We start from the raw sequence: 144179 nt of genomic DNA, 5'->3' as shown, positions 1-144179 counted from the left end.
CTCTGGGAAGGAGTCAGGTTTTAACTTTGGCACATTGATGGAAAATCTGAGCAATTCAACAGACTGGCCATCATCTGGAAGTGGCTCACAACTCTGAGGCCAGTTCTCCTTCAACAACCAGTCATCTAGTTATAGGAAGACTGGTATTCACAACCTACAGGAGTGGCCAGCGACTACCACCATCACTTTTGTGAACACCTGTGTTTCACAGCGAGCACTGAAAATTAAAAATGTTTATGGCCTACCTGAAACTGCAGGTAATGCCTCTGAAACTGTAGGGCAGGAATGTGGGAATAGACATCCAGCAGATCGAGTACAACCATCTAGTCTCCTGGACCCACAGTATCTAGATCTTGAAAATCTGAACAATGTCAACAGATTAACCATCGTCTGGAGGTGGCCCACAACTGTCCACCTCCTTCAACAGCCAGTCGTCGAGGTATAGAAAGACTAGGATTCACAAACTACAGGCGTGACCAGCAACTACCACCATCACTTTTGTAAACACCTGTGTTTCACAGGGAGCACGGAAAACGAAATGTTTTGTGGTCTACCTGAAGCTGCAGGTAATGTCTCTGAGACTGTAGGACAGAGATGTCGAAATAGACATCAGGCAGATTCAGCTCCACCATCTAGTATCCTCGACCCATGGTATATAGAACTTGTGGCAGGCTGAGCATTTGAATTTGTCCTTCTCAAGGAAAAACATCAGAGAGCGAAGGTTGAGAATAGGATGGAGTCCTCCATCCTTCTTCGGGACCAAGAAGTAATGGGATTAAAAAACAGTCACTACCTCTGATGCTAGAACCCTAGCTATAACTGCCTTTGCCAAGAGAGCCTGAAATTGCATTAACCTCTGAGGGGTGTTGAAGTTTAGGAGGTATATTGACATGCAAGGAGAGGAAGGGGAAGACGTATCCATTTAGTATGGTTCAGATCACTCATTGATCTGATGTAATGCTCTGCCATTCGTGGAGGTGGAAGGTGTTGCGACCTTCTACCACACAATCATGTGGCACCAAGGGCAAACAAGGGCAGCTTCGAGGCAGCTGCAGAAGGTAGGAGGGCAGCAGTTTGGATAGTTTATTGCCCCTGAATGTCTGGCCACTGCTAGGCAGATCTCCAGTCTTTGTCTCAAAAAATCTTGTTACTGCTGAGACAAAGTCTGAAGTAATCTCTGCTGCAATCCTCTTCCAAAGACTCTAAAGGGGTTCAATTGTTGGGAAACCTAACATACAAGCGGTGCAAACACAAGGGAGTGAGCTGTTGCCTTGCTCTCCTTGAACAGTTCCAAGGCACAGTCCGCCTTGTCTCCAAAACGACATGTGCCATCAAATGGCATGTCCATCAGGGATCGTTGGAGGAAATCTGGTCAAACTGATGCAAATGTGGTAGTGAAACACTACTCTTGTTCAGTCTGCCATACCCAAGCAGTTGGTAGTGTCCAGGCCCGAGCAAATTAGATACTTGCCAGCATCATGACCATACTGAATGACACACTGGTGGCTGGCCCTGAGGTCTTATGGGACTGCTGGCAACACCTCCACCACTATGTCCCACAATACATGTGAGCATTTACCTAGAATGCTTGAGTTCAGTGAATGGAGGGTAAGAGTAGCAGAGGAGAACATACTTTTCACCAATGTTTCCATGCATCTTGACTCTCTGTAAGGGTGGTTGGAAATGCATTTGCGTTCACCCTGCTTATAGTCATCTGGACTACCAGGCTTACTATTATAGGGTGTTGGAGGAGAAAGGCAGGATGTTCTGGAGCAGGTCTGTGTCTTCTATATGGAAGGCAAGATTCTGGTTTTGCCTTATGCAAGGCAGTGTGTCAGTTGAAGCCTCATTAAATGGCAGGGAAGACTCCTGTGTTGTGTGTCCTGGTTGTAGGACCTTTGGAAGGATGTTGATTTTGAACTCAGTAGTGTGAAGCTATGTCAAGCACCTCTGCTGGACTTCTCCAAAGGAGGCAGACTGTCCAGTGGCTGAAGCTGGAGTAGGAAAGTGACGGCCGTCATCAGGTGAGGTATTGAGGCCTCTGGCATTTGGCAGAACCAGGAAACTGTTTAAATCATCATAAACATGACTGTCGTCTGGCAGGTCATAATGGAGGGAAAGAGATTCTGAATCAGAGTAGACCAGTGGGCCTGAGGTTTGCACCTTCATTTGAGGTTGCAGCGATAGTCCTTTCCAAGGCTAAAAGGACTATTGGCTCCAGCTTTGGTGATTTGCAATGGAAAAATATGATGTGTCATTTTGCTTTTTGGCCCATTTCCAGCCATGGACACTAGGCCTACCCACATAAGTGAGGTACCATTTTTATCGGAAGACATATGGGGGCATAGAATAATAGAACACTTGTTAATACCAATTGGATTTTGCTGCATTTGTCCGTTTCAAATGCAAGCCAGTGTGTAAGAAAGAAGCCATTTTGAAAAATACCCCCTAAATCATATGCTAGTACGGGTACCTACAAACTCAGAGATGTACAAATACCCACTGCTTTTAAACTCCATATCCTGTGCCCATTTCATAAATACATAGGTCTCCATTTCTCACTCTACATATTTAACAATATTGATTGGTCTATACTCATTACACAATGAGCACCCACTGTACAATGGAGCTCAGTTGTTGGCTCCGACTGCTTTGGTTCTTGTAGAACCTACAAATCCTAGATATGCAGGCAGACGGGTCTAGCAGACGTAATGGTATATTGCTTTTTTAAATCAGTCATTGTGACAAAAAGCTACAGATGGAAACGTTGCCACAGATGGCTTTTTAATATTTCTTTATTTCAATAGTCAGTTTCTTTAAGAAAACCTTGAGGGATCTACACATATGACCCCTTGCTGAATTTGAAACTATGTCTACTTTTCAGAAATCTATAGTTTTCCTGGATCACCCATGAGTGTCATACTTGTTTCCACCACAAACTGCAAATAGAGTGAAAGCGCAGGAAATAGGGGAAATGGGCTACTTCTTAGATAAATGCCAAAACTGTGGTAAAACTTTTGTTTTGTTGATTCCGCTCTGCATGTTCTTGAAAGCTGGAAAGATGGTGACTTTGGCACAACAAACCGTTTATTGGTGCTGTTCTTAGGAAAGAAACCAGACCCTTTTACCCAAAGCACTGTTTTCCTACTTTTCCCACAAAATACTAAATGTAGCTATATGTTACCTATTTTCTCAAACGCCTCCAGGGGAATCCACAAACCTTGGGTACCTTTAGAATCCCCACGTTGTTGGAACAAAAGGACGCAAATATGAACAAAAAGTTATGGAGGACGAAGGACAAGCAAGCCCAATAGCCAAAAAAGGGCTCAGCACTTGGGGGGAAGGCCCAGCAGTCAATGGGTTAACATGTGAGTTGGCGTTTTGGCGTTTTGGTGTTTACAAACTTCTCTCATTTTCCAGTCAGAGAAAGAAATGTACAATTAATTATGTGATAATCCTGTTGGTACAGTGAGTGTGAAAGGAAAAGCTACAGGATGTCATTCTTTGTAACACAACAAAATGTAAACACCTGTAAATGAACTGTAGGCCTAAAGCAGTTAGGAACGCAAAATTGAAGCATAATTTGACTGCTATTCTGAAGTATGATGGATACAAAGATTTTAATAGGATTGAAACAAATCAAGACACTTGGGGCCATATGTACGAAGCATTTTGCACCTCACAAACAGAGAATCGGGCCATTTGCGACATGCAAAATGCACTTTGGGATGTTCAGACCCATTTTTGCGATTCGGTATTTACCTTTACCTAATCGCAAAAAGGGTTTGCGAGTCACAATAAGGAAGGGGTGTTCCCTTCCTAATTGCAAGTCGCAGTCCCATGTATGATTATTTTGTGACCGCAAATGCGGTCACAAAACAATTGCAGTTAGTTTCAAACTGGTGCTAACCCATTCGCAAACAGGAAGGGGTCACCATGGCACCCCTTCCCCTTTGTGAATAGCAGCGAAAACAGTTTTTCAGAGCAGGAACTCTGAAAAAATAAAAATAAAACTTTTCATTTTTTGTTTTTGAAATGCATCTCGTTTACCTTTAACCTTTTAGGTGCGGGTGTCGGCTACTGGCCGACGCCCACACTCCCTCCCTGGTGCGGGTCACGACCAGTGGCCGACACCAGGGAGGGGGTTAAAAATCCTCCGGTGCAGTGCACCGGAGGATTTATTTATTTATTTATTTTCCCGTAGGAGACGCGGAAGATCTTCCGCGTCTCCATCCCGCCCTCTTCCCGCCCTGACGTCACTATTTTTCCCCACCGGAGAAGAAGAGAAGCAGGTAAGCGTTCTCTTGTTCTCCAGTGGGGAAAAAAAGGCCAAAACGGCCTCCCCAGATGCCAGGGAGGCATTGATGGAAAGGGGAGGCTCTCCCCTTTCCATCGATGCCTCCCTGGCACCATTTCCTGGCCATGGATCGCAGCGCGGCTGCGATCCATGGCCAGGAAATGCCACTAGGCACCAGGGATCTTCTTTGGGGGGGTCGGCCTCCTTGTAAAAGAGCAGCCCCCCCCGGGGCAAAATAGAATTATTTCAACTGTTTTGGGGGGTGATCGTGCCCCCCACATTAAAAAAAAAAAAAGGGAAAACAAAATGGCAGGGTTGGCCCTCAGAACACGGACCGACCACTGGGGCAAAAAAAAAAACGTGTAGTTTTCCCAGGGGGCGGGGGGGGGGGGGTGATCGCCCCCCCAGGGTAAAAATAGTAACAAAAACAAAAAAAAAACAAATTGTTGGTGGTCAGCCCTTAGGGTGACCATCTATGGGGCCAATTTTTTTTTTAGACATGTGTGCTTTGCCAAGGGCAAGCACACATGTATGAAAAAAAAGGTATGTGAAATGAGTGTCTTGTTTTCTCTCTCTCTCTCTCTCTCTCTCTCATATATATATATATATTTATATATATATATATATATAAAAAAATATATATGTATATATATATATAAATATGTTTTTTTTTCAGGTCGAGCATTGCAACGCCCATGCGCTGCTTTTCTGACTTGCTGTGGATCTGGGCTTCTAACAACGCCCATCACTACCACTCGTTTGTAGGCTTGTCCTTCAAAAATCCTTTGATTACATTGGTAAAAGATTTACCTTTGTCCCTCCTTGGGGAGGTTCTGTTACCGCCTTGGCCATCGCCCCTGGTACATGGCTAATTGCACTTTTGCTGTTACGTTTAACTGCAAACAAACTTCTTTTCCTTTTGTGTATATCTTCACCTGATGCTCATGGTGGCCGTGGCGCTGTCAATCGGCTCTCTTATGTAAAAGTGTTTAACTTTCAATTATCAATTTATGTGGCAAGAAAGGTTGGGTTAGGAGTTTATAACGCTAATAGCTCTAACTCGATCAGATGCAAGACCCATTGCATTGTAAATGCTTGTTTTTCTTTTGTGTGTTGTTTTATAATGGTGAACAATTTCACCGCACTCCACGAGGACCGTGATCAAGACTCCTTGGTGAGTCGAAACACGTTGGTGGTTATTGACTGCAATAAAATACGCGTTTATTTGTACCTCTTGGAGTGTGGTGAAATTGTTTGGCATTACATAATTTCGAGATTGGTCTTCTCCGTCACTGGGCACCGGCAGTGGAGTGCGCCGCCCAGCAACCCTTCAACCACTTTGTTTCTAAACATAAATATATATATTATTGTATATATATATATGCGACACAAATTGGTTAAAAGATTGTTGCGCAGTGCACTCCACTGCCGGTGCTCAGTGATGGAGGAGAGCAACCTAGAAAATATTTTGTGAACAAGAATCTCACCGCACTCCACGAGGTTCAAATTGACATGTTTTATTGCAAGTATAAAAAATGAAAGAAAAGAGGGACTCATTTGCTGTGATCAAGACACCTTGAGAGTCGAAACACGTACGTGGCTGTTGCTTGCAATAAAAGATGCCAATTTGAACCTCGTGGAGTGCGGTGAGATTCTTGTTCACACAATATATATATATATGCATGCATGCATGTCTTTTCTGTAGTGGCAGTTACCATAAAGTAGCGCAGATGGTTTATTGTCCTGCTGCAAAGGAGATACATTTATATGTATTTAGCTGAGTGGATTAGTAAAGGCAAGCGTTACCTGCGCTTTAAAACAAATGTTATGCCAGGGGGACTATGGAGATATGAGTGGCACTTTAGCTGGGTAGTACTGAGGGAATTAGAAGAGGAGGTAATGGGAGGCAGAGCACCAAAAATGAATGTTGCACAGGGTGTGTGGTAAGGTGAAGTAATACATGATTTTTTTGTTTTTTGCAGTGTTTTCAGAGAATCTGCAGAGTTGGAGAAGAAGCGAAGGTAAGGTGACAACATTTCTTATTGTACACAACAAACATACCCACAAGCAATTTTGTGACTATCTGCCTTCTACGTAGGCTAGTAATTTAGAGGGACAGTTTAGCCAGTTGCAGAGATGGCGTCTCGTTGGATGACTGCTGATCAAGCCCTAACTCGGGTTATGGAGGACAGTTCTGATGTAGGCTCAGAGACTGAGACAGCAGACACTGAGACAGCATCTGAGGGAGAGGACAATGGGGCAGATTCTGGGAGTGATTTTTCAGTCAGCGGGGTCCCATCCGACGACACCTCTTCCAGTGCGTCTGAAGGAGACAATAACGACATCCGTGCTATCCATTCGCAAGCTTTCTGGGCAGCGGGACCACATTGGGTTAGCCGAACCCAGAGAGCAAGTGCTCTCTTGTCAGCACCCCTGTTTGGTTCAGTCACAAATTCCACCTTTTACTGGAGACACTGGATGTAAAGTTGATACAGCTAACTTTCTGCCAGTCGACTACATCTATCTATTTTTGGATGTTGACTTCCTTCAGAAAGTTGTGCAGCAAACAAATTTGCGTGCAGACCAATTTCTGAGGGAGCGTGGAGGCACTCTAGGGCCCCGTTCTAGGGCACGCCAGTGGACTCCCACTTCGCTGGCGGAGTTGAAGATATTTTTGGGCCTTACGCTCAAAATGGGGTTAGTGCAGAAACCCACCTTGCAGTCCTACTGGACGACTCGCACGGTTTGGGTAACTCCCATCTTCGCACCATACATGAGAAGAGATCGTTTTTTGCTACTGCAGCGCATGCTGCATTTCAATGACAATTCTGCTGCATTGCCCCGGGGCCATCCAGATCATGACAGGTTGTTCAAAATTCGGCCTGTCGTGGAACATTTGTCTGCCAGGTTTCCAGAGATCTATACTCCTGGAAAGAATATAGCAGTTGATGAGTCCTTGATCCTGTACAAAGGACGGCTGCTTTTCAGACAGTACATTGCGAGCAAAAGAGCTTGCTATGGCATAAAGCTGTACATGCTGTGTGAGAGCTCTTCTGGTTATGTGTACAGCTTGAGAGTGTATACAGGGAAGGATTCTACCCTAAACCCTGTAGGTTGCCCTCCCACGTTAGGGGTCACAGGTAAGACTGTATGGGAACTTGTCCAGCCACTTCTTCACAAAGGTTATAACCTTTATGTGGACAATTTCTATACAGGAGTAGAGCTGTTCAGTGAGATCTACAAAGCTGGCACTGTGGCCTGCGGTACAGTTCGTTGTAACCGCAAAGGATTCCCGCATGAGCTTGTTTGCAAGAAGCTCCAGAAATCCCAGAGTACTGCATTGCATTCTAACGAACTGCTCGCACTCAAGTTCCTAGATAGGCGTGATGTATACGTGCTCACTACAATTCATGATGAGAGCACTTCTCCCATCACGGTTTGGGGTCAGATGGATGAAGTCCACAAGCCCATCTGTATACTTGATTAAAATAAGTACATGGGCGGAGTGGACAAGAACGACCAGGTTCTTCAACCATACAATGCGTGTTGTAAAACTCGCACTTGGTACAAGAAACTGTTTACCCACCAGATTCAGATGGCAACATATAATGCGTATGTTGTTTACCGTCAGAAAACCACAGGAAGACTCATGACTTTCCTTGACTTCCAGTTGTCTATAATTGAAAGCCTCACTGCTGTTACAGAAGAAGCAGCAGCCTCCACCTCATATGTTCTGGAGGATGTGGCAAGGCTGCAGGAGCGACACTTTGCTGATCGCATTCCTAAAACACCCAAAAAGGATCGTCCATGTCGTCGCTGTAAAGTGTGCTCGAAGCATGGAAAGCGGCAGGAGAGTCGGTATTACTGTCCCCAGTGTCCATCACAACCAGGCCTCTGCATCCCTACTTGCTTTACGTTGTATCATACTAAAGCAAAGTTCTGGGAAATCGACTGAGGTTGAGCTGCCGTTGGGTAATCCTTTCAGTGGCAGTGCATGGATACCGAACGTCCATGGGCCACTGCTTCGTTAGGCAAGGAGCCACAGAATTTGACTTCATCATGGACTTCCTTTTGGACTGCTTGACAGCTAAATCCACCATCTGAGTGTGGTTGGTGTTCTGTTCAATTAAAATGCATTATCTTCCCCCTATTGCATATACTAGTGGACAGAACATATGCCACATTGTCACGGAGTACCCTTTCTTCACCAGCATGTCTACCTTACTTTCAACAGTAGATATGCTCTCCCAGTTCGAGGAATCACTTTGTACGGCATACTTGAAAACCCCCAACTTGCTTCCACAAACTAGTATAGGTTCACTTGGCAATTATACAGGATTAGCCAGGGCTCTGATGAGAACAGAGACATGAATGGGTAAGGAAAGGTTATGGTAGGAGTGCCTTCACAGGGTTATTGCACAGGTAGAAGGCAGATAGTAAAGGTAGTACAGATTTACATCATCTACACCTATGGATTCAAACCCATTGGTGCCATCCCAGCACTGAAGGAGAATGACTTGTATAGGTCAGTGTTTGACCTGCTTTTCATGTTCATCCTCCATCAGAACTTAGTAGATGTTCAGTTTGCTGTTTAAGTGCATTATAGTCACATCGCTGCACATAATGTTGGCTGGGACATATGCTACGTTCTCATGGACTCCCCTATGTACCAAACACTACCCTTTTTCATAGCCTATGACCTTCTCTTTAGGGAACATCATGAGAAATCCCCAGCATGTCTCCCTTAGTTTCAAAGGTAGATATGCTCTCTCAGTTCAAGGAATCGCTTTGTACAGCATACTCAGACACCCCCAACTTGCATCCACAAACTGGAAGGAGTTGGATTTAGCACAGAGAGTGCATTAAAAGCACATGAAAAACATGTCTTCCTGAGCCTCAGGTGGCTGTCACAGGAGTCATTAGTAAAGGTTTGTTACGCATACATTTGGTAATGTTATGGAAGAAGGAGGCAGTTAGCCTATGACCTTCTCTTTAGGTAACATCATGAGAAATCCCTAGCATGTCTCCCTTAGTTTCAAAGGTAGATATGCTCCCTCAGTTTGAGGAATCGCTTTGTACGGCATACTCGGACACCCCCAACTTGCATCCACAAACTGGAAGGAGTTGGATTTAGCACAGAGAGTGCGTTAAAGGCGCATAAAAAACATGTCTTCCTGAGCCTCAGGTGGCTGTCACAGGAGTCATTAGTAAAGGTTTGTTACGCATGCATTTGGTAATGTTAAGGAAGAAGGAGGCAGTTAGCCTATGACCTTCTCTTTAGTTAACATCATGAGAAATCCCCAGCATGTCTCCCTTAGTTTCAAAGGTAGATATGCTCACTCAGTTCGAGGAATCGCTTTGTACGGCATACTCGGACACCCCCAACTTGCATCCACAAACTGGAAGGAGTTGGATTTAGCACAGACAGTGCGTTAAAGGAGCATGAAAAACATGTCTTCCTGAGCCTCAGGTGGCTGTCACAGGAGTCATTAGTAAAGGTTCATTATGCATGCATTTGGTAATGTTCAGGAAGAAGGAGGCAGTTACTTGACAGGTGGTAAAATGTAGTCAAACTTATTCCATTCTGTGGCGTGTGAATGTGATTTGCCCTTGTCTGGCAGCGGTAAGTTAATGTGAGTGTAGTGATTGGTTGGATTGGGCCCGTGGCTGGGGATATGAAAGGGTTGTTTGTTGTGCGTAAATGGCGTATGAATGGACCATAAAGAGGTTGGTGCCTGGACGCGGCTTTATGGCCCACCTTCAGAAGGCTTGTTTCAATATTCAGATACTTTGATAAGTAATCATGCTTTGAAACCATAATTTCTGGAGGTGCTAAAACCAACCAGTGTGAGTGGTGGGTTAACTTTAACAAACTAGTACCAGGGGAGTCCAAGGGTGCAGGACTTGCGTGGCTCTCACCAGTTTTCCTTCACCCAGAATCCCTTTGAAATCACAAAATGTGCTTAAAAAACACATTTTCCTTGCATTCCAATGAGCAGAAGTCCAAGGATCTGCAGGGATCCTCAAAATTCCTACCACCCAGTGTTTCCCCACTTGTCCTGATAAAAACACAACCCCGCTTGTGTGCCTGCGCCTAGTGCCTGCTTCAGGAATGAATCACTCCAGGGTTAACAGTAGCCCTCATGCAAGGACTGCCATTGACCCTTGTGTGATCCATTCCTGTCGCGGGTGCTAGGCCTACCGAAACGCGTGAGGTATCATATTTATCGGGAGACTTGGAGGAACGCTGGGTGGAAGGAAATTTGTGGCTCCTCTCCGATTCCAGAACTTTCTGTCACCGAAATGTGAGGAAAACGTGTTTTTTTAGCCACTTTTTGAGGTTTGCAAAGGATTCTGGGTAACAGAACCTGGTCAGAGCCCCACAAGTCACCCCATCTTGGATTCCCCTCGGTCTCTAGTTTTAAAAAATGCATAGGTTTGGTAGGTTTCCCTAGGTGCCGGCTGAGCTAGAGGCCAAAATCTACAGGCAGGCACTTTGCAAAAAACAGCTGTGTTTTCTGTCAAAAAATGGGATGTGTCCACGTTGTGTTTTGGGGCATTTCCTGTCGCGGGCGCTAGGCCTACCCACACAAGTGAGGTATCATTTTTATCGGGAGACTTGGGGGAACGCTGGATGGAAGGAAATTATCGGCTCCTCTCAGATTCCAGAACTTTCTGTCACCGAAATGTAAGGAAAACGTGTTTTTTTAGCCACTTTTTGAGGTTTGCAAAGGATTCTGGGTAACAGAACCTGGTCAGAGCCCCACATGTCACCCCATCTTGGATTCCCCTAGGTCTCTAGTTTTCACAAATGCACAGGTTTGGTAGGTTTCCCTAGGTGCCGGATGAGCTAGAGGCCAAAATCTACAGGTAGGCACTTTGCAAAAAGCAGCTGTGTTTTCTGTCAAAAAATGGGATGTGTCCATGTTGTGTTTTGGGGCATTTCCTGTCGCGGGCGCTAGGCCTACCCACACAAGTGAGGTATCATTTTTATCGGGAGACTTGGGGGAACGCTTGGTGGAAGGAAATTTGTGGCTCCTCTCAGATTCCAGAACTTTCTGTCACCGAAATTGGAGGAAAACGTGTTTTTTAGCCACTTTTTGAGTTTTGCAAAGGATTCTGGGTAACAGCACCTGGTCAGAGCCCCACAAGTCACCCCATCTTGGATTCCCCTAGGTCTCTAGTTTTAGAAAATGCACAGGTTTGGTAGGTTTCCCTAGGTGCCTGCTGAGCTAGAGGCCAAAATCTACAGGCAGGCACTTTGCAAAAAACAGCTGTGTTTTCTGTCAAAAAATGTGATGTGTCCACGTTGTGTTTTGGGACATTTCCTGTCGCGGGCGCTAGGCCTACCCACGCTAGTGAGGTATCATTTTTATCGGGAGACTTGGGGGAATATAGAATAGCAAAACAAGTGTTATTGCCCCTTATCTTTCTCTGCATTTTGTCCTTCCAAATATAAGAGAGTGTGTAAAAAAGACGTCTATTTGAGAAATGCCCTGCAATTCACATGCTAGTATGGGCACCCCGGAATTCAGAGATGTGCAAATAACCACTGCTCCTCAAAACCTTATCTTGAGCCCATTTTGGAATTGCAAAAGTTTTCTTGATACCTATTTTTCACTCTTCATATTTCAGCTAATGAATTGCTGTATACCCAGTATAGAATGAAAACCAACTGCAGGGTGCAGCTCATTTATTGGCTCTGGGTACCTAGGGTTCTCGATGAACCTACAAGCCCTATATATCCCCGCAAACAGAAGAGTTCAGCAGACATAACAGTATATTGCTTTCAAAAATCTGACATTGCAGGAAAAAGTTAAAGAGTAAAACAGAAAGGAAAATGGCTGTTGTTTTCAGCTCAATTTCAGCTGGTATTTTCTGTAGGAAAACCTTGTAGGATCTACACAAATGACCCCTTGCTAAATTCAGAATTTTTTCTAGTTGTCAGAAATGTTTAGCTTTCCGGGATCCAGCATTGGTTTCACACCCGATACTGTCACTAACTGGAAGGAGGCTGAAAGAACCAAAAATAGTAAAAATGGGGTATGTCCCAGTAAAATGCCAAATTTGTGTTGAAAAATGTGGTTTTCTGATTCAAGTCTGCCCGTTCCTGAAAGGTGGAAAGATGGTGATTTTAGCACTAGAACCCTTTGTTGATGCCATTTTCAGGGAAAAAACCACAAGCCTTCTTCTGCAGCCCTTTTTTCCCATTTTTTGGGAAAAAACTAAAATTTCACTGTATTTTGGCTAATTTCTTGGTCTCCTCCAGGGGAAACCACAAACTCTGGGTACCATTAGAATCCCCAGGATGTTGGAAAAGAAGTACGCAAATTTGGCGTGGATAGCTTATGTGGACAAAAAGTTATGAAGGCCTAAGCGCGAACTACCCCAAATAGCCAAAAAAGGGCTCAGCACTGGGGGGGGAGGAACGGCCCAGCAGCTAAGGGGTTAAGGAAAACGGGCTGCGTTTAAAAAAAAACCTGCTTTATTTAAAAGCAGTCACAGGCTTGGTGGTCTGCTGTCTCCAGCAGACCACCATCCCTGTGAGGGCGGCCATTCCCAAGGGGGTCGAAAATTGCGACCTACCTCATGAATATTTATGAGGTAGGTCATTTGCGACCCCCTTGCGAATTGCAAACAGTGTCATTGACACTGTTGAACATAAAGTTTGGCAACTCGTAAATTGCGAGTCACTCTGACTCGCAAAACCCATATTTTGCACATGTGGCCCTTGGTGAACCACAAATGATAAATATTCACTAAATTATGATTTTCACAAATTATTGTTTGTGTGCAATATACTTTTATCAGTAAAACTGTATGTCTTTCCAAATATAGTGGCCATTTTCAATGGAAAATTGCTGACTGTAAATGACAGTGTGGTACCACACTATGCTTTAGTTACATTAAAAAAGAAAATCATACTACTCATATCCATTAAAAGTAGGTGGATCACGAAAATGTGTCATTTTAAAAAGTGGGTCATGATACTAAAAGGTCTGGGATGCACTGGTATAGCATATGAATAAGGCCTAAAGGCAGTCGATTAGCTCCTCCTGGAACGAAGGAAAAAGATGTTTAGAATAAAGCTTATGGAAGTCCAAAACTACTTTAGATATGAAGAAGTGCATAAGATCCAAATCAGCCAAATAACATCTGTTCAAATACAGCACCACTATATGTTAATATATTCATGCACCATATTGAGGCGCAATATTTGATAAACACTCAGGCATCAGTACGAGGTCTAAAATGGAGAGACCATGCATAGATGATGTTTTTGTGACATGGGAAGGGACTAAAGAAAGCTTTTTGGCTGTTTAAGATTAAGTTCATGATTAGTTTAAGCAAACCTAACATAAATTTTCTGGATATGATGGTAGTAAAATGGGGAACCATATTTGTCAACTAAACTTTACAGCAAATCAACTTATGATATACATTTCAATAACTTCCATCTGAGACAGAAACCAAGGGGATACTCTTGTATTTAACTAGTGAGACTGAAGAGAATTAGATCAAATCTAAACATGGAAGGAAAAGCAGGAACAGCTACTTTCCAAATTTCCAGAAAAAGAACATAAAAAACATATATTTAGAAAAGGCAAATGAGGCTTAATCAGGAGAAGAGTGCAAAGTATAAATCTGGGAAGGTAACACTTTACCCCGGTACTCAACAGTACCACACAATAGAAGGAGGACAGTCAATAAACACATGGGAGGGGTCAATATGCACTGCTATTTGAAAAGCATTTTTCCACAGTGAACAATTTGTGTTCACATAAAATCACCAAACATTGATCTTATGATAAGAGCAGAAAATAACATTAAAAGTAATGACACAATGGGGTCCCGGGGGGAGGAGGAGGAATGAGGAGTTACCCCCGGGATCATTTGGGAAGGGTGGTACCGCCCGCGACGCAGTTGGGTGTCCGGGATGCCACTTTTAGGCAGGAGGGCGGGTATTTAAACGGCCATTTTGTTGCCAGGTCACCATTTTGTTGAAGGTGACCTGGTGGCCGGAGCTAGGGCGGTTAGGTGCCGTTTTTTTCCTGAGTTTTTTTCAACGTGCAGTAAAAAAAAAAAAAAAACTAAGTAAAGGAAGGAAGGAAATAAAGAACGAACATACCTGGTAGTTTGACAGCAGGTCGGTAGGTCGTGCAGTCTCTGTCCTCAACCGTTGCCGCGTTGTCAATGCAGAAGAAAATGTCCATAAGGCATTGGCACTGCTGGAGCAGGCCGGATGCCTGGACCTGTTGCGGCCGGAGGCATTGGCGCCGGAGCACCCTGCGCGTCAGGCCTCTGCGGGTGTGGCGGCGGCGGTTTTGGCCTGTTCGCCACCGCGCGCCGTGTTGTCAGGCATTCAGGTGAGGAAGGGAGCGAGGGCTGCGGGAGGGCTGGGGAGGAGAGGTGTGGCATGGTCGGGTCTGGGGGCGGCTGGGAGGCAGGCGGCTGGGGCTGCGCCTCCAGGGAAGCCAAGAAGGTGGCCTAGGGCCGAGGGCGTGGCCCACTCTGGTATGCAGGGAGCGCCTGGCCCGGCGTGCGGTCCCATGGGGCGAGGCCCCAGGCCAATGCGAAGAGGCCAGGAGGCAGGCACCGGAGTGTGCGCCGCGTGCCGCCTTCAAGGTTTTCAAAAGAGGAGGGTCTGCGAGGGCCACAGGGCACAGACGTAGGGAGTGAAGAGGGGGCCCTGGTGGAGATGCGGGCTGGGGAGGAGGAAAGGGGGGTCGCCCCAGACGCTTGGGTCGGGGGGAGGGGAAAGGGGGGAGTGGCAGCAGGATGCGGTAGACCCGAGGGTGCCACTGTCCGAAAAGTGTCCCATGATGCTGCAATGGAGCAGCAGTGATGACGAGGCGGAACAGGAGCAGGAGTGGGGAGGATCTGCAGCCAAGGGAGATGGCCCCTAAGGTCCCCTCCAACGTTTATGTGGCAAGACAGGGCAGGGTCGGGGAGGGAAGGTGCAGGGCAATTTGTGAGGAGGAGGGGGGTCGTCTGAGGGCTTGGTTGAGGAGGCAGTTTCACCAGCTGGCACACCGGACCTTCTTTGGCAGGACACGCTGGATTTTGAAGAGGAGGAGCCAGGTGAGCAGTTTGCGGCTCAGTCACCCTGGCACGAAGAGAAGGCGGGGCCTGGAGCGACCGGCCGGATGGCATCAACGGGATGGAGCGGCCAACGGCACGTGGCTGCGGACGCTCCCACGGGGCGGTGTGGCAGTAAGGGTTTTGCGCTTGGGGGAGCAGCGTCCGGGCCCATCAGGTATACGGGGGTGGAGTGGAGCTATGCCTGTTGGTTGCGAGGTTTGTGGTGGTTATGGCCGGGACAATGAGCACGGTGGCGGTGAGCGACGCATGGAGGATTTGGACGCAAGTCTTGAGGAAGGGGAGCTGGTGGAGAGTAGGAGTGAGTCGGATTGGTGGGAGAGAGCGAGGGGTACGGGGGTCGTTAATCCTGTCCTTCAGTAATTTCAGAAGGAGATGCGGGTGAGAGTGCGCCCTCGTTGCTTTCTCCAGGTAAGGAATCGGCGAGCTCTATGGTGTCTGTTGCAACAGAAGCGAAGAAGGAGTCAGTGCGTTTGGTTAAGGGAGTGTATGTGCAGGACATGGGGGTGGCCACTGGCAGTGGGGTGATTAGCAGTGGTGATGGAGCCGTCAAAGGGGGGCAGGGGGTGCGTCTGGTGACGGACAGGGCAATTCATCATCAGGTATGGCGAAGGAAGAAAAGGAAGGGGAAACGGCCCCTAAGCGGGTGAAGTTGCCCTACGTGGGCACCAGGAAACTGTTGGGGGCGCATTAACTGCAATCAACGAAGGCCAAAATATGGAAAGGGGAGTATGTGGATGTCTTGAAGTTGCTTCACCGGGAGGTGCGTGCAAAAGAGGGCTCCAAATAGGAGGAATGGGAGCTTTCTAAGAGACCGAAGGTGCCGGTGAATATTGAGAACTGGCTGGCGGCCTTCCTGATTTTTGCAAGCGTCTACTGTGAGCGCTTTCCAAAGCGGGCAGTAGCTTTGTTCAAATATATGGATATTATTCAGAAGGCGCAGCTCAATTACGGTGGGTTCGCGTGGCGACAATATGATGAGGAATTCCAGGCCAGGATGGCAGCGGATCCGGAGGTGAAATGGGGTGAGATTGATTCCGACCTTTGGCAGCATACCATGGGTCCCACGAAATTCGGGAAGACGGTATTTACGGCCAGTGGGCTGCCCATAACTTATCGGCCGTTTCGTGAGCGCCCCACCCAAGGGGTGGGGTCCGGGGACTCTAGTCTAGCTCACTCCAGCACTTCGGGGACAGGGCGCTCCGGCGCCTGTTGGGATTACAATAAAGGCTTGTGCACAAGGGAATATTGTAAGTTCCACCACAAGTGCTCGAAATGCGCGGGACAGCACCCGGTCACGCACTCGACGGGATCTCAAGGTACCTCCGGTTCTGGAAGTGCACAGGGGCAAGGAGGTGGCGGACAAACGGCTATTTATGGGGGCAGGGACACCCAGCGCCAGCGTTCGGGCGTTGCGGGAAAAGGCTCATACTCCGCTTGAGGTGGAGACACTGGCGGCGTGCTTAGCGGGCTATGACATGGCAGATGATGCGGAATTCCTCATTCGGGGCTTTCGGTTCGGTTTTCGTTTGGGGTACGAAGGTACGCGGGTGCGGCGGTGGGCAGAGAATTTGCGATCGGTGCACGGTAGGGAGGTGTTGGTGCAACAGAAATTGGACAAGGTGGTGAGGGAAGATCGCATGACTGACCCTTTTTCAGATTGGCCGATACAGAACTTCATTATGTCCCCGATTGGGGTTGTGCCCAAGAAGGAGAGTGTACAGTTCAGATTGATTCGCCATTTGTCATGGCCTGAGGGGACGTCGGTTACCGATTTCATCCCAGAAGCATTATCGAAGGTGTCCTATGCGTCGGTGGACGTGGCTATTGAAATGGTGGAGCAGTTGGGGCCTGTTTCGCTCATGGCTAAGTCCGACACATCCGGAGTATTTTAAATTACTGGGAATTCAATTTCAAGGGTTTTGGTATGCAGACAAAGCCCTCCCTATGGGGTGTTCTAGCTCATGTGTGCTGTTTGAGTGCTTCAGTTCGGCGTTGCAATGGATATTCTCAAGGCTCATGGGTCACTATCAGATGACACATTACTTGGATGATTTCTTTTTTGCTGCTCCGGCGGCCAGCCCGTGTTGTGCAGCGGTGCTGGGTCGATTCGTGGAGATCATGGGAGTCCTTGGTGTGCCCTTGGATCCCGAGAAGACAGTGGGGCCATGTATGGCGCTGTCCTTTTTGGGAATCGAGTTGGATATGGTGACAGGAGTGGCCCGTTTGCCGGAGGAGAAAAAAGTGGACATGCTGCAGAGAATTTCCGATATGTTGAGGAAGCAGAAGGTCATTGTGCGTGACATTCAGGTGTTGTTGGGGCTTTTGAATTTCGCCTGTCGGGTAGTAAGAGCGGGAAGGACATTTTGCAGACGTTTGGCATTGGCATTGTCAGGGGGGGTGATGCCGCATCACCACGTCCGTTTGAAAGTAGGCGTACGGGAGGACATGAGGATGTGGAACACGTTTCTGCACGCTTTTAACGGGATTCCTTTGAAGGCCTGGCGGGACTGCGAGTGGGATGTACAGCTTTCTTGGATGCATTGGGGGCGACGGGTTTCGGTCTGTACTGCGAGGGGCGCTGGTGCGCGGAGGAATGGCCGGATCAGTGGAAGTGTGGAGGTCACAGCATTGCAATTTTGGAGCTTTTTCCGCTGGTGGTAGCGGTATGCTTGTGGGGTCAGGAGCTCAGGCATTCAAGGGTGTTATTTTGGGTGGATAATATGGCAGTGGTGCATGTGGTGACTCGACAGTCGGCGCGCGACGGGCAGGTACTGCAGTTGCTGCGGGCTTTTGTGCTTACATTTTTGCGGAATGATATCTTTTTCAGAGTGAGGCACCTGCTGGGTGTTAATAATGACATCGCTGATGCTTTGTCTCGTTCGCAGTTGGAGTGGTTCCATGGATTAGCCACGGGTGTGGACCTGCGCAGGATGCGCATGCCGGGGGAGCTATGGAGGATAGGCACTCCAGGATGCTACGGCTCGTGGTGAATTCATTGGCGCCGTCTAACAGGCGGGCATATGTCAAGGCTTGGGAGGAATTTTTGGGCTCCGGGGCACTGCGACGGGTAAGCCAAGGGGACATGGTTGAAGATGTGGTGCAGTTCATTATGGGACTGATTGAAAAAGGCCAGTCCAGGGTGACGATAGCGGGTAAGTTAACGGCCTTGGGGTTTATGGGCAAGCTTTTGTGGGGTTATCCTCCTTCGGTTGGTGAGTTGGGGCACAGAATCTTAGAAGGATGGGCAAAAGAAATGGGGTCTCAAGGGAGGGCTGGCGCCCTGTGTCCTTGGAATTGCTGAAGCGCCTCGGTCAGACCTTAGGGGTATGGGCTTTTATGTGCGGGAGGCACTGCTGTTTCGTACATTAATGTCTTGGATGTTTTTTGGGGCCCTGAGGGTATCTGAATTGCTTGGTTTAGCGAGTTGTCAGGACCTACAGTGGTGTGAGGTGCGGCCCGGAGCGGACGGGGTTGCGCTGCTAATCAGGAGATCGAAGACGGATCAGAGGGGTGTGGGTGCAACGGTTTTCCTCTGGCGGTACCCCGATAAAGTGATTTGTCCCGGGGTCTTGGAGGCACAATTGAGGGAGGCGTCGGGTCACAGTGAGGGCTTAGTGTTTCGGCACGCGGACGGGAACAGAGTGACAGCTTCTCAGCTGTTGGGGGTTATGAAGAAGGGTTGTCTTACCTGGGTGTTGATGCTGCGAGTTTTGGTACACACTCTTTCAGGATTGGGATCGCGACGGAAGCTGGGAACAAAGGGTGGGGTAGAGAGGAGCTGATGGCATTGGGGAGGTGGAGATCAGAAATCTTTAGGAGATATGTGTGCGGGCAAGAGTTTTGGGTTTAGCGCGTTGTGAAGGAATGATATATGTTTTCTCATTTCTTTTCTTTTCCAGGTGTGGTGAGGGGTCCGGAGGCAGAATACCTTGACATTGGGGTGGTTGGACACTCATTTGTAAAATGGGCCCAACGTCAGGCCAGGAGGCCGGCACTTGGGGACAATTTAGGTTTGTATCCTGCGCGTTATAAGTTCCGGTGGTTGGGGAAAGGTGGGATACGGTGGAAAGAACTTTTACCACACTGCAAGTTGCGGCAGGGAGGGGCCCCTGCCCGGATCTCTTATGCATTCATTTAGGGGAGAATGATTTAGTGGTGACTACGTGGTTGGACCTCATGAAAGCGATGAAGAAGGATTTAGAGACTTTGCTGAATCAGTGGAAGGGGTGTCATGTGGTGCTCACAGCATTTGTTCTGCGTCGGGTTTGGCGGGGGCCAGGAAGCCGGGGGCCATAGAGAGGGCGCGGCGCAAGTTGAATAAGGAGATGAGGATTTTCTGTGGGGAGAGAGGTCTGTCCTTTTTAGTGCATTCAGACTTGCATTTTGAGGATGCTGAGTTTTTTAGGGACGACGGGGTCCATCTATCCTTTATGGGAATGCAACTTTATTCGCTACAAATGAAGGAGCACCTGAAGGCTTTGCTGACGGAGGCCTAGGTTGGGGGGGCAGAAGAAGTCGGGGTCTTTTTCTGGTAGTGGAGATGGCAGGGCAATTCAGTTATTATAGGGGGAACGACCTTTAGTCGGAGATGGACAGGCAGGAAACTGCGCATTAGCGGACAGGTTCAAAAGAAGCGGGTAGGACGGGGGAAGTAGGTGGACGAGAGGGGTGAGGAATAGGCAGGAAGAGAGTAGTGAAGGGGAGGGCAGGGTAGGGTAGGGGAGGGAGAGGACTGGGGATAGGTTTATTCGATGTCTAGTGAGGCTTTAGGTTTGTGCGGCAAAGGCCCAGGTGGGGGGGGAACTGTCAAGGGCACCTGTTCCAATAAATCGCCCTTTTACACACAAACAAGTCGTGGTGTTGTTCACTACTTCCCAAGGAAGATTTGGTGACAACAATATGGCACTTTGCTCTCAAAGTCGACGAAATAATCCACCAACAGATTAGGTAGGAAATTAAACAGAGGTTGTTATACTTGTGATAGTGCTTACATGATATATACTATAATGCCCCTGTGGTTTATTAAACATTGGTCAGAGAATGCAGAAAAACAACACAAAGATAAATTGGCGTTCAGCAAGCACAGAACTAATTTATTAACCTTAATATAGCAGAAGGACATTGGAAGCTGGGCGAAATTATTAGTGATCGTTAAAGAGACTTTTGGTTATAATGTGTTTTGAATCTTTTTGTACCTTCATACTTGCGGTATAGCAATAAGTGAAACGTGCAGCATTGTGCAACGTGTCTGTAATTTAGGTATGCTAGATATATTAATCCCTTGTTTGAGAATACTTGCTCAGTACTGAATTTACATAGTTAAAGAAAACTTAATTGGTGCCATGTACAACCATGATGGAGTAAAATACCTCCTAAACGTACTGGTTAAATAAAATTGACATGGCTTTTTTAAAACTCTTATTACCATTTTGCTCTCCAATTCATTAGATTTATTGCCGAAACAATTATAAGAACTCAATTGAAGAGTTCACAGAATTAATGGAATTGATTAAATCATCAAAAAGAAATTTGAAATAAAGAACTATGTTTTTGGTATCATTAACTTTAAAGAGAAATAAATAAGTGCAAAATAAAGGGTCTAACATCTATAGTTGATTGTTCCCGAAAATAATTGCCTTCTATGACACTAAAGCTGTCTCATCCATGTTCGTATATTTTCTTAGGCAACCCCTAATTTTTGGTTAATGTGCTTAGGAAAGCAAAATGAAGCACATATTCATTCATTCATGAAACACGTGTTAACTGGGAGTGCAGAAAAAAAACATTCATGTAACCGAGAGCACCCACTTTAAAACTGATGACACCCGGCCAAACACATAATTGGCATGCCCTTCAGGGGCAGCTTGCGACTGTGATTTCAACTGGGAGTATCTCCAGAACCGTAGGAGCTCGAAAGAGATATCTCCAGAATGCCACAATACAATCTAGTCAGCAGAACCAGTTCTACGACATCGGGTTGAACACTGACTGTCTCCTGGTCCTGCTGGTAAAGAAGGGATTATCCATTGCTTAATTTGAGCCAGTGGTTTCAGGTGCTAGCCAAGGGCACGTTAATTGTCAACACCTGCTCTTACAGCAGTCTGCCACATAGTGGCGCTGCTTGTGTAATTTAAAGTTGAGCAGAACAAAAGTTGGTAAATATACATTATGCATTAAAACAGATAATTACTGTCTCCTAAGCCCTTGTAATTTTGGGGGTCTGGAATAGTCTCAATTGTCCCGCTTGTAGAAGTGTGATGGTTAGAAGTTGTGTAAGTGGCAGTGCTAGCAGGGGCCTCCTGAGGTATAGAGACACTATACAACCTACCGTAGGTCGGGAATAGTGCAGACTTGCCTCTGCATTGATGAGCGGTGATACATCAGCCTCACAACCAGATGATTTTCTTCCTTTCACCTGGCTACCCGGAATGTTCGAAATCATGAGTCCTGGGCAGGCTCAGCCCACTGAAATATCTTCATGGAGGCCCTTCTAGTCAGTTGGGTATCATGTACCCTTTCTGGGACTCAAGTCACTCTTCTAGGCATGCAAGTCCTTCTCTCTAGGACACAGCAGTAAAGTGATACTGCAGGCTTTATCATACGTAGGCTCAGGCTGGGGAGTAGGTAGCAATATGAGACAGATTCTGCCCCCTGTGCTGTGCCTTATCTCTTAATTTGGTGTGCATTCATCCTCTGTGTTAGGATGGTAGAGATGAGCTAAGTACTGGCTGAGCAATACAGTACATAGACTCCAGTGATTGAAGTGGGCTGACGATCACAACCAGAGTTTCTGTAATATTCAAAAGCTTGTTAATTCCTGCAGTCCCCGAGCAACATCATACCTTTGTTGCTAGTCAGGTTTTGCAGGCTTCTGAGCCCTGAACTCTACCAGGTCATTTCTTACTGGCCAAGGTTACACAAGAGGCAAGTACAGTATGTCCTCCCATGGCAAGATAAATAAGCCCAAAAAAGGAAATAAGAGATAGCCGAGTTTCTCCTAGGGCAGGGAAATCCTACACTAGATGCACGTGCACAGGTGTAAGAGAGAAGAACTGGAAATTGATGCCAATCAATCAATAAAAAATTGTATAGAGCGCGCTACTCACCTGTGAGGGTCTCGAGGCGCTTGTGGGTGAGTGTGAAGGGGGGTTACTGTTCGAACAGCCATGGCTTGAGGTCTTTTCTGAAGAGTAGGAGGTCTTTGGTTTTGCGGAGGTTGGTGGGGAGGGAGTTCCAGGTTGAGGGGGCGAGGTAGAAGAACTCCTGACTCCTGTGGTGGTTCGTTTGATGCGGGGAACTGTAGCTAGTGCGAGGTCTGCTGATTGGAGGTTGCGGGTGGGAGTGTGGAAGTTCACTCTTTCGTAGAGGTAAATCGTCGGTGTTGTGGAGGGATTTGTGTGCGTGGATGAGGATCTTGAAAGTGATTCTCTTGTCTATGGGGAGCCAGTGAAGGGATTTGAGGCGTGGTGAGATTCGTTCTGTGTTCTGGATTCTCTGGAGTTTGCGTTTGAGTTTGAGTGTGGTGCCGGCGTAGAGGGCGTTGCCATAGTCTAGTCTGCTGCTGATGAGTGCACGGGTGACTGTCTTCCTGGTCTCTGGGGGAATCCATTTGAAGGATTTTTTTAGAGTGCGGGGTGTGTGGAAGCAGGAGGAGGTTAGTGAATTGATTTGCTGTGTCATGGAGAGGGAGGGGTCCAGGATGATGCCGAGGTTGCGTGCGTGGTTTGCGGGGGTGGGAGCGGGGCCTAGGGTGGTGGGCCACCAGGAGTCGTCCCATATGGTTTTGTTGGGGCTGAAGATGATGATCTCGGTTTTGTTGGAGTTAAGCTTGAGGTGGTTAGTTGTCATCCAGTTGGCGGTGTCGAGGAGAGCAGCGTGTAGGTTGGTTTTGGCGGTGGTGGGGTTGCGGGTGAGGGACAGGATGAGTTGGGTGTCATCTGCGTAGGAGAGGATTGTGATTCCGTGTGGTCGGAGGATGTTGGCTAGGGGGATCATGTAAATGTTGAAGAGTGTGGGGCTGAGGGAGGACCCTTGGGGGACTCCGCAGATGATCTTGGTAGCGGTGGAGTGGAAAGGTGGAAGGCGGACTCTCTGGGTCCGGTCGGTGAGGAAGGAGGTGAGCCAGTCTAAGGCTTTGTGGCAAATTCCTCTGTTGTGGAGGCGTGTGCAGAGTGTGTGGTGGCAGACAGTGTCAAAGGCTGCGGAGAGGTCTAGGACGATGAGTGCGACGGTCTCGCCTTTGTCAACTTTGGTCCTGATGTCGTCAGTACATGCGATGAGGGCGGTTTCCGTGCTGTGGTTCTTGCGGAACCCGGATTGTGAGGGGTCAAGAGTGTTGTTTTCTTCGAGGAAATGGGATAGGCGGGTGTTGACTAGTTTCTCGGCAACCTTGGCGGGGAAAGGGAGGAGGGAGATGGGGCGATAGTTGGTGAGGATCTCCGGGTCGGGTTTTAGTTTTTTTTAGGAGCGCAGTGATTTCCGCGTGCTTCCAGGGGTCTGGGTAGGTGGCTTAGTCAAAAGAGGAGTTGTGGAGTATGGGGGCGATGGTTGAGCTGGCTTTGTTGTAGATGTGATGTGGACAGGGGTCAGAGGGGGATCCGGAGTGGATGGAGTTTATGTTTTTTTCGGTTTCTTCATGTGTGGTGGGGGCTCAGGTGGTGAGTATGGTGGTGGGGTCATGAGTGGGGGTTGAGTTGGGTGAGTGAGGGGTGTGTGTGGTGGGTGTGTGTGGTATGAAGATGTTGTGGATGTCCAGGATTTTGTGGTGGAAGTGGTTGGAGAGGGCGTCACATAGGGGCTGTGTGTGTGTGGGGTCTATGTTGCTGACTTTGGGTTTGGCTAGCTGTTTAATGATGGTGAAGAGTTCTTTGCTGTTTAGAGAGTTGTTGTCAAGGCGTGTCTTGTAGTGATCTCTTTTGGTGGTGCTTATGAGTTGGTGATGGGTGAGAATGGTGGCTTTGAGGGTGGAGAGGTTGGTTGTAGAGGGTTCTTGTCGCCATATTTTCTCCGCTTGGTGGCATTTACGCTTGGAGTTCAGGGGTGAACCATGGGGCATTCTTGATGTTGCGGGTGGCGATGTATTTTCTGAGGGGGGCTAGTGTGTCTGCGCAGGTAGTGATCCATTCAAAGAGGTTGTGTGCTCCTGTGTTGGGGTCGTTGGTGTGGGGGGGAAGGTTGTGAGCCAGTTGGGAGTTCAGGCGTTCTGTGGGGATCTTGTCCCACATGCGGTAGGGTGTGGTGTGTTGATGGTGGTGTGTGGGGGGGTTTGGTGAAGGAGAAGTGGACGCAGTGGTGGTCAGTCCAGACGAGTTTGGTGGTGTGGGTGTAGACTATGTGTTGGCTTGAGGTGAAAACTGTGTCAAGCGTGTGTCCTGCTGAGTGGGCGGGTGCAGTGACCAGTTGTTTGAGTCCGAGGTTGGTGAGGTTGTCTATGAGGGAGGTAGAGTTGTGGTCTTGAAGGTTCTCCAAGTGAAAGCTGAAATCACCGAGGAGGAGGATGTAGTCTGTGGAGGTGACGGCATGTGAGCTGATGGTTTCGGCGATGGTGTCGCAGAAGGCGGGGCGTGGTCCTGGTGGTCTGTAGATTAGTGTACCTCTGAGGGTGGAGTTGTTGTTAATGTGGATTAGGAAGTGCATGTGTTCTGTGTTGTCGATAGTGTGTTGGGAGCTGGTGGAGACTTTGATGGTGTCCCTGTGTAGGATGGCGATGCCACCACCTGGTCTGTTGAGGCGGTCTTTGTGTTGGAGTTTGTATCCATTGGGGGTGGCGATGGCTATGTCAGGTTCCGAGGAGGGGTTGGTCCAGGTTTCAGTGAGGAAGGCGATGTCAGGTGAGTGTGATGTGATGAGGTCCCAGAGTTCTATGGCATGTTTGTGAAGGGAGCGGGTGTTGAGGAGCAGACAGTTGAAGTGGTTGTGGTGGGTGGTGTTGGTGTGGTGCATGAGGGTGTTGTTGCGGGGTGTGTTCTGGTTGTGGGGTGGTGTGCCTCGGGCAGGTTGGTGGGGGCAGAGCAGGTGTGTATTGCATTGGGGGTGTTGTATTTGTTGTAGGTGGTGTCACTATGGTTGGTGTGTTGATGTGAGGGATGAGGAGCAGGAGAAATGACAGGTGTGGCAGGTGAAGGGGCCATGAGTGTGTGTGGGGCTGGAAAGGGTGCAGGTGGGGCGGGGGCCTGGCTTGAGTGCGTGGAGGGTGAGGGGGGAGTAGGTTTGTCTCAGAGGGCCAGGGGGACTGGCGCTGGGCGCGGTCTTGGTGCAGACGGGCGCAGACGGGCTTGCCCCTAGCGCGTCCACGCCACGGCTGCCATAAATGGGGGGGGAGTGGCAGCTGGGAGGAGGGAGGGCTGGGCGAATGGGAAGGCTGGGGGGGTGGGGCCGCAGGGGATGGCAGTGGGGGGAAAAACAAAAGCAGAAAACAGACGGTAAGGAGGTGGGAGAGGCGGGAGGGGCAGCGGGGACGCAGCGGCAGGGGATTTCCCTAAAGGAGAGAATGGACGGTGAGGACGTGGGGGGAGGTGGGGGGAGGCGGGAGGGGCCGCGGGGACGCAGCGACAGGGGATTTCCCTAAAGGAGAGAACGGACGGTGAGGAGGCGGGGGCCGCAGTGACGCAGCGGCAGGGGATTTCCCTAAAGGAGAGAACGGACGGTGAGGAGGTGGGGTAAGGCGGGGGGCCGCGGGGACGCAGCAGCAGGGGAATTGCCTAAAGGAGAGAACGGACGGTGAGGAGGTGGCGTGGGGCGGCGGAGCGAGGAGCGACCTGCCTGCTAGAAGCAGGGTCAAGGGTTGCTAAATGGGGGGGAGGAAGGGAGTGGCAGCTGGGAGGAGGGAGGGCTGGGCGAATGGGAAGGCTGGTGGGGTGGGGCCGCAGGGGATGGCAGCAGCGGGAAAAACAAAAGGAGAAAACGGACGGTGAGGTGGTGGGGGGAGGTGGGAGGGGCCGCGGCGACGCTGCGGCAGGGGATTTCCCTAAAGGAGAGAACAGATGGTGAGGAGGTGGGGGTAGGCGGGAGGGGCCGCAGAGACGCAGCAGCAGGGGATTTCCCTAAAGGAGAGAACGGACGGTGAGGAGGTGGGGGGAGGCGGGAGGGCCGTGGGGACGCAGCGGCAGGGGATTTCACCAAAGGAGAGAGCGGACGGTGAGGAGGTGGGGGGAGGTGGGGGCGCGGGGATGCAGCGGCAGGGGAATTGCCTAAAGGAGAGAACGGACGGTGAGGAGGTGGCGCGGGCGGTGGAGCGAGGAGTGACCTGCCTGCTGGAAGCAGGGTCAAGGGTTGCTCCATTGGATGCCAGAGAGGGACATCACTAGCCCAACAATAAGGAGACCATCATTTTGTGTAGCTGACGCACATGTAGTCCAAATGGAGCCCACCATTCAGTAGCTTATCTGTAACAAGCACATCTCACAAAAGCACAGCTTATATTTTATCCAGGTCCCAGACATGAATAAAACAAAACACTACAGTTTCACGTTCATAAAATAGGGCTGTCATACTTGGGCCTTGGCTGAGGTGATTCCCATCCTTGCTGTAAGGTACAATACAGGCACATGGTCTTCTTGTACCAGTGCCTCCTGTGGAAGTAGGGAGAGACATTTATTGGAGATCCAAAAAATGCCCTTCTTTAGTAGGTTTGTTGAGGCCTTGCTTTTGCTTGGTGATTTCTTTTATGGCTCTTTTCTTTCATATTTACGGGTAAGTTGGTTTGGGCTATATGTACAAAAGGTTTTTGCATTCGCAAACAACGGTACGAGTTGTTATTTGAGAATGCAAAAGCCCCATTTAGAATTTAGGAAAGGCAATTTGGCTGCTCCAAATTGTGATTTCTTCTTTTTGAAAATCACTCATTTTGTGATTCCGAATCAGCAATCGCAAATAGGGATTTCCAAATTGTGAACTGTGTTCTGAATGTATGAAGCATTTCCTAATTGCGAATAGTTGCAAAATGCAGTTTTAGGAAATCCAATTGCCACCATTTTTAATCAAGTGCAACCTATGTATACTGTCCCAAAATGTATTGGACCATTTCACAATAGTAGCATTGTATGTTTGGGTGAGGAGGATGAGGATTTTGGCCGGTATACTGGGGGGGCGGGGGGATAGGAGAGGATTTTTAGGGTTAGGGTAACCCTGTTCAATCAAAGTGGGAAGGAGATATTTGATTAAAAAAACATGCTCAGTAGTCAGCTTATTTTAGAATTGATTTATAATTTACATCCACACCTTCAAACCTCCACATGTAGAAGCAATGCTATTCCACCACATGTGCAGGTACTGTGTTGCCTAGATCTTTTAGTGTCTGAAAGTTACCGGAGAGAAATAGCAGAAGCAGGGGGAGTGTTTCAAAGGGCATTGCACATTTTTTCCATAGTTTTCTTGGTATTATGTGGTGCACAATTAATGTGTACATTTATTTCCCTGCATCCCAACAGGACTTACTTCATGAAAACCTATAATCTTATGGTCTGGCATAATTTCCCAATGTCATAGGATATGTTGATTGTACCCACATTGCTATCTGTCCACCATCTGCTAATGAATTCATTTTAAGAAACCACTAGAATAGTCATATCCTCAATATAGAGGTTGTGTGTGATACATTCTATATCATAAGAGGCCTTGTAGCCTGATTTCTAGGCAGCACTCAGGATTCATAAATGTTATGCCACACTGGAATATACAATAGGCTGTCTCAAGGTGATTTTGGCAACAGTTCTTTAATTGGTACACCCATTTACAAACAGTTTAGCATGCAACTTAAAAAGCCATACTAATTTCTGTTTTGTAACATTTTAGGAGAGAGTACATATGCATTATACCTTGGATCCTGACACATCATTTAGATCCAAGCAGAAGAAGTGAGTGGAGGTACATCCGTGCTCACAAAACTACACACTCTGCATAGGACATTTGGAATCTTAAAAGGAAGATCCAGGTGTCTGCACACGAATGGTGGAGCCCTCCATTACTGGCCCCAAATGTTGCAAAATCATAGCTACATGTGCAATGTTGCAATATCTAGCTATAACGAGGGGGCTACACAATGTGGGGATAGAATTGGATTCTGATCCTGTTGCTGGAATACTACAAATACAACACCAAGAGGATGCCTCCAGTGGTGCGAAGAGGAGAGCATGTGGTGCTGAGACCTAATAATTATTTTTAGGGTAAGTAAAATGGGAATATTGGAAATGAAAATAATACCACATTTGATGATGGTTTGAAATAAAAATGCTCCTTTTATTTGGGATCCATTCTCATTTTGTGTTGAAAGGTCAAATAATGTAGATCATGAACAACTTGTTTCAGAAGTGTTCAGTGCTTTTTCATTAATCAAACATGATAAAAAGTGAAATGCATATGAACAGACAACAAACAGGTTAGTGTTTTCTTCCACCCCTGCTTGCACTACTGTTCTCTGAAATGCCTGCCTGTGTAGTATCACCATCAGTATAAGATGTGGCAGCGTGTGCGCCTAAGCTTTCAGACATCAGGGAGAGAGAGGCTACTTAAGCTTGATGCCTCATCACTACTGTGAGAGAACACGGCTGATTGCAGAGGCCCCCTAACTTTTTGTCCCTATTTTCCACTTTTTGCTGGTGTTTTGCTGACTCTGATGGTTCCCTGGGTACTGCTAACCAGTCCCAGGGCCTGTGCTCTGTGTAAAATCAGTATGCAAATTAGGCTAATTATAATTGGCTAAGTCAACCTACCTGTAAGTCCCTAGTATATGGTAGGGCATGGAGGTTTAGGGACCCCAGCATAGGTAGTGCCCCCATAGCTGCACTGCTGAGGTGCCCAGTGTTGTTTTAAAGGCAGGCCTGCCTTGCTGGCTGCTTTTAAATTAAAGTTATATGCAAATTCGACTTTGGAATTAAAAGTAGTTCCAAAGTCTTAAACTACCTTATTTTTACATATATGTCACCCCTAAGGTGTGCCCTAGGTGTCCCTAGGGCTGGGTGCATTGTAACTATAAGCAGGGACCTGTTAAAATAGTTGTATAAGCCCTGGTGAGGTAAAACAGCCAAATTCGTTTTCCCCTCATTTTAGTGAATGGCCTCCATAGGCTAGAATGGGGAGACTTTATTTTAATTTTTAAAGTCCCCTTAAGTAACAGATACCAGAAGTTTGGTATCAAATTAATTGTCATAATTATTCCCACCACTTCCAGTTGTTGGATTAATATAACTTGTTCAGGTAAAGAGTTTTAAACTTTACCTGAAAAGTTGCCAACTTCAGCCCTGCAGTGTTTTTGCTGCTGTGCTCTGATTGGCCAGCCTCTTGCAGCCTGGCCAGGCTGCCTTGGTGAGGTGTGAAGTGGCCTGGCTCCACACAAAGAGATGTGCCTGGGGAGGAGATCTCCCATCAGCAGATGGTGAAGCAGGAAGGGGGAGGGCTGCCAAACTGGTCTTCAAAGGCAGAGAAGGACATTTGGAGCAACCCAGCAACACCCTCACATCCTGCAAACCCAGACAATTAGGTGCCCCCTTGATTAGATTAGGAGAGGGCAGGAGAGGGGTGTGTTTAGGATTTTTAGCCACATCAGTGGGTAGGCTCAGCCAGATGTTACCTCCAAAAATCACTTTCAGCCATGATGGATTTTTGAGGAATGTTGCTCCCTGGGATTGATTTTAGCCACACTTCCCAGGAATGGTCATCATGGGGGAAGGATCCTATCCATGATTGGAGAACCAGGACCCCCCTGTTTTTCACCCAGAAGCACGAATAAAACTGGCAGATCTGCACCCACACCTCAGTTCCCTACCAGATCCCTCTCAGATTCCAGCAAGTAAGAACTATAGGAGAAGAAGGGCTGCCCTGCTGGACCCCTGACCTGCACCTGGACACTGCACTCTGGAGGCCTGCACCAGTGCACACTTGGGCTTCACCACTAAAAGGACTTTACCTGTCTTCTACTGCTTCAAGAAGGGACTCTCTGTTTGCTACAGGTACAAAGGAGCTGCCCAGATTCCCCTGCATCAAGTCCTGCATGCAGAGCCCAGCTGACCAGCGTCCAGTGGCCATTTGAGGATTATGACCAGGTGCATTCGGGGAATTGTAGTCAAAACTCTCAAGGAGCAACTCAGAGCTTCTGGAACCTTGGATCAAGTTGTGGACACTTCAAGGACACAAAAAGGACCTCTGGAAGAAGATCCAGAAGTTTTGAGACGTTTGGAGCAACTCCATAAGTTGAAGAGGTGCATTGTGGGAGTTGTAGTCCCAGACCCCAAGAGGCACACCAGAGCCTCTGAACTCTTGGCTGGTGTTGTGGACCACTTTCCCGAATCAAAAACTTGTGAAAGTAAGTGTGACAGTGTTACCTCGTGGATGGCATGAACTCTGGACTTTGTTCCTTACCAGTGTGACCTTTTTTAACGATTTAAGCGCTAGTTGCTTCTATGCGCTAGAAAGCATTAATTCTTTAAAAATGCACATCTCCAGTTCCCCTTATCCGATTTTATTCATTTGGTGTCATTTTAAAGATAAAAATATAATCTATTTTTATAAATTGATTTTGCATTTTTAAACTGTTTCTTGTGTTTTATTTAATAACTGTTTTGTGATATTTGAATGCTTTACGCTTTGTCTCCTAAGTTAAGCCTTGTCGCTCATTGCCAAGCTACCAAGGGTTGAGCTGGGTTTAATTTACTGAGACCTGACTGGACCTAAGTGGAGGTTAGTGGCCTATTGCAAGGTGTAGGTACCTACTTGCCCTTACCAATAGCCCATTTTCCAACAACTACCCCTAACCTTACTTCTGCAGGCCTTGATATGACACTGGTTTGAATGTTTTCTAAAGCAACTATAACTTGCGCTAAGCCACAGGCTACATCACTACAGCAGTGACCCATTGGAGTCTGAATGTTGACAGTATGTCTAAATTAACTGCTAGTACCCTGTGCCAGATGATTGATGGATGAGCTTAATGTATCAAACCTCGCCATGTGCTGGTGATGCATGTGCCTTTGTGTTGAGTGGCCCTGTTGCATTGTTGTAACAAGTCAATCTGCTGAGTCAATGGGTCTTGCAAAGTAGTTATTCATGATGTTCTGACCATCCTCAACTGTTTTCCTAAGACTCTCTTGCCCATCAAGCAAGTGTGAGATTGTCTGATTGATACAAGTAATTTACTGATTGACATGTTTGATATTTTGGGTCTGCACCTGCTGTACAGAGAGCATAGAGGCCTCTAACCCTCCAAACAATTGAGATGTCTCAGAAGCATTTTCCACAGCAAGGAGACCAGCATTACAAGAAACTGTTGCATGACAACACCTTTACAAAGACCTGCAAAGCATCTGGCTGTCTCTTAAAGGCGTTGCAATGCTTTCTCTGGCTGGGGTGGTTCATCTCCTGTATCTGGGAAATCAGGGAGTGGTGAAGCTGAAGCTCATCTTCTGGTTACTACTTGCTCTTTCTGTGTGACAGGTATGTCTGAGGACTGCTCAACTTCATAAGGATTTTCATCAGTGCCGTATTGCTCTGTGTCAGGCTCTAGCTGTTGTAATACATCTGAGAAAAATATATAGCTGCTCTTTAGTATACTGTTTGTTTGCATGAATATTAAATAATTGATTTAATTATTCTCTCATTATTGGCTATGTTTAGTGACAATTATTTGGGGTCCACAATATTTTACATGGGTTTCTCTACATATGATAAATTTATGTCACTATAACTCCCATAATGCATTTGAAAGTTGAAACAACCATTATAATGGAGTGTCTTTTCTGACATACATTATTGAAATGTCTGTGTTTGAAACAATATGATGATAATTTTATGTAATCCTACCTTCCAATGTCGATGGTAGATTGGAGGCATCTAGATTGGACACTCAACAACACTCTCTTGCTGAATTGTTGCTCATTCGTGGTTTTCATTGGTATTTAAGGTAGCTGCTGTGGTGGTCCTCTGCCTGTCCCACGTACCTCTGCCTACGACTTGCTACCTTGTTTTTTGTAAGTCATGCCATATTTTCCTGATTTCGGGAATGGAACATTGCATTACTCCAAGGGAATCAATTTTCCCCCAGATGTAATTCCAGATTTTTCTTTTTTGTGCTTCTAGCACAGTAAATAAGCTCTTCCCAGACAGCTCCTCATTGTGGGCAACACACTTCTTAGTGAGGACCTCCAGCTCCTTCTCTGAAATCTTAAGCTTGCACTTTCTAGCTGTAAGGTCAGTGTCTGCCTCATCCCTGGACATTTTAGAAATTGTTTGCAGCCAAATTCAAATGTATTACCAAAGTGCATAATTAATTAAAACCATTACACCAAGCGTAAAAGAAAAGCAATAAAAGTTACAATCCTTTAATAATGTTCATGTTTAAATATGACATGATTATTAATTCAGATTCAAAATTAAAAATTAAAAATTAAACAAGCCTCACAAGGAGAAAGATACATTTATTAAACATTGGATGTATGCAAGAGTTCTTAGGTGACAGTGGTTAACCTTAAATTGGATTTAAAACACGTTGGGTATGATTCTTGAGGTTTGAAGTGTGTCAAAAATGTCCATGGAGGATTCAAAGTGCCAGTGCATGACCTAGGGTTTTAACCCGATTGATGCAAAGGACAGCTCCAAGCCATCCTCCGCACCGGTCCTTGTGTGCTCAGGATGGCACCGGGTGCGCCATTGTCACCAGGGATCCACCCACTAGACACCAGGGAGAGGGGGATTGGCCCCTTGGGCAAGTGCTTGTGTTCCAATCAGAAAATTGTATATTACAGTCTTTCTGCCCCTCCTGTGGACAGTTGGGGGGCAATAACCCACATATGCCCCCCGGGAGCAATAAGCCCACTAGACACCAGGGATTACTTTTTTTAGTTGTAGGGGTGGGGGCTGCCTACTTGGGCATGACCATGTCCCCACCCCTATAAAAACAGGAAAGCAGACTTTCTTTCTCCCCCCTCGGTGGCATATGGGGGCAATTACGCCATCTGCCCCGTGGGGGGAGGGGGCAGAAAGCCCACTAGACACCAGGGATTACCTTATTTTTTTAAATGTAGGGGTGGGGGCTGCTCGGCATAGGCATGCCCCTACGCCCCAAAAAATGGGGAAAACAGTCTTTCTGCCCGCCTCACAGCAGATGGGGTAATTACCCCTGATCTACCCACAGGGTAGGGGGCAGAATGCCCCCTGTATGGCAGAAATGTATATTTTTAATAAAATAATGGGGTAGGTCGTTCCCAGCTAAATATCAGGTCCCACCCTGACCCCTACAAGCTCAACAGTCTTTCTGCTCGCCTGCAGACTAAAGCATTTCATCCCAATGGCAAGCAAGAGGCATTTGATTTATTTGGGTGTTCTTTTTTAAAAATGGTCCAGGAGAGTTTGGCTAACTCCCTGTATCATCCCACATGCAATGTTGAACGACTGCACTTTTTGGGCTCTGGTAGGCTGTCACCTGCAAAAGCCCTACCAGATCCAGACAGAAAACTATACATCAGGGAAGTCCATGGAGGTCTGCTTTGCATGCATCCCACACCATTTTCTTACCCACAGTGCGCTAAAAACCTCAAACATTGGCTAAAAACACACATTTTCCTCACATTTCTGTGAGGAAAACATCTGGAATCTGTGGGAGCCACATATTTCCTACCACACAACATTCCCCCAGGTCTCCTGATAAAAATGGTACCTTATTTGTGTGTGTGAGCCAAGAGACATTGAGACAAAAGACTTTAATGTGCTACGTGGAGAGACCCGCAATAAGGGTATCTAGGGGAGTTAGGGCCACGTTCTCCCACCACACATGGAAACCTACCAACCACAGACATTTTTTAACACTAGACAACCAGGGGATTCTAGGGTGGTGTGTCCTGTGTGAATCCCATGAGGTGTTCGTGCCCACAATGCCATGAAAACAAACCTCAAATCTTACCTGAAATTATGCAGTTTCCCCACATTTTTGTGATGGAAACTTCCAGAATCTTCAGGCATTCACAAAATTCCTACTACTCAGCATGGCCTCACTTATGCCAATAAAAATGCTGTGCCACTTGTGTGGCTGCAGTCATTAGGCCCAGGCACACAAGTGGGGCAGCGTTATTATCGGCACAAGTGGGGAAATGCTGGGTGGTTGGAATTTTGTGAATTCCGGAAGTTTCCATCACAGAGATGTAAGGAAAATGTGTGATTGCAGACAAAGTTTGAGGAGTGCAGGGCATTGTGGGTAAAAAAGAAACCCTCATGGGATACATGGAGGTAACCCTGCCTTAGATTCCCCTAGGTGTCTGGTTTTAAAAAAATGTACAGGTTTGTTAGGTTTCCCTAGGTGGCAGCTGAGCTAGGGCCCAAAATCCAAAGCTACCCACTTTGTATAAAACTGGTCAGTTTTGAATGGAATAATGTGATTTATTCATGTTGCATTTTGGACTGTTTCATGTTGTAGGCACTAGGCCAACCCACACAAATGAGGTACCGTTTTCTTGGAAGACTTAAAGGAATGCTGGATGGGAGGGATTTGTGGCTCCCCACAGATTCCAGAACTTTCCATCAGAGACATTTGAGGATAATGTGCTTTTTTAGTCAAAGTTTGAGGTTTGCAAGGGATTCTGGGTAAAAGAACCTGGTGAGAGCCACACAAGTCACCCCTCCCAGGATTCCCCTACGTGTCTAGTTTAAAAAAATTACAGGTTTGCCAAGTTTCCATGTGTACTGGCTGAGCTAGGCCCAAAATCCACAGCTACCCATTCTTCAAAATATGGGTCAGTTTTGAGTGGAAAAAGTGATGTACCGATGTTGAGTTTAGGCCCGTCCCCTCTTGCAGGTAATAGGCCTACCTACAAGAGTGAGGTACCATTTTTATCAGAAGATATGTGGGAGCATAAAATAGTAGGATATTTGTTCTCACCATTGGATTTCACTGGATTTGTGCATTCCAAAGGAAATCTAGTGTGTATGAAAGAAGACATTTTGAAAAATAATCTCTAAATCATTGGCTGGTATGGGTACCCACAAATTCAGAGATGTACAGGTGACCACTTCTCTTAAACTCCATATATTGTGCACAAATACATCGGTTTCCTTGATAGCCATTTCTCACTCTACATATTTCACCATATGAATTGTTTTATACCCGGTACACAATGAAAAAGCATTGTACGGGTCATCTCAGTTGTTGGCTTTGGGTACCTGGGGTTCTTGGAAAACCTACAAACCCTATATATCACTGCAACCAAAAGGGTCTGGCAGATTTAATCGTATATTGCTTTTGTAAATCGGCCATTGTGACCAAAAGTTACAGATGAAAACTTTGTCACAAAGTGCAGTTTTTTTCCTCCTTATTTTCAGTATTTCTTTATTTCAACAATTTCTGTTAGAAAAGCTTTAGGAATCTACACATATTGTCCCTTGCTGAATTCAGAATTCTGTCTACGTTTCAGAAATCTATAGTTTTTCTGGATCACCCATTGACTTTATATTCACTTGTACAGCAAACTGGAAGTAGGTAGAGTGGACAAAAAAATAGGAAAAATACGCGACCTCATAGAAAAATGCCAAAATTATAGTAGAAAAGTTTTTTTTTTATTAAGCTCTGCATGTTCCTGAAAGCTGGGAAGACTGTGACTTTGGTACAGCAAACCGTTTCTTGGTGCCACTTTTATGAAAAAAACACAGACACTTTTATCCAGAGCACTGTTTTCCTATTTTCCAAAAAATCTCAAAGTGTAGTTACATTTTAGCTATTTTCTCAGTCCTTTCAGGGATATTAACAAATCCCCGAGCTGTTGGAAAAAAAGACGCACATTTGGCACGGACCGCTTGTGGATAAAAAGTTATGGAGGCCTAAGCAAGAACTACTCTAAATGGCCTAAAAAAGGCTTAGCACTGAGGGGAGGCCTAACAGCAAAAAGGTTAAGGGGCTTTGCCAGTGTTATATATGTGACCTCTGTTTCTGCTTCTCCCCAGTGGATTTTACTCTGCGGGTCAAACTTTTCCAGGAACTTTACCGCCCTGATGTTAAGCTGTATAATTTTTGGGTTCAGCGCTGCAATGATGGCTTGCCCGCATGTTTGAGCAGCTACCTGGTTAAAAAGCCCCTGCAACTTCCTTCTGTGGGTTATTAGCAGTGGCAGGCAGAGACAAAGAATGCGTTAAGGTTTCTTTTTCCTTGAGAGTCTGCAGTTTATCTTGGCTGGCTTTAGCTAGTGGCGTAATTGATCCAGGGTTGGGTGAATGCCTAAGCGAAGGTGCCTGAATTTGAATTTGTAGTAGTAGAAAAATCTCTGGTCAAAGTATGCTTGCAGCTACAATACTTTGCCATGCATGTGCGCACTTCGCCAGGTTCTCTATGTCTTCTTGCAGTGAAATGAGCCCGGAGGATCTATTTACAATTTGATTAAACTTGAGTGTTGAAATCCAAGTACTTCATGAATTGGAAGCTTGAAGCAGCAAAGTTTCACAGAAATTGTGTGTAAAAGTTGATTTTGAGATTTTCTGGTTTATTTCAGGCCCAATGTTTGCTGCTAGTTTGTTGCCCCCAGCCAATCTCATCTGTGACACATTTTTAGGAAAGAGTTTGCATTAAATGTTTCCAACAAGGGTCAGCAGATGTACTCCGGCAACAGCACTCACTTCCTCACTCTTACAGAGCAGTAAGAGGGGATGCATTTAACACTTTCTCATAGTAATGTCATCATTCTGTTCCCAAAAAGCGACTTTTCGTATTTGCAATTTCCTAATACTGATTTGCAAATTTTGTGACTCCCTATTAGGAAATCACAAAATAGTGAATGCGACTCTAACCAAATCGCTATTTATGGAAGGTGTACTTTCATGCATTTTCATTAGCATCTTCTAATAGAAATTCCAATTCAATCCCTATTTGCAAATCGCTAAGCGAAACGTACGTACATCTTGCCCTTTCTCTCTTCACCCTTAGGTTTAAATATTTGCTGATGTTAGTCTGTCTCATACACTCGTAAAAAAGGGTCTTAAGCAGGATGGCAGTGAAATAGCTTTGCTTGAGAGTCATATGAGCAACCAAAACGATGCTTTTTAGTTTCAAGGTTTACATAAAACAAGGCCGCACTACACATAAATTATTAGCGTGAATAGCATCAAAAATGTAAGTATGGTAAGGTGTGTGTGTAAATTTTTCTTGTGGTCTACTTTTCTGCTGTTTAGTTTTAGAACTTGTATGTTTTATGCATCTCGGCCAGTATGTATCAGCATTATGGCAGAGTAGCCTTTGGTCCTGGGTTGTGGTCTCGATGTACATCTCCTGTTTTTGTTGCCGAGCCCTTCCTGCACAGCGAACTAGATATCACATGAGCATTGCTACTGTTTTATAGGATAAGTGCACTTTCCTCCATTTATGACATGTGAAATGGTAGTTTCCTTGCTCGGTGCATGGTCCATTCTCAGAAGTACAGAAGAGGGCTGTAATATGCTCCGGAAATGCAAACAGAACTGAAACACGCAAGCCGACTGTGAAAGACTGAAATATTAGGAAACACATTCTATCAGTCACATACAATAAGGCAACCAATAGTTGTCACACTGCCACGGTACATTAACTTAGTGAAGTCATGTTCTATGTAGAACTGGGATAAGCGTGTGCACCGTGCATTCAAGTTCTCTGCATGGCTTTGGAAATGTGCTGTGCCCTACTCTTCCACGTTAACGGGACTGTCCTACATTTTACATCGAGTGAGCCTGACAATCATGCCAACCCCGTGGGGGTGCATCTTGGCATTTCTGTTTTTATTGGCAGTCAGGGGAACAACCTGAATGTAACACCTTTCTGCATGCAATTGACTACCACCCTGTTAACCCACCTTATGCAATGATTGACAATGGTGGCAGAGTGATTCTAGTCCAGAGGAAGCTGCATGTGCCCCCTGCGGAGAAACTGCCAGCCGGCTCTCTAGTAAAAGGTCTGTTCTGTCCCCATAAGTGTGATCCTTTGCCTTAATCAAGTTTGAGTCATGGATGCAAAAAATAATTTGAGTATATATGTGGAATATATGGTTTCCAGATTGACTGGGACCAGCTTTGGACCCAGTTTGTGTGTGCTGCACAAAATGGTGATTTCCTTAATGCCAAGGTAGTGATGTTCATTTCTAAGTCTACATATACACACTTCCAACCACCTCCTCTCTGACACCTGTGTAACTGGTGGATGGTGAAGAATACCAGCCAACCCCCTTTGTTCCAATGTAGGTTTCTCCTGCCTGGGTGAAACTTGCCCTTCCACCCGTTTCTCTATAGAGGTCATTGCGCAGGGCAGTGGGAGCAGATACAGGTCTCAGTCTGACATAATGCCTTGACCAGTTAGAAATGGTCTGAGGGTGGGCTGTGTGGCAGAAAATTAGCCCAGACCCCTCAAAGGCAGGAGTTCCTTTAGTTGACTCCAAGGACCAACCTTTGTCACCACAGGGGTAAAAGTAATGGACCTCTTCTTGGTTCATCATCATGTTTAAGAAACTGCAAGACTGCCCATCAATGAAAACAAGGTAGACACAGAAGTGGAAGATCTGTGTGGCAGCCATTCTGCCTCCACACTGGGGATAGTCCTGGGAAGGTGTGAGAAGTAGTCTTAATGATGTGGCTTAGGGAGAGATGGATGATTTAATTGCCCAATGCAGACACAGAGGGTCCTTCCATCCCACAATGTAGAGGCTGGCTCTGTTGAATGTTGCCCTGAGCGTTAAGCATGAAAACACACACATTTTTCATAGTCAGTGATCAGATTCAATAGTTAGATGACAAATTACTTATTTGTTAGAAGTTTCAAAATCATGCAGCTTACTCGCAGGCATCCCAAAGCTATGCCACATTTAACAAGTCACCCAAAGTTAAATGCAGGTCTGCTTTGTGTACAATCGCTTGGCTAATCTTCCCCTTTGCACTGTTGCAGAAACAATTTTTCTGACTTGGGTGCTGCCAAGCGGCATAAGCTCATGAACATTACAGGGGTTCTAAAAAAGTCCTGGTGTTACTGAAGGAGAAAGTACAGTAAACTAACAAAAATCTTGAAGTCGAGAATGTGCTTCTGGGAGGAAAGGACATAGATGAGATGGTAGACAAATAATTTTTTTGCCCTAATGTGGTTAGATGGTCCGTTTTAATCCAATATTCTTAAACATATGTGTAAGAAATCTGCCTTTTCTGGTTGGTGTGCTTGGATTTCTGTTGTAATAAAGTTCCTGTGTTCCATCTTTAAGCATTGTTGAATTGCATACTACTAATTGGCATAAGTGACTTGCCTAGCCTTCCCTAGAATATGGTACAAAAGTTACCCAGGGCATTGAAGTTAAATGCCACTAGTGGACTGTAGCACCTATAGTGCCACCTACTACAGTGGCAGTAAAAACACTGCTTCAGGCCTACCATTGTAGACTGACTGTAACACTTCAAAAACTACAAAGCAACCTGCCAAAATAAACTCTATTTACAGGTGAAAACCACCTTTTTAAATATTATTAGTGACTAACATCCAAACGCTATTTTCACTGCAGAATGGCTGGCTGGCCCATAGAGAAACACTGGGAAGAGATATTGAATACCAATATTGTATCTTAGGAATGAGGCCACCTAGAAACATAATTCAATAACTGTTATAAATGGGGTCTCTAGCTGGCAGTCGGTTTGCACCCTGTCCAATGAGGGACCGTCACTCTAGTCAGGGCAAGGGCGATACCCAGCTCAGATAACCCCTGCTCACCTCCTTGGTAGCTTGACACGAGCAGTCAGGCTTACCTCAGAAGCATTTGCACCTAACACACAGTAGTAAAGTGAGAACACTACAAAAGGACACCACACCAGCTTTAGAAACATAGCCAATATTTATCTGTATAAAACAAGACCTAAACAAGAAATATCTAACATACAGTTTTAAAAATATGAATTTTGCAGGAATTACTTAAAAATCAATTCCATGAAGTGGATAGCTCCGACTGAGGCTATAACGGCATTGTGAACAACAAATCCAACAGTTCAGGCCGACCATGGGGTCGTGGGTAAGCAACGGTGTTGGGAAGAGCCGCAAACAGTACCTTGGAAATCCAGAGCATCGTGATTCTCGCAATAAGATCGGGAGTGCAGCGTTGCAGGCTTCGCAAGCGTCGACGGGCGTTCCCTTCCGGAGGTCGGTACAGTGGTCATCGGGCCCTTGAGCAGATCGAACTCTGGGCTGATGACGAAGTCAGGAGTGCTGGTGTTGATGGCGTCGGGACTGCGGGGCAAAGCTGGACAATGAGACGTGCAATGTCTACAAGTCACGGTGCAGCCAGTGGCTTGGTGATGTCGTCCTGCGGCATGTAAAGTGGGGCGGGGAGGCGTGCGGTGTCTCCAGGTCACGATGCAGGTATGGGGGTTGTCGTTGCTGAAGCGCTGTCGTCTGTAGGCCCAAGGCGACGGTACGATGTGGGGTAGGCTCCGTGCGATGCCCACAGGTCACAGTGTGGACAGGGGCATCTGTTGAAGTCACTGTAGTCGTTGGTGCTGGCGTTGGTGGGCGGGGGCTGCGGTGCAGGAGAAGATGGTGCTTCGTGTACCTCACGAGCGGTGTCCACAGGCCACAGTGCAGCCAGCGGCGCTGGTGTCAGAGTAGAGAGTCGTCGTCGGTCAGGATACCAAAGCTGTGGTGTGAGCAAGGTGATGCGGTGTGCAGGGCCCACTGGTCACAGTGCAAGCAGCAGCTTGATGATGGCATCAGGTGGCGGCATCAATGAGACCAGGGTTGCAGTGCAAAGCAGGGCAGGGCGAGATGCGGCGTCACGGTGCAGGCAGTGGCATAGTTGACAGCGTTGTGGTGGTTTTAATTTTGTTGCAGCACAAAACACACAGTTCCCAGTACTGAAGGCAGATGAATCTGAAGTCTATGGTGTCCCTGAGACTTCCAACAGGAGGTAAGCTCGACTCCAAGCTCTTGGAGAAACTTCACAAGCAGGGTACTCAGCAAAGTCCAGACTTTGGGGGTTATTACAACTTTGGAGGAGGTGTTAATCTGTCCCAAAAGTGACGGTAAAGTGACGGCTATACTACCAGCCGTATCACGAGTCCATTATATCCTATGGAACTCGTAATACGGCTGGTGGTATATCCGTCACTTTTGGGACGGATTAACACCTCCTCCAAAGTTGTAATAACCCCCTTTGTCCTCTTTAAGGCAGAAGCACCAACTGTAGGCCAACCCAGCAAAGCAAAGGGGCAGTACTCCTCCTCCAGCTCTTCAGCTCTTCTCTGGGGTTTGGGGTCTGCTACTTATACTCATTTCTGCCTTTGAAGTAGGCAAAATTCAAAGGAAAGTCTCTGTTGTTCACAAGATCCTGCCTTGCCCAGGCCTGGCTCTAGATGGACTCCAGGAGGTCAGAAACGGCATCGTGTGAGGACAGGCACAGCCCTTTCAGGTGCAGGTGTCAGCTCCCCCCACCCCACTCTAGCCCAGGAGACTCATCAGGATATGCAGGACACACCTCAGCTCTCTTTGTGTCAGTGTCATGAGGGAATTCATAAACAGCCCAACTGTCAGCCTGACCCGGACGTGGAATCCACAGGTAGGCAGAGGCACAGAATGGTTAAGCAAGAAAATACCCACTTTCTAAAAGTGGCATTTTTAAACAGACAATATAAAAAAACAACTCTACCAAAATATGTATTTTTAAATTGTAAATTCAGAGACCCCAAACTCCAAATGCCTATCCGCTCCAATGGGAAACCGCTCTTAAAAGATATTTAAAGGCAGTCCCCATGTGTAGGAAAGTGCCACTGTTAGCATGGTTACCTCCCGCCTTTTGCCTAGTGATGATGCCAGCTCTGATTGAAAGTGTGCTGGGATCCTGCTACCTAGGCCCCAGCACCAGAGCTCTTTCCAAAAACTGTATCTTTGTTTCCACAATTGGCACTACCCTGGCACACAGTTAAGTCCCTTGTAAAAGGTACCAAGGGCCCTGTGGCCAGGGAAGGTCTCTAAGGGCTGCAGCATGTACTATGCCACCATAGGGGACCCCTCATCCAGCACATGTACATGGCCTTGCAGCCTGTGTGTGCTGGTGGGGAGAAAAATACAAAGTCGACATGGCACCCCTCTCAGGGTGCCATGCCCCCAAACCACTGCCTGTGCCATAGGTAAGTCACCCCTCTAGCAGGCCTTATAGCCCTAAGACAGGGTGCACAATACCACAGGTGAGGGCATAGCTGCATGAGCAATATGCCCCTACACTGTCTAAGTCCATTCTTAGACATTGTAAGTGTAGTGTAGGCATATTGAGTATATGGTCTGGGAGTTTGTCATTACGAACTCCATAGTTCCATAAGGGCTCCGCTGAATACCGGGAAGTTTGGTATCAAACTTCTCAGCACAATAAACCCACACTGATGCCAGTGTGGGATTTATTGAAAAATGCACAAAGAGTGCATCTTAGAGATGCCCTCTGTATGTTAGCCAAACTGCCAGTGTAGGACTGACCGGTCTGTGCCAGCCTACCACTTTCAGACAAGTTTCTGACCACATGGGGTGAGTGCCTTTGTGCACTCTTAGGTCAGAAACAAAGCTTGTCCTGGGTGGAGGTACTTCACACCTCCCCCCTACCGGAACTGTAACACCTGGCGGTGAGCCTCAAAGGCTCAAGCCTCAGATTATAGTGCCCAAAGCGTACTCCGCCTAGGGGAGCTGCCCGCCCCCCCGGACAAAGTCCCACTTTTGGCAGCAAGTTCGGACAGAAAATTAGGAAAAAACAGGAGAAGTGACCACCCCTGCCAGGACCACCCCTAAGGTGTCCAGAGCTGAGGTGACCCCCTCCCTGCAGAATCCTCCATCTTGGTTTGGAGGGCAGGGACCAATAGGATTAGGTTTGTCCCCCCCTCCCTGAAGACAAACCAGCGAGCCCCTTCCACTAGTCAGTCAACTGAACAGCCCACCACAAGTGCTGCAGCTAGTGGACAGGAGGCCCTACCACAGGACCCACAGGCCACCAGCATCCCTCCCCCTGCAGAAGGTGAACCACCCCGCAAACATTCCCTGTGACCCAGACAGATGCCAAAGACACTAGCCAAGACCAAGACCACTGCCAGAAAATGAGGCCCTCCTGAATGTCCCGCTTGTGTCCCACCCTGTCACCTTGTCCACTTTGAACTGCCTTTGCTCCCCTTCCTATGGCACCTTGGACACTGGGCCTGTGCTACAAACAGACTGGACCAATACCTGGACTTACCTCTACCATCACCCCATTCCATTGCACTATTCTGTCTATAAATTTCACTACAATAAACACCCTTGAACACAACTTGAGTGATAGTGCTCAATATAATGCTTTATGTGGTGTAAATGTGCAATTATGGTAGCAGTTACATGACCTGTAGATGTCTGTAGTCATCACATCAGTACATAGTTGTCATAACACCAACATCTGCAAAATGAAAAGGCACAGGTGACAGTCATTTGAAATGCAAAGGAACTGAATGCCATCCTGCTACAGTCACATTGAAAACATAAATAATCAGAGGAATGGTCAGTTTCACTCTCTCACCTGTGTGTTATTGGAAGTACTGACGTATAACTGATATTCCGTTGTCCACATCCTCATCCTCTACCTCCTCATCCTCACTGTCCTCGGGGTCCACTGCTGCCACAGGGGCATTTCTAATCTCCTTCTCCTGCAGATAAGGCACATGACATCTGATGGCCAGGTTGTGCAACATGCAGCATGCTACAACTATCTGGCATACCTTCTCAGGGAGGTAGTGCAGGGATCCACCTGTCAGATCGAGGCATCTGAACCTGGCCTTCAGGAGGCTGAAGGTACGTTCTATGATCCGCCTGATTCGCCCATGTGCATCATTATACTGATTCTCAGCTCCTGTCCCGTCATTCCTCACAGGGGTCAGGAGCCACAATAGGTTTGGGTAGCCAGAGTCACATGCAAGTATTGAGGGACAAACATTAGCCTTACACAATGGTATGGGAGATAATTCCTGAATGCATGCACTGACATACATTGGGTGGGGACTCTGGCTCACCTATTAGCCACCCCCTGTGCTTCTGTAGTTGTGCCATCACATATGCGATGCTGCCTATCCTCAGGACGAAGGCGTCATGCACCGACCCAGGATACTTGGCAGTGACATGGGAGAGGCACTCATTAGCCAGGCACACCGTTTGCACATTGAGTGAGTGGAAACTCTTTCGATTTCAACACCTGTTCATTGTGCCGGGACGGGGGACAAATCTAATATGTGTTCCATCAATTGCCCCAATAATATTTGGTATATGTCCCATTGCATAGAATCCTGCCTCCACAATTGCCAAATCTTTAACTTGGGGGAAAGCGATGTAGCTGCACATGTTTGACCAAGGCACACAAAACCCTTGCCAGCACCATTGAGAACATTGGTTGTGACATTCCTGCTGCCAAGCCCACTGTCACTTGGAAAGAACCAATTGTCAGGAAATGGAGCACTGATAGAACTTGCACAAGAGGGGGGATCACAGTGGGATGAAGGGTAGCTGATATCATATCAGGCTCCAGTTCTGCACACAGCTCTGTGATTGTGGCCCTGTCCAGTCTATAGGTGAGTACTATGTGCCTGTCCTCCAGTGTAGCCAAGTCCACAAGGGGTCTGTACATGGGGTCTTGTCTCCTCCTCCTATTCCTCAGCAGTGGTAGGTATCTAAGGGACACAAGAGTGAGCAGGGAGTCACAAATTGAACAATGGAACCACCACCTCAGTGTACATAGAGCATTTATGTGATGGGACAATGTGAATGGCAATGTATGTGCAATTTACAGCAATGACACAGTTTCTAATTTCTGAATGTTGTTCACCAACATAAAATGGCGGCTGCCTGTCCTGTACGTATGGACAGATGGACAGGTGGAAGTGAGGTAACTCCGCCAGCATTGTGCGTCATTGCGGAAGGCTGTCCTGCACCGGTGTGCTATTCCTCATTGGCTAAAATGGGGCTCTATGGAGTACAGTGGCCAATAGGGATCACTGGTGGCGGTGACGGTGTACACTGCCGTGGCTGTGACCGCCATTTTCTGTCTAAAACCTCACTTGATTCCTGACTTTCAACAGGACAACACCTCCATTGGGTGTTCTGCTGTGACCTGTGTCTGGATCCTGCCATTGCCCGTGAGACAGGGGGAGGGCCCTGCCTTCACTTCGGAGGAGCTAGAGCGCTTGGTGGATGGGGTGTTACCCCTGTATGAACAGCTGTATGGGCCTCCAGACCAACAGGTGAGTACACCATGGGCACGATGCATGTGACAATGTTGTATGGAGATGTGTGTGCTAGCAGCGTGTCATTTGGGTGGTGGGTATGTCTGGTAGTAGTGTACATGGTGGGCGCTGGGTGATATGTGTGCCAATGGAGATGGAAATTGTGGTCCACATGTGAGACAGGCTGGATTAATGGTGTCCTCCTGTCTGTATTACTTCTGCAGGTCAGCACCCATCAGAAGAAGGGATTGTGGTGTGCCATCGCCAAGGATGTGTGGACCCTGGGGGTCTATAGCAGGCAGATTACCCACTGTAGGAAAAGGTGGGAGGATCTGAGATGCCGGGCCTGGAAGACTGCGGAGGCCCAGCTGGGCATGGCCTCCCAACGAGGGCGGTGTGCCTGTTGGAACCTGACCCCCCTGATGGCCCACATACTGGCAGCGACCTACCGAGAGCTGGATGGGTGCTTGAGGGCAGCACAGCAGCCACAAGGGGGTGAGTACAGTGAGCGTGACAACAATTATTGTTGTGTGGCATGGGATCCTGATGGTGGGTTTCAGTTAGTGGGTGCCTCTTGATGCAAGCTCAGCCATTGCTGCGTGATCCAGCTCAAAGTAAATGGGGGTATAGCAAAATCTAGTAACCTAGATAGGTTGCATTCCATGTCAGACAGGGCTTAGTAGGTCCCAGGAGGGGTGCCGTTGGCGGTGGTTGGCTCTCATCTTGCTGTGACATCTAGCCAATGGAATGCCAGTGTGATGCACAGTGCACAGTGCACAATCCTGATCCCTGTGTGTGATGGTAATGTGTATGCCAACTGTGGTGTTGGTGCTGTAATTGACCCAGTGCTCCGCTTTTCTCTCCCCCCCCCCTTTATTCTTCTGTCATCCTGTCCATGTGTGCATTAGCATCATCTGGCAGAGGAGCAGGGGCACCAGTGACTGAGAGAGCTGCATTCTACAGGACCCAATAGGCAGAGTCAGCCGAGGGGACCAGTGGGACAGAGGGCGAGGGGAGCAGCACGGCGGAGACAGGAGGTGACAACACTCACTCTGATTCCTCCTCCGATAAAAGCTCCCTGGTGGTGGTGGACACCTCTGGAACCACCCCAACTACAGGTACAGCCATCACCCCCTGTATCCGCACCGCCCTCCCAGTAGCCCCCCACCAAGTTGCCAGTGCCCACACATCCAGGAGGGTGGGCATCTGCTTTGCCCCAGGCACCTCAGGCCCTGCCCCAGTGAGCCCTGCTGCACTCAGTGAGGAGGCTATTTACCTCCTGAGATCCATCTCTGTAGGGCACTCTACCATTGTGAATGCATCCCAGATGCAGCAATGCAGTGCATACCTGGAGGGCATCCACGGTGGGTTGGCAGCCCTACAGAGATCGTTTTAGGCTCTGGTCTCCTCTCTGGTGGCAGCCAGTGTACCTGTTTCTACCGTACTCCCTACAGCTACCACTTTCCAGTCTCCTTAAAGCCAACCCATTCCAGGCACAGATACAGACAAGCATGCACACAAAACATCACACAAGAGTAGCACAGTCAAAAACAGGCAGCACACTTCAGGTCACAAGCACTCACACAAGGGACACAAACGCACACACTCAGACACCCAACAGGCATCCACCTCACACATGCACACTGTCCAAGCAACTGCACCCAAGTCCAGCAGATGTACACTTCCGACAACAACTCCCTCAACCTCCACTCCCATCCGTCCTCCCACCTCCCACCGCAACGCTCCTAAGAAGCTTTTCCTTGCATGTCTTGACCTCCTCCCTTCCCCTCCACCCCACCCGTATGACAAGGGTTCCAATGACCCAGTACAGAACCTCAGCCAAACAATCTGCCACTGCTCCCATCAAATCATCAGCTGCTGGCACAAAGGGGTCCCAGAGTGTGCTGCCTGCCACTCCTACTGAGAGCACACCTCCTGCTCAGAAAGGGAGGACTAGGGTGGTGAAAAGCAAGGGACAGGAGACGGGGACAGTGGAGGCAACTCCTAGTCCTGGAGGCAAGAACACAAGTGACATCTCAAAGGCCAAGGGGACTCGTCACAAGAGGGGACACATGGATCCCTTTCCACCACCAAAGATTGCCAAAAATCCTCCTCACCAGCAAAGAAAGGGAAAGTTCCCATTCAACCACCAATGAAAGAGAAGGTTACAACTCAACCACCAATGAAATGCAAGAGGCCCACTCTGCCAGCAGAGGACATGAGCCCTCACCTCCACCACAGACACAGCAGCCCTCACCCCCAGCTGAGACACAGGAGCCCTCACCTCCAACACAGGCACAGCAGCCCTCATCTCCAGCTGAGGCACAGCAGCCCCCACCTCCAGCTAAGGCACAGGAGCCCTCACCTCCAGCACAGATACAGCAGCCCTCACCTCCTACACGGGCACCGCAGCCCTCCCTCCAGCTGAGGCACAGGAGCCCAAACCTCCAGGTGAGGCACAGGAGCCCTCACCTCCAGCACAGGGACATCAGCCCTCACCTCCAGCTGAGGCACAGGAGCCCTTACCTCCAGCACAGGAGCAGCAGCCCTCACCTCCAGCTGAGGCATAGCAGCCCTCACCTCCAGCTGAGGCACAGCTGCCCCCACCTCCAGCTAAGGCACAGGAGCCTCACCTTCAGCATAGGCACAGCAGCCCTAACCTCCGGCTGAGGCACAGGAGCCCTCACCTCCAGCACAGGCACAGCAGCCCTCACCTCCAGCTGAGGCACAGAAGCCCTCACCTCCAGCACAGGCACAGCAGCCCTCACCTCCAGCTGAGGCACAGGAGCCCTCACCTCCAGCACAGGCACAGCAGCACTCACGTCCAGCAGAGGTCATGTGGGCCACCCACGAGGGACTGTTGTAAAAGGAGCCCCCTCCAGAACCAGTGGGCAAGTTCCCCACTTCAGAGACAGTGGCTTTGCACTCACCACCAAGGACAGATGGGCATGGATTCCCCTCCAGAACCAGTGGGCAAGTTCCCCACTTCAGAGACTGTGGCCTTGCACTCCCCACCAAAGACAGATGAGCATGGATCTCCCTCCAGAACCAGTGGGCAAGTTTCCCACTTCAGAGACTGTGGCCTTGCACTCTCCACCAAGGACAGATGGGCATGGAGGCCCCTCCAGAACCAGTGGGCATGTTCCCCACTTCATAGACTGTGGCCTTGCACTCCCCACCAAAGACAGATGGGCATGAAACCTCCACTTCAGCTGAGGTACCCCCTATACTTTCCCCTTACTCCCCTGAGGTGCCTGCCTATTTCCAATATGATGCCCTTGAGCAGTGGATTCAGAAGTGTGTCAGGAGTCAAGTTGGGCCTTGGACTGTGCCATGTGGCCCTTTTGTACTTTGTACTGGCCATTGGCCTATTCTGGAAATAGCCACCTGCATTTATATTTGAATGGACAATATGGTGGTGGTTGGCATCAAATTACAGTGTTTGATGATAATCATTGTGGTCCTTGCTTCATTTTAACGTGTCCTGTGACATTGGTTTAACTCTGCAGCTGGTTTTGTGTATGGTGTGTGTGTGAATGGTGTGTGTCGTTCGTGTGTGTGTCACTCTCCTTTTCCTCCCTCCCTCCCTTGTGTGCTAGATGGCTGTACTCTGCATCATCGTCTTAGTCGGTGTTGGTGTTCCAGGAGGGCCATAGTGTAGAATAGCACCAGGAAGACTTGAAGTTCCGGTTCCATGGCGGCAGCAGAGAGTTCCGTGTACTTGTTGGTGAGCCTTTCGTTTTCTGTGTTCTTTTTCCGCCAGGCTTTTGATGGCGTTGGTACCGCCCCGGAAATCCTGGCGGTTTGCTGTGTCATAATGTGGTGGGAGGCACCTTGTCTTCCGTCTGGCTGTTGGTGGCTACCGCTGTGGTCAGTGGTGTTAACGCCCTGGCGGTTGGCGTGTCACGTTGGCTGTCTATGGGAGGGATTACCTGCCATGGTCATAATTGGGCAGTAAATACTGCCAGCCTGTTGGTGGTATTACCGCCACTTTAACAGTCACCGCCAATGTCATGATGACCACCTAGATCTCATTTTGATATAGTATATACAGTGCCATCTTCCTACACCATGCTAACCTATGAGAGTGATAGGCAGCCCTCACCTCCAGCTGAGGCACAGGAGCCCTCACCTCCAGCACAGGCACAGCAGCGCTCACCTCCAGCAGAGGGCATGTAGGCCACCACCAGGGACTGTTGTACAAGGAACCCCCTCCAGGCACCAGTGGGCAAGTTCCCCACTTCAGAGACAGTGGCCTGGCACTCCCCACCAAGGACAGATGGGCATGGAGCCCCCTTGAGAACCAGTGGGCAAGTTTGCCACTTCAGAGACTGTGGCCTTGCACTCCCCCCAACAGTGAACACCGAATTTGGCAGTATTTCAGTATCAGGACATTTAAAACACACCAGTACATGTCCTACCTCTTAAATACAATGACCCCTGCCTACCTTAGGGGTTACTTACATGTAGTAAAAGGTAAGATTTGTGCCTGGCAACATGGAATTGGCAGTTTAAAACTACACACAGACACTGCAGTGACAGGACTGAGATAGGTTCACAGGACTACTACTGTTGGTGGCACAATCAGTGCTGCAGGCCTACTAGTAGCATTTGATTTACAGGCCCTGGGCACATATAGGTGGTCATTCTGACCTCGGCGGTAAAAGGCGCTTACCGCCGGTCAGAAGACCGCCATAACACCGCCGCGGCCGCGGTAAACCGCCACGTCATTCTGACCCGCAACTGGCAAACCGCCAAAAACCCGACATCAACAAAAGTCCGCCACACCAACGGCCAGCGGGAAACTGGCGATGACCAAACCTCCACCGTCACGCCAACAGAAATACGCCCATTCCATTCCGACCCACGAATCCACGCGGCGGTCTTTCAACCGTGGTATTCCATTGGCGGTACACACCACCGCGGTCAAAATACACACACAGCTCCAAAACACTGCCACATTGGACAATTCGAAATACCCACACCTGATACACATACACACACCACTCCCACACACCCAATTCAATATAAAACACACACCCACATCACCCACAAACCCTTACGACCCAAAACACCGACAGAAAGCCAGAGACAGACAGCACTGATTAGATAACACCATCACACAGAGGCAAACCACACCATCACCCACACAATATCCACGCACAAAACATCACACATCACCACACTCACCACACTCTACAACACATACACCACCCCACACCTCATCCACACCACCCTATGGCACCCCAAAGACACCCCCGGTTTTCAGACGCCGAACTCCGGGTCATGGTGGAGGAAATAGTTTGGGTAGAGCCCCAGCTCTTCGGGACACAGGTGCAGCACACCAGCATTGCCAGGAAGATGGAGCTATGGCAAAGGATAGTCGACAGGGTCAACGCTGTGGGACAGCATCCACGAAATCGGGATGACATCAGGAAGCGGTGGAACGACCTACGGGGGAAGGTGCGTTCCATGGTATCAAGGCACAACATCGCGGTGCAGAAGACTGGCGGCGGACCCCCACCTAATCCCCCAGAATTTACAGCATGGGAGGAGGAAGTCTTGCACATCCTGCATCCTGAAGGCCTCGCAGGAGTATCTGGAGGAATGGACTCTGGTAAGTCAAATCTTAACTACTTCATCCCCCCCACCCCACCTGCATCCCAATTCATACCCCCACCCTCACCCCCACCCCATCACACCTACTCCTTGCAAATGTCTCACCATCACAACCCACCCATCCCAACACCTAGCCCTGCATGCGTCCACAAAGCATGGACACCCATCACCAAAGCATGCCCACTGCACATACACATCTCCCCCACAAGCCACCCTCACAAAAGCCCCCACACAGGAATGCCAGCCCTGGGGTACACGGGCACCCACCCATTGCACGATATGGCACACACTGAAGCAATAACCATACCTCTATACCCCTGCAGGACCCGAACGCCACCACACCGCCCAGGAGGGTCCAGAAATGTCCATCCCACCCCCAGAAGAGGCCACCAGTGATGACAGCAGCTCTGTCTCCCTGGACCCAGATGACCAGCCCGGCCCATTGGGGACCTCGGGACAGTCGGTTCCCCTCACACAGCCACTGGCCACAGCAGACCCAACCCCCTCTGGGAACACCAGCACAGCTCCCACCCAGCGGGCCCATGCCTCTGTCTCCAGGACACGTCAATCAGCGGTGTGTCCACCACTACAGGGCACCCAGGTTAACCCACCACCCCAACAACAACAGGGACCTGGGGGCAGTGGTAGTGGGCACACGGTCCAGGGGACAGAGGCCCAGGGAAACAGGGGAACTGGGAGGGCTGCTGTGCGACAGGGGGGGGACAGGCCCAGGGAACCCACTCTCCACGAGGCCCTCTCCTCCATCATTGGAGCATACCACCACTCCCAGGAGACGATGGCGACGGTACTGGCCAGGCTCCAGGAGATCCAGGTCATGCAGGAGCAACAGTACATGGGGTTCAGGGAAGAACTTCGAAGCATCAGTTCCGCAATGGGCACCATCGTCGGGGCACTCAACCAGATTGTCACCACATTGCGGGACCATGTGGCACCACAAAGGGCCCCTGTCACTAGCATGGACCAAGAACAGGCAACCACCTCCGCCGGCGCCAGTGGACAGGAGGCCCCCACACAACAACAGGCCACCAGAACCCCACCTCCTGCAGAAGAAGAACCACCCCGCAAGCGGGGCCTTAGATCTCGTAAGAAGACAGAGTAGGATGCCAAGACCCCCGCCAGCAAAGGATACCCCCTGATGTCAACTCACTGTCCCACATTGTCACCCTGTCCAACCTTTAACTGCCCCTGCTCCACCTTCCACAGGCATATGGACAATGCACCTGTGAGACTGAAAAGCTGGACTCTGCCATGGACATTCCTCCACCATCACCCATCACCGATTTGCAACCATGTCCCCATTTCCTGCACTTTAATAAAAACACATATTGCACAAAAATCATCTGGAGTCTGCCTGTATTGTGAACAAATGTATCAGACATAACGCTGCCAAAATGTCCAGTTACACAGTGATGAGAACATACCACTGTCACACAGCTGTAGTCCATGGGTTAACCAAGCAGAGGTCACGCAGTGGGGGCCACATCGCTGAAATTTAAAGGGAAAGTAACAAATCAGTTAACATACACTGGGGGAATAGGCCAGACAGTGGAGAGGCAGGAGTCTGTAAGTAATCGTAAAATGCCGGTGTTGAATCTTACCTGTGTGTTATTGAAAATACTGAAGTATCACTCTGTCCCTGTTGTCTCTGTCGTCCCCATCGTCTTCCTCCTCTTCACTCTCCACAGGTTCCACCGCTGCCACAACACCACCATCTGGCCCATCCTCCTGCAGGAAAGGCACCTGGCGTCGCAAAGCCAGGTTGTGAAGCATACAGCAGGCCATGATGATATGACACACTTTCTTTGGTGAGTACATTAGGGATCCACCTGTCATATGGAGGCACCTAAACCTGGCCTTCAGGAGGCCGAAGGTCCGCTCGATCACCCTCCTAGTACGCCCATGGGCCTCACTGTACCGTTCCTCTGCCCTGGTCCTGAGATTCCTTACTGGGGTCAGTAGCCAAGACAGGTTGGGGTAACCAGAGTCACCTATTAGCCACACACGGTGTCTCTGTAGCTGTTCCATCACATAAGGGATGCTGCTATTTCGCATGATGTACGCGTCATGCACTGACCCAGGGAACTTGGCATTTACATGGGAGATGTACTGGTCTGCCAAACAGACCACCGGGACATTCATCGAATGATAACTTTTTCTGTTCCTGTACACCTGTTCACTTCCTCTGGGGGGAACCAAAGCCACATGGGTCCCATCAATGGCACCAATGATGTTGGGAATATGTCCAAGGGCATAGAAATCACCCTTCACTGTAGCCAAATCGCCCACCTCAGCGAAAACAATGTAGCTCCGCATGTATTTCATCAGGGCAGACAACACTCTGGACAATACCTTAGAAAACATAGGCTGGGACATCCCTGATGACATGGCCACTGTAGATTGAAATGACCCACTTGCCAAAAAATGGAGTACTAACAGAACCTGCACTAGATGGGGGATCCCTGTGGGTTGGTGGATGGGTGACATCAGGTCTGGCTCCAGCTGGGCACACAGTTCCTGTATAGTGGCACGGTCAAGTCTATATGTCAGTATGACATGTCTTTCTTCTATTGTCGACAGGTCCACTAGCGGTCTGTACACCGGAGGATTCCTCCATCTCCTCGCAAGTCCCAGCGGACGGTGCCTAGGAAGGACAACATGGAGCACAGAGTCAAGCAACCCACAGGTACGTTCACACAGCTTGCACAGTACACGATTCTCTATGCATTGAAAGGCTTGTATGAGTGGCAATGCAAGGCCTAGGCCTGTGTAACGCAGTAGAAATTAAGCCATGTGGGCCCTTGAAATGGCGGCTGCCTGACCTGTGAAGTGTGACAATGGGATGTGAGGTCAATGCTCTGTCGTGGCATACCGTGGCGGTAGGCGGTCGAAGACCGCAGTGCAAAGCCGCATTGGTTGACATTGAATCCTATGGGTTTCAGGAGACAATGAGGATGTGCGCCGGCGGTCGCGGTACGCACCGCCGTGACCGCCATTTTCTATCTGCTTAATCACTCAAGACCTGATCATCCACAGGAGAGGACCTATACTGCAAGTGCTGCTGTGACCTCGGTCTGGAAGAGACAATGGCTGCTGCGACTGGGGAAAGGGCCCCTGCCTTCACTTCTGAAGAATTGGAAAAACTCGTGGATGGGGTCCTCCCCCAGTATGCGCTACTCTACGGTCTTCCAGACCAACAGGTAAGTACACTGGGACCATGTTTTGTGGGCTATGCCTGGGTTGAGTGGTGTGAATGAACGACGGTGCGGAGGGGAGCGAATGAGGCATGCATCAAACAACAGATGAGAGCATGTGCCACATGGCAAGGGTGGGGAGGGGGGGCCACTCACATCGAGCATGCAGAAAATGTTGATATATTTCTTGTCTCTCCCTGTACGTGTCACATAGGTCAGCGCCCATCAGAAAATAGACATATGGCGTGCCATCGCCAAGGACATCCGGACCCTGGGGGTCCACAACAGATGGGGCACCCACTGCCACAAGAGGTGGGAGGACATCCACCGCGGGAGCAGAAAGACTGCGGAGGCTCTGCTGGGGATGGCCTCCCAACGTAGGAGGGGTGCCAGTCGTCTATTGACCCCCCTGATGTCCCGGATCCTGGCGGTGGCCTACCCCGATTTGGATGAGCGCGTGAGGACATCACAGCAGACACATGGGGGTGAGTACAAGCACATTCTGCTATCTTAGCGCGCAGTGGAGGTGTCTGGGTGGGGGAGGAGGGATGTGGGTATCCCTAGGCCAAGGCGATTTCTGTAGGCTAGTCCCCTCCGTAAGGCATGGCCCTGTGTCCCCGCCCTCCACCTTTGAAGGGTGCCAAGTACAGCTATCCATGGCCCTGTGTCACCTATGTGTGCAGTTTTCGTCCATTGGCTTGTAGGCCATGTCTCACTGATTGCGTAGTGTACCCCAAGTGCGCGGCGTAGTGCAGGGGGCTTCTGTGTCTGTCCTCTCCGCCAACTGTGTTACCAATGCATGCACTCAACATGTCTTTATGTCCCCCCCTTTTTTTTTCTGCTCTTCCTGTTCATGTGTGCATTAGCATCATCTGGCGGAGGAGAAGTGGCATTGGAGCACGAGGGAGCTGCATCTCACATGGCCCCGGAGGGCCATGCAACGGACTCGGATTTGACCAGTGAGACGGAGGGCGAGGGGGGCTCCACAACGGGGACACGTGGAGACATCAGCGACACCGACACGTCCTCGGAAGGGAGCTCCCTTGTGGTGGCGGCAACATCCGTGCCCACCGCAACAACAGGTACAGCCGCCACCCAGCGCACCAGCTCCGCCCTCCAAGCAGCCCCTCAGCGTTCGCCCCGTGCCCGCTCGCACACCAAGGCGGGCATCTCCTTCGCCCCAGGCACCTCAGGCCCTGCCCCAGTTACCCCTGCTGCCCTCAGTGAGGAGGTCATTGACCTCCTCCGGACGCTCATTGTTGGGCAGTCTACCCTTTTGAATGCCATCCAGGGGGTAGAAAGGGAGGTGCATCGGAGCAATGCATACCTGGAGGGCATTCATTCGGGTCAGGCTGCCCATCAGCGATCGTTCATCGCTCTGGCCTCAGCACTGACGGCAGCCATTGTCCCTGTCTCCAGCCTCCCTCCTCCAACTCCCTCCCCCCAGTCCCACTCCCCTGTTCCTCTGCCTATCCCAGACACACCTACAGACCTGCCTGCACACACCTCAACGCCCAAGGGCAGCTCATCCAGACATAAGCACCACACATCCCACAAGCATTCACACAAGCAACATCCACATGCAGACATGCCAACAGCCACTGCCTCCTCTGTGTCCCCCTCCTCCTCGTCTCCCTCCTCCCTCCCTGTGACGTCTCCACTCACACTTGCATGCACAACATCATCAGCCACTACGTCCATCACAAGCACACCCACCAGAACACTCCGCACACATGCAATCACCACCCCCACTGCCATTTACACGTCCCCTGTGTCCTCTCCCACTGTGTCTGTCACCCCCTCATCCAAACCACACAAACGCAGGCAGCCACCCACCCAACAGCCATCCACCTCACGACAGCCTCCGTCACAAGCACCTGCACCCCAAGACAGCACACTTGACTCTCCTACGACCACATCCTCTTCCTCCACTCCCATACCCACTCCACCTACCCTTCCCATTGCTCCGAAAAAGCTTTTCCTCTCAAAATTGAACCTCTTTCCATCACCTGACCCACCCCCTCCATCTCGTAAAAGTCCAATCAGCACCTCAGCCACCACAACCCCTGGACCTACAAGGACCATCGTCCAGGGATTTAGGAGTCCACCACCTTCGAGGGCAGCTACATCGGCCAGCAGCAAAGGGACAGCCAGCCCACCCCCTGGGAAAAAGTCTAAAAATGGGAAGGCCCGGCGCGAGAGGACAGAGACGGCAGCCTCCACAGCCACCACCCTGGCCCCGTCAGGAAGTGGAGTGCCACCTGGCACATCTACAAAGGGAGGCAAGGGCCACAGAGACTCAAGGAAAGATGGCAAGGGCAGCACGGCAGACAAGTCCGGCAGCAGGCGAGCAGCCCAGGAGGGCCCAACCAGCCCCATTCCTGGGATGAAGGAGGACACCCACGGGCACGGGACACCAGCACAGGAGGGCCCAGCAAGCAAGAAGTCGGATGGCGAATGAACACCATCTATTGTCCGGATCTGGTGCCCTGGAGACACATGTGAAGAACCGCTGAACAGGGCCCTTCAAGACCAGCACCGCTGAACAGGGCCCTTCAAGACCAGCACCGCTGAACAGGGCACCGCCGTCTCAAGAACCGCTGAACAGGGCCCTTCAAGACCTGCACCGCTGAACAGGGCCCTTCAAGACCAGCACCGCTGAACAGGGCACCGCCGTCTCAAGAACCGCGGAACAGGGCCCTTCAAGACCAGCACCGCTGAACAGGGCACCGCCGTCTCAAGAACCGCTGAACAGGGCCCTTCAAGACCTGCACCGCTGAACAGGGCACCGCCGTTTCATGAACCGCTGAACAGGGCCCTTCAAAACCTGCACCGCTGAACAGGGCCCTTCAAGACCAGCACCGCTGAACAGGGCACCGCCATCTCAAGAACCACCGAACAGGGCCCCTCAAGACCAGCACCGCTGAACAGGGCACCGCCGTCTCAAGAACCGCTGAACAGGGCCCTTCAAGACCTGCACTGCTGAACAGGGCACCGCCGTCTCAAGAACCGCTGAACAGGGCCCTTCAAGACCTGCACCGCTGAACAGGGCCCTTCAAGACCAGCACCGCTGAACAGGGCACCGCCGTCTCAAGAACCGCTGAACAGGGCCCTTCAAGACCTGCACTGCTGAACAGGGCACCGCCGTCTCAAGAACCGCTGAACAGGGCCCTTCAAGACCTGCACCGCTGAACAGGGCCCTTCAAGACCAGCACCGCTGAACAGGGCACCGCCGTCTCAAGAACCGCTGAACAGGGCCCTTCAAGACCAGCACCGCTGAACAGGGCACCGCCGTCTCAAGCACTGCTCCGCTGGGCCGTTCATCTCAAGCACCGCTCCGCTGGGCCCTTCCTCTCAAGCACCGCTCCGCTGGGCCCTTCATCTCAAGCACCGCTCCGCTGGGCACCGCCGTCTCAAGCACCGCTCCGCTGGGCCCTTCATCTCAAGCACCGCTCCGCTGGGCCCTTCCTCTGAAGCACCGCTCCACTGGGCCCTTCATCTCAAGCACCGCTCCGCTGGGCCCTTCATCTCAAGCACCGCTCCGCTGGGCCCTTCCTCTCAAGCACCGCTCCGCTGGGCACCGCCGTCTCAAGCACCGCTCCGCTGGGCACCGCCGTCTCAAGCACCGCTCCGCTGGGCCCTTCCTCTCAAGCACCGCTCCGCTGGGCCCTTCCTCTCAAGCACCGCTCCGCTGGGCCCTTCATCTCAAGCACCGCTCCGCTGGGCCCTTCCTCTCAAGCACCGCTCCGCTGGGCCCTTCCTCTCAAGCACCGCTCCGCTGGGCCCTTCATCTCAAGCACCGCTGGCCCATTGGCAGAAGGGGCGGCCCGTATCAGTGTTGGGCAGGGCTGCACGATACACTCTGGCCAACAAGACGTCTCCAGTACCAGTGGAGTCTGTCATCCACTTGAGAGACTGTGGCTTTGCACTCCCCAGGATGGCACAGTGGGCAGGCCACCCACTGTGGAGACTTGTGAGACTGTGGCTTTGCACTCCCCAGGATGGCACAGTGGGCAGGCCACCCACTGTAGAGACTTGTGAGACTGTGGCTTTGCACTCCCCAGGATGGCACAGTGGGCAGGCCACCCACTGTAGAGACTTGTGAGACTGTGGCTTTGCACTACCCAGGATGGCACAGTGGGCAGGCCACCCACTGTAGAGACTTGTGAGACTGTGGCTTTGCACTCCCCAGGATGGCACATAGGGCAGGCCACCCACTGTAGAGACTTGTGAGACTGTGGCTTTGCACTCCCCAGGATGGCACAGTGGGCAGGCCACCCAGTGTAGAGACTTGAGAGACTGTGGCTTTGCACTCCCCAGGATGGCACAGTGGGCAGGCCACCCACTGTAGAGACTTGAGAGACTGTGGCTTTGCAGTCCCCAGGATTGAACAGTGGCCATGGAGGCCCCTCGTGGATCTAGCGTCGTGGACTCATCTGGCTGAGGTGCCCCCCCTTCCCTTCCCCCTGAGGTGCCTGTAGTTTTGCTGTCTGATGCCCCTGCAGTGTTCTCTCCAATGGATTCGGGTCTCCGGTGTGGGCTTTGCCCATGTCTGGAGGACCATTGGCCCACGTACAATGACTGTAAGCCAATTTTGACGGGACAATTTACACATGTGTATATAGTTATTGGATGTTCGATTTACTTATTTACTTAGGCTTACAATATATTTGGTTTTCGATATCATATTTTTTTGTCTTTGCATTCTTCCGGGGGGTTTGGAGGGTGTCACTCTGAGTTGTTGCTCTGCATTGATGTGTAGGTAGTTGGGGGGGGGGGGGTGTCGCGTATGGGTGTGCTCGTAATCTTTTCTCCTCCCCCCTCCCCTGTGTCGTAGGTGCAGTACTCACCGATGTCTTCTGCGCCGGCGTTCGTGCTCCTGGTAGAGGAGCAGGTAGACAATAGCTGGTAGGATGTGTAATTCGGGTTCCATGCTGTCCAGATTCCTCGTGGAGTGTGTAGAGGTGAGCGTTTTCCCATTCGTAGTCTGTTTCTGCCGTGTTTTTATCGGCGGGGCTCCCGCCCCGGAAAAGGTGGCGGATTGGTGAGTTGTGATAGGGTGGGCGGTACATTGTCTGCCACCTGTCTGTTGGCGGTGACCGCCGCGCTGTTTGTTTGTCCCGCCGTGGCGGTCGGAGTGTTAAAGTGGCGGTCTGTGTTGGCGGTTCCCGCCAGGGTCAGAATTCCATTTTTTTTTACCGCCTGCCTGTTGGCGGATTGGCCGCCGCTTTAACACCGACCGCCAGGGTTGGAATTACCCCCATAGTGCACTTTACTGGGGACTTACTAGTAAATCAAATATACGAATCATGGATAAACCAATAACCAAATCAATTTACATAGGGAGAACTTGCGCTGTACCACTGAACTGCAGTGGTAAAGTGCGCAGAGACAATAAACCAGCAAAACAGATCTGAAAACAATAGGAGGAACAAAGCAAAACGTTTGGTGACAAACCTGCAAAAAGAGCAATTTCGAAAAACAACCATTTTAAATATATATTACAATTCAATGGTGAAATCAGATTGTTAATAAATGTTCAGTCAAAATAACATTTAGCAAGTTGGCTTTTCCTTCCTGATGTTCCTGGAAGTTCCTGGAAGCTAATGTGCATTGGCTCTCCAGCTTCTCCCAGACAGTGACTCCCTTGAATAGGTGTAATATGCCCCCTTCCCCCTGAGCAAATATGCTTACCTGAATGGGCAGAGATAACTCCTCTGAAATTCACAGAATATGCAGGATGTTGACTGTTGGCATCCGTTTTTACTTTACTGTATCAAATCCTGCTTGTCAGGTCTGTTGAGCAACATTCAACACTTGGAACACATTTGAAAGGCGGAGAACAGGATGCCAAGACTGTACTTTTGTATCCACTGTTTGGTTGATAAAGGACCCTGCTTTTGTCCTACCATTTTCCTGTCTGGAAAATGCCCCCAAGTGTATATGGTTAACCCTGTTAGCTTTTTACTCCATTGGTTACGGCATGGCTAGAAACCACCCCACTTCACTAGCTGGTTCCATTCATAAATGTTGCACCTCCAGTCACTCATACACAACACTTTCTCGATCTGAGGAAGATCAGAAGAGGGCTGGACCTGCAGTTTGTGACCTAAAGAGGGGCCTTGAAGGATTAGACCTGCTCCCTCTTGCACCAGGAAAAAAGTGCACTCCAAAGGTCAGTTGGCTGACCTCCTCTGTGCCTAGAAGTGGACAACAATATGTGGTTTCTTTCTGACAAATGCCTGTACCAGTGGACACAAAGGGGGTCATTCCGACCCTGGCGGTCATGGACCGCCAGGGCCGGGGACGGAGGAAGCACCGCCAACAGGCTGGCGGTGCTTCCGGGGCAATTCTGACCGCGGCGGTAAAGCCGCGGTCAGAAAAGGGAAACCGGCGGTTTCCCGCCGGTTTTCCCCTGCCCCAGGGAATCCTCCACGGCGGCGCTGCAAGCAGCGCCGCCATGGGGATTCCGACCCCCTTCCCGCCATCCTGGTCCTGGCGGTAAACACCGCCAGGAGCAGGATGGCGGGAACGGGCGTCGTGGGGCCCCTGGGGGCCCCTGCACTGCCCATGCCACAGGCATGGGCAGTGCAGGGGCCCCCTAACAGGGCCCCACAATGATTTTCAGTGTCTGCCTAGCAGACACTGAAAATCGCGACGGGTGCCACTGCACCCGTCGCACACCAGCAACTCCGCTGGCTCCATTCGGAGCCGGCTTCATCGTTGCGGGGGCTTTCCCGCTGGGCGGGCGGGCGGGCGGCCTTTTGGCGGTCGCCCGCCCGCCCAGCGGGAAAGTCAGAATGACCGTCACAGTCATTTGACCGCGGTACGGTCTTCTGCCAGTCTCCGCCCGGCGGGCGGCGCCCGCCGGGGTCGGAATGACCCCCAAAGTCTTTGTAATCAGGTTGTACCAGTGTGCATATTTCTGAAATGGAATCTTATTATCACAAACCCAAAAAATAAATTCCACAAAACAGGGAGGTAATTAGGTCAGTGAGGAATCTGTGGTTAGACAGAGTTTCCACCAGAAAGAGCACTGCTGAAGGTAAGTAACTAGTTCTTCGGATGGATGCTTCTAACTGCAGATTCCATGCCTTGTGAATAGATAAGAAAGCAGAAACCAATGCCCCCTCACACCCTGTGGTGGTGGGTCTGTAGAATGACTCAGGCCATAACATTCTGTAGGATAGAATGGGTGAAATTCCCTTCCCGGCCAACCTAATTATCCAGTTAGCAGTGCTCTGTGAACTGACACCCACATAGCGACCCGGCAAATGCCCAAGACTAGCACTTTGTGCGCCAACGCTGTAGTAAGTCTTTGCTCTGGGGGCTGTTTCTTGCCCAATTCATAATAAGTTTTAATGCATAAAACAATCCATCTGGAGATTATTCATTTATGCACAGCTCTTTCCTTCTGTACCCCACAGACACCTACAAAGAAATAATCATCTACCCGATGTTCTCTGGCACAATTGATGCAAAAGCTCTCTTTGGGTCTAGTCTATGTCTCACCTACGTGGTCTTTCTTCCATCTTGGTTGAATTAGGTGGGATGATAGACTGGCCTATGTGGAAACACAAGCCAACATTTGTTAGGAATGCAGCTTTTGCACATGGAACTAGTTTCTCTGGGTAGAAGTTGCTGCATGGTGTCTGTATAGATATCGCTGTGAATTTACTTATGTGACAAGCTGACGTTATCGCTATGAAGAACGCAGTCTGCTGCTGTGCACTGGATGAAATACAGTGCACATGAGGAAGGTAAGAACCAGATTGAGGTCACACTTGGGCATCAAAATCTGTGTTTGCAGGAAAATATGGGTCAGCCATTTAAGGGAACACATCACAACAGATAGGTTATCTAAAGAGATCAAGCAAATGTAACAACTAAAAAAGTAAATAGAAATTTTCAACGGTTGGCCCAGCAAGGCTTTCCTGGGGTACAGTAAGCAAAAAAGCCTGTAGAGGTTTGATATATTTGGGAGGAACACCATAAAACAAACCCATTTGAGAGTCCCAAATAGATTATTTTAGTCGAAGAATGCCTGGCTGCCCATATGCCTGTCTACTTCGTAAGGGACATCAAAAGTCTTCAACTCTCACCACTCAGTCTTCAAACATGGAGGTGTAAGTTGTGCTGGCCCCTGTAAGGTGTGAGTTGTTCAAGACCCTGCCCAGCTGCTGTGGCAGAAGATCCTCCCTAAGAGGTAGCTGGATTAGAGAACAATAGATCTTGGCCATAAGTTCTGGATACCGCACTCAATTGGCCAAATGTGGTGCCAATAGGAAGACTTGAGCCCAATCATTCCTGATCTTCTTAAGAAGTTTAGGTAGGAGAGTTAGAAGCAGGAAGGCGTACAGGAATCCCAAACTCCAATCCAAGTGAAAAGAGTGAGAACAGCCTTAGGAACGCCAATGTACAAAAGCTTGGACACTGTACATTCTGTGCGGTGGCAGGAAGATTGAGTCGGGGTTCTCCCCATTGCTGGAAGACACCCTGTGACAACTCTGTTTGCAGCTATCATTCATGATCTGTTAGATCATCTAATTTTTGTCTGCCCTGGCATTTAAAGATCCTGCCAGGTGCTCAACAGCCAGGGAGATACCCTGACTATTCATCCAGTTCCAAATGCACAGGGGCCTCTTGGGACAAGACCCATGACCCTATCCACCCTGTTTGTGACATTATCACCTGGCTGTAGTGTTTTTGTGAGAACCTGTACCCATCTCCCTTGATGGAAGTGAGGAATGCTTTCCCTGCCAGAATCCCTGGCATCCCCCGCAAGTTGATGTGTAGGTGGGTTTCCGCAGGAGACCAGAATCCTCTAATCTCATATATCCCAGGTGACTTCCCCAACCTAGCAACAATGCATCTTTCATGACCATTTGGTCTGGGTTGGGGTAGGGAGAGTGATCTGCCACTGTCCAATTGAGGCCCAGCAGCCAGCACTGCAGGTATTTTGCAGTCCCCTCCGACAACTGGATGGATTCTGAAAGATTCCCCTGATGCTGAGTTCACTGAGACTTCAGATCTAGTTCCCATATGTGTCACTTGGCGTGATGCCAGAAGTCAAAAGGCTAAGAAGCCTCAGAGCCACTCTCACTGAGACCCAGGTCAAAGGTTGAAACATTGGAGTCGTAGCCCAAATGTCCTGGATTTATTGAGTCAGCAGGACGGCTTGCTAGAGCATCATGTCTAGGATGTCTCCAATGAGGGACAGTCTCTGTGAAGGAATCATGTGTGACTTTGGCACATTGATGAAAAATCCCAGCGATGTCAACAGGATGGCTTTTGTCTGGAGGTGACCCACATTTGTCTAAGGCCAGCTCTCCTTCAACAGCCAGTCATTGACATATAGGAAGAATGGAATTTCCATCCTATGTAGGTGGGTAGCAACTACCACCATCACTTTAATGAACACCTGTGGTGCCCAGGGAGCAATGAAAACTGAAAGTGTTAGTGTCTGACCTGAAATCACAGGTAATGACTCTGAGGCTTTAGGGCAGGGATGTAGAAATAAATATCCAGCAGATCCAACACCACCATCCGGTCTCATGGATCCACTGCAGATGGAACTTGGGCTATGGTGAGAATTTTGCGCTTGTTGTTCTTGAGGAAACCTTCAGAGGGTGAATGTTGAGAATAGGATGGAGGCCTCCATCCTTCAGGACCAAGAAGTGATGGGAATAACAATCAGACACAACCTCTCATGCTGGAACCCTCTCTTGAACATTTTCCGAGAGAGCGTGAAATTTCTATCACTGAACTGACTGAGTGGTATTGCAGTGGATGAGTCATATTTGGAGGAGTGGAGAGGAAGGGGAGGGCGTACTTATTTTGTACGGGTTGGAGCATTCATCTGTTTGGAAGTAAAAGCTGAAGTGAACTCCTACCAGGTAATCATGTGGCGCAAAAGGCAACAAATGCACCTTTAAGGCAACTGCAAAGGGTGAGGGCAGGGGTTTGGATAGTTTGTTGCCCCTGAGGGCCTGAACACTGGCAGCCAGATCTCCGGCCTTTGCCTCAAATTATTTGGGACACCTGTTGCTGCTGGGAAAGTATGAAGCACTCTGTGTTAGGGTTTCAATTGTTGTGAAAGTTAACATACAAGTGGTGCAAGCCCAAGAGAGTGAGCTGTTGCTTTTCACTCCTTTTAGAGTTCCAGGGCATAGTCCACTTGTCTCCGAAGATGCATATACCATCAAATAGCATATCCATCAGGGATTGTTGGAGGTCACTAGAAAATTCTGTCAAACTGATCCAAATGTGGTGCTGAAGCACCACACTTGTTCTGACTGCCACACCCAAGAAATCAGTAGTGTCCAGGCCCGGGTGAATTACTTACTTCCCAGCATCATGTCCACCCTGAATGACACACTGGAGGTTGGCCCTGAGATCTTCTGGGATTTCTGGCAACATCTCCACACCATGTCCCACAGCGCGTGCAAGCATTTCCCAGGATGCTCGAGTTCAGTGAACGAAGGACAAGGATAGTGGAGGAGAACATGCGTTTCACCAATGTTTTCATGAATTTTGCCACTATCCAGTGGAGTGATCAGAAATGCTTTTGTGTTCAGCCTGCTCATAGATGCTTGAACTACCAGGCTTTCTGGTGTTGGGAGTCAGAGGAGAAAGGCAGGATCTTCTGTAGCAGGTCTGTGTCACCTTGCTGTCTGGCAGGCAAGAGCCTGGTTTTAACTGGTGCTGAGCAGTTTGTCAGTCAAAGCTTCATTAAATGGCAGGAGAGACTCCTGTGTTGTCTGTCCTGGTTGTAGGATCCCTGTAAGGACGTTGGTTTTGAACTCAGAAGTGGGAAATTAAGTCAAAGACCTCTGCTGCCCGCCTAATAACATTTGCAAAGAATGCAGACTCTTCAGTGGCTGTAGCTGTAGTAAGGGATTGAAGGCCGGTGTCAGATGAGGTATCGAGCCCACTGACAATTTTAGGACCAGGAAGAGGTTTTCGTCATCATAAACATGACTCATCACCATTGGGCTCAGACAGGTCATACTGGAGAAAAAGAGTTTCTGAAGTCATTTCCAAGTCTGAAAGGATTATCGACTCTTGTTTTTGAGGCCCTGTGGTGACATATGGCATTCTGGTATCTGTTTTCGTGCCCTAACCTGACTGGGGGACCACATGGATCTTTAGGGGCCATAGGTGCTACACAGACATCTGATAGAGTTCGGGAAAGCCCCAATATGGCATCCCTGAATTTCTTGATCTGTTTCGGCATTGCAGATGGACCCATTAATGGGGGCTGCATTGTAACAAGGATTGGAACTGGTTACAAACACAGAGACTGAGTTTGCTGCCTAAAGGTACTTGGGGCACTGCACAACTTAATTTGGTAGAAGTGATGGGACGAAGAGGAGCTGTGCTTAGGCTTCCTATGCTTCTCTTTTAACTTACATAATGACTTACATCATGAAGAGGATTGGGCGTGAGATTGGCCTTGGGAATGAGAACGCATCAGTGTCCTCAAATTTGAACTGGATTGGGCCTTCCTAACTTTCCATTTGTGTTCTGCACATATAACTTGGCTTTGAGATCCTGGGCGGCCTTTTGATTCATCTTCGTTCACTTGTCACACATTATTGAATCTTTTTAGTATTGTGTCCCTAGTACACTGGAAAAATGCGTGAGAAACAAGTCTTTCAGGAATGATGAATTTGAGGAAACTAGCTCCAAATCCAGAAGGAACAGAAAGGAAGGAACTGATATTAGCATGTGAAGGAGGTCGGCTATGTAGGGGCCCCTACGTAACATCCGAGGCAGACAGATCTGACACTGAGCAGCACAATGCCACATAATGATGTGTGAGGAAATTGCCAAAGAAGATTCTTCAGATTCAGTCTGGCTCCTGGAGCTGTTCACAAGGTGAGAAATATGTGGTTTAAAATATCCTTCAGAAGGTTTATTTTGATAAAACAAAGTTTACAGCAGTCAGGCTACAAAGTGTAGGCTTAACGTCATGTTTACCTTGCACTGCAGTGGATAATGCAATAGGTGCTGCAGTCCACTGGTGGCACTTAACTTACACTCCCTGAGTGCACTTTCCGCACCATATACCAGGGACTTTTAGATAAGTTAAATGTGTCATTAAGGACTTAGCCAATTCAACCATGTTTAAAGGAAAGCACAGGCAATTCACCACTGCTTAGCGGGGATAAAGTGCACATAGTTATAAATCAAGCAAAAATATAGGGTCCGACAAAATGCAAAAATAATCTGCTGTGACCCCACAGAAAAGGTGGATTTCCTACACAGGCCGCCCACAAGCAATTGCTAGGGCAGACTAATAAATCTGTTGGTGGATTTCCCTGCTCAGGCGAAAGAACGTGGAAGCTTCACTGCTTTTGCAGTAGCAACTGTCTGTTCTATGCTCCTCTAAACCTACACTCCCCCGTCACCATATTCCCTAGACACTAACACTGTCCATGAGGACACCTCCTCTTTATCTGCAAACCTCACTTTTGAGACACCTACCTTAGCTAGCTCACAGATGAATAGTGGTAGGAGGACAGTACCCAATGACCAACAAGGTTATGTCTCCCAATCTGCCCCATAGGTCAAACTTCTGTCCTCAACTCAGGGCACGCTCTGCCCAAAAGGCTAACAACAAATTGAAGCCACTAACAGCAGCATCAAGAACCAGGTCCCTTGCCTTCAACTGCCAGGCGGAGGCTCCAACCTAGGGCATTGGGTAGGCCTCACTTCCCGCTGTGTTGTTTGCATGAGTCCCTCACTTGCTCCTGAGGTCTATTTGACCTCTTAGGTTTCCCCGAATAGGAGGGCTACAACTTGAGGTTGCAGATACCCTCCCGCCACTCTTATTTCCACCATCTTAGAGGCAACACGCTAAAACTGGCTCCTGAGCTCAAAGTCTTTTCCCAGAGACTGAACATGTGGCTGGTAGTTGAGGACTTCCTGGGCAAACACACAGCCGCCCTCAAGGGTTACACACACTGGCAGTGTCATGTATGGGTCTGCTGCATGCCTCCTGTCCCCTGTCTCTGAGACAGTGCAGGCAGCACCTCCAGGTCAGAAGTGGCCTTACAGAGACTGTTTTGGGGTGCTCTCCTGTCAGAGCAGGTATCCCCTGCCCCTCAGGTCCTCCCACTGTGGATGGCATCCACCTCTTATTTGGGCCCTCCATTTAGGGACAGTACCGCTAGGAATCATTGATTTTGGGAACCCCTGGCAGACAGCCCTCCCGCTCTTTTCCTGCTAGTAGATCATTGCCAAGGAAGGGGCATCTGGGCACTGACAATGATCCCCAATGGGAAAATACCCCTGCCTAGGCTAAGAATGCTATGGCCATACAAGGGACATACTCCTGCCCTTGTGCTGAGTTACTCTAAAGACCTGTACTGGCAGATATTTTTCTGGAGAAACCAAGCTTGCTACTACTATGGTCTGGCTGGCACAGACATCTCGCAGATCCGTATAGGTGCTGAAAAGGCAGCTTTACTCCACATCCCATGGCTGGTTTATTTCTGTGACCCATAGAAAGCTTTTTATTGATGAAATACCTTTAAAGTAAAAAACAATTTTCATCTTCTCTGTAGACTTGGAATACTCGTGACCTGGCAATGACATGGACAAGGTATAGGCAAGGTTCAGGTTAGCGCTCCTGTAATGAGAGAGTAGAACCGAACACTCCCACTTTATCTTTCCAGATAATATGGGAAAATGCGAAAATCAAAGCTCTCATTCTTCGAGCGAGGATTGAAGTGAATCATTCCTTCGAGGGTGTGCTGCCTTTAAGTGTGATTTGGGCTTAATCATTCATTTAGAAGTACTGCATCCTCCTCTAGGTGACAGCTTGGCTTAGTCCTTCCCTTGGGGATGCTGTACCTTTCTCTAGATGATGGGTGGGTTTAATCTCACCTTTGAGGATGTTGTAGCCTCCTCCAGGTGAGGGCTAGAGCTAATTCCTCATGTAGGGGCTCTTGTATCCTCCTACATGTAAGGGGCGGATTATATCCTCCCTTTGGGGCGTTGAACGCTGTAGGAGATGGATGACTGAATCTTATAGCTTGGTCATCTATACCCGTCACTAGGTTAGGACTGGGAGAGATCTTTGCTTTGGGAGACGTGATATGTCCTGCAGCCCCCTCGGCACTAGACTCCTTCCTGCAGTTGCCCCTGGTGTAGTAGGGACGATTGGAGTTGCCGATTTGTGACCTTTAAAAGGAGGAGGAGAGCACCCCCTCAGCACCAATACCCCCTCTGAAATCTTGCACGGGTGGCCGAACTCGCCCCTGATAGGTGCAGACCGAGTGTGGGGTATTATTGATTACTGGCTCTTTCCTCGAGTGTTACTGTTGACGTCTTCAACAGCAAGCGGCTGACGGAAGGGTATTTACAGGGATCTTTTCTGTTCTTTTTGGAGCTAATGGCCTGGAACAATGCGCCTTTTTCGAAAACCACATTTCACCCCCGCCCTAAACGGAGCAGGCCGCTCTTGCTTGGATGCTTAAATCCTAGGCAAACAGGGTCACATTTCAAACACCTTCCTTAATCTTCCCTCTCTCCCTCCTGCGCTGAGTATTTAAGTCCGCGCGCCGGCGTTACTCTTACTAGTGGACTCTGCAGTGAGGGAAGAACTCAAAGAAAACTCCAAGATGAGCATCTCCGGTGTACTCTTGTTTCTGCCCCTGTTGGGACTCTGTTCAGGTATGATGGACACCGGTTTTATGTATACCTTTATTTGTTGTCTTAGATAGTGCCAACTCCAACCGATCGGGTTTCAGAGCGCTGAACTGTGCGAAAGAACAAGGCATACACGTTGATCAAGTATTGATTGCAATGCGCTGGCATAACACAGATTTTAAAAATTGTGCCAAAGAGGTCTTAATAGTTTTAAAGGTAAGTAAAATTGCAGAGCACATCATATAAACAGAAGGTTGGTGAGAGATTCAGGTCATCCTCGCAGAAAGCACAATGAAAACAGCACAACGGCCTTAAAGTAGAAAAGAGACCAGAAAACGCGCTCAAAAACAGAAAAGTCATGTTTATGAGGCACAGTGTGGAGAAAGGGTCATTGTGAGAATAGTGAGCCTTGAGCCTCGGAATGACGTGTGGGGGGTGGGTTCCTCAGGGATGATACATATTATTGAATAAGGAGGCATTAAACCGAGAGCACAGTGAGGGGGAAGGCGTACAGGTGTACTGCGCCGCAGAGACAGCAGAATCTAACTGGGAGCAGGCATAGACCAGACAGCGAGAACAATAAACACAAGGCAGGTATAAGCAGGGGTCTGCTATAAAGTGCAGCGCCTCCTACAGCAGAGTCTGAGGAAGGGTCGGACTGTGCAACGGGAGCAAGAAACACAATGACTTACAACGAGACCCTCACTCACCATCAATTGATGGTGCACACAAGAAACATAGGGAGTTGACTCTAAGGCTTAGATAATGTAATACAGTCTTAGAGTGCCAGCCAGAGTCTAATGTGAAAGGGACCCCGCATTTCTTCATGATTCACCCGAATATTACAGCATCTTCCACACGAGTGGCCTCTGATCTTTTGTAAACCCGTAGGAATGTTTTCTAATCTAGCTAGAAAGTGTTCTGTAGTATTTACATCTGTTACTATTAGGCATTGTACACGAAACAGTGCATGTTTTGGTTTTGTGTACATTTTGAACATGAGTGTAGATGCTTCCCACACTTTGTTCCTATTTCGCATCTTTTTTCACTGCCTGCTATGTGACCATCCTGCAAAAGGTATCCTCGGTTTCCCTCTCCTCTCAGTTCTCCTGAGGGCCACCTTCCCCAGATCCGCCTGTGTGCCTAAGCTCTTCTAAAGTTTGTGTCACTGACATTGTGCTAGTTTCTGGCTTAAGCCACTCTGGTGACTATCTCGCTAAGAGCAGCACATCTACCTCCCTGAGGGAACCTTTTCTGTCTTTATCTAGCAAGTCCAACATATACATTTCTCCCAAGCACTTCTATGTTTGCCTTTGTGTCTTTTTCAACTAAGCACTTCATTGGCCTATTTATCTCTTGGCACTTCTGTATCCCCCCCCCCCTCCTAGAATGTCCACCAACCCATATCTCCCTCATTTGTATCTTCCCTTAGCTAATGTTGTGTCCCCTCAAAGCACTATTGGGTGTGGCTCTGTCTTATACCCCCTCCATGTGTCCATTCCCCAAGCCTTCTTGCCTTTTTGTCTTTTCTCAGCACTTCCATCCCTCGCCATCCCAATAGACTCTTGCGTTGCTCGCTATCACATTCCTGTATACCGGCCTCCTTAGCTCCAAGAAGGTGCATCTCCTCATAGCCTTCCCATGTACACACCCAGCTTGTAATCTCTGCCAGATCCTCCAATGTGTGTTGCCCCTGACAAGTTATGAGTATGTAACCCCTTAACCTCCTGTGTGTGTTTTCCAGACCTCAAGCCTCACTCACCATGAGGAAGCCTTACACATGTAGGGGGGTCTGGTAGCGCACTCACACACACAACAAGCATTGGCAAAGCCAATAGGTTGTGCCTGTGCAAATTCTACTGACTTTGTCAATGTTTTTTTTTTACATATTGCAGAGCAGTTAAAGTTAAAAGAAAAAAGAAAAAAGTGCAATGACAGACAATCGTGAACTCCCCAGACAGCTTTCGTAGAGGGGGAGACAACATCTTTTACCGTGCGAGCTAGAGATATAGCTTCCCTTCATTAAATAATTAAATAGCGATAATGCAAAATTTTGAGGCAGACCAGCTTGGGAACATAAATTTGGCGGTCGTTATATGTATTTTCCGTTCTCAAAATCCGTGATTCTGAACATTTCTTCCTGTAAACCCGCGTAACTATTGTTTGCAATCATCTGTTTTTGTAGGTGTTATGTAGAGCGCCAAGGTGTTCCTTTTCTGCCCCTTACACAGTTATTCTCTGTTGTTCCATGCCGGTGTTAGCTCAAGTAATTATATGAACTTATATGGAATGTAAAACAAAAACCAGCATGCTTTAGATTTAGTACTTTATAAAGGTAGAATGTTAGTGGCTTAGTTAATAAGGTGTACATATATATAAAAAGTGCTCCTCTTCAGGACAATGCCCTCAACCCTTTCCCCGTCCCAACCAAGCCATAGGTGACTATACACTTTTTCAGGTGCACTCGGAAAGTGGCTTTTGTTTCTATTAATACCTCAATGCAAATGTTTGTAAAAGAAGGTGCATTCAACGACGTTTCGTCCAAAATGCACTCTGTAACCAAAAGTTAATTCAGAGTTATTTAAGCACATTAAACACGTTCATGGATATTTTGGTAAGATGTGAAATTGAAACTCTACTACTGCACAGAGCAAAAGTACAAACTCTCTGTGGCACTGAGGGATCTCGTTAAAATTAATATGTGTCCTCTAAGAGGGCGTGGTTAGGCAATCTTAATAGCACACTTACTTGTTTTTGATGGAGTATGCATGAATCATAAGGAGATAAACCAGGAATACACTATTCACATGACTACACTGACAGCACTTCACAATATATTTGTATAAATTAATTGACAGGAACGTGATCTTTGTCACAAGAGTTGCACAATACATAACACAGATGGTACAACATATCCAGGCGACCATAGAATACATAAACTGGGGGGGAGCACAGGAGGGACGTTTTTAAGGGTTCTCGGTGTACCAGCTACACAAAACACAATGAAAATGAATGTCAAACCACGAGGCTGGAGGTACCTCGAAAACACGTGAAAGAGCACGTAGGATTGGAAAAAGTTACCCGGAGTGAACTCACTATGATACAAAGAGACGCAGTTGCTCCTTGAAAATGTACAGACAACCGGCGCCCCTCATGCGGAAGCCACAATTCAAGCAAAGTACGGACGGAGACAGATCACACAGTGCCACGAAGCGGTTTAGTTAATAGCGAATGCTGTAAACCATTTCTCACTCACAAACCAAGTGCTGTAACTTCTATTTACTGTGTTTTCATAAGAAAACACACTTCTTACGAAGAGTAATGGAAAATGTTTTATAACCAAGAAACTATATACATGAAATCATTACTAAGCTAACCACATGACATCATACCACCAAGTTTATGATTCTACAAACAAATATTTACTGTTAGTTGAGTTTGATCGAGTTAAATGAACAAGGCCTACAACTCTCAGAATGCATAAGAATGTTAAAGGAAATAGATGTCTTGCTATATAATTGAACCAAAACAAAAAACCCAAACCAATTGATGGCATATGAATGAATTGTAAGGGGAGAAATCAACAAATACACTATTTACATGAATACGCTGACAGCACTTCATAGTATATCTGTAGTCACAAGCTGCTGCTGCCCAATGAAAAGCAAGAAAAGGGGAGTGATCAGGGAAGCCTACTAATGGTAAGCAATGGGAAGGCTGTGGGCGGGCTGCAAGCCCATTTTTACAATTTGTTTTCAAATACAAAAGATTTCGCCACAGCGCAAACTCTGTGCAAGTGAAACCTAAAAATGACTCTGACACCTGTTGAGGACTATAGCCAGTACTCCAAATGTGGCTTTGATCAGACCCAAGTTCATGCAGAGCAACTTCTGACAGATGAAGTGGATGCAGGAATCTCTCCTCATGGCTGGGTGTGAGGGATCCTGCAACAGCTGCTAAGCTTTACATCACAGCAAGCATACTAGCACATTTATGCTCCAAAATTTGGTGATATGAGAATTTCCAACTGGAAACCTGTACATATTATACATTCAGTGCAATGTTCTTTTGAATCAACTGAGTGAGGTTTTGTGTTATTTTATTCATTTTAAATTGATTTTGAATAACCTCTGTGAAACTTTCAATGGATACAGCCACTCACCCCCTGCCCAATACTGAAGAAAGGCTCTACAATACCAGGTGGGCACTGTGGCATGGACAGAATTGAAGATCTTTTGGAGGAAGTACAGGAGCTACTAAACCCTCCCACTGCACTTGACCAAACAGGCTCTCCGTAGACATCCCCTTGCCCTGCAAAGAAGAGAAGATCAAAGAGGAAGGTCCTGATATGTTTACTAGGGAGCAGCTTCCTGTCTCCACCCCTTGTTTACTTTCAACAAAGATCTAGCAGAACCTATATACTTTTGACAAGGGTCCGAGGAATTATTCTTTGGTTTTGGTCAACCCTGAAGTCCAATGTGAAAAAGGTTTTTCATTCTTTGTACCCCAGGTGATGGTGAGATTGGCGGGGAGGAGAAGGTAACAAATGGATATTTAATTCAGCCCAGTGCTTCTTTAAATGTTCACAAATTAGGGGACATTATAACCGGGCTGAGGGAAGAGGTCCAGGCCCTAAAGTAGGTTATAAAAGCCCTGAAAGGAAAAATAAATGAGATCATATTGTTGAAGAGTTCTACCCAGATTGGGCACATTGATGGGGATCGTGGGATGGATATACTCCCAAGATCTGACCTCCCTCCTCCAGTACAGATGCAAAGGCCCTTAGGATCCCACATGCCTCTTCCATCACCGAGCCCTGTGGCCCAGTTAACCTCTTTGTCCTCAAATACTGGGAGACTGAGGGAGATACCACATATGCCAACGCCCCATCAAGAAGGGAGGGGGACGGGTTGTATGGATGTGAATAGATATGACCCAAGTTGTGTCACTTGAAGGGGCAGAGATATACATAGTAGGGTACTAAATAGTGAATGCAGTGTCCTTGGGAGATTCCCCCACCATCATCCACTGAGAGGGCCAATGCTCAAGACTAGCCAGACATTCAGGTTACCCTCTGTAGGACTATGGCTCTGTATATACTGTACCAAAATATGGTATGGTGTGTATATAGTTCAGGAGTTCCCAATAGGCTTAACAGGGGCTAAAGAAGATAATACTAATGCTCTTTTTTGTGGTAGTGTGGTCAAGCAGTTACACCTCTAAGAGGGAAGCGCAACGCATTTGTTGCACAGACACAGTCAAGCAATGAGGAACACACCCAATGACTAACTCCAGCCCAGTTGTTTTTATATAGCCAAACTATATTTTGTTACTTTACTACGAGAACCACCAGATCTTTGTCACAAGTAAGTACAATTGTAAGTAGGTATCAAGCATTTGTATCAAATGTACTTTGTTTGGATTTTGTAGGTAAAGCAGCTTACAAGTAACACTTGTCAGTTTCAAAAGTTGATACAGTGCCATTTTTCATAGGGGTCAATAGAGTCCTATGGGGGAAAAGTGTTAGTACAGAAAACAGTTAAGTACACAACTTACAATTCCAGTCTTAAGGGGTTAGGATGTCAACAGGTCAAAGCTCAAGTTGACCCCCAAAGTGTACCACCGGCAACATGGGGCCAGCCGTGAGCAGAGGTCAAAGTTGGTGTAGGGTTTGGAATGGAATCCTATGAGGGCTGGGGGGACTTAGTAGAAAAGAGATTGCAGATAAATACCCATGGTTTCGGGACATAGGCATGGGGGGGTTGAGGTCAGCACTGGCGGGGGGGGTGGCAAAAGTCAGCACCAAACACACACTCTCAGCGGCACAGGGGCAGCCGGGTGCAGGATGCAAATAATGCTTTTCAACAAGGGAACCCCGGGGGCAAGAAAGCTGCTTGCTGGATCCATTGGATCTGTTCTGATTCCCCAAGGCCAGGGGGCTGCAGATGCAGGAGTACCTTTAGGAGTCAGGAATCTTTGTCAGATCCAGTCATGGTCAGGGGTGCCTCCAGATTCAGGCTACAGGCATCGTCCTGGTAGCCAGGAGAGGTCAACCCAGGATGGACTTGAGGTTAGAATCATCTGCGGACCTTCTCTGGACCGGTGGGCTACCTGACTTGAGCCATGGGCATCAGGTGCAGAGTGGAGAGGGCTTGCGGATCCAGGGTGGTTCTAGAGTCCCATTGTGACTTCTTTTTGGACAGGCCGCTGTCCTCAGGAATTCTAAGTCCTCTGCTGGGCAGGTAGTCCTCTGGGGGTTTGTAGAGGTCGCTGGTCCTGCAGGATGTGCTGCCTCAGGCTTCTTTGAAGCTGCAGACAGGCCGGTAGGGCTGGGGACAAGTCAGTTGTCGTCTGGAGTCTTCACTGGTGGGATCAGCTTAGCAGTCCCTCTTCTTGCTTCTTTCTTCTGGGGTCGCCAGGAATCTGGTGAGTGCGGTTCAGGGCAGCCCCTAAATACAAATTTAGGGTGTTACACGGGCCAGAGGGCAGTAGCCAATGGCTACTGTTCCTGAGGGTGTCTACAACCTTCCAGTGCCCACTCCCTTTGGGGAGGGGGTAGATCCCTACCCCTACTGGTCCCTACCCTCCAAAACAAGAAGGAAGGGATCACTTCTGCTCTGGACACCTTAGTGGTGGTCCTAGCTGCAGTGGTCACTCCCCCCGGTTTTACCTAATTTTCCTGCCAAACCTGCCACCAAAAGTGGGACTTGGTCCGTGGGGGCACACAGCTCCACTAGCTGGAATGCCCTAGGGCACTGTAACAGGAGGCCTGAGCCTTTGAGGCTCACTGGCAAGTGTTACAGTTCCTGCAGGGGGAAGTTGTGTAAAGCACCTCCACCCAGAGCAGGCTTTGTTTCTGACCCCAGACAGCACAAAGCTCTTACCCCATGGGGTCAGAAACTTGTTTGTTCGTGGCAGGCTGGCAAAGACTGGTCAACCCTGCACTAAAGAGTTGGGTAAAATACAGGGGGCATCCTTTGTGTGCAGTTTACAAGAATCCCAACATTGGCATCAGTGTGGGTTTTTTGTGCTGATACCAAACTTCCCAGAATTCAGTGAAGCCATCATGGAGCTGTGAAGTTCGTAATGACAGACTCCCAGCCCATGTACTCAATATGGCCACACTGCACTTACAATGTCTAAGAATGGACTTAGACACTGTAGGTGCATATTGCTCATGCAGCTCTGCCCTCACCTGTGGAATAGTGCACCCTGTCTTAGGGCTGTAAGACTTGCTAGAGGGGTGACTTATCTACGCCACTGACAGTGGCTTGTGGGCATGGCACCCTGGAAGGATGCCATGTTGACTTTATCTTTTTCTCCTCAGCAGCCCACACAAGCTGCAATGGTATTGTGCATGTTTTTGGTAAGGGGTCTCTTAGGGTGGTACAATACATGCTGCAGCACTTAGTGACCATCCCTGGCCACAGAGCCCTTGGTACTATTGGCACCTTTTACAAGGGACATAGTTCTGTGTCAAGGGTGTGTCAATTGTGGAAACAAGGTACGGTTTTGGGAAGGAACACTGGCGCTGGGGCCTGGTTAGCAGGGTCCCAGCGCACTCTCAGTCAAGTCAGGCACTTTCCCACACCCTCTTTTAACCAGGGCCAGATCTTTCTAACCAAAGTCCCCAAAGTCACTTATGGGTCTAGGGAAGGTCAGGATTCCCTAACTAACAAAGTTATCGACTGGCTCCAGAATGTAAAGAAGTGCTATTCGATCATTAGGAGTGATATTATTAGAACTGAGGGCTTTGCGACCAATAGCGAACCCTGTGATCTGATTAAAGTGGTTCTGAAGGACCAAGCTTTGATGGATGGTCTTTTGCCCATGGATGCACACAGAATTGATATTTCTAACACCCAAATTCAGATTAAATATAGTGACAAATTAGATTTCCATTATGCCCCAAGGCTGGTAGGCATGAACATACATTGGTGCAGTAGGCTGGATGAAACCGATTGTTTGGTCACTTTCTCTAACTGGGAGAAGACGAAAGATTACCCACTCAGTGAGAATGAAGCTGTTTGATGAAACTGTGCTCATGGAAAGAGTGAGGCCCTCAACAGTCAGTGATCTCTGTAATGCAACAGGATTGATATGATTGGCTCTCTGGAGGTTAGTGCGAGGCCTAGCTCCCAGTTGACTACATGCAGACTAAAAAGACTCTATATATTGGATAGGGTACCTGTTCTATGTGACCAGGAAATATCTTTAGATCGTGCCAATAACTTAATTACAATTTTGTCTTGGAACGTGACTGGGATTAGGCCAAAGTTGGGTACACATATTGAGGAGAGTTTAGAGATGAATATGGCATCTGCCTCTTTCAGGAGACCTGGAGCACAAGGCTGGCCATCAGGAATGAGTATACCTCATTTTGCATTAATGCAACCCAGCCACCCAGAGGAAGACTTTTGAATATGGATAAGGACATAATTGCAATGCTAAATAAGGGTTCTAACAGTTAAATCTCTGGATGTGTTGGCCATAAGGATGGATTTCTATGGTGTTTACTCCGTGGTGTTATTCACTGTAAATAACTGTGTTGATGACTGGAATGCGGAAACAAAAACAATACACATACAGAAGGACTTCCTTACACACTACAATGGCAAAGGGGAGATTTTATTAGCTGGTGACCACAATTCCACTTTTGAGTCAATTGTTTCAAAAGAACTGAATATATTAGCTGAACAGGATGCAAGATGGAAAATTCCTCCTCTAGATGTTCCCACAGTGAAATTGTCTCAGAGGGCAGCACAACTGTTTGTAGTAACAGTAAAGTTTGATCTCAGAGCTGCAAATGGGAGACTTTTATCTCATACTGAGATCAGACATACTTTTAATAGGTCACGTCATACTAGCCCGATCAATTATTTTCCAATCAGCTTAAAGGGTTGGCCATTTGTGCATGACATGGCAGTCATCGATTGGACCGACATCGGTCATAATGCCCTTAGTCTGTCGATACTTGGTACTCTGGCAAACGCCCCCCAAGCCCATAGTGGTGCACAAGTCGGGGATGTTGTGCATTGTAGTAATGGGAATGTCATCAGGTGGGGATGGGTTAATAAACACCTAAAGGGCCTGGAGATGATGGTTAATATAGTCAAGGAGCAACTAGGGATACTAGAAAGTCTTTCTCCGGAGTCAAGAGGCCCTGCCTTGGAAAGGGCCCAGCTCTAGGACATAGCTGTTTGCTCTGACTTGGTGGGGGCTTTGACAGCTCCCGCCAAGCCCGAGCAAACACTTTGCTTTCTGCAAGTGACAGCTGTCAAGCAGGTCACACTTACAGAAAGTGGAGTTTTCCACCGTTTCCCTGCTTGCAAATATGGGTGCTGGGAAACAGATTAAAACATTGCTCCTGCAAGTAGGGAGCTGCTATTTAAAGCAGCTCCCTACTTGTGGAAGCAGTGCTGGCTCCCGCAGGATGTGGGAGCCAGCTAAGACTGTGGAGGCCTTGAGGCTTCCCCAGCAGTCCTGTCACGCTCTCTCTCTCTTCTATCTCATAATGGGATGAAAGAGAGAGAAAGATTGTTTTTGCAATGGTCTCTCCGTGCAATGACTTCAAACCGTCAAACTAGCAAGATGTGTGTCGCAGATAGTATCCTTACATTTTAATGGACAGCAGGCCAGAGTCACTTCTGGCCTAAGGCTAAAGCTCTTGGACTGTCAGTAGGTTGAAGGTTCAAATCCTAATATATCATGACAATGTTTCTGTTATTTTTCTACTGTTTTGACGGTTAAACATTCCCAGTAATGAAACACTGAAGTCTTTTTCCACTCAAAATATGGTGGTTGAATGTCATAGCTAAGTCTAGACATTGCACAGTAAGGAGTCACCTCTGACCTAGTGGGTAAGGTCTCAGATATGCACATTGAAGTTTAAGAGTTCCAACCTAGGTGAGTCTCTGGTCATTTTCTGCTTTAGTTTCTTTTCAACTATAAATATTTGAATTACAAACTGAAAGGTGATATTGCTCTTTTTAATTGGCAAAAATATTTTCCTTTTCAATTTGTCCAGAAATATCTCATTCTAAGTATATCAATCATTAAAGCCTAAAAAACTCTACCTCTCTGTCTCTCTGTCTCTCTCTCTCTCTCAATTTCTCTCTGTGAAATCTTTCTCTAAATCACTGTCTTTATTAATCTCTCACTTTCTCTCTATGTCTCTGGGTTGGGTGGTGATAGGGGGTTTGCCACATTTGGGCAAAGGCCGTGCGCGTCAGTGGTTGGATTAATGTATAGTAATGAAAATTACTTTACATTAAACAAAACATAGAAATTCACTGAACAAACCAAACGTTACACGGATGTTATAGTTAGGAAATAGAATTAAAAAGAATATAACAATTCACTTAAAGACCAACGTTTACAGGGACATTATAGTTAGTCTTACAATTTAAGTATACAAAACCATAGAAATTCACTTGTTATAGTTAGAGAACCGGTAGTGGCTGACTTCAAATGGTCATCCTTGAAACTTTCATGAACATTAAAGTCAATCAAAGATCTTCCACAAACGAGTAACAAGGGTGAATTAATAAATGGCATGCAGAAATCTTCCAATAAAATCAGCACCATTGACCTTGTGTAAAACCTTTGTCTCTTGCACTCTCACCTCTAGGTCAAACTGTTCAGCTGAACTGTGATCAGGTGCCTGGGGCACTCAAGCAGATCGATGCTGGCAACGGACAGGTGGTCGGAGTGAATGCAAACGAGAACATTTATACCCTGTACAGTGGCCGCTGGACGCAGATCCCCGGTTCTCTCTCACACATCTCAGTGGGCCCTGGTGGACTCTGGGGCGTGAACAGAAACAACAACATCTACAAACTTGTGGGCGCAGACTGGGTGCTGACTGATGCAAGGTATAAGACAAGCTTACTGCTAGTGAATGAATTAATAAATTAACTTGAGTGGCTGCTTCACATATCTCTATAACCTGCAATGCCTCAACCCACTTCCTTATATGAAGGGAAGCAGACCAGTCCGAAAAGGTAAAGTCTCAGGCTTTTATGCAAAGAAAGGAATGTCCCAAAGTTGTATACAAACAGCTTCATGAATTATAATATTGAAGGCATTGAGAACTGACCAGAAATGATAGAAAATAGCCAGCACAGTGTGTAGTTCCTGATTCAAGTCCCTTGTTTGAGCAACAATACATTTTAATTCTAGTCTATATCCCTTGCTGTATTCTCTGTTACAGACGAAGTCACAAAACCAATGGTTTTAACACCAAAGACACAAGTATGCTAGTAATTATGAAGTAATGCAGACCATTTCTGACAACAGGCAGTAGCTCCAGGGGTCGCATTAAAAAGAATTTTGGAAAATCCCAATGCTGATTCTGGACATTAAAGAGCTTGTTCACACAGGATGTTGTAGGAAAAGTAAGTGATCTGTACCATAAAATGGTACAAGCAGCACAGTGGTATGCCTCCAGTTGTGCCATTATGATCCTGAGGATCAGGCAGAGGTGAGCAATCCAGCTAGAAATGACCTTCTTGTGTACTGCCAACTTCATGCCTGCAACTGATAAACCGCACTTAGGTAGCATTACCGAGTGCCTTTTATGAATACATCTCAGAACTTTATGGAACATCTATCCTGCCTATTACATTTTCTTTCCTTAGTCAGGGTTAGTTAGTGCACTAAAGATGTTCCTGCTCTGTGGCCTTGTTGGCACAAGTCCTCTTTTTCTTTAGTCCCGCTGTCTGCAATAACACCCCTTCTCGAAATGGAGATATGGAGTCCTACCTGCCCTTTCTATGGGCGAGCGCAAAGCGCTGCATCCATTCTGTAATCTCTTTTTGGGCTTCAAACCACGCCCATGTCACGTCAGTCTCTTACATTGGTTCGTGGGCTTGCCTTTTCAAATCCGCTTGCTTTCATTTGTGAAAGGCATGCATACGTCATGCCTTTTCTGGTGTTTAGCCCACCTACACAGCACCGGTAAACTACTAAAAACATACGAGGCTTTCAGCCTGGGGTCCGGACTATTTATCTGTTTATTTTCCACGCGATCGCGCTGCATTTTACACAGCGCTGCGTTTTTTTTCTCTTTACAGCGCTAATAGCTCTAACTCGAGCAAATGCAAGACCCGTTGCATTGAAAATGCTTGTTACTTTCTCTCGTTGATATCCCTACAGTAGTGACGTGTCGTGCACCAGAGAGGTGGGTTATATCTTGTGCTTCGTCTTCCCAGGAGGACTTTTGTAGGGTACTTGCAAAAGTCTCCTCTGCCCACCCCTGCTCACTGTAAGCAAATAATCTTTTATTTGCATGATTAATTAAAACCATTGCAATAAAGTAAAAATTAGAAAGAAAGAATTCTGTTAGACAAATTAATCCGCCATGAATAAAATCCATTTTACAATTCAACATTATGTCAAAAGTCAATCTTATTCATACTAAAAACGTACCAGCAACATCAATAAAAAGGTTATCAAAATAAAATCTACTTTTAGCAGCTTCATTATTGAAATGAAAGTGCCACAGGATCATAATGACCGCTGTGGAGCACAAGGCGGGAGCAAAGCCCACATTGAACAGTTAGCAGGGCGAAGAACAAAGCCAGCAGCGTCTAATACATTACACAGCTAACAAGTGAAAGCAGTCTAGAATAGCGCCAGTTGTATAAAAGTAAGCGCTTTATAAGTTACAGTAACCTATGCAATTTAGCAGAGGGGCAGTGAACTGTTGGATTGTAATTTCTGTTCGGTAATGCTCAAGAATCGTACAAGGCGGCAGCCCAGCTGGGTGTCTCCACCAGCAAAACATGCTTTCATTGCCTGCCGCCATGTTCTTTTTCCCGGTGAATTAAAGAGGGGCCTCGAGTAGTCTGTGTTCCTCTCTGTGTTCTCCACTTATCAAGTGCAGCACATCCTCTTTCGCTGCCCCGGAGTCGGCAGCTGATAAATGCCTGAGTGTGTTTCCGTGAAGGAAGATGAGGCAGAGCGGGAAGGATGCCGAGCTGGTACTGGATACATTTGTCTTTAAATTTCATAGTGAATCCGGCTCCTAATTGGGATTATGGAGCAGCATTAAGGTAGCTCTGCAAAGTGAACCATCCATGTGCCCTTCCTGCCAATACTGCTTTGTCTTCTACTACAGAGACCCTTTTGACGGCTTTATTGACGAGCTTTTTAAAGCTGCTATATGTCCCCTAGGTATCCCAGAGACCCCAAAGGCCCAGGACCACCACTGACTCTTGTAGGTATCCGTTTGCTGCACCTGTGTCTCTGCCCAATGGTTCATCCCATAAGTGAGCATTTAAAGACCCAGACTCGGCACTCTTGATTTTATACCAACTTTGACGTAAGAGCCCCTGAGTGCAAACTGTTGTGACTGCATGCCAAATTCTAGTCTTATTTGCGCTGGTGGGATATAATTTGGTAGATTGAAAATCCTCCGCAGAGCTTTAGTTATTCTGCCATTCAGTGTGCTAGCGTCCCTCCCCCTCATGCATTTGCTCCCGTGGGTGATAGCTGGGATGAGTTTTGTCTGTATCACCCGAAAGAGCGGGTAAGCCTTGGTCCTGAAACTATTTTCTTAAGATTTTTCAGTGCACCCGTTATAGCCAGTCCTCTTCTTTTTTAGTGTCTCTTTATGAGCGTGAATGTTCCTTTCTTGTCTATTATGACCCCCCAAGTATTTGTATTCATTAAATATTTCTAGCTTTTGCCCTGCCGGATGCCAGTAATGCTTTCGGTTGGCCTTTCTTTGATTTAACTGCAGGGCTTTCGATTTACCCAAGTTTATCTTCAGCCCGTTTTTTTACAGAATAGTTCTGGGTAGGTTCGAGCAAGAGCTGAAGGCCAACCGGGGTTCGACTAATTAGCACAAGGTCATCAGCATGTAATACGTTTGAAAGGCCGAACCTACCCATCCTAGGAGCGTGAGAGTTGCAATGGTCCAGGTCATTTCATAAGCCTGACAAGTCTGCTCACTGTAGTCAAACTGCAGTTGCCTCAGAGGGATTGGTCAGACCCTCCCACTGCCGCCCAGAGCCCGCTGGGCTTAGCAGACACCAGGAAATGCACCAAATAGCTGCAATGTGTAATTTCACAGCTTGATGCACTCAGCCTGTCAATTTCTTAAAGTGCCTATTCTAGGAGCCGCCTCTACCCATGGGTGAAAGTTCACCTGCCTTCCTGACTGACCGCTGACTGCTTCGACTCATGTGCATGTGTTCGTATATTATAAAGGCTACTTGTGTGATTTGTGGATTTCTCACCACAATGAAAACACTATCACTCTCTCAATGCCGGTGTTTGCCCCACGGTGATTGCTGTTTTCTTTTGTGTCATTTTAGAGGAGAGTGCCCCCCCATACATCTTCTCCCCTTCCCAACCTGTTGACAGGCATTTCACCACCTACAACTGTAATGCTATTTAATTATGCGCTGCAGTGAAAACTGTCTATCTGCAGAAAGAACGCTGCACCTACTAGTGCCTGGGTAGAGGAGCAGACACTGGAGAACATTTGGAAAGTGACCTGAAAATAGTAGTTCACACACCTTTAGGGTAACTGAATGACAATGATGTTTCATAAACCTTCAGGGAAAATCAGAACGTGTGTATACTGACATCATGCACTGTCTCTAAGGTAGTGGATTGCTCTGCTGTGTAATTGAGAGTGACAAATAACCTGATTCAATTGTAGCAACCTGAGCACTAGTCCAGGCACCCTGAAATGCCCCCTGGCCACGAGCCATGGTGAATAGCTGCAGCCTGTATGAACGCCAGTGGTCACCCTGAGAGCCTGGCAAATCGAGAAGGGCTATGCAGTATCCGAGCAACAGCCTAGGCAGGTTGGTGTATTTAAATCATAGTAATAGAATGACCCTGGACTAATTGAGACGCCATTTTCATCCATTAGCCGCACTCTGACATTTTTAAGCAGCAATCCAATCCGATAAATATTGGTAATGTCGTAGCATACAATGCAGACTCTGGGATCAATTCCGATGCTATTTTTGTTTTTAGCCTTGTATTGTATTTAAAGGTGGCTAGATTTCTCCTTGCAGGATTTATGTTTGTCTGTTGTGTATATCGTTTTCCATTCCAGGTAAACAATTGTATTATCACCACTCACTTGATTTGCTGCTGCAGAGAGGGTTTGGTCCTGGGTACTGTGGCATGTTTTTAAGGGTTAAAATGTACCATCAGGCCCAGTATCAGGATGCTTGTAAAACCTTATGTCTTTTTAGTCAATAGGTTTGAAAATTCCTACCAGATCCTCCTCTGAGTCAGGCTCACTTGCTACTCTTCCCCACTTGCATGAAATTTACTCTAAGGATGCTTTTGCATCCCACTTCGACCCTGAAGCCAGGCCATGGTTGCCTGCTACTGAATAAGGCAGGGTAAGGCAGACTAAGGCAGGCTGTCTACGTACCACATGCACTCATGGGTCTAGAGAATTGACATGTAAAAATAATAATCAGATGATTCCAGTTGCCATCTTGGAACAAACAATTGGTGTCTAATAATGGTTCTGGTCTCAAAAAACTGGTAGACTTTTATTTCTTTTTTCTGCTAGGCACAAGGTTGATTGTCTAAAAAACCCATAGGTCACAACTTGTGTTGACTTTGCTGTATCGCAATCATACCACAGGGCCACAGGTGTTGCGACGGAGTTGGATGTCACGGATGTCAGTGATACAGCACTCAGGACTCACACTGTGGTGGGATTTCAGAGATGCCGCGGCATAATCGGGCCTGCGGCATGAGTTGCAATCGTTGCACTGAGCGGGGACCACGGCCTTGGTGCAGGCAGCAGCACAGAGTCGGACAATGCACTGGTTCTGAAGTCGCTCTGGAGTTGAGGCATTTAGTTTCTTCTGTGTCACACTAGAACTCATTCCCAGGGGTCCGGGAACTGGATTTGGCGCCACTGGGCGAGTCATGACTCTCAGGAAGAGAGCCCAGGTGCCGGCAGATGAAGCCTTTGATGTCTCTGAGACTTCCAACAGAAGGCAAGCTCAGTCCAAGACCTTGGAGAACCTTTTTGAAGCAGGATTTAGGAAGCACAGACCAGTCCTTTCACTCCCAGGCCAGAAGCAGCAAGCAGCAGGCCAGCACAGCAAAGCAACAGGCAGAGTGACAGTCCCTCCTATGGCTTCTAGGTCTTCTTCCTGGCAGAATGCCCTCAGTCCAGAAGTGTTCTTTAGTTATGGTCTCAGCGGTCAAATACTTTGTACTCAGTTCTGCCTTTGAAGTAGGCAAACTTCAAAGGAAAGTCTTGGAAGTGCACAAGACCCTGCCTTTCCTGCCCTGATCCTAGAGACTCTCCAGGGGGTTGGCGATTGCTTTGTGTAAGGACAGGCACAGCCCTATTCAGGCCTACTAGTACCATTTGATTTACAGACCCCGGTCACACATAGTGCACATTACTAGGGACTTACTGGTAAATCAAATATGCCAATTATGGGTAAACCAATCACCAGTACTATTTAGACAGAACACACTTGCACTTTAGCACTGGTCAGCAGTGGTAAAGTGCACAAAGTCCTAAAGTCAGCAAAAACAAAATGAAGCACAGGTCCAAAACAGGAGGTCAAAAGCAAAAGGCTTGGGGATAAACCGCAAAAAGTGCCAGTTCCAACAAGGATTAAATGCATCTTTGAAAGACATCTGTCCTTCACCATATGTGGAATAACATTTTGTTGAGTAGAGCTTTTACTTAGAATCTGTTCAGCTAAAAAGTGGGGTTTTGTCAGTCAGAATGTGCATATATTCCACTGTTTGTATCTCACATGACATCTATGTTGCATCACTTAATCAAGGGCCACAGGGCTTTGTGTACTTTGTAGATATTCAAGTGTGTGCCTGTGTTTAGTGCTTTGTCTCCCTTACAGTCTTAAGTGGCTGGACTTTCCTATAGTTTACTTGCCATATTATCCAGAAATAAGATAGAGATTTCTGTATACCTCTAGATAATGTCACAATTAAAGCAGTGGTGCCGGATCAATTTTCAAAGTGGGGTTGTTGCATCAGTGTCACACTATAAAGGTGTGACACTGATAACATGTAGAACGAATTGTAACATGAAGAACGAATATAGCACATAAATCAGGCCCATTTGGCATGAGAGTGGTAAGGGTGTGCTGTGTAGATGGTGTTGCATTTGGGAGCACACTGTTGCAAATATATTACTAAAACATGGACTGATAGCACACTGTCATTAACAGACATCACACTGTCCATTAAATGGTCACTAAATTTGCACAGACATACAGTGTTATGGATAAAACTATATTGCACCCAAACAATGTGTGGAAACTGAGTTTCAGCAAACGTTTATCATTTGCGCATCATTAGGTGTCTTGATTTGATCCATTGATAATCTTTGTTTACATCATACTTTAGAATGACAAAAAACTTGCTTTATTTGTGCTTTCCTAACTGCTGATATATTATGAAATATTTATACAGTTCATTTACAGATATTGAAATGTTGTTCTATATTAGAAAAAAATGACACTCTACAATGTTTCCTTTCACACTCCCTATACAATATTTTCACACAATTTACTTCACAAAATTCTCTCATGTTGCAGTCAGGGAAAGTAAACACTAATCTCTATGTTGAAAGAAAAAGCAGCAGTTTGTCAGAGACATAACCTGACATTTGACCTCTGTCTTTTAAGCACACCAACTGTGAGGAGATAAAAACTCACCAATTCAATTTCTGAGTTCCAGCGTGGTTATTTTTTGGGTGCTGCAGCTCCTCTGCACTCCTACGTCCAGCACCTTTGAGTTAAATAGACACTGCATAGATTTGTGAGATCTGTCAAAGCTTTTGCTTAGAAACTCTACAGTTTCAGGATGGATGTTGCTCAGTGAAAAATGCATACCTTCAGGTTTTACTTGCCCTTGATTCCAGAGTGAACTATCCCCTAACAAAAGGATCGGGAAGGGGATACTGCAAGAGGATGTTTATGGAAACTTATCAGACCAAGGCCCAGATTTATACTTTTTTATCGCCGAATTTGCATCTTTTTTTGACGCAAAAGTGGCGCAAACTTACAAACTTACAAAATATAATTGCATTTTGTAAGTTTGCGCTGCTTTTGCGTCAAAAAGTGATGCAAATGCAGCGCTAAAGAAGTATAAATATGTGCCTAAATGTTTTATAGGCCAGGTTGCATTACAGTGCAGTGTTTGTACATCGGAGAGGTTACCAGGCCAGGTTGCATTACAGTGCGGTGTTTGTACATCGGAGAGGTTACCTGGGCAGGTATCTGTCAAATATTACATGTATCAGTCAGGCACAGCATAGACTGTCTGGTTGCAAGTGTTTACAGAAATCCAGCCTCAGTAATAATCATGAGGCAGGATTTGTTCCGTGAATCCTTGCAGCTACAAATGAAGACGAAGACAGGGGTATTCAATGCAGAGGTTACTTCTGTATTCTTAAAATGTCTTTAGGGAAAGTCTTGAATGAAAAAGAAGGGCCACTTTAGGAAAGGCACATCAGAGGGAGCCTGAAGAGGTCCATAGGATTGACATATGCAGCTGTTATTTGTACAGTGGACATCTTCCAATGTGTGTATGTTTACCAACTGATACATGTAGGCAGTTCCCTATGATCATACCGTAGCCTTATCTGGGGGTAAACTGCCTTCAATGGAGCAAACATGAAATACTTGTAAATGCTTAGCTCGGCAAACATTTCATGACTCCTGTGTAATGGTGGCAAAATCTATGAAAATATTTTTGTCCAGCTGATGCTTCTGATTTTTGTCCAGCCAATACCCATGGGTCCAACACATTTCACCGAGATAACCCTTTTGATAACCTCATGTATATGAAATTACTCCAAGTACAACTCCAGATAACGTCTTACATTGAGTCCAACATTATGAACCTATGTTTAAAATCTTTACATGACCAAGTCTATCAGTGAGCACCACAAGATGTACAAGAACTTCATAAGATTTCGCAACAACACTTCCAGCAAACACAGACATGGATGTTCTTGAGTTAAAATAATCCATAACTTACCCTTGTCTCTCCATCCACTTATGCTGTGAGCCTTTGACCTTCCTTGCAACATATTTTCTTAAATATTTTACTTCCACTGTAAACAGTAAAATCCTGAAAATATCCAAACATATCTTTGTTTCTCTCAAATGTTGTTGGATTCATATCCGATGCTCTACATTTTACAAGTCCCAATATTCTCACTGTGGTTAATCAGACATAACATTTTTAGACGAGTCAAAAGTTGCTAAAGATACTTTGCCAACTAAAATGTTACACATTTGCTTCCCTTCCTGTTTTCCGCCCACTACGGTGTGCACTAAATCATAACCATTACAAAAATTCCTGATTACAACTTTATAAAAGCCATCTTTTACCTCATCAACATAATCTATAAATGTGTTTTAAATCCCTCCACTTGACCTCGACAAAGACCTTTTTAAAAAACTGGTCATGCATTCTGCACCAGTTTACTAACTGACAAACAGGGCACCCTTTTGATGTTGGCTGAATGTGAAACAAGCATTGGCAATGCTACTAGCGGTTGCATGACAGAACCACGCATGGCATTACCACGCATGTCTTTCCAATGGAGTCAATACAACACATGCATCTTTGCCACGCATGCCTTTAACTAGACAACTTTTACCATGCATGCCTTTACAATTAAAAGTTTGTTGTAAAGGCATGGATAGTAAAAGGCATCCACATGGTAAAAATTTAAGAGGTAAGTATAATCCATATATATATATATATATATATATATATATATATATATAAACATATATAGATATATATACATATATATAAGTATAAGTATAAGTATAATCCATATATATATATATATATATATATATATATATACATATATATATATATAGATTATACTTACCTCTTAAATTTTTACCATGCGTAAGCCTTTTACCAAATTTTAATTGTAAAGGCATGCATGGTAAAAGTTGTCTTGTTAAAGGCGTGCGTGGCAAAGATGCATGTGTTGTATTGACTCCATTGTAAAGACATGAGTGGTAATGCCATGCGTGGTTCTGCATGGTAAAAGTTGTCTTGTTAAAGGCATGCGTGGCAAAGATGCATGTGTTGTATTGACTCCATAGTAAAGACATGCGTGGTTCTGTCATGCAATCGCTAGTAGCATTGCCAATGCTTGTGTAATGCCATCGCCACTTGAAAGTTTTAGTTAGGACATAGTTTCTATAGAAAAAGCAGTTTTTTGCTAGCCTATAACTTAGGCGCCGCTTGATGAATCTTAACAAAATGTTCCAAAACAAATTGACAGCCATGTGAGCTGCTGTCTGGAAAGTTTTGGGCAGATCCATCAAGCGGGGGCCGAGATAAAGGGGGTGAAATTTAGACCAGTTCAATGTTAATTACTGTAGGAAAAACTGAACAGCGATAGCACAAAAACCACTGGATGGAATTACACATTTGGCAGAAATGTAGCTCTTGGTCCAGAAAGAGCCCTTTTTAGGATGAACGTGCAAGCTCTCTGGCCTGTTGTACTCTATCTCCAGGCTTTTAACTACGCTCACCACTATCACTCATTCATGGAGTTGCCTTTCAAAAATTCTTCCTTGTGGCGGTTTTATTACCACCTTGGCCATCAACCCAGACACATGAATAATTGCACTTTTGCTGATATGTTTGACTGAGAGCAAACCTCTTTTTCCAATTTGTGTCTCTCTTACACGCTCATGCTCATGGAGGCGATGGCGCTTTGAATCTGCTCGCTTGTGTCAACTGTTATACTGTTCATTTTCAATTTATAGCTAGAGAAGTCCAGTTAGGAATTTACAATGCTAATAACTCTAACTCAAGCACACGCGAGACCCATTGCATTGCAAATGCTTGTTTGCTATTTGGTGTAAATCCATTCAGTAGTTTTTGAGAAATTTAAGGAAATCCACATTTGTACATTTAGGGACGCAGAGGATTCATGACCACCTCCCGATTTCGTGCTGAGATCTGATTGGCTGGCAACACTCAAAAAGGAAGTGTTGGCAGCCATCTTGGGACTTGACTGAAGCCGAGTCCCAGATAGAAAGAATAAAAAATACAAAAGGGGGAAGGGTAGGAACACCCTGACCCCTGAGCTCTGGTGCTGGGGTTCCAAAGGGACCCTCACATGGGTAAAAAGCATTTTTTACATTTTTTTGCCATGAAATAATGCTGGGGTGCGATCCTGCAGTAAAAATAAAGAAATAAAATGTGTGGGCTCTTGTGTTTTAACATAAGCCCCTGGGTGGGTCAGGTCCCACTTTGTGGGGGGGACTGCCTGGCCCTCCCATAGCTCAGGGGACCACCACCTCCGTGGAGAAAAATCTGAAATTTGTGCAGGTGGCTGCGCAGCCTCCCCGTGCCCTGGGCACCACCATCACCTGGGGCAAAATGCATTTATAATGTGAGGGTCATCCTCTCTACAGCCCTGGGGACCACCACCTCCCCAGGGTGGTATATTAAAATATGTGAGATGGCCGCACAGCCCACCCCTACACCACGGGGACCACTCCTCCCTCAGGCAGTTAACCATTATGGGTCGAGCTATATTAGAAATAATTATTGGAGGTCTGTTTCAGACCTCCTGTAGCCCCAGGACCACTACATCCCCGGGGCTATACTTGTTGAGGGGGGTTGTTAACTCTTCCATCAAATCAGGGGGACAGCTATGGGTACCTGCTTCGCCCCCGCTATGCAAATTTGCATAAGGACTGGTGGGAGGAGCAGGTAATCTGGAGTGAGTTCCACTCAGAATGGGAGGATTACATTATTCACTGGAGTAGATACATTGATGATCTTTTTTATAATATGGAAAGATACACAAGAAAGTGCAGAAAAGTTTGTTAGTAAGATCTCTTAGAACACCCTCAATTTGAAATTCATAAGTATAATCCATCCAACTGAGGTCCAATTCCTTTATTTAACAGTGTACGTAAGAGATAATAAATTGCACACAAAACTGTATAGAAAACCTACTTCAAGTAACACACTTTTACATGCTAGTAGTTTTCAACCCAAAAAATTGATTTATAGCATTCTGCATGGAGAAACACTTAGAGTGAGATGTCACTGCGGTGAGAAGGTAGAGGAAGGACATGCCTTTCAAGAGCTACCCATGACGTTTTTGTAAAGGGGTTACCCTGATAATTGTATTGATGAAGCAGTTCACAAGGTGAAAGTAAAACCATGAGATACCATTTTGTTCGGTCAGAAAAAGAATAAATGGATTAAATTTGATTCCAGTAATAGATTTAGGAACAATCATAGTAAGCAAGTAGGGGCAATATGCTCCATTTTGAATAAACATTGGCACTTAATTAAGAACGACCCAGTGATAGGCAATTTGGTTCCAGTTAGATTGGGTATAACTTTCAAGAGTGCAAGTTCTATGAGAGACTCTTTAATTAAAAGTAGCCCTGAGATTGCTAGAAAGGAAAAACAAAGGGATCAGTCAACATCCAGGTTTTATGAAATGTGGAAAGTGTAAGGCTTGTATCTATGAAAGGAACACTGCAGAGTAGAGCTCTGCACTCATATACAGAAAATACAAAATTAAGGTAGTATATCATTTCTAAGACCAATTATGTAATATATGTGCTACAATGCTCATGTATTCTAATGTACATAGGCAGTACTATAAGGTCTGTGCAAAAGAGAATACTCCAACATGTATGTGCCATCAGGAATAACGATCAGATGTACCCAGTAGCCTGACACTTTGAGACATGTCACCATGGGAACTTTGAGGGACTGGTATATTATGTGATTGATTCCTTGTCTGTCAGCACAAGCGGAGGTGACAGGGAAAGGGCCCTTAGAAGAATGGAATCAAGGTACATAGTAGAACTTAATACGAAGAGCCCCTCTGGTTGACTAGTGAAGAATATCTTCACACACATTTATAGTGAGAAGCTTGCATGCACACAAGACCTCATGAGGGATAGTTTCAATAAAGTGCTCTTATTATTAGTAACTGTATTGTTTTATTTTTTTTATATTAAGATAGCTTATAGTTTCACTAGTTAGGTAATTTTGTCTTTAGTGTAGGTGTTATGTTTAGGTGCACAAGCTGGGAAGTAGTTAAAAGTGATTCAGAGAATACATTAATTTTGTGATAGGAATGTACTTGTGTATATAAATATATGCTTAGCTCCTTCCGCACTATTAGGTATATGTAATGTGGTCATCTACTGTAATTTTGTTACCATAGGAAGAGTACATACAGGATATTTAGCCCACTTGGGCGTGACTGTCAACTACATGTATATTTAACCTCTTAGCGTTGTTATAATTTCTTGTTATATCAAATAACACATTTTTAGCATGAAGATGAAAGAAATTTAAGTCACAGGAATCCAGTTAAATGTAAAGCAGATGATAAAGTTGATTTCAAGTAAGCGCTAAGGAAGAGAGACAACATGTTCCTTATGGTAGCAATAACAATGGTTTTAATGTAATGATTTAAGTAATACAGGATAAACCATAAAGATCACAGAGGATTAATGATTAATGCAATATAAATATAAGTACTGTCACATCTGTTTTCTTTTGTAAATAGTAGATATTTATCGGCACAGTCACTTTAAGCCTTTTCACAGTTTCATTGTGTAAATCACAGGTTATGTGTATGTGTTAAAGGGTGACAAGATCTATCCCTTTTTGTCAGGGATCAAGGTTGCGGCGGCGACCAAAACCCGTTTGACAGTAGGGACTGAAAAAAGACTTTTCTGAGCATGAAGAAATGCGTTGGAACATTTGTGTACAAAAAACAAAGGATTTGGGACAATATTACGAAATGCGCTGACTTAGTTTGCACTCTGGGTTGGAGCACAGCAGCTCTCGGTGAACTTGGTAACAGGAATATATATATATATATATATATATATATATATATATATATATATATATATATAACACTTAATACACATATATATATATATATATATATATATATATATATATATATATATATATATATATATATATATATATAAAACACGTAATACTTACCTGTAAACCTTAACTACGCATAAGCCTTTACCATTCATGCCTTTACATAAATAAATCACTTAATACTTACCTGTAAATTTTTCACCATGCATATGTCTTTACCATTCATGCCTTTGCAATGAAATCTTTGTAAAGGCATGCGTGGTAAATAGATTGATGGTAATAATAATGTGTGGTTTTTAACATGTTGTAATGGCTGTTTCCCCCACTTGCTCTGGCTTATCATTGAAAGTGCATCTTCAGTCACTGATGAATTTAGGCACTTAAGCCATCACACAGATAGCATGTCATCCACTCATCCACCCACTTGCCTACTCCTCTGTACTTTTCTGAACTCGTTTTCGATGAACTTAGAGCTTTGTGCACTATATCACTGCCAACCAGTGCTAAAGTGTGTGTGCTCACATCTTAAAAAGGGTAACATTGTTTTCTCCCCATTTGGCTTTTTTAATTTACTTGTAAGTCCCTAGTAAAGTGGTACTACATGTGCCTATGGCCTGAAAAATTAAATGCTACTAGAGGGCCTGCAGCACTGATTGTGCCACCCACTTAAGTAGCCATTCAAACATCTCAGGCCTGCTTTTGGACCCTGTGCATGCTGTTTTGAACTACCATATCAACCTGGCAAAATAAACCTTTTGCCAGGCCCAAACCATCCTTTTTATACATACGTCACATGGGGTTTCTTGTTGGCTAGGGTATGCACCTAAGCCAGGCAGAGGACACCAGTTTAGTTAGGGGACGTAAGTTACATACCAAAGATAAACTGTGCTCACCAACTCGTAGCTTGGCACAGAGCAGGCAGGCAGGCTTATCATCAGAGTGCACAATACAGCAACACAATGGATACACCACAAAAGAGACTACATACAGAATTATATCAAAATATATAACTTTATTATCTTGTACATAAAATCAGACCAAAACAACATGAACCATACATTTTGTGCACACTGTGCAGTTACTGAGATGGTACCCTTTATCCTTAAACAATGGAAATATCAAAATGACATATATCATCAAATTATTGCATGTAATGCCAGTAAATTAGAAAAAAAAGCACATAATAACCAATTATCACCATAAGCACATAGGTCACAGCGCACTTGCGCTCCTACTAAACGTTATATGGTTATCAGGTTTCCCAATGTAGGCACAGAAGTGTCTGTGCACCTACTACTTGTAATATGGTAATCCACAGTTTTCTTAATGAAGCAAGTTGTTAGTGGTGATTCGATGTCTCGCCTGGGGGCCTATTTCGAGGTTCTGCACTGTGCTGCCCACAACAGACTAAGTGCCCCCCAAGCATTAATTTTCTCAAGTTGAGGCCAGAATCTTGCCCCCTAATTGTTGGCGAACCTGGAGCCCTCCGTGGCCACTGGGTGGCATCTTCTGGGAAGAAAGCAGCCCACCTGTGGAGGTAGTGTGGGACGGCTATATGGCGTTAATAATGGGCCCCAGCCCTTTCACACTCCACTCGCAGTACCTGAGAGGAACACCCACGGGGGGACTCTAGACAAGTTGTAGCACAGCTCCAGGCCTCTCTGTTGGACCCTGCTGCATCAGGTGTTCTCGGCAGGGGCCTCTGAAGGGAGGATCGGAGCTGGGAGCCCTCTTGCGGCAGGAAAGCGTAGGCGGCGTTGACGTCACCACCACACCCCCAGCCTGGCGTTGAGTTTCCTCTGGATACATATCCTCATTGCACAGACTGATCATTGGGGGTGGCGGTGTGAAGAAATGCACTGAGTCCCCTGGCTGCAGGGCTCTCCCTGGGCAGAGCATCACGCTCTCACAGAGAGGAGCAATTACACAAGTAGAACAGCGTGATGAGCTGCAACATAGCACCGTGCTCGGTCCCCAGCAGCACCAGCTAGCAATCTGGAATGCTCCCTCAAAGTGGAGCACTGGCATTCGAAAGATGGTGAGATGAGCTGCAAATGAGCACTGTGCTGAAACCCCAGCAGCCCCAGCTGGCAATGAGGCAGATTCCTAGGTCTTGGATGTTCCTAAGACCTCAGGGAGAACAAGGAGCAAGCCAACAAGCCCTTGGAGAACATTGGGGAAAAATGTGAGGCGCAGGAAGGCAGGCCAGCACAAGTCTAAATGCACGGTGGCAGTCTCTCCAGCAGCCTAATAAGCTGCAGGCCAGCACAACAAAGCAAGTGGTTCAAATAGTGTTTCCGCCTGGCAGTACAGCAGTTCTCTGGCAATGTGATACATACCATACAGAGCCAGCAGTGCCTGGGTACAAGACCCACGGAGTGTCTAAAATCATGGGGTCACAGCCTCAGTACTTTATAGTAAAAAATGTCTTTAATGAAGGGGTGAGTTCAAAGGAGCCTTCATAAGTGCACAACAATTCCTTTCAGTCCAGCCCTGGCTCCAGATGACCAGTAAGTGGTAAATCAGCCCTTTGTGTGAGGACAGGCCACAACCTATTGACATGTGTTAGCCATCACTCCCTCCCAGCCCAGGAAGACTATTAGTATGCAGATGAGTGGAGATGTATCCCATGTCACACCCAGCCCTTCCTCTGTTGTGCCTGTCTAGAAAATATGTAAGTGTAGGTGTCACCCAGCCCTAGACGTGTAGTGAACACAGGCTATAAGCACAAGAGGTATAAGCACAGAGAAATGCCCACTTTCTAAAATGCAAAAAGAACAGATGATGGACAGAATGGAGAGCAAATCAAACATTCACCCCCAGTCACAAAGATCTGGGTTTAATCCATCGGTTTTTTGCTCACCACACCACCCCAGTTTGGACACAGCCATATGCAAATCGGTCTTGACCCTGTTCCTCATGAGAACAGTCCAGCCCGAACTGCCAAGCCAGGTCCTCCCTGGACCAGAAACAAGCATCCTAGGACCAGTTTCAGGGTATCACCCTTCATCAGCTAGGCTAGCTTGAATCCAGTGGTGCAGTGAGCACGGGACCCACGTCTGGGCATTCGCACTTGGGGCAACAAATGCAAAAAGAACAGATGATGGACGGAATGCAGAGCAAATCAAACATTCACCCCCACTCACAAAGATCTGGGTTTAATCCATCGTTTTTTTTGCTCACCACACCACCTCAGTTACAACCCAGCCATATACAAATCAGTTTTGACCCTGTTCCTCATGGGAACAGTCCAGCCCGAACTGCCAAGCCAGGTCCTCCCTGGACCAGAAACAAGCATCCTAGGACCAGTTTCAGGGTATCACCCTTCATCAGCTAGGCTAGCTTGAATCCAGTGGTGCAGTGAGCACGGGACCCACGTCTGGGCATTCGCACTTGGGGCAACAAATGCAAAAAGAACAGATGATGGACGGAATGCAGAGCAAATCAAACATTCACCCCCAGTCACAAAGATCTGGGTTTAATCCATTGTTTATTTGCTCACCACACCACCCCAGTTTGCATTTCTAAAAAAGTAATGTAAAATCCAATTACACCAGTAAGTAGGATTTGTCACTACTATTCTAAACATACCAAACATGACAAAGCTACTGTTTCTGATCAGGAATTACCACTTAAAGGGAATAAGAGAATTCCCAATGCTAACCTATGAGAGGAGCAGGCCTCATAGTAATGAAAAATGACTTTAGGAGGTTGTCATAACCAGGACATGTAAAACATAAAAGTACATGGCCTGCCTTTTACTTACATAGCACCCTGCCCTAAGGACTACTTAAGGCCTACCGTAGGGGTGACATGTGTATGAAAAGGGGAGTCTAAGGCTTGGCAAGTAGTTTTAAATGCCAAGTTAAAGTGTCAGTAAACTGCACACACATGTACTGCAGTAGCAGGCCTGAGACAGGTTTGAAAGGCTACTCCTGTGGGTGTTACCATCAGTGCTGCAGGACCACTAATAGCATTTAACATACAGGCCCTGAGTATGTGGTATACCACTTTACAAGGGGCTTACAAGTAAATCAAATACAGTGTAATACCAATCCACCCTTAAATACATTTAGCATGTTTTTTTCACAAATTAGACCTACTGCCTATGTTGTACCTTTTGGTAATACACAGATCAGACCTATGTCAACTGACATTAAGGCCAATATTTATACTTTGTTAGTGCTGCATTTGAGTCATTTTGTGACGCAAAAGTGGAGTGAACTTACAAAATATAATTGTATTTTGTAAGTTTGCTCTGCTTTGGCATCAAAAACTGCCACAAATGCAGCACTAAAACAGTATAAATATGGGCCTAAGTTTCCCTTTGAACCCATCAAGCTTAGTGCCTTTGTCATTAGCTTGTCACTATAACCATCTTAGGTCTGTTCATTGAGCACATGTTTTTCCACAAGAATACAATCAAGCATGCAGTCATAAAATTTCAAATGCACACAATTACATTTGCCAAAACAATACACAAACGCTCACACAAGTGTCTAACAAATACTCTCACACTGCAAGTCTACCCCAAGGATTTGTAAAAGGGTGTAAACAATATCAAAATCTGTGCCTACTCTAGTAAATTGTGAGATTGAATGTAAGAAAATATCTGTTTTCAGGCTTTAACACTGTATAATACCAATCCACCTTTACATGCCTATTACTTTTAACACCTTCGCTTGGAAGCCAAGGACATAACCATTACATCCTGCACCAGGCCCATGGGTAGCGCTCCCCCCATGAGCCTTCCACCTATCCCCCCATGGCAGGGATGGAAGGGGAATCTCTTCCCCTTCCACCCCGGCCTCCCCACCACCCCTAGTGACACCTGATGATGTCAGTGCGCAATTGCGTGCTGATCTCATCAGAGGCTGCCCCCATCGTGAGAAATGCTAAGCATTTCTCTTCCAATTGGGGGTGGGGACGGCAGAGAGGCATCAAAGGAAAGGAAAGGCCTTTCCTTTTCTTTGATGTCTTTCTGAGCTTTTCTGCAGCCCGATCGTAAAGCGAATTCCCTTTGTTTGCCTACTTTTCAGAAATCTTTAGGTGCCTGGTATCCAGCATTGGTTTCACATCCATTTCTGTCACAAACTGCTAGAAGTCAGAAAGCACAAAAAAAAGTAAAAATGGGGTACGTTCCAGAAAAATTCCACATGAATAATATTGATGTGTTTTATGTGTTTTTACTGGTGTTGAGGTTTATCTGCTGTTGCAAAGTAATACAATCGAGGATAAAGTTGACAGCTCTTTTATCAGTGCAGCACAGCATTTGCTTTCAGCAAGGCAGCTAAAAGAGAAATGAATAAACATTCGACATTCTAATAGGGAACCATGGCGACAGTTCCTCAGTTGAACATAAACAACAATAGCTAATTGAATGTAAGCTCATTACATCACACTTTCCCCCTTAAAATACAGAAGGACAGAAAATAACTTTGACAAGTAATATCATAACAGATATCGATGAAATCTCCATATTTGTTGGGAGAATGTTCCTACTCCTGTTCTTTGCCTCTAGGCCACTGAAGCACACACATGCTCACTACAGCCATTACCCTGCTTACTTGCCACTTCACCCTCATTTTGCTGTCCCAAAACTTCATTTCCACCAACACGCTGTTGTGTCCTTCAACTCCAGTGTCCACTCTACTGTCCTCATCACCAGAAGCATTCACAACTCCCCCCTTTGATACAATTTTGTCAACCTTTTGAAAAAATCTGTCATTTTCATCACCTCTCTGCACACAATCCATCTGATCAAAATTTGACATATTTTTGCATTTAGTAACCCTTCTAACATTCCACACTTTAGAATCTTGTGTAACAACGCTATTAGTAAACACCTTAATGATCTTCATCGTCTTGCCATACTTGGGCTCATTTTGTGGAGTATACCAGCTTTGTGAATCCTCACCCAATCTTCCACAACAGACATGGGTTATTTAACATTCCATTTGACACCATACCACTCTTTAGTCTCCCTCTGTTTCTCTTCCACACTCCTGCTCATACTATCCCATTGTACTCTCATCTGCTATTACCACGTCTTTTCCAGAACCGCCATGGGAACAACTTGGAAATAGGATCTCTTCCTTTAAGTAACTAGAATAGACTAACGTCTGCAAGATGATGAGGTGTAATATGGGACATTCACAATTTTCCCTTAACACATTCCTCCATTGACAATCACTCTTATGTGCCTCAACCACATAAATTTTCTCTACTAATCCATTTCTGAAAGGTTCATATAATGTGGTAGTGACATACTATTTTGCACACTGTTTGAGAAAACTCTCCACTTCTCTCAACTTTAGTTTCACTATCCATAATTAAAACATTAGGACATCCTTCTCTAACTAAAGCCTCCTTAAACTCAATTACTACTTGAGTGGTGATTTAACAAATTTTACTTCTGGCCACTTGGAGTGATGATCTATCATCACTAACGCAAACCTAGCTTCTTGAGGTAAAGAAGAAAATGGATCAGAAATGTCAAAGGATATTTTTCTCCACAGGAATGTTGGCTATGCAACAGGTTTCAAAGGTGAAAGGGTAACCTTCAAGATTTTCTCACCATTAACACATTGATCACACTCTTACTTCCCTGTCTGCCATCATAGTCTGATAAGCCTCTTCATAGTAGATATGGCACTACTGTATTCTCCCCACAAGCCAGAAAGAAAATCACTTTTTGCATATCAAATGGAGGAACACGCTTCTTGACTTCTTTGACTAATTATCCACCTTCCACGTTCATTTCTCGTGAAACCTTCCAAAATGGTAACAACTCTGGAGATACTTTCCATTACACAATTCCTTACCTGTTGCCATTACATATCCCTTGTTTCACTCCCTGCCCACTTCTTCTCTGTAATGGCATCACAATTTCCCTGCAACTACATCTTTTATGGTAGCAATCATATCTGTTTTACTCACACATACATTCATATCCTCCAACCGGCAGGGTAGTCTTGATAGGCAATCAGTCATTACGCTGCACTTTCCAGAAACAAATTCAGCTTTAAAACAATACACTTGTAGCCTTGTAGTTAATCTGGCAATGCGTGCTGTGGCGTTCCACACCCCCACTATGTTCACCAGTGGTATGTGATCTGTCCTTGATGTGAATCGACTTCCCCACACATAGTTTCTGAAATGTTCAAGAGCCCACATGCAAGCCCACAACTCTTTTCCAATCATGCATACCTCCTTTCAGGTCCTGGATGCTAAAGCTACATTTCACTCTTCTTTACCACGTCTCTGTGATAACACACAATCAACTACAAATATGGTAGTTTCCACAGTAATTATACATTCTTTGTTTAAATGAAAGGCTTCAACTGAGGTGCTTTCACAATAATTTTCTTAACTTACTGAAATGCATGTTGCTGTTTTTCAAACCAACAAATTCCACATTTTTCCTTGTCAATTCCCTTGAATGTTTTGTTTTGGTGGCAAAATTCCTAATGAATTTGCTATAATACTCACACAACCTTGTGAATGAGAGGACTTACTTGCTATTTTCCTGTGCAGGAGCACTGACGATAGTATCTACAATAGATTTCTTGGGCACAACTTGGTTACCAGGCAAAGAATGTCCTAAATAATCCATGGAATTGCGGAACAATTTGCATTGGATCTCTTTAGAGTCAGACCATGTTTTTCAAGCCCTCCACATACTCCATTAATATGTTCTATATATTCTTGTTCATACTTTGGAAACATCAAAATATAATCTTGGAAAAACTTCACAAAGTTGTCAACATCCTTGAAAACATAAAATGTAGCCCTTTGGAACACAGACCTCCATTACCGCTACCTCCTTCCTGGAGGGCTGGAAACACACTGAAGTGAGGCCCCTCCTGAAAAAAAAAATCACAGACACAGCCAAACTGAAGAACTACTGGCCCATCTCTCTTCTCCCCTGCCCGACAAAAGTCCTCAAGAAAGTGATCAACTAGCAACTCACCCAACACCTAGAAGACCAAAGCCTCCTGGACCCCTCCCAATCTGGATTTTGAGTTACCTATAGCACTGAGATAGCCCTGAATGCAGCCACAGATGACATCTGAGCCCTGCCTGACCATGAGGAAACAGCTGCCCTCATCCTTCTGGACCTGTCTGCCGCGTTTGACACCGTCTCCCACCACATCCTAATCAACAGACTCCACCACATTGGGATTCAAGGAATTACTCTCAATGGGTCGCCTTGTACCTCACCAGCAGAACCCAAAGGATTAGTCTACCACCGTTCACCTCAGAGCCCAAGAAGATCATCTGTGGAGTCCCCCAAGGACAATCCCTCAGCCTGACCCTTCCAACACCTACATGACCCCTCGTGGCTGTCACCGTCAGATCACATCAACTCAACATCATCTTTCACACTGATGAAACATAGTTCATCCTCTCACTGTCTGAAGATCCCTCCACCACAAGACCTAACTTCCACAGCGCCTGCCCTTCCACCAGCGACCAGACACATCTGATCAGGTTTCCTCTCCCTTGCAGACACCCCACGGATCCATGGAGCCAACAGAAGAGGACGCTCCTTTTCGCACCTGGCAGCCAAGGCTTAGAACAACCTCCCCCTGGACTTCAGGACCGCACCATCACTCGAGCAATTCAGAAGAGAACTAAAGACCTGGATGTTTGAATTATCTTTCCTCCATGCAGCAGCATACAGCTCCAGCCTCTCAAGACCCTCATGAGTGATTTGCCATGCTCTCTGAACATTTTTGCTTGGCTAATTGATTGATTAATCAATCAAACATTGATGTAACATGCGATGTAAGGAATGCAGTTAAACTTTTCAATTCTTCCGTAAGTTCAATCTGGTGATAGCCAGATCTGAAATCTAATGTGGAAAATGTTTTAGCACCTTCAAGCATACAAGCCACTTCAATGATATTAGGTAAGGGGTGGCAATCTACTACAATATTAGCATTCAGTGCTCTCAAATCCACATACAATCTTAGTTTGTGATCCAAATTCTTCCTCCCATCTTGACCATTGAATGGCAGTGTCTCCCTCATTCTGTAAAAATGTCATAGGAGGCTTAAACTGCATGATGTAGTATATTTCACTACACAAAGAAATAGAGGAAGAAAATACCGTCAGAATCCAGGCACCCAGATACATATAAGCTAAAGAAAATGAGCTGGAACAGCTACAGCCCAAAAACAATTGTAAAATGATGTCCAATAGACTTATTCCCCAGTACAGCCAATCTGTTTTAAAAAAAAAAACAAGATGCTGGAAATCTTGTCCAAGGACCATCATTTTTGCAATAGAACTGTAGTTTATTCCTCTGCCGTCCGACATCCAATAGAGTAGGTCATAGTTTCCACCAATCAGAGTGCACGATACACTCAAACCAGTCCTTCCGTGCTCTTGAACAGTCATCCCATGAAAATGCACATCTGCTGACGCCACATAGGAAGTGGTATGCTCGAGCCGGTCTCTGTGCTCACAATCATGCTGCAGGTGACACGCTTGTAAATGTTCTTCTTGCCAATTAAACAGTGTGCTTGAGCCGGTAACTCTTTGCTCTCAAGTGATTCCAAAACAGCTTAAGGTGGCATTTGATCTACTGTTATCCCCAAAAGGTTCCATGGAGGTATACACATGCAACCATAGTCATATGTTGAAATCGAAGATGAGTCCATATAAAGGAATGGTATTGTTATTGTTCTTGTGTCTCTGTGATGACAGACACACCTCTACGAATCTTTGCCAATTTTTGCAAGGTAATAAAATCCAGGATAAAGTTGACAGCTCTTTATCAGTGCAGCACAGCATCTGCTTTTACCCAAGCAATCAAAAGAGAAATTAATCTAAATATCATGCTTTCTAATAAGGAACCGTGGAGACAGTTTCTCAGTTAAACATAAACAACACACAAACTATATTAGCTAATTGAATACAAGCTCATTACAACATCTGCCATTCGCTATACCTTCCAGAGATTCTGATGAGGTATGTTTCTCGGTTCTTAGCCACTCCCTTTTCACTGAAAGACTAGAAGATGACTGCAACATCAACAGTGTAAATAGAAAGTCTGTCTTCTTTAAGTCTGTGGAAATGTCATATGTAAATAGATTGAAGATAAATGGGCCAAGAAATGATCGTCCCTGAGGAACTCCAGGAAGAATAGGACATACTGTTTAACACTCCTCTCATATCATCACATGAAAGGTGTGTTCTGCCAGGTAGCTAGTCAGCAGGTCTACCAGGTAGCTTGGAAACGTGAGCTTAATGAAGTTGTACATCGGTCCTGAGTGCCATACTCTGTCAAATGCTTTGGCTACATCCAAAAACACGACTGCAGTTGATCTCTTGACGTTAAATCCATGACTTATAATGTCCAGCCCTCTGAGACGATGATGATTTCTTGAATGCTCTTCTCTTTTAGAGAAGGTTTTTTGTAGATGCAAAGTTGCAGAGACCGGCAAGAATAAACCTGTTGAAGAGCTTTGATAGGCCATATATTAGACTTATTGCACAGTAGTTTGCAGGGTCTTTTAATGATTTCCCAGGCTTTGGAAATATGATAACTCGTGCTTCTTTTGAAGCTTTAGGGAAGCACGGATGATGGATACATGTGTTAAAGATCTGAGCAAGATGATCCACTGTCTATCAGACAGCATCTAGATTGCCTAGTTAATTATTCCATCTCTTTCTGGTGCCTCGTGGTTTTTCAGTTTCTTTATAAAATGAAGCACTTAATCTTCTCAATGTTCACAGCTATTTGGTTTGAATCAGTTTTGTTTCTGCTGGTAGCTCTGGTGTAAGCTCATGGCGCCATTCCATCAGCAAAGATAAACACTCCAGAGCACTGATCGACATTTTGTAGCATCTCATGTAAATGACTGATTCCTTCCTTGTGTAGTGATTAGTCAGCCAGGCACCATCCTTTTCTACACAATGCTTACTGCTCCAATAAGCTTTGCATGGATATCTTTGCACCTTTAAATAACCTACTTGTTCTTCAGGCCACTATAAATGATGTGGTGTTAGGGCCAGGACTGCCAACTTAGAACTAAGAAAACAGCTAGGTTCAAGACCAAACTTTGGTTCAACATTCTGTGATCCTGGGCACATCACTTAATCTATCTGTCTCTTATAAATGAGTGTGATCTTGTGTAATGCAACTGGTGCTCACATAAAGTGCTCAAGTGCCATCGGGCATAATTTGGGCATTATATATATAAAAAGCAGAAGCACATGTACAAGAAAGTGGAGCATGGAGGTTGCACAGAAGCATACTGTGCTGGAGAGCTTTGAATGTTCTGGATCCAGTCTGGCAACTGGGATAGCTCTACAAGTGAGGAATTTACAGGGCGCTGGAGTATCCACCAGAAATATCATTACCAATGGTAAGTAACTTTTTCTTCTGATGGATACTTCTACATGCAGATTTCTTACCTGTAGAATAGATTAAAAAGCCATAACTTACTTTAGGATGAGAGATGATGAATGGTTATACAAGGCAATCCTGTAAAACAGGTTTAGTAAAGTGACAATCCGTGTGCACTTCCTAATCTAGGCATTAGTATTTGGAGAAGGTGTGTAGATGTCCACATAGCTGTCTTGCATATCTCTGCAATTGGCCCTCTTCTTGCAAGAGTTTAAGTGGTGGGTTCAGCCCTGGTGGAATGGTCGCTGATCCCTTCTGGAGGTTTCTATATGGCTAAAGGATAGCAGGTACTAATGTAGAGGACGATCCACTGGGAAAGGGTCATTTTCTGCATTGCTTTGCCTTTCTTGCCACAAAGTATTCCATAAAGAACTAACCATTCAGTCATGTGTCTTTGGTGTGGACTGGGTAGAAGCTTACCGCCCTCCTAGGATCCAACTTCCTCCTCTTTAGTGAGCTGGAACAGGGCATACAAGGGGTGGATGATGGACTGATTCAGATGGAAATGAGTCACCACTTTTATCAGGAAAGCAGGCCTGGTTCGCAACACCAACCTGTCTAGATATAAGAAGGTGAATGGTCGACGGAAACTAAGGTCTTCTAGTGCCCTCACATGTCTGGCCAATATAATATCCACTAAACACACTGTTTTCAGAGTCAACATCCTTAAGGGAAAACTATGCAGGGGCTCACATGGAGTCCCCATGAGAAATTACTAAATTAAGGTTCCATTAAGGCACAACAATGTGGGTTGGAGGATGCAGATTTATCATACCATTTAAAAAACATATCACAGTTGGAGACATGAACAACTAAGAGTTATCTGGAAGTCAGAGGAACGCTGACACCACAGCCGAATACCTCTTGACAGTGTCTGCTGCACAACCCAGCTAAGCAAGATAAAGTGCAGACTGCAAGACCTGGGACAGTTTAGCCTGTAAGGGTCCACGTTGTTGTCCACGCACCAAGCACCACTTATTACATCTTCCCGAATAAGCAGACTTGGTCGAGGGGTGACACGCTGAAAATATGACATCCATCACCTCCGGTGGCAGCTGAGAGGGGTTCAGATGTCCACACTCAATCTCCAGGCATGGAGGTGGAGGCCTGCAGTTTGAATGGCAGCTTGAATGGAAGACAAATGGGAGAAGTGCAGATGGTCTGCATAAACACCCTCCTTGGCCAATCTGGGCAATGAGAATGACTTGGACCCGGTCTTGGCGAATCTTCAGAAGAAGGAATCAGGGACATGGGGGGATATGTAATACAGCTGAAAGTTATACTTCAACTGCAACACCTCCTCCAAGACTCCTCTCAATGGATACTGGAGAGCACAGTACTTTGGGCATTGAGTATTTCCCAAGAAACTAAACAAGTCCACCTGAGCAATGCCCTACTGGTCAAAGATGTTCTGGGCAATGCAATCGAAGACTATATAGGGGACCTGGAGCGAGGATCAGACTGACTGAATGCACCTGCCGTCTTTGACGCTAGCTAAAAAAACTTTGGCCTGACACTCTTTGATTCACAGAGTCGTGAGTCACAAGAGACAATTTGAGTGGGGATATCTGTCCCTCACAGTCCCTGCACTGCTTACAACCCAAGTGCTTGGGTGCCAACATTGTACTGCAATTTGGTTTTCTTTAAAAAGAAAACTTTCAGCTTTGAAGAATGGGCTCCTGATCTGCATTGAAGGCGCGGAATAAAGGGAACTGATGTTTTAGGCTGGGGTGAGCACTACAAGGATTTGGTGAGGTCGTCTGCTCTCATTTCTGGTGTTAACATAAAGCCATCATCACCTGTCGGTAACATGGTAGCTCTGAAGTTTCCAGAAACCATCTGGTACCCAGGACAATTCTACAGGGGAAGAATCTGCAGGTAGAAGTATCCATCAGAAATTATATATGTGTGTCTGAATCGATGTGTATGTATGTATACTAACAAAGGTTTACAAAAACACTAATTCCCACTCAAAACCACAGTTGAAAACATTATGGTAAAAAAACAACATAAAAACTACTGAAATTGGCCCCTTGTGTCTTACTGTGCAAATCATAACGTCTTCACTCCTGTCAAAGATGACATCCTAAATGTCATCATCTGCGGCAATCACTGTTGACATCACTTATCAAAGTGTGTCAGGGCTGGAGCACACCCATCACCTGTACACTCAGTCACTGCCCTTCAGCGGTGAGCGACAGGAGCTGTGTCATGGCCTAGCCAACCCACAGAGCAGCCAACCACAGCTGCATGTGGGCCGAGCAGTGGAAGTGACCATAGGGCTTGGCATATGGCTAGGCTTTGTGGCCAGCCCAGTGTGTGCAAATCTGTGAGAGTGGGACAAAATTAGCGAGAATTCAAAACATTTTGGTTAGCAACCTTGGGCGTTTGACAGATCTGCATCAACTTTGCAGAAAATACGTTCTTTCAGCTTAGTATTATATCAAGTATTGTGCAGGTCTCCCAAGGGGCTAAACTAAAGGGTCGTGGGTCAGAAAAGTAATAATAGTTTTCAATTTAAGTAAGACATGATTTTGCTACAGGCAAAACTACTGAATAGAATGAAACCAACTTTGGCATGGAGTTAAGACGTTACAGGGCATATGCCCTTTCTGTGTTTTTATGTAAATCATTCCTGTAGTTTTAGAAATATTCGTTTTACAGAACGTTACTGGGTTTGGTTTGACAGGGTACTTTTACCTATATATTGATAGCTAATTTCCAAATTATTTCCGGACCCCGATGCAGAGAGAAAAATCTAAAAAACAAAACAAAACAAATCTGATTGGACAAGGGAGCTTTTCTTCTGCTGCACATGTGCTAGAAAAAGATCGGCGGACAGTCATGGATCTTGTGTCGAAGTTACAAAATTTGAATAGAATTAAAGGGTTCACAGAGAACATTATTTAGCTCCAGAAATTACATGGAGATGCCAGAGAGTCAGATGCTGCCTTTAAAAATTGCATTTTTTTTATCATGATATCAGCAGATCTGATTGAATCACTAGAAAAAATGTTGAAAGGAAGAGACTCCAGAAAGAGTGCATCGGGGCAAAGACACTTCAAGAAAATGAAGAGCCTACATAAAAAAAAAATAGAGTGGGTTCCAAAGGTCCATAGGTGGCACTGTCGAATCCAGAGAACCATGACTGTCTCGACCATTCCATATTTGCAGATCCAATAAAAGAGCCACTAATTAAAAATATTGTAGGTCCAGAGTGAAACTGAACACCACCAAAGGACCACTCAGTGCACCCAGTGACAAAATCTTACAGCCAAATGATAGAATCTATTTATATTAATCCCCAAAATTTCACTGAAAAAACTTTGTTAAGTAGAATGTATGGTAATGTAATTAGAAGACAAATAGCATTGGTTAAAAAAGTAGAAATTTATCTTAACAAAAGATCGGCAATTGAAGAGACAGTATGGTTATGACTTAAATCTTAAAACACGAAAATGCACCAGGAAGGGAACCATTTACTTCTCCTCTTCTCCCACCCAACTTACTGCACATGACCTTACATATGACAGATAATGCTGGGCATGGCTGAACTCCATGCCAACTCATTCCAGGAGTGTGGAGTACATGGCCAGGCCAGAGGGCATGCACTGCATGCAAAATGGGCTAGAACACTCATTATGAAATGCCGAGCATTTGGGTTGGGGGTGCAGAAACAGTTACAAGGGCTCTGTGTAGCAAATCTACACACATACGGGCCAACAGGGAGCAAAGCACACTTCTTCAGAGAGGAAAATGTCATCAAAGGATGGAGGGCGAAGGTAAGTCAGCCAGTCCATTCTTTCTCTGGCGGAGAGGTATGCCACTGCAACAGTGGACAAGTCTAACATTGTCTATCACTCATCTCAAAACCATTCCAATGAATACAGCCAGGGCCTGATTTAACAAAAGAGGTGCTGCACCCAGTTCCGGTCCACTTTTCTTGCGTCCTTAAGCGCCCCCTTAACGCCACAATGTGTGCACCGTATCTACGATAAGGCGCATCATGGCGGTAGTTAGGGAACTAGCGTCAGAATTTTTTATGCTAGTTCTGAGCTTTGCATGATTAGCATAAAAAATGTTGATGCTAATCCTGCAAAGCCCATTGAGGCCCATTGTAAACAATGGTGTTCATCCTTTTAACGCCTGCTCTGAGCAGGCTTTAAAAGTGCTGAAATAAGATGACACAAAGAAATCCCTTTGATTTCTTTGCGCCATTTTTTCGCCCCCCCTCATGGGGTAACACCACCTTTGCATACATTATGCCTGGGACAGGCATAATGTAGCGCAAAGGGTTACAAAGTAGAGCAATGCATGCATTGCACTACTTTGTAAATTTGGTGTGGTGATTTTGGCCTCGCTGGTCCACATTAGCGTAAGAAAAAATGCTGCTAATGTTTCACAAGGGGGCGCTAGGGGCTCTTAAATCTGCCCCATAATGTTTAGTGGGGGGGGGGAGTTTTTCTGTCTATTATTTTCAGTTGACCTCACATCTTTTGTTCTTCATTTTATTTCCAGGGCTTCTAAAGCAGATTGATGCCGGTGGAGCCCAGTTTATCTCTGGTGCTAACATGAATGATGACATTTTTTGCTTGCCTGAGCAGGCAACAGTGTCAGCTAAGGATGGGTCGGCCCTTCCCTGGAACAATATTGCAGGGAAGCTGAAGTACTACAGCTGTAACACTAATAGCTGCTGGGGCGTGAACTCGGCTGATGACATCTTTTACCGATTTTCCGTAACGCCAAGTTCCTGCAGCGGCTCCAGGTGGCAGCAAGTGGAAGGCAAGCTCGCCATGATTGAAGTGGGCAGCGACGGCTCTGTGTTTGGAGTCAACAGTGTGGGGGATGCATATCAGAGGTATTACATGAAACATTTATTATGGTCTCTTATTGTGATGATTGTTCGCCTCGAAAAGCTCTCACTTCGAGTGTTTATTCTCTTGAACCTGTGTCTTTGAAACTAGAAGCTGAAATGTCAGTGCAGTACTGCGGGGCTCACTGCATCCGTACCCGAGCCTTACTTCAGTGTTGACTAGGCAGTGCAACGCTGGGTTCAGTCCTTGTGCAGACACTGCAAGAAGGTTTGCACATGCTGTTCATTTACTTCAGAATTAGAGCTTGAATTATCAGTGCTGATCTGGATACAACACGCTCTCGATTCTTTGGAGTAAATGGGCAGTACAGTAGTGCAGCGGTACAAACAACGTCACAGAAAGATGACATCACATCTCCTGAGACGTGCATTGCTACCACACCCCACTATGCCACTTACCAGGGTCCCTGCGGGTGCTCTGCAGGGATGCAGTGTAACCAGCATCCTGTCCCAGTCGCACACACCTTTCTACAAATTGTTAAACCCTCACAAATGATTGTAACAAGAGAAGTGTGGTCAATAAATAAATTAAGTTAGAAGCACAAATATAATGAGCCCATAGGATCCTTGGCAGTTCCTGTTCAGTTCCATCAATATGTGCCTCTCAATGTAAAAACTGCTTGCTAAAAGGCAGTACCTGGCCTTCCACTCTTTATCTAACTGAGACAGCATTCCTCTCTGACTCACATATTAAGTATCAATTTGTAAAATACATTTCTGTGAGCGGTACCACAGAGGCAGGCTCGACAGCCAAGGTTGCATACCACATACGAGAAATGGAAACAGAATTGAATCTGCTGTCCATTCTGATGGACCTACCCGCGTGTTTTTATTTCCTATTATTATTATTATTATTATTTTACATTGTTGGGTCCTTTTGCATCCAGCTTTTTATTTTTGAATAAGGAGGCGCCTCTCCTTTTCTTCACTGCTATCTGTTTTTCCTTTTGGTGAATATTTGCATGGTGCCCTGTAATCTGTTTTTCCTTTGGTATAAATTTGCATGGTGCACTGCTATCTGTTTTTCCTTTTGGTATATATTTGCATGGTGCACTGCTATCTGTTTTTCCTTTGGTGTATATTTGCATGGTGGACTGTTACCTGTTTTTCCTTTTGGTGTATATTTGCATGGTGCCCTGTAATCTGTTTTTCCTTTGGTATATATTTGCATGGTGCCCTGTAATCTGTTTTTCCTTTGGTATATATTTGCATGGTGCACTGCTATCTGTTTTTCCTTTTGGTGTATATCTGCATGGTGCACTGCTATCTGTTTTTCCTTTGGTGTATATTTGCATGGTGGACTGTAACCTGTTTTTCCTTTTGGTATATATTTGCATTTGTGCTCTGTAATCGGTTTTTCCTTTGGTATATATTTGCATGGTGCACTGCTATCTGTTTTTCCTTTTGGTGTATATTTGCATGGTGCACTGCAATCTGTTTTTCCTTTGGTATATATTTGCATGGTGCACTGCTATCTGTTTTTCCTTTTGGTGTATATTTGCATGGTGCACCGCTATCTGTTTTTCCTTTTAGTGTATATTTGCATGGTGCACTGCAATCTGTTTTTCCGTTCGGTGTATATTTGCATGGTGCACTGCTATCTGTTTTTCCTTTTGGTGTATATTTGCATGGTGCACTGCTATCTGCTTTTCCTTTTGGTGTATATTTGCATGGTGCACTGCTATCTGTTTTTCCTTTTGGTGTATATTTGCATGGTGCACTGTAATCTGTTTTTCCTTTGGTATATATTTGCATGGTGTTGTGAGGCCAGGAAATAACCTACTGGTGGTGAAACGTCAGCAGGATCCAAGAGCGGCAGTTCAGTTAGACGTTATTTTTCCTTTTCTTCTTGGCTGCGTCTCCACAATTTCTGACTTGTCTGCCAGATACCAATAAAGAGAAAAACCTGTGGACGCTTGATGAAAGCTAGAGGCAGAGAACAGAACTTCACATAAATGTCGATTTGCCAAAACGCCATGGTTAGTGGAACGGACGTCATACACCCTTTGTCTCGTGATGGCATCACAGGGTTGACTCCTTCTCCAGTCCTTTACCCTCAACAGCCTCCTATTTGAGGTGTTAGAGGAAAAAGAAAGTGTGGTAACTGCAGAAATAAAGGGACCCTAGGACCCTGTTTACTTTTGTTCCTGCTGGTGCATTCATGGCCCCCTCTAGAGGCCAGGGGAAGCAACTGCAGTGCCAGGTCTACCATAAGGCAGAAACCAGATGCCACCACTAGACTTTCAGCATTTACCTCCACGATTCTTCCAACCTTCCATAATTTCTTCTGTGCAAATGTGTTTAATGGTCTTGTTGTATCTCTCTACTAGCTATTCCACCTCTGGTGGAAAGCTGAGTTCTTAATTTGGCTTTGTGGCGAAAGTGGCACAGACAGCAAACACCTGTTTTACGGTAAAGGCAGTGCACTGCTTGGCACATCAATCATACATGTTTTATGACAAAGGGAGGTCACTGCTTCTTGGAAAATGTACCCCCTTTATAAAAATGTTATCAGAACAATATATAATCCAACTATGGTAAGTTTTTATTGTGGTTTTGTTTGAAAATTGGATTGCGTGATCTGCTGGCATATGAAATATATAATGCTGGGTAACCAGCCTTTTAACGCTTTAAAGCTGAAATCACCACCAGCAAGGAGGAATGACTTAATGTAATTGCGCACATAGAAGTATTTGTGTTGCTCTCAGTCCTTAAATTCTTCAGCCCATATTTGTTCCTCAGTCTGATGACAACTTGCTGCCCCATCCGTGTATTATCAGTCAAACATCTCAGCATTTTCTCCAAGTATTGTAAAGTCAATGTTTTTGGTGGGTGAAAAGATTCCATTAAACTCAAAGGAAGAGAATATTTTTGGGGCAATTTGAAGAAGACGGGTGACCATTTCTATGAGAAAGGAAACCCAAAGCAGGTGGCATCCTACACATGAGGGTGAAATGAAATGTCTGTTTAAGCACCTGATAATATCTTACTGTTGCCTATTCCTCAGTCCCCCGACAGTCTGTACCTTAGTATTTGCATGTTTCTTTCTGTACACTTTGTTCCTGTGAGTCCCATAAAATGCTCACTGTGCTTGAAGCCCTTTCTGCATTCTTTTCAAAACTATGAAAGTCTGCTCTGCCCTGTCTATTCCTTGTCCCCCTGAAATTCTGTTGTTCACTACGCATTCCTTAATGCATTGGCAGTCAGTTCCCCTCTCTCTGCTCTTTTAAGTTCCATGAGCATGTGTGGTCACCTGTGATTTTCTTAGTCTTCGATAGTCGGATGTCCATCTCTGCTAGCATGCCACTCTGCTGCTGATTCTGTTGTTTGCAGTCACAAGTCTGTTACACAGCTTTCTTCGTTCCCATGACCGTTTTCATTCCCATGTCCCTGACCCCCCAAAATCTGCTGCCTCCGTTAGTCCCTACATCCCATTAAAGTCTGCTGCCCCCTCTTTGTTCTTCAGTCCCATGGAAGCCTGCTGCCTCTGTTAGGCCCTTTGCCTCATTAGTCTGCTTCCCCATCTTTGTTCGTTAGTCCCATGGAAGTCTTCTGCCTTTGTCAGTTCTCCATCCCATTAAAGTCTGCTGCCCATTCTTTGTTCTTCAGGCCCATGAACGTCTGCTGCCTCAGTTAGTTCCTCTGTTCCATGAAAGTATGTTGTTCTTTCTTTGTTCTTCAGGCCCATGAAAGTCTGCTACCCCATGTATTCTCAAGCCTCATCAGACTCTAGTGTTTGGTCTGCTCTCATTAACATGAAACACAGTCCAGTCAGAACATGCAGCATCCTCAGCCTTTCACAACCCTTCTTTTCATCTCTTCCATCCTCTTCCTCAGGGAGACCATCCCCCTCTGTATTGGTCCACTGTGCTTCAAATCTGCTACCCTGACTAGCCCTTCCTCTAAAGCAGGGGTCTCCAACCTTTTTTTGTAGTGAGAGCTACATCTGATCAGTGAAAACCCTTAGGAACTACTAAAGACTAAACAACTCGTGCACTGTTACCATACATCCCCATGCCCAGCTTGATTGACTTATTGCCCAATGTCCAAAGAACCAGATACTCTAATTTGAACAAAATACTTTGACTTGTGCACTATGACAGGCCCGACATGTGGGTGAGTGCGAGTGTGGTCTTTGGGGGATGTCTGAACATGTGTGAATATTAATAGTAAATATTTGTATGGGTGACAGAGCCTGTGCCATGTGTACTTTCATCCAGAACATACATTTCCCTATATGTTGCACTGGTGCATGTATAACACAAACAAGGAATCTTTTTTTTGTTAAATGAGAGACATTTAAAATGCAGATAAATGTTCTCCAAAAATATTCATAGCATGGAACATTTTTCTGCACTTTAAATTTCTTTCATTTTAAAAAAAAGATTGTAGTTATACTTATAGCACAGTGTCTTCTGGTCACTGGGACAAAGGGGCATCTTGTTTGTAAAACTTTGAAATGGAAGAAAACTAAAATGAAGACTTAACTTAATCACTAAGGTAACTTTTTATTACATTTTCTCCATTTTAAAAGCATTCAGAAACATAATTTTGTTCACAACTTTAATATTGAGTTGACAAGGAATTTTATTTAAGAATTAAATACCTCAGTGCCTCAGTTGTTCACCTCTGTGCCCCAGTCCCAGCTTGGGTCATAAATCTGAATGAGCACTGCTCATTATCAGGGCCTGCTATCTACAGCCTGATGATAATAATATAAAATAAACACAACCTTCTCTTAACTTTAAAAGAAATGTATGACCATTTGCTTATTTAAAAATGAACTCAAGGCTGTGAGCTGCTCAAAGTATCTGGGAGCTACTGGTAGCTTGCGTTTGACTGGTTGGAGATACTGGATCTACATTCTTAAGTAATAGTCATAATAGTCATAATAGTAATCACTCATTAATAGATTAATAAAATGTAAACTCGTTGAGCACTTTGTGGCCTTGTCAGGGATATGTAACACTATGTAGACGCTACATTGCAATACACATAATGTTGTCATTTTCATGCTAGAACCAAAAGACTCAGCATTCGCTTTGACAACCAACCTGGTCAGTGTCCCAAAAAGGGCCGGAGAGTGTGCCTGCCTGGGAGAGAAGTACAGTAACATAAATCTTACACCAAATGCAATGTTTATGAGTTTAGGTAGAATTTCATGTGTGGTGTTTAAGGAATCGTAATTTCAAATGTCATGCGTGGTGTCTAGATAATGGTAATTTAAAATCCTTTTTAATGATAAAGTCAGATCTTAAGTCACAGTTCTGAAAATGGCACATTAAGAAAGTTGGCATTTTCTTGTCCTAAACATTTTGGGCTTAATTTATACTTTTTTAGCATTGCATTTGCGTCATTTTCTGACGCAAAAGTGGCGCAAACTTACAAAATTCAATTATATTTTGTAAGTTTGCGTAGCTTTTGCATCAAAAAATTATGCAAATGTGGGGCTAAAAAAGTATAAATCAGGCCCTTGGTGCCTCCAGCCTGTTTCCTAGGTCCCATGATTAAGTATAGTTGGTAGTTAGTCTTTGTGTATTCCTCCCACACAGTCACACAATAGGACTGGGTGTAGGCAGAATGGACCATACAAGAGATGACTGGGGCAGGGGTGGACTAGTCCACAGCCCACTTGCACTTTAAAGACACTGCCCCAGCTCACACACAAGGAACTTCCAACTAGCCCATTGTTACTGCAGACAGACGGGGACCAGGGAAGAGAGGCAGGAAATTCCAGACAGCTCTGTAGGGTAAAAACCTCAGACGTTTCTGACACTTCAAAGCTGCCATCGGGTACAAAATAAGGACCATGTACACAAAAAGTATGAGGGGGAGCCAAAGAACAGACCCACAGGACCTGTGCAACCTGTGAGAGGACCACTCTTTTCCGTGATCCAGGACAAATAACACATGATTGTGATAACCGTGTATTGGGGACCTATCTCAGGGCTCCACCTTACAGAATAGGTGGTCTCACACACATTATAGTGTCATGCTTCATCATTTGGTCACCTATCCCCACCCGGGTAGGACAATACCACTTGGGCGGACTTAACCTTGTGGTTAAATGAACCCAGAGGGAGTGCTGGAATAATGTTTTTCTGGAAAATACAGGGATCCAGTTGTACGAATAAAATTACCTAGCAGATCACAAATATGGATCACACCTGTTACTAATGGTTTTGCTGGTAAAAAAATTAAAAAATAGGGACAATATTGAATATAATGACTCTTAATGTCGTTCTGATCCTAACGGCCAACATGTTTCTGCCCACACATCTAGCCTTTACTGGTCTGGGGCATTCTTCAGGGCCTGGGATCCCTCCTAAGTGTAGTGTGAAGAGAAAGCCTCTCCTAAATGAATGGTGAAAGGCTCATATATAATACACTCAGGGCCTACCTGAGTGTCTACTCAAATCTGGTAGTCCTAAGTAAAAAAAACAGGAGGAAGAAAAATTAAAACTTGGCATGCACAAAGGCTATAAATACGTGAACACATCTATCACATAACCACAGCAAACCACTGCGAACAAAGTGCCAAAACGCATGTCAATAGTGGTATCACAACCATGCAATTATTCAATGTTGTGGACGCAGTGCCTAAGAATATTATTTATTATATCCACTGCATCTGTTAAGAAAAAAGGACTTTTATTCTCTCTTACCTTAAACTTTAAGGGCAGCTGGCCCCTGGTGTGGGGGAGGGGATGAAGCCCCTTATAGTCACACACTGTGAAAGAAATCAAAGGGAATCAGAGGGAAAGAAAAACAAATGCTGTAGAGTGGTATTACATGTGTCGCAGTTTCCCGACCTCGTCCCATCGAAGCAGTGGGAAATGCGCTCCGGCAGGAGGAAATCTGGAACAATGCAAAATACCTGGTCTCTCCTTAAATTATTAGTAGGGGTAGCCTTTGATACATTTGAATAAATCAACACGCACACTGGACGTCTGTCTAGGTTACTGGAGAGTCCCCAATCAAACTTTGGTATGTTAATTACTGGAAACGCAGTAGATCTAGAGTGTGATTGATTAAATAAACTGAGCCTCTGCAGCTGGAAAAGGAATCATGAAGCCCTCGCTCTTCCGGGAACTTCACTTCCACGTTCCTGTTTTTCACAAGTCTCTTATTGTGTAAAACAACACAGACTTACTTCATCAAAGGGAGCAATCTCTAATTGCACCTATTGATCTGTATTTTGTCACCAAGATTATGAGGCTATATCTAGTTACTTTTTATAATTCCATTAATCTATCGAACAATTCGATACTAAAACTAATATTGGTACTCCACTGGAAAATGGAACATAGGACTGCTGCTGGCCCCAAGGTTCAAGCAGATTATTGAGCCACATTCAATCTTACTTCTGTTCCATGGCTTCCTTTCTATTATCCGTGAACCATTTCTCTCCATTGGTTCTTTGTTCTTCCAATTTTCTCTTTGAGTTGTGTTGTAACGGGCAACTCCAAAGATGGCTGTTCAAAACGACATTTACATTGCACCTTTCAATGGCATCTACAAGGAATCCTCCAACTTAGACATCAGGAAGGAAATGGGAGGGACTGACATGGTGGGGTCCTTGGCACACATGGAAAGAGAGGGTGAATTATTTTGGGCATAAAGAAAGAGAGTAGGCACAAACCACACAGGTGTAATTCTGGAAATTCAAGAATATATTTTATGAATTCATAGACAATAGTTTGTGATTCAGGCATAGGGCGAACTGTCAGCACCTTGGCTCACATGGCAGTATGGGGCAAGTGAGTTTTAATGTGCGATACCCGGCCTGACCATGCATAGCTGACAGCAGCTTCCGTACGCTGCATTTTAGGGGCACTGAAGCCCAGGTGCCTTTACATGTTTAAGCCCTTACTGTGCACCATACAAATGCTATTTGATTGGTCACTTCACTTTACTGTAGTAAAGTGGGCAGTAACAATCTTCAAAGATAAGTACAATAATACTTTCCCTTGCAGCTTTCAATGTTTTGAAATCAGAATTTGTGTCAGCTGAAAATCTGAACTAAATTTCCTCCCAACTGTATTGTAGGAATGGGATAACCGCAAGCAACCCGATTGGAACATCTTGGAGCCAGCTGAAGTACAAAGCCCATAAGTTTAGTCACCTGTCATACGACCTGGGCCTGCTTTGGATCCTCACCAAGGACCAGATGATCCTCAGATGCAAACTGTAAAGCAGAGGAGCGCTCACCAGCTCAACCACAGCAGATCTGTTTCAGGCACAGACTGGTTTACTGTCCTTCTCCGGATCATTTCAATAATTAAACATCCTCTACTATTGTGCAGTCACTCTCTTTATGTGCTTTACCCACTGTGTCACTCTTTGCTGTTCCTAGGCCTCTCCCTATTTATTTGCCTCTATTCTACTATCAAATGCTGTTTTTCACACAGTAGCTCACTTTTTGCCCCTCACCTCTTTACAACTATTTTTCTTTACCGTATACTTAGATTCACCAAAACGCCAGAGATGGAGAATGTGACACCACAAACTACTTGTTCATTGATAATATCACAGGATTGTACCCTTCTCCCTTACTTACTCCCACAATACCTTCCTATTTACTGCTGATAGAGTAGTGGAAAGGCAAGCAGTGGAAATACAGAAAGTAAATAGGGCTCATCAAAGTCCCTTTTACCTTCTTTTCCTGTCACTGTCTTAACAATCAGTTCAGACCAGAGGTTGCAAACGCTGTGTCAGGGCTACCAAAAGGAAAGCTAGTAGTAACACAAATTACCTGGTGTCCCCTTGTAGGTGTCAATGCCCATGCTCAATCTCTCATGTTCCTGTATCTGTCTTTGACTTTCTTGCTCTTCTCCACTGTTTCTTCTTTCACACATTCTTTACCTTCCACATCTTGTTTCATAGGTGCAAAATATCCACCAACAGAGGCTCCTCTGACTCCACCAAGGTTTTAGTCAACTTAAATGGCTAATCTAGGGTCAGTAGTACACCACCAAGTTTGGTGGAGAAAGGCAGCCAGGGGAAGTTATCCAGGTGTCCATGAACCTGTAGGATCCCCACCTAAGCTTGTTAGGAAGAAGAGACAAGTGAGAAATGAACCCATACTTTGAGGGTCTATATCAGTGCCCGCATTTGGTGGTGGACGTTCTGCCTTCAGCAACCGTCACTGGTCAATTATCTGCCAGTTGTTCTCTCTATGAAGTGGATTCTCCCATGGCAAATGCAGGCACTTTGGTGAAGAAATGTTTGTTGCTAAGGCTGAAAACTAAAAATGTGGTGACATTCCACTATTGGTTTGGCAGAGGAGGGCAAATCAATTGTAGCAGCCAACAGAAAATCAATAGACTTTGAATCAGACCATCTTTCTCTTTCACCCAGCTCACTTTCTATTCCCCTCTTATTCAGTCTCTTCCACTCTAGCAAATGTTCTCCTTCTCTTTTTCACTACACCAATCAACGTCTATGTTCACCATGCGATGTAACTGATCAGTTTAAGTTAATTTCATCTATTAAAATCTTCATGTAAGCATATGCGGAATTATTTCGTCTTTTTTTAAATACATTTAATTGAGTGTTCTCCAGAACGTACATCAAAGACAAATACAGTTCCCATCCCAATGAGTATGCAATCCGCAACCCTGCATCTGTCAATGCTCTTCCTGTGTCTTTCCCACCCCTCTGCAGTTGTTACATACATAATACTCATTAACAGATGGCCAGAAAGGAGCTATTCCCTGGTCCAAATTCCACAGTGAGCACCTGCAGGGTTCATTCAGAATTCCTCTAAATTGGACCCAGTCTCCTTATCTCCTCAAAGATATGTGTAGGCAATGCTTTCCCATATATATATTGGGCCTTCCATACTCATGCAGGGATCCATTTACTTTTCCAATTTTGAGCAATCTTCCTGTTTGCAACCAGGAGAGAAATTCACAAAAAGTCCACCCTATATCTGCTGCTATCTAGATCCACCTCTATGTGTAAAAATGTCAGCCCTCAATCCCATGGGATTTACCATCCAAAGAAGACACTAATTGTTGAAAGAACCTACTCCTAGACAGGAGCCAAGACAATACTATCACACACCTTATGTAGCAGGTCCCCTCCCTCCTCTAAGCAACACTGGCAGCGTGAAAAGACCACCAACCCCTAGTTCTCCATAATTGTATCTCATGAAGTATGTGCAGTGAACACAGTGCAACTGAATAAGTTGGATTTGTTCCTCCACCAGAGCATCTCTTGATGAGGCAAAGGTCTCTCTCCATTCATACCACATGACTCCTGTCTTAGAAAAGACAGGATTCATGCCCACCACCCCAATGGCAAGCACACGGAACCAGTGTCCCCTGGGCATGACCATTGCACCCTGGCACTTTAATTTAAAATACAAAATACTTATCTATACTTACCCTATTCACCTGGTGTCCCTCTGGTGTGGGTCGGGCGTTCCTGGGGCTTGAGGAGGGCATCTGTGAACCCATTCCATGGTGATCAACCATGGAAATGGGTCCACAGTTGCCCTAATGCCTGGTCTGATCCAGGTGTAAAAAATGATGCAAATTCGGCACAAAAGGAATATAAATATGCCCCTCGGTCTCATTTAGATACAGGCTGGAAAAAGGCATTAAACTTGCTGAAGATCTGCATCAGGTGGGGACTGGACCATTGCAGGTCCCTCAAACACAAGAACATTTTCAGCATATAATGTGATTTCGTCCTCAACACCTAGCACCCACTCAAATACCTTAATATGGGCATGGGCCCTGTTCCATCCTGCCAGGGAGTGTATCGCTAGCATGATGAGAATTGGACAAAGCCAATGCCTCCGTCTGGTGCCCCTCCACCGTGGGAAAATCCCCAACATAGCCCTCCCAATCCTAACCTGTTTCAATAAATCTGTGTACTTAAGCCACATGTAGTGGCAAAACCGTGAGCCAAAGTTGAGCCTCTCTGGTAGGAGGAAGAGGTAGTCCCATCCCACGACTCTTAAGCATTCCCAAAATCTGCCAGAGAGCACATCAGTGGGCCCTGAAGGTTCTCCACCATTACTAGTGTGTTTGAGACCATCCTAATGAGTCTGGTTGCCAGTTTCAGGTAAACATGTTCATTGGTCTCTTGACAGCAATTAGCAAATGACTGATGTCAGGTGGTTCATCAGTGCCTTAGCAAGAACCTTCACCTCAACATTTAACAAAGAAATCAGACAATAGAACCAGCACCACTCTACTGGCCATCCATGTTTGTGTATGATCATGATCTCAGCTAAACAGAGGTCAGTGGGCAAAACTCCCTGCCCTGCCGCCTCCTTCAGCATAGAAGTCATAGTTGGAAACAGTTTAAATGTGAAAAATTTCAAGAATCCCACTGGGAGCCTGTTGGGCCCCGGGCCTTCCTGACATTGAGCTGAGTGCCTCCAAGAGATCTTCTGCAATAATAAGCCCCCCAGAGATTCTCTACCCAAGGGATCCTGACCTCTGACAGGGAGGTCTCAGAAAAAGCTCTCCAGTCCCTTATCACTCAGCTGGGCCTCAGTAGAGTATAATTTGCCATACTAAGATGCAAATGCTTGAGCAAGCGCCATAACTCCCCTAAATGCTTCCCCATTGTCTGTCTCGATGGGTACTATAGGGTCTAGGCGTACATTATTAGACCCAATCCAGTGCAGCTTTCTGCTCTCTTTATAGCTCCATGTGAAGTGCTGAATCGCTGTATCCTAGCTCTGCCTATTTGTATCTGTCCGAGGGCTCTGGTGTGTACCAGGTTCTGAAAGGTTGCTGGTGAGTGGGAGGCCAGCTGTTGGGACTTCAACTCTGTCACCCGGATCTTAAGGGGCAATACCATTTGCTATTGTCTTCTCTTAGCCCCATCTGGTAGCTAATAATGTAGCAACGCAGGGTGGCCGTCAAGGCCTTCCAAAGGGTCCCTGGGAACACCATAGAGCCTATGTTTAGCCGAAAAAGGGAATTTATTGACTCTAGAAAGTAGCGTTTATGGGCCGGGCTCACCAGTAGCCAAGAGTCCAAAAGCTTTTCCCAGCAGTCATGGTTCCTGAGAGCACCATACCAAGAATGTCCCAATCATTTTGAGAAAAGTCACCGTCAGGAGCAGTGGATATATACACAAAGTTCTGAAAGCAGCACTCTGTGGAGGAGACCTGATATGATCTGATATGCCTACATAGCTACCAAGTGGGTCATGCCACTTTTGGTGAGTCTAGATAGGGAAGCCACTAAGAAAGAGAATGGCCACCCCTTTGGGATCAGCTGGCGAACTCAACATGGTAGACCTGCAGGAAGCTCATTCTCGCCAAGAAGGGGCATTTGTTGCCCGGGTAGTGGGTTTCTTGTAGGAAAAGTATGCCTAGGTTCCAGTGTTTTGCCACTTTCAGAATTGCCCCCCACTTAATGCATTCAACTATACCATTTACATTCCAGGGAAAGACCCACACCAGCCCCACATCAACTTTAGGATTTATAGCCATCCCGTGGGATTCAAGGCAAGGATGCAAGACAGATCAGTGGACCAGGGATACTGGGATTACCGTCTGACATGAATAAATAAAAAGCATCAGCAAGTCCAGTTCTCAGCCCCCCACTTTCCCGCCCAGCGAGGGCACAAGCCGCCAATTCTGTTATCTCCTGGACTGGATTATGAGGTCCAAGAATAAACAGGGAGACCCAGTTCCAGTGGCAGAGGATACAGGCAGGAGGCAAAAGCAGCGGGCAACATTCACCACTGCATCCGGACTGCTGTCCCTCAGCTCCGGGCACCCAATGCAAAGCACGTGACCTCTGGCGCTTCAGCCTCCAGCTAACCCCACAGTCTATGCCTCCCAGGGCCTCAGCTCGCTATGGCTCTCAGGACCACACTTTCTGAGTGAACTGTTCAGTGAGCTGCTGGGCCCAGAGCACATCCACTCTCAGACAGAGGGTCTGGGAGCTCCACCCCAGCCATCAATGGCTCCCGCACACTAGACTTCCACCAGTCGCGGCTTATGACGTGTCACACTCCAGGCTCCACCACAAGTACCACGCAGTGGCGGAGGAGTGTTGCCCGCCTGCTGCAAGTGCACAGGAAACATAAATAAAGTGGTCAGCATTATTTTCCTTGATTTATGACCTTAAATGCATGCACCTCTGGGTTGCCCGAGTGCGAGGGTGGGGCCATTCTTGCTAATAGGCAACAGGGATCACAATTCGCCTAAAGCTTCAGTGCGCATGTCGAATTGGCCGCTGACTTGTAAAGGCCAGCTCGACATGCGCACTTTAGACTGCACCAATCTGAGCTATTTTAAATAGCAGGGTGGATTGCAGAAACAGACCACCAGTCTCAAGAGGAGAACTGGGTTAGCCCGCTCCCACCAATCCTGGTGCTGCTCTCATGCTGATTACTATTATAAACAGCATGAGAGCAGCTGCAGGATTGGTTGTTGTAAGGAAAGTTAACCACCTGTACTGACTGGATCAGGCTCCAGCTATTGGCTGCTCTAGGAGCGCAGCATAGCAGCTGAAGAGAAGAGCAAACAGCAGAGGTGCTGAAAAGTGCTTGAACTGTGCACATTAGCCACGCACACTCTTTTGCAGGTTGGCAGGCTTCAGAATACAGGCCAGCTTGAGCTCCTCTCACCAGGTAGTGTGCAACCAGAGGTACCTAAAACCTACTCATATTAATACAGGGTTTATATGTTTATGTGTTCTTGTTTGTTTCCGTGACTGCCAAGCCTGCTCTATTCGCAAGATTACCCTAACGATATTTTAATTGTGGAACTAATCACATGTGTTTACTATGGAGCAAGCACAGGCACAGATTAAAACGTGCACGGAAACACAGACTCGGACAAGAGCTTGAATCTGATGAAGCAGAAAATGAAGGTTTTACATTTATTAACGCGTAAACGTAGTATGAAATAATCATGTGTGACTTTAACCGAACTAATAAAGATTGTACGGGGACAAAATGTGCCCTCAGAGTAGTTTGCCATCATTTATAAGCGTGCTTTATATAACGTGGTGTATTAGAATTGCACTAATCCGACATAATCATAAACGTGTGCTACGATTTGCTTGCTTGAAATGTTTTAGCTTAGCATTACTTTAGCGGAGGCTTTGGCCTAGTTGCCTGGTCTCACGGTTTAGATGCTCGTATTTTTCCACTGTGCTAATAAACGTGTATTTTTGCTTGAAGCTGTACTTTTCCACAGAAACTGTTCACATGCTTATCTTAAGGTTTCGTGCCAGCCTGGCATATTTTCTCTTTACTTCAAGGTCGATTTGCAGGTGCGGACAATGGAGGCTCTGAAAGTGAGCTAATTGGTAGACAATGTTGCAACTTGCGTACCCATCTCCAATGGATAATGTATGCTTAAGTAAAAGCTTGAGAACTGTCGTTTTTGATTGGTCAATTTGAAGCTAACCTATGAACCCTCCAATGGAGACCCTACTGGATTCGAACTGTTGTCTATAAAAACCAGGTGCTGGAGAAGAAATTAGGCCATTATTGGACATCCTGCCATTTTGCAGACTTCGTAGCTATTATGGCCCACTTTGCTGCGACGCCATTTTGAAAGAGACTTTGATGCTTTCTCTAATCGAGAGAAAGAGACTTTAAATGATTCTTGCCCTAGAGACTTTAGCTTTGATTTGATCCCTTTGCATGAAGTAGTAGTTTTACTTTGCCGCCGTGAGGCAATTGCCCCGTCCACCCCTGCCCCTTTGCCCCGTCCCATGCCGATCGAAACGGTACCCATGCTGACCGAAGAACGGTACCTGTGAGACGAAGACTTCCTTGTATGCTGATCGTAATTGGTAAATATGAAAGGAAATTGTGAAATTGCATTGTGTTTCCTTTAGATAACCAACTGCTGATTTTGATAAGGTCCCTAGTTAGGAGTTTTTTCTAAATTAATGTTGCTAAATTGTTTTTGCATGAAGTCCCACATGCCGATGCTAATTTGAGGTTAGACGAGGATTCCATATATCGCACGGTGCAATTTGAGATCTTGTTATGCTGACTAAATGTATGCAATTAGTTCATTACAGATTATCGTATTAGTGATTTGCATTGCTATTATCGAATGCCTTGTGATTCAAATGCTACATAGATTGCACCTGTTTCGCCGCTATGGACAGCTATTAATGTTCATTTACGTTTATCATTTGGTGTTGAGACACATTTATATTGTGCTAGCTTTGCTAATATAGGGAAATAAAATTCACTAACTTTGCAATAAACTGGTGTGGTTATTCCTGGCTGAAAGGTCAGGGTTCGCCGAAATGTATTCTGGATTAATTGTTAAGTGTTATGTCGATCAAGGTATTGCTTATGTTCGTTATTGATTATTGATTTTAATGAAATTGATTGATTAAGAGTACAGAGAGTTCCCACTTAGTCAAAAGATTCATCGGCCTAAAGAGCGTCCGGACACAGGTAAATTATTACTACGGACCGCTCTATCAAATCCTATGAAATGTTACATTGCAAAGAAGAGAAACCCATATAGTGGTTTCCACTTGTGTTCTGTTCCCTCCCCCACCAATGTTATTAATAGCGTCTGACGTGTAGACACGCTTTTCCATTCATAAACATGATTACTAAAATGCTTTAAGTTGAGAGCTGCTATTATCCTCTCTGGTGCCATTAGTTATGCGGCACGTGCTCTTCATTGTTTGTACACAATCCAGAACATCTTGCAGGTGTGCTGGTTTCCGTAGAATTGCTCGCTTTATTACGTGGACCTTTTCATTAAAAGAGCTCCGTAGCTGTGGAGCAATTGGGCCTCGTGTCCCTCCACAGGGTTTTACTAAACATCGCAAGTGTCATATTACTCCGCGGTGTTGTGCAAATGACGAGGGCTGAGAAACATGGCTTTATGAGTGACCTGATTCACCCAAATTATATAAAATGTATTATTTGCCCCACAATTCTTCTGTATTTTAATATGCATTGTTTTAAATTATCCTTTGCTAATGTCCTGGAACATGGATTAACAATTAGTTTATGCGTCGCCACATTCACAACCCCACACTTGTACGCACACATGACACACAGGCAGCACGCACACATAATCAAGCACACATAGATGAGAAAGGGCACCTACAGGACAAGACACCCACGCACAGGAACAGTTACACAGTGGCTGACCTCTGTCCACCACCTCAATAGCGCTTGATACGCAGAAAAAAAATTACCAGCTCATTTTGTGCATGGATTTCAATGTCCACCATCCATGAGAAACTCAGAGCTCTTGTTCCCCCTTATGGGTGATCCTTGGCAGGAAAGCCCTGCCACAGGACAAAGTTTCTCTCTGCAATGGTTTGAGCCAACATAATATTGCTACAAAAACATAATTTACAGGTGCTCTGAGAAGGCAGCAGGAAATGTTCTGATGGATCTGGGTGTAGGACGTTATTTCCAGGTAGCGCTGTGTACGTAGGTGGGTCACAGCTATGACAAAACAGGTGAACTGCCATATGTAATGATGTAAGCAGGGTCTCTGGCTTGACAGCACTATAGAGGTATATATTGGTTTCCCATCCTCAACCTAGGCCCATCTACTTAACCGCCTGAATTAGTACTGTCCCTGTTTTCAGAAGTTTGGCAGTTCAGTTAAACTTGATTTCCTTGCTATTGCTTAAAATGGCCATGTTTAATTCAAAACCTATAACAGCATAACCTCAACATACAAGGAATTACAAAATACATTTTGCTTGAAATGCGTATTTCAGTACGCCTGGTACTGCATGAAAACAGTATATTAAACTGCAATCCTTATGCATAATTAAGTCATAGCAGAGGCCGCTCATGGGGTTGTGTGCCATCCATCTATGGCAGTGGAACCCGGGGACCCCCACTGAGTGATTATTGGAATGGGGGGACCCTCCCACTGAATTATTACTGAAAGCTGTAGACCTAATCTGTTAATACTTTTTAATTTTCTAAGCAGTTGCGGGCTTCACGGACCCCCAGGGTTCCCTGGGCCACAGGTTGGGAACCACTGATCTAGGGTGCTATATAAATAAGACACCATTCAACTTATTCAGATCAGTTACTATCCTTTTCCATGGCCTTAGAAATGCCACAGATAAAAGAGGCAGCAAGACAGTGCAGAAAAGTAGCCAAAAATCAGACTCCCACATTACAACTACATCTCAGAGTGGGAAATGAGTGGCAACCGTGACGAACCTGAAGGTAGATAGTTACCAAAGGTACAACTCTATCACTGCGAAATGCTCGCAAGCTCCTGAACGAGGGTGGCGCACATCCTCTCCGAGGTTCACAACCGTAGGTAACTCCTAGCCTCTTTTGTTATGAAAAAGGCACCGGGACTCCTCCGTTTATTGCAAAGTGGTATTTTATTGACCACATACCAAAAGAAAGCTCAACGCGTTTCTGCTACTACAGCGTAGCCTTGGTGACAATAGCAAGTGCCATCTTTGGGTTGCATTTAAACGCCACTTGTTGCTACAAAGAATAAACATAGAGAAAATATGTAAACCTATACATAGAGATTGTAATTTGTACTTAAAGTAATGAGCAAGGTTATCAACAATAATAATCAATGCAGTGACTTTTCCATGGGACAGGTTGCTTCTTAAATCTTTTTGTCCTGTAAAAAAATCTACTTGTCCCTTTGGTAACATGTAGCGTGGCGACAAATTATGGCAGCAATCTCATTATGTAAGAGCTCTGATAATAGCCTTTCTGAGTATGCCAGGGCTACTACTATAGTAGGGCTTGAATACTTGCAATTTCAATTCCTACTATAGCAATTTCCTTATTTTGCCACCTTTCCGCAGATCGAAATACTGGGGTAGGAGGAAGCAGTAAGGAATAGTTCCTGGACTGAGATGCCTTTGACTCTGCAAACCTACTAACTTGCACCTTTTAAGGATTTTCACCAGCTCTTCTCTACTCTTTTCCCATAATGAGAAAGTTTGGAAATTTACTCCTGACAATGGCAGAAGTAGAAGTTCTGACAGAGTTGGGAAAAAATGATTGGAGGGAAATTGAACTTGTAAACGCTCAATAGATTTTCACATGAGCAAATCTACACATGCATATTTGCCCGTGCTAAGATACGGGAGTACAATATTCTGGTCTACTTCTGTAAATTCTTGTGAATTCATGAAAGCCACTAATTCAAAGACATGCTTTAAGAATGGGGTCTCTAATTAGGCCTGGCATTAACAAAGACATTTTGCATATATTAAACTTCTATTTCTCTCTATATCTATCAGCTGGCTTTACTGTGAGTGATCACATTCTGCTCTTCCACAAAGAGCATATTGGCGCAAAGTAGTTTTGGTCAGTGCCAGGAACTACTGTGGCAATCAGTGGCGTAACAAAGCCAGAGGGGGCCTCCCAAACTCATTCAGGGTAGGTGCTGTGTTAAGGGATCCTCCTGGAGGAGGGCTGTGGGGTCTTTGTTACACCACTGGTGGCAATGTGTGCTTTTTGAGACCAAAAACATTTTTTTTTTTTTGCCAGTGTTTGTTACAATGGTGTAGCCTTTCAGCTCCCACAAACATAAAGTGTTACAAAAGTTATGTGAAACAAGACACGCATTGACAAAACCAAAAGACTCACAAAAATGTTGGATCGGTTGGCTTTGCCAGTACTTGTTTATTTTCATGTTTTCCATAATCTTGTTGAAAATGGTTACACTGATCGTCCATTAGAAATACTAGCATGCATCAACACATTTTGCTAAATGACGCTGCAAAGAAATAGCACCTAAAATTTCATAGTAGCGAAACATTGTTTTTTCTACTTGCATATTTTTCTGAACATTTTATTTTGAAAGCAAAGAATCTTGCTTTCAAGCTTCTGCAAACATCTACATCTAATCAGAGAGCATTCTGGGAGCATTATACTTAGCTTCATATTGTTAAACCTTTCAAAAGTGGGCACACTTGTTTTTTTGCTAGAACCACTGTCAGTAGTGCAGTGTTACCTTAAATTGTTTATTTACGGGAGGCGGGCCTGGCAAGATGGCCGATGGGACGCGCTCCGAGTGAGCTCTGCCATCCCGGCCGGTCCTACATCAATCCTGGTGTGCTCGGGGGTTTGGAGCCTCCCTGTGAGCACGGCTCATTGCTGTGAGGGTGGTGGCTCCTGTTTTGGCAGCATTGCGGGGCTTCCCCCCTCACCCCCAGATTCTGTACTTGTTGTGGGCCCGTACTGGGCCACGAGGAGCGCGGATGGACGGGGCACCGGTAGGCCTATACCACGCCCCTCCCTCAGCTGACTTTTATGCTCCGTTCTTGGGGTCGACGGCTGGTCTGTGGGCCCCCCCGGATGGGGATGGGGGCCTGCATTTGTTTCTCAACGTCTGCTGGCATCCTGCGGAGCCGGGGAGGTTCCTCTCGGCTCGGGGCCTCAATCCTGTTCGGGCCTGGATCGGCGCTGGATGGGTGCAATTTTGGCAGGGCTGAGGGGGTGCTGTTCGGGCAGTTTTGGAGCGTGGCCCGGACACTCCGTCTGGTGAATTGGACTGTGGCCCCGGTGAGGAGAGCCGGGATGCCCTGCTGGTGAGCTACCTAGAGGGGTGCACTTTCGGCACTGTCTGTGGAGTCCATTGAGGTGTGGAGTGACGGTCTTGCTGTCGGAAGCCTATGCTGGGCTTTCTGGGCCCCTGAACCTGGGACACCCTCTGTGCTGGGGCTCTATGGTTAGTTGCTGGGGGCCCTTGGAGGCCTGATGCCTGAGCTGCACTGTTGGAGATGTGGCCCTGGACTGTGTACTACTGCCATCCTTGGAATAAGGTACTGTGGATCTGCATTTACTATTATTGACTGGTCGGTGAGATGGGGAGGCATTGACAGTCAGCGGCCTCACAGGGCAATACTATGGAGCAATATACTACGCCGGCCCCAGGCTTGCAGTGCCAGACTCGTATAGGGTGTCCTGAGGGGGGGTCCGGATGCGTCCCTCCAGGTGGAGGCACCCTCTTGCGCTGAGCTACTGGCTGCAATACATGGCCCCCGTGTGGTCTTTGAGGGGAAAATCGAGGCTGTGGCTATGGAGGTGAACCTTCTTCGGACGGACCTTCGTAAGGTCTCTGATAAGGTCAAGGTAGCGGAGGGGGTCTATTGTGGGCCTACAGGCAGAGGTAACCACTCTAAGCAAACAGATGGCACAGGTCACTTCCACAGTCGGGATGTTGGAGGCTAGGCTGGAGGACTCGGAAGGCAGATCCCGTAGGAACAACGTGCGCCTCCTGGGGTTTCCGGAGTGGGCAGAGGGTTCCTCGACGTAGAGCTTTCTGGAACGATGGATCACAGATGTGCTGAAGCCTGAGGGTCTTTCTAGGGTGTTTGTAGTGGAGCGAGCGCACCAGGCTTTGGTCGCCCCCCACAGGCCTAGGGCGCATCCGAGAGCTATCATTGCGCGCCTCTTGAATTACAAAGATAGGGACAGTATCCTGCGGGCTGCCCAGGAGACTGAAAGGACTGTCTTTGAAAATAGTAGTCCTAAAGGTAAAGGGCTAGATGCATCAAGCAATATTGCATTCACAAATGGTGAGAATCACAAAAATTCAGCAATTATCACCAAATCCAATTTGGCGGTGAGCATGTGCAATTTTTAAAAATGCATTATAAATGCATTTTTGAAAATGACATGTAACGCACACATGCCCGCAAATATGTTTTTGGGGTACATCAAAGGGGGCCTTAGGCCCCCAGCACCATGGGGTTTGCATTACCTAATTTGCAAATTCCTAAATGGAATTCGCAAATTAGTTAATGCAAGACCATTTGCACCTATTGGGATGAATTGCGATTCGTTTATAGCGATTGCGAATTTTTAAGAAATCGCTATTACCGACTCGCAATTTTCATACATCCCATTTTGCATTTCTTAAATAGTGATTTCTTAAAATTTGCTATTTAAGAAATGCAAACCGGGAGCTTGATACATCTGGCCCAAAGTGCTCAATAAATACCAATATGCCATATTGTTAATTCATAAACAAATGAAGCCCTAGTGGGCAATATGAGTTAATCAAAATCAATAAAAATATATTAGAATCTACTTTTCTCATTGTACGCAGAAACACGATAAATATTAATTTAAAAAAATGAAAAGTTTGAGGCCCCCATTATGACCCTGGCGGTCCAAAGTGGCAGTCCAACCGCAGCATTAAGACCATGGCGGAGCAGCCATGGTCGGACCGCCGACAACGACAGGTTGCCGCCAGTGGACAGCCTGGTGGTCTCGGCTGTTGTAATCCTCCAGGGCAGCGCTGCTTGCAGTGCTGCCCTCGGGATTACGAGTCCCTATTCCACCAGTCTTTGCATGGCTGTAGCTCTAGGCAGTGCGGGGGCAGTGTGGGCAGCCCTGCCGTGCTTTCCACTGCCCAAATTATGGGCAGTGGAAAGCGCGATGGGTGCTGCTGCACCCGCCTCACCGGCACATTGGCACCGGCTCCATTAGGAGCAGGCGTCAATGTTAAGGCCCTATTCACCGCAGGGCTGGCGGGCAGAAACTCTGCTTCTGCCCATCGGCCCTGCGGTGAACTCTTTATAGGGCTGGCGGTGTTCAGGCTGCACAGGCGGCCTGATGGCAGAACGAGTTTGGCAGGTGGCCTCCGACGCCCGCCAAACTCATAATGAGGACTTAAATATTCATGATCATGTAATTGATCCACATTAGTTTCCTCGCTTATGATCATGCTGTCACCTGGCCAGTTTATTCATAATGCATAGTCCTCCAACTGCTATGTACAACTGAAAACAAAAATTACCACACATCCTATCACAAATCCAAAAGGATAATGAAGGAAAATTCAATTCCTGTAACATTCCATAGTCACAAGCGGTCATGCATTTCCCCATCCGTATTCAGGCCCTGGTCACATTTGAGGATGTATCTGCTCTTCACTCTCCTCAATGTGTTCTCCACGTCTCCTACCTGCTTAATTTTGGGTACACTATCTATGACACTGTAGGTGAGATATTTACAGTTTCCTTGGTGCATCTGCCTGAAGTGCCTCCAAACAGTATATCTTTTATCTTGAGTATCAGTAGATCCATCTTGCACCATTGGGGAAAACATTCTTTACCCCGCAGTCAGAACAACAACCTGTCTTTACAATTGAGTCACTACCACAACTGTGAGGTTACCACGCTTTACTTTGCCATGCAATTTGTTACAAGGACTTACCTTGGGGGGGCAATGTTGCACTGGTGTTGGATTATTAAGTACAACACCTTCCCTACTGTTGCGTGGACTAGAATTGGAGTAGTGATTTATACTATTCTAAAGTCCAGCTCCCCCCCATGCATTACTTTACCATGCGTGGTAAAGTAATCCATGGCAATGTCGCAGTCGCGGAAGTGTCTGTGATGTAAAGGCATGCGGGGTAAATGTAAGTGGGGTTCTGTCATACAACTGCACCAATGTCACCATGAATCACGTGATGACTACTGCTGTCCTCATCTTCTAAATAAAGAACTGTGCCAATCACGTAAGTGAGCAGACAATGTTCCCAGAGGTTTTCCCTCACTGGACTGTGCCAAGGACATTTCAACTGTCCCAGGCTATTGCTTTAAAACGTATCAATTAGCCTGTTTGAATAATCTGTGAGAATGCCTGCAAACCCAATATATTTCTACCATGAGAGAAACTTTGAAGGTATTCTGTAGTAAAATATTTCTTCCTACTCATTCCCTATCGGTTCATATCCTGAGAACCTAGTACCCATGTAAAGTGAGTAAACATCTTTGTTAGGAGTCCTATTAAAGGAGGTGTAGATTTATATATACAGGAGACCCTTTCCTCCACCTTTATAATGCAAATCTATGCTGAATTTTACTTAAAGCTGTAATCAGTTCTCTGTACTTATTGTGGTTATGCTTGCTATCTAGATTGCCTAATGATTCTCTATATGGAGCCTTGAAATGATGACCCTTGTCTGTCATTCTTACAAGAATGTATGTCACCTGATACTGAGCTTGGTCTCATAAATGTGGTCGGGAAGCACTAAAGTCTGTATCAGGACTACACCACTCCCAGTTCATGCCGTTGGCATTCACTATGAGTAAATCTTAGTTTGCACGCTGACAGTTCTGGTAGAAAAGGAGATGGTTTAGGGAGCAGTAGAAAAAGAAAGAGAAGGTTAAGGTAAAGCAAAAGGTAGAATTGTCAAAGGAAGGAGAGGAAGGAAATACTGAGGAAATGGCAAAGGAGTTTCTTTTTGAGAACTATAGGGAGGAGCCTACATACATGTTCTACAGTCTCCATCAGATCTTTTCCACTTTACGAACACTCTTCCAAAGCTTAGAAATTCCAATAAATGGTACACTCAGATGGAGCAGATTGTGACAATTTGTAAAGTTTTGTGGAAAGACTAGATGTGCTAGTTGAGGTAGCAGTCCCAAAGGATCCGTGGGCAGAGTGTAAAAGGGCAGTTGATTGGCCTACAAAGGAACCGCCTTGGGTGGCAGGGACAAATGCCACTTCACTCATTGAAAAAAACAAGTATAATGAAGTCATGAACACCTGAAGACAAAGGTTCCCAAAAAGGATATGAATTGGTCCAAGATTTTCCAAACCCCTCAGGAGCCAAAGGAATCAGTGCATGCTTATTTCAAAAGGTGCTACAGGTATATAGAACAGAGAGAAATGAATGACCCATTAGGAGAAAACATGGGAGTATTTCTCACATCCTTTGTGTATAGGTTAAGGCCAGAGATCAGCAATCAGATCACACAAGGAGTCTTTTGTTGGCAAAGCAAGCCTGTTGATGAAATCTTCAGATATGCAAACTATTGCAGTGATATGTTAGAAGCAAAGCGTCAAGGGCTGAAAGGGAAGTTTATGATAGCCCAAACACAGCAGAGTGGCAGGCTCAAGGAACTTAAAGTTCCATTTTAGGGGCCCGAGCTATGCAAGGACTCTCCTTGAACTACAATGGAAGTGTCCCAGGATTAGGGAGAGGTCGAGGAAATAAGACAGGGACAAACATAGGTGCTATAAAGAAGGTTACACAGCATCACATTTGCAGTGGAGGGGGAATGATATTACAATCCAGACCAATTTGTGACAGAATCCAAGGGAATAGGTTTGGCAGGTCAGGGAGAGCTTTCTTCGATACCTAAATCCCCTATGGCTGGCCAAAAGGTTCTAAAATCAGGAGTTCTGCCAAACTCCTTTAACTCGATGCACTATCCCTAGAAAGCCCCAGTGTGCCCCTAAATCCAATATTATTACAAGGAAACCCAGTTCGTGTGAAGTTTGAGACCTCCATGGATCTCAATCAGGTTCATTGATGGTGGCTGAGGGAGGTCAGACCTGGAAGTGGGCCAGAGTAGACGACAGGTGGATTGAGAGGTCAACGGTCACCCTGTATCTTTCTTAATAGATAAAGGAGCCATTTGTTCAATGATTAGAACAGTTGAGGCCCCTGACCTATCCATTTGGGAAAAGAAGTTCAAGTTGAAGGCCTTATGAACCAGCAGCGCACCAATCTAATTACAGCCCCTCTACCGGTAAAAAAAAGGAGACACCAGCATACAGCATCAGTTTATAATTTGTAACTCCAGCCCTTTAAACCTGTTAGGACAATATATTCTTTGCAAACTCAACTGCATCATCTATTGCACATAGGATGGGGTCAGAATTGAAACACAGGCAGCTGACGCTGAGTTCAAGTTGCAGTCCTTGAACCTGTTGTCATGTTGTTGTTGGGGCGTGTCCATCACGTGCTTCCGCGCGACTAGACAAGGGAATGTTGAGTGAGTAGAATTAGGAATGTTGAGGTGGATTTGAGGGTTACGGGGCAGTTGAGACCTGGTGGCTGAAGCAGGAGGACGGAGGTTGAAGCTGTTTAACCTGCATCTTATAATAAATAAATATTGCATCAAATTCCGTGTGCGGCGATTGCAGTACCTTTCAGTGGCAACGAGGGTCGAAGTGACTATGGTCAGCGATGCAGATTGGGAACAATGGAAAGAGGCATTTGAGGCATATTTAGACACTCTTGAGGGAGAAACTTTCACCCACAAGAGAAAATTTGCAATTCTAAGGCATTGTTTAGGTAATGAAGGGCGGAAAAGTTTTAAATTTATTCCTAAGGTAACTGTATTAACTAATAAGGGTAAAAGTAACGGTGTTGAAGATGAGTATGAAACTGCTATGAAGTACCTGGACGCAAGATTCAAGAAGTGCAGAAACGTCACCCTAGAAAGGCATAAATTTTACAAAAGAAACCAAGCTGAAGGAGAATCTGCGTCCAGTTACGTAGGAGCTTTGAGGCTTTTGGCAGTTTCGTGTGAGTACAAGAAATTTGAAGAGGAAGTGGTTAAGGATCAGCTAGTGGAAAATAATAATAACAAGAAGGTACAGGAGGCTTTATTATCTACGCCCAATTTAACTTTACAAAAGGCATTGGAGATTGCCACCAGAATTGAAAGCACTGTTTCGTTCATGGAACAAATGTCAGTTTCTGACAACAGAAGTCAACCTCTACGACCTCACGTATTTGCTGTAAAAACTAAATATAAAAAAGGTAACAAGAAGAGTGAGAGTACACTACAATCTATGGGAAGCCAAACCGAGAAAAAACTTTTGAAACCTTTATAGTGTTATAGGTGTGGTAGCACTTCCCATTTGGGCAATGCCTAATATTGTCCGGCCATTGACAAAATGTGTGCCAAGTGTTATAAAAAAAGGTAATTTTGCAAGAGTGTGCAAATCTAATAGGGTTAATAATGTTGACAGATCCAATTTCAACCGTGTCAACAGTGTTGTTGCTAATAATTGCACTTCTTCTAGTAGCGATGAGGGGGAAGTATTTGTGGTACTTGAGAACGAGATAAAGAATTCTTACAAGAAAAGACCGTTTTGCCTGGTAGAAATAAATGGTGTTCAGGTTCAGAAGATGGCTGATTCTGGGTCACCATTTACACTTTTGAGTGAAGCCAAGTGGAACAAATTGTTTAAAGGTCAAGGGGCTACTTTAAATCAGTCACATATTCAGCCAATTGGATATGGAGGTAATTCAATTGATGTGTTGGGGGAATTTCAAGCCAAGCTCAGGTTTAAGAGTAACATCATACTAGCAACTATATATGTAGCCAAAGATGATGCATGCCTTTTAGGATGGTTCGATCAGGGCAAATTAGAATTAGTATTGGACCCAAATAACCCTGAACAAGTCATAATGAGAAATTAGTTCATGCAGGTGTCTACTGTCATGTGTGATAAATGGGAAGCGCGTAATCCTGAAATTTTTAAAGGTGGTGTGCGTTTATTCAAGGGATTTGCTCATAAGATCAAGATTAATAAGAATGCTCAACCTAAAGTTCACAAGGTACAGAAAGTTCCCCTCACCTTGAGAGATGATTTTAAGAAAGAACTGGATAATTTGTGTTCTCAGGATATAATAGAACCAATTGAATCCTCACACTGGGTGGCACCTGTAGTGTTGGCTCGCAAGGCAAATGGACTGTTAAGAATGTGTGTGGATTTACGCGACCTTAATGATCAGATTTGGGTGGATCAATTTCCTCTACCGAAAATATCAGAAATGCTATCTTCTGTTAAAGGTGCTAAAGTATTTTCCTTGCTCGACATGACATCTGCGTACCACCAAATTAGTCTGCACCCTAATTCAAGACACTACACGGCCCTTATTACACCTTTTGGCCTATTTCAGTTTAAATGTATGCTGTTTGGGTTGGCGTCTGCGTCTCCAGTTTTCCAGAGAACGGTAGAAAGTATGTTTAAGGAGTTGAAAGGTGTGAAAGCATTCCAGGACGACATTTTGGTTTACGGGAAGGATATGTGTGAACATGATGAGAGATTGGGTTATGTATTAGACACGTTGAAATTGAAAGGCATAACCCTAAGTCCTACTAAGTGTCGTTTTGGCGTATCTGCTGTCAACTATTTAGACTTTGAATTGTCGGCCGATGACTTCAAACCCAAAGTAAGTTTAGTAAAAGCCATTCAAGATTTTTGGAGTCCAGAGAACAAAGATCAGTTGAGGTCTTTCATGGGTTTTATGCCAGATTTGTACCAAATTGTTCAGAAAAAATGTATAATTTAAGGAATCTTCTAAAGAAGAATGTTAAGTTTGTGTGGCCCGAGAGCTGCAACTGTGAGTTTGAAAGTATTATACATGAAATAGCTCAGGCAATTCCCCTGAAACCATTTGGCACCAGGGATCATACCATCATTATGACTGATGCCAGCCAGAAAGGTTTGGTAGCGGTGTTATTGCAAAGAAGGGATGGCAAAGAAGAAGTAGTTGCGTTTGCGTCAAGGAGTCTGAAGGGAGCCGAAGCGACGTATTCGGTGATTGAACGTGAAGCCCTAGCATGTTGGTGGGGCATTAATCACTTTAAACAATTTGTGTGGGGCACTAGGTTTACTGTGAGGACAGATCACAAACCATTGGTTCAACTGTTCACAGCCAAGGGGGCAGAGAAAGCCACTCCCAGAATTGCAAATTGGCAATATAAATTGTGTGAACAGAATTTTAAGTTGGAATATGTACCGGGTAAGAAAACTGTTTTGGCTGATTGCCTGTCTAGATTGTCTGGCACTGATCCTTTAGAAGAGTTATCTACTGATATTAGCCCTAGAGATGAAGATGGCGATATTGTTGTATGATCGGTAAATGAACAACTGGATGGTGCGCTGAGTGAACAGGAATGGAGGAGAGCTTGTGAAGAAGATCATGATATGAGATCAGTCATGAATGCGGTGGTCACGGGGTGGTCACAATGGTCCTCTGATAGTGAACAAAGGAATAAGTATAAACATGTTTTTGACGAGTTGTCGGTAATTAAGGGATTATTATTTAGGTCCAAGCAGATAGTAGTACTGAGTGGTATGAGAAATAAAGTTTTAAGTTTGGCGCATGATGGTCACATCGGGATGCGGGCTATGAAGAGGAGGATCAAAGAAGGTTTTTGGTGGCCCGGGTTTGATAAATGCATAGAACATTTCGTAAGAGATTGTATATATTGCGCTACAAGTGACAAGTTCCAGGTGACAGTACCAAGCCCGATAGAAGCGGTAGGTGTTCCAGACAAACATTGGATTAAATTTGCTATTGACATCATAGGGCCAGTGAAGCTGTCTTACGGATCCCAAGAATATGGGTTAGTGCTTATTGATTATTAAAGCAGATGGCCAGAAGTGAAAAGTCCCTGACTTTAGCAATGTGATCCATTGGTTGGAAGGTATTTTCGCTAGGGAAGGCATTCCTGATGAAATTTTGACTGATAATGGTTCTCAATTTACTTCAGGACAATTTGAAACGTTTGTGCAGTTCTTGGGCATCAAACACTCAAAAACCTTGTTGTACCATCCAAGGAGTAATGGTCTTGTGGAGAGGTTCAATAGGGTCCTCAAGGATAATATTCAGTTGTCCAAGGCGAGTGGCCTGCATTGCAAGCCCGAATTAGCAAAATTGTTGTGGGCAGTGCGCACCACGAATAATTCTGATACACATGTTTCACCTTTTGTTCTTTTACGTGGTCGCATTCCGTCCTCAAAACTATCTAGAGAGTGGATGGGTCGTTTTAGTGTATCATGGCATAAAGTTGATGGTGTGGTGGAAAAACGAACGGCCGCACAACAGAAATATGCATCAAATTCACAGAAGACGTGCAGCCGCAGGGTTGAGTGGAAGGAAGGCGATTTTGTGAGAGTGCAGTCGCCGAGAGCCATGATTAAGGGCCTGTCTAAATTCAGTAGTTGGAGGAGAATTGTTCAAGTGGGTGACAGTGCTGTTAAACTGGACAACGGCAAATGGTGGAACAAGTGTAAAATATCTTTATCGAGGGTTGTGAGTAGGGAAGGTGAGCGGAGTGCGAATACTGGTAAGCAAGATGTGTGTGATGACAATAGTGCTTCCAGTACAATTAATCCACCTGCTCATCATTGCTTACGTCCCTCCAGAATTGTCAAACCACCCAAAAAAAATGATGACTATGTATTGATGTAACGTTACTTGTGATGATTTGCATTTAGGTGTTCCAAGATGTTATTGACATGTTTAGAAGACAAAGGTTATTTATGTATTGTGTATAATGTTTTTTATCACAAGTCATGTTATTGTCGTTGTGTGGAATTTGTTGTAAGGGAAAAGATGTGTTGGGACGTGTCCATCGCGCATTTCCACGCGACTGGACAAGGGAATGTTGAGTGAGTAGAATTAGGAATGTTGAGGTGGATTTGAGGGTTACGGGGCAGTTGAGACCTGGTGGCTGAAGCGGGAGGACGGAGGTTGAAGCTGTTTAACCTGCATCTTATAATAAATAAATATTGCATCAAATTCCGTGTGCGGCAATTGCAGTACCTTTCAGTTGTATCTGGTCATTACCACAGAGGATTTGCCATGGGATCTGATGGAGACAGTCAAGGAGGAAGTCTGCGATTTTACAAGAGAATCACCCTCTGACCTAATGCTGTTTTCCCACAGACTCAGCCTGATGAAATTATTTTAGAGGTTATAGCAGGAATCACCCTCATCCTTGACAGTATGATAGGACAAGGCATTCTGAACGAACTTATCTGGAGTCCATGTACCTGCATAATCATGGCCTTACGGAAAGCAAACAAAAAGTGTAGGATCATATTAAAGACCTCCGAAGAGTTAACCAGATTGTTGCTCCATGCCATCCTGTGATACTGAGCCCAGCAGTGATTCTGTTCCAAATTCCCCCAGAAGCTGAGTGGTTTATGGTCATTGGCCTTTGTCAAGCATTCCTCTTGGTCCAGTTACATAAAGAGAGCCAGCTTCCTTTCACATTCTGGTTCCACGCGAAGACCATGGTGTAGTGTTATGCCCCATGATGGTATACTGAAAGCCCATCCTATTTTATTAAGATATTTACAAAGAACTTAGGGCTTGATTTATACTTTTATAAAACCGCATTTGCGTACTTTTTTGATGCAAAAGTGGTGCACACTTACAAAGTATAATTTAATTTTGTAAGTTTACACCGCTTTTGCGTAAAAAAAATATGCAAATACAGTGCTAAAAAGTATGAATCAGGCCCTTAGAGTCTCAGCAGTTATCATGCGGTCCAAAATTAATTTGATAATTTGATGATCTCCTCATCGATTTGATGACCCAGGAGGCCTGCAAACAAGACAAAATTGCCTTAATGAACTATTTGGCTGAAAATGGCCATATGATCTCACCTGAAAAATTACTTTTTTTGTTGTCAGAAAAAAATCATGTACTTGGGACATCAGATAGAGAAGGGAGCGAGGAACGTGTCCCACAAGGACATAGAGACAGTCCTCAAGATGAAGTTCCCAACCACCCAGAGAGAGGTAAGGATGTTTCTGGGCATGGTTAGCTACTGCAGACAGAGGATCACAAACTCTTCCTTTGTGGCAAAGCCTTGAATAAGGTGGATGCACACTGATGTCAATGATCCGGTACCAAGGGATAACAAAAGCATGGAAGCCTTCCAGGACCTCAAAAATCTGCTTTGTAGCACACCCGCTCTGGGAATGCCAGACTATATGAAAGATTTTGTGCTCTTTTTCCACGAAACAGATGGGTGTGCATTGTCTGTACTAACACAGCATCCCATTGGCTATTTTTCAGCTACGCTGGATCCACTGGCTGCAGCGTTGCCTGGTTGTCTCAAAGAGATTCCAGCAGTGGGTCTTAGTATTCAACAAACTGAGGGAATAGTGACTAGTTACCACTTAATCGTAATGGTATCCCACTCCATCAAAATTCCCATGACACGCACTAGAATGCAACTCCTTAGAAATAGCCGCCTAACCCGTTATGAGAAAATCATTGTAGGGAATAGTGACTGGTTACCCCTTAATCGTAACGGTATCCCACTCCATCAAAATTCTCATGATACGCACTAGAATGCAACTCCTTAGAAATAGCCACCTAACCCATTATGAGAAAATCATTGTAGCAGTGGAGAATGTTTCCTTCCGGCAATGCAGAACACACAGCGCCCGCTACTTTGTTGCCAACCCCAGAAAGGGATGGAAAAGGTGAATTCAACAATGACTGCGTCAGTGTCAATAAGTTGTGCACTAAACAAAGACCCGACATACTGGATGTTCCTCTTCCTGAATCTGATCATACTCTTTTTGTTGATGGCTAATGTCTAAGGGACTAACTAAACATTTTGAGAGCTGCTTATGCTGTCCATACCTTGAGTGGAGTAGGAGAAGCATCCTTCTTGTGCAATGTAGCCTACTCACAATTGGCTGAACTAATTTCCCTTACCAGAGCCTGCTGTACCTCAGAAGGCTTGTGAGTCACTATTTACAATGACAGCCAGTATAGGTTTGGAGTTGTGCATGATTTCGGGCAGTTATGGGCACAAAAAGGATATCTGACATCAGCTGACACCCCACCCGCAATGGATTGTATGTGTGAAACCTTTTAGTTGCTGTTCAATGGCCCAAAGAGATCTCTGTGGTGAAGCGTGCTGCACACAACAGAGGTAATGATTTTGTCCTCGGAGACAATTGTTGTGTAGATGAAATCGCCCAATACTGTGCTCTTGAGTCAAGCACCTTCCATTTGGACGAATCATGTAATGCATGGAGAGGAGAGACTGCATCCAACATAGTAGTTAATACTGTGCATCACTTTAATGAGCTACGGGAATTACAGCTTGATACTCTAGAGTTAGAAAAGGCCAAATGGGAGAAGATGGGATGTATAATGGATGCCAGTGACATTTAGGTATCAAGAGAGGGAAAACCTATTTTCCCTGATTCCCTCCTGCCTGCTATGCTGCACACATGCATGGTCTGACTCAAGTGGGAAGAGATGGGATGATGTCCACCTTCTGATCTTATTGGTATAATTCCCATTTTTGATCAATAGCAGATCATATTTGTCAGGGTGCATCAAATGCCAAAAACAGAAGATGGGAAACAGAGTTGCTGTGGTCATGAGTCATAATGAAGTCTGATGGCCTCTTCACCGACTCCAAACTGACTTTATGGAGATTCCCTGGTATAACCAATTGAGGTATCTCCTCCTCATCATTTACCTAACTCATGATGGGTCAAGGCACATCCCATCAGGAGATGTGACAGCTTAACAGTTACTAAGTTATTGCTGCCGGAATTGATACTACAATTCGGGATGCCAGTTCATCTTGAATTGGATCAAGGAAACCACTTTAAGAGCTAAATAACAGCTATTGTGCACAGCAGAGGTCTCCAAACTTTTTAATGACGCGCCCACCCAGTTGATAAATACAAATCCTTGGGCCCCCCATCAGAATTCTTCACAATTATTTTATAAAGATTGCAATGTTTAAATATGTCTAGACCTATTTAAACATTGCAGTTAAGTACTGTTACCTTTTTAACAATACAATAACATGCTTCTGCTTAAAACAAAGCCCTGTTATCTGTAAAATGTTTCTTTTGGCCAGAGCCTGGCGCCCCCCTTGGGATCACTTGAGGCCCCCCTAGGGGGGCCCGCCCCCCCCAGTTTGAAGACCTCTGGTGTACAGCCTTAGGGATTGACCAGAGATTTCACTGTAGTGACCGACCCAAAGCATCAGATGTTGTTGAAAGACTGAACAAAACAATCAAAGGTAAACTGGCTAAAGCTTGTGCCGCCACATCATTAAAATGGTCTGATGCTCTTACTTTAATGCTCTTGTGCATCCAAAGTACCTCTGTAAAAGAAATGGATTGTCACTACATGAGATGTTGATGGGGAGAGCCATACAAATACCGTCTGTTCCGACAGTTGCCCTGGTGAATATCACAGAGGACCTGGTCCTCGAGTACTGCAATAGATTGTTTGATGTGGTGCGTTCTAGCTCTCATCAGATGGATGCTGCTACTCCAGATGTAGGAGGGTTACAAAGGCATGACCTGAACCTTGGCCACTGGATCCACATAAAGAAGCATGTCTGAAAGTCCTATTTGGAGGGAGCGCTATGGAGGACCCTAACAGTTGATCCTGGTTACTGACACCACTGCTATGTGTGCTGGTCTGCTGAACTGAATTTATAGTTCACATACCAAAATGACTAGGCACGTAGAGGAAGAAGCAGAGCCAATATCCACTGATTCCTTCAGTTGCCCCTGGTTTGAGGTGTCTGAAATGTCAGAAGAAGAGGCTGAGAGTCCACGGTCTCCTCTGGAAGACATCACACAGAATAAGAGGACGACAAGAGTGTTGCCATCCCACTGACCACTGTAATACCGACCACTGGCTTGAGAATTTGCATTCACTGCAATAGTGGAAATTCGTGGAAGGCTGAAGCTATCCTGACCCAGCAAATCTCACAAAGAGCAGGGGAAAGGACAGTGCAAGGGAGTCTGCCACATCAGAGTCAGAGATTTCAAGCACCTCAAAGGCTCGAGGTACAACTGATGACGGCTATTATGAAGAGAGACTGACACCTATGAAAAGAACAGAGACAATTAGGGAAGGTAGTGAGTTAGACAAAAAAGAACAGGTTTACCAGGGTGACACTGTGGATGAAAGCCTGAACTCAAGCAATTCCAAGCGACCCAAACAAGAAAGCAAGATAAATCAAAAGTATTCAGGACCGGACTGGACTTACTTTGCAAAATTCAAGTTTGACTCGGATGGCTGTCTGACCGACATTGACAAGCCTCCCTGAACAAAGAGACCACGACAGAACCCTACTCACGCTTACTATTGACAAGAGATGAGAGGACGGAGAGAGAGTTAGGGTAATGGTCACACGACCATAGCTCCTTTAAACCTCTGATTAATCGCAGATCAAACATCCTGGTAGCTTTCGAGATAGGGTAGTGATGACAGGATAATACCTGGGCAACTAGAAGCTCCACTAAATACTTCCTTGATCTGAATTAGATTAACATGGTGCAGCAACATTGCAAAATGTTATTTGTAAGTTTGCCAACTGCTTTTTCTCTCTTCATGCTTGGATGGCTGTTGGATGTCTATTTGTGAGAGACGGGGGGAGTATCCAGCAAATGTCAATAATTTCTATCTTTTTTATCTTAGTTTCTATCTTTGAAACTTTACCTTCCTCTCCCAGGTTAAGTGTCTGACCTTACCCAACACGGCAGTGTGTATAGTTATAATGTATATTATCAAATTCTAGCGAAATATGTGGAGGTTATGGAGGTGGAGAACTGCTGTGTCTGCTCCAGTGGTCCAGCCTCTGGAGCAGAGGGGGCAACCAACTACCACATACGTCTGTCTTACTGGTTTTCCTGTTCAATGTTCTTAAATCTCTTCTATCGTCAGGACTCTATTAAACTGCTTTATTATGATCTTGATGATTCACTACAGAATATATCAATGTCCCACGGAGAACATTTTTAATTGTGAGCTACTAAACATTTTTCTTACTTTTATCAAAGGTTTAAGCCAAGGGATCAGCGTGAGTATATAAAGAAATTATTGTCTTCGCTGACTAACGGGAGCACTACTAACCAATGCATGCATGAGGTAACCTTTAAAATGAAGCAGATGACAGGGTATTCGTAGATGAACTGAATGAGAGAATAAGGCTAGATGAAGAAAGAGAAGGAAAGACCAGTGCTGAACATGTGATTAGAGAAGGCAAAGAGACTTTGAAGGAACTACCCCCCTAGAATGAGTGTGGAGGTTACCGAGAATGGGTCTGCGTTTTAAACAACAGCCATAGGGAAATTAAACTGTTGAAAAAGTAGGATGGGGTGAATGCGAATATAGCTATTTGGTGAGAGAAACTACCTTCTCAAATTGAGATACTAGTATAAAAGGGATCTATTATGTATGTAGTAAGTCAGCTTATTTCCAGATACTACATAATTGGACAGGTAGTTGTTATACAACCTTATTCTTCCCCAGAATATATCATACTAACGAGTTAGACTTTCCTCTTGAACGATATATAAGGAGAAGTAAGTGTAGCTTTCAGCAGAACCCTAGGCCCATAATTATACTTTTTTAGCGACGCATTTGCGCCACTTTTTATTAAA

The 144179-nt window shown here is 45.9% G+C and overlaps 1 protein-coding gene across 1 annotated transcript; it reads left to right on the top strand.

Annotated features, from left to right (window-relative positions):
* The first annotated feature begins 69000 nt into the window (after positions 1-69000).
* Positions 69001-118699, top strand: LOC138301654 (fish-egg lectin-like). The gene is made up of 5 exons (XM_069242167.1): positions 69001-69087; positions 79694-79937; positions 80276-80316; positions 108830-109241; positions 117306-118699. Exons 1-5 carry the CDS (start codon positions 69036-69038, stop codon positions 117448-117450), a joined length of 894 nt encoding a protein of 297 aa, XP_069098268.1. The 5' UTR covers positions 69001-69035; the 3' UTR covers positions 117451-118699.
* The last annotated feature ends 25480 nt before the right edge of the window (positions 118700-144179 follow it).

The sequence above is a fragment of the Pleurodeles waltl genome, chromosome 6 (assembly GCF_031143425.1).
Source record: "Pleurodeles waltl isolate 20211129_DDA chromosome 6, aPleWal1.hap1.20221129, whole genome shotgun sequence".
Taxonomy (NCBI): Eukaryota; Metazoa; Chordata; class Amphibia; order Caudata; family Salamandridae; genus Pleurodeles; species Pleurodeles waltl.
Note: the sequence above shows the minus strand (reverse complement) of the source record. Positions and strands in the feature narration are given on the sequence as shown.

Bases quoted from the DNA above. Each gene is read 5' to 3' on its own strand.
- LOC138301654 (XM_069242167.1), top strand. From the start codon at position 69,036: ATGAGCATCTCCGGTGTACTCTTGTTTCTGCCCCTGTTGGGACTCTGT. The intron at 69,088-79,693 runs GTATGATGGACA...TCTCACCTCTAG, and splicing joins CCTGTTGGGACTCTGTTCAG to GTCAAACTGTTCAGCTGAAC. The intron at 80,317-108,829 runs GTATGCTAGTAA...CATAATGTTTAG, and splicing joins TTTTAACACCAAAGACACAA to TGGGGGGGGGGAGTTTTTCT.